We start from the raw sequence: 144179 nt of genomic DNA, 5'->3' as shown, positions 1-144179 counted from the left end.
TCTGCCCTGTTGTCAGCACTTCAGCTTTGGGGATGGCAATCTCCAGATTTTTCACTGCTGATTCTCTGGCATGCTGCTGGACAGGCATATTCCTCCATCCAAGATCATCCCATGCAGAAACAGGTTCATCAAGGTCAGTCAGCACTTGCTGCATCCGCCATAAGACCTCCGCATCCATAGCTGCGGGGGCAGGTTGGCAAAGCACACTGTTACTCTGCCACATTGCCGACTCTTCAGCCAAGATTTCAGAGTTGTCCACTGGTATTTCCTTATAGTCCCAGGCAAAGGGAGCCCAGCCCTGGCACTGAGCAGAGTCTAGCAGCCATCTGTAGACGATCTCCAGCTCCCATTCCTGAATGGCCAGAAACTCTATATCTTCCAGTGCCCAGTGCACTTCCGAGACGTTCAGTAGCCCTTTTCTGAAATCCATGATTTCGTCCAACTGCCCCTCCAAATCACTCTCAAAGTTAGAGTCCCCTGTCAGCTTCACATACAACAGTCCAAGGCCGCCGTAGCTTAAGCCTTCCGTTGGGCTGTTATCTGCTATCCAGGGACATGCTTGGGATACATGCCACCGGAGGGCTCTGTAATTCTCATCCAGCTTCATCTCTGCCCAGACCAGCCTGCTTAATTCAGCTGTCTGCTCCTTGTGCAGTATTTCTCCCAAAAACAGCATGTAGCTGCATCTCTCGCAACCTCCTTCTGAATTCCTTTTCCATGGCGGCTGGTATTTGTACCTCTCCTGCTATCCAGACCTTGGATCTAGGTGAAGATTTGGATGTTCCAGACTGCAGGAAGCATCCCACTGCTTGCCAACAATGTGACAGAACCTATCCCCCACACAGAACTAGACAACACCAGTCTTGGAGTACATCAGGAATAGACTTTTATTTGAGATCTCCCCCAAATATTTACAGCAAGATGACTAAAACCTAACCTAATTAGCATGAGCTAATTATCTAATTATTGACCCAGACTAGTTGACTGAGAGATAGACTTTTCAGGGTACGTCTCCTAGCTCACTGACTGACTATTCAATACACATTACCATATTAACATCAACACAGGGTTAATTAGCACAACAACATTGTGTGGAATATTCTTACAAGCCACACTAGACTCTTTTACACAACAGACAGGTGAGTGAATTTGATGACATTAGCATCTAACAGTTTGTGTCCCAACAGTGTGATTCAGTCTATTGCTAATACTGTATAGCATATACATATCCAGAGTCTGTGTGTCTTGGGAGGCGGCATGGACCTGAATCCCAGTAACACCTCAGGGGTCCCCAGGCATACAGCTCACAAAGAGCACCGTTCCCCCAAATGCCAGGGCCCATAATCGCAACACAAGAGGCTGGCATTCAGTCCCCTCCAACAGCCTCTGTCCCGGCTAGTTCTGTCACAATATATACAAAGCCGGGATGTATATATATATATATATATATATATATATATATATATATATATATATATATATATATATATATACAAAATACACTGCAGCTAACTCTAACCTACTGCAGGCAGGCAGTTGATTCAAACAGTACAGCAGGAACGGTCTGCAGTGAGATCTAGCTAACCGAATAAACTGCCTGCTCAATGTAAATTAAATGACACTCTCTCTCTCTATCTCTCTCTCCACCAGCAACACACTACACAAGGTTGACGTGCAGGCGGCCTTATATAGTGTGGGGCATGAACTTAACCCCCTGAGCCATAATTGGCCAATTATGGCTCTCTTTACTTACGGCGCTGTGATTGGCCAAAGCATACGGGTCATAGTGCATGCTTGGCCAATCATCAGCCATCAATGCACTGCGATGATGCAGTGCATTATGGGGCGTGACGCGCAGCTCGAATTTGGCGCGAACACCCCATAATGTTTGATCTTCGTCAAATGATCGAACAGCAGATGTTCGAGTTGAACTCATGTTCCACTTGAACTCGAAGCTCATCCCTACTAAGGATGACTACTCAATATAGGCAGAAAGGATCTTTTCATTCGTAAGGAATTAGTGTGGCCTTTCATGACCAATGAAGTATTGGAGGCCACCAATACACCAAACCTCCCAACTGGGAGGAAAGCAAACCATTGACCAAGTATTGGATGCCACCAAATCACTAAACTTCCCAACTAGGACTAGCACAAACCATTGACTGAGTATTGGAGGCCACTAATTGACCAAACCTCCACACTGGAAGGAGCGCAAACCATTGACTCAGTATTGGAGGCTGCTAATTGACCAAAGCTCCACACTGGAAGGAGAGCAAACCATTGACTGAGTACTGGAGGCCACCAATTGACCAAACCTCTCAACTGGGAGGAGAGCAAACTATTGATCGAGTATTTTGGACCATTAATTGACCAATCCTCCCTGCTGGGTGAAAAGCAAATTATTGACCAAGTATTGGTGGCCACCAATTGCCCAAACCCCTCCACTGGGAGGAGAGCAAACCATTGACCAAGTATTGGATGCCACCAAATCACTAAACTTTCCAACTAGGACTAGCGCAAACCATTGACTGAGTATTGGAGGCCACTAATTGACCAAACCTCCACACTGGAAGGAGAGCAAACCATTGACTGAGTATTGGAGGCCACTAATTGACCAAACCTCCACACTGGAAGGAGAGCAAACCATTGACTCAGTATTGGAGGCTACTAATTGACCAAAGCTCCACACTGGAAGTAGAGCAAACCATTGACTGAGTACTGGAGGCCACCAATTGACCAAACCTCTCAACTGGGAGGAGAGCAAACTATTGATCGAGTATTTTGGACCATTAATTGACCAATCCTCCCCGCTGGGTGAAAAGCAAATTATTGACCAAGTATTGGTGGCCACCAATTGCCCAAACCCCTCCACTGGGAGGAGAGCAAACCATTGACCAAGTATTGGAGGCCACCAATTTGAGTCAAAATGGATACTCCATTTATAAATTAATTACAACATATGGAAATTGAGTGAAAACTGGAGCACATCCTTTTCTCTTGTTACAATTTTTTATCACTCCAAATTTTTTAGCTGGTTTGGTCAATAGTTGGTCCTTTGGTTGAAGATGTTTATCGATATCTTCTACAGAACACAATTATATATTAGGTTTGATGTACTTCCTTGAACTGTATGTTTTCTTTCCCTCAGAATTTAGTCTTCCATTAATGTTTCCACGATGGAGGATTTACGCCATAACCAGACCAGAGTTTATTATACAGAATTTGTTCTCTTCGCTTTCCCGGAATAACAAGAAACAGAAAATTTTTGTTAATTCCATTTTTTTTTATTTATATAACAATTCTGACTGGAAACATTCTCATCATTCGTCAGATTTCCATTAAACCGAAGCTCCACTCACCCATGTATTTCCTCATATCCCTCCTCTTCACTGTTAATATTTCCTGCACAACGTCCGTCCTGCCAAAGTTTCATCTTGGTTTATCATTGGATATGAACCAGATCCCTCTGGTTGGATGCCTAATTCAGATGTTTTTCATTTACTTCTTGGGTGTTTTTGAGTCAGGTGTCATCCTGATGATGGCCCTGGACAGGTTTGTAGCGATCTGTAAGCCCCTAAGATACAACAACATCATGACCAAACATTTCCTCATTCAATTGGTTCTCCTTGGGATAGCACAGGGCATGTTCCTTATTAATCCAGTAGTAGTACTGACTTCCAGAGTCCGTTTCTGTAGATCCAATATCATTCTGAATTTTGTTTGTGAGAACATGGGGCTTCTGAGTCTTGCTTGTGATGACATCTCCAAAATTCATGTGGTGGGACTCATGACTAAGATCTTTTGTACGCTACTTCATTTTGGTCTTCTTTTGGTGTCCTATTCTTATATTTTGTACAGGACCATGAAGATAATTGTTGGGAAAGCTCGTCACAAGGCCTTACACACCTGTGTCACCCATCTGACTGTGGCCATGCTTATCTATCTCTGTTCACTTCTAACATCCATCATGTACAGAATACGTACACATATTTCCTATGATGTCAAGAACCTCTTCAATGCCATCTATCTCATGCTGCCAGCCCTTGCCAATCCCTTTATATATGGCGCAGGGGTGAAAGAGATCAGACAATGCCTCCACAAAACATGGAAGACCAAGAAAACGAGTCACTTTTCATAAATGCTTATTCAGGTCTACATTCTAAGGGTGGACAAGAGGCCTCAAATGTTAGATAAAGCTTCAGGTGAGGAAATTGTCAGACTGGTTCCCAGATGTTAGGGAGAGAAGAAAACACTTGGATCTGTTTGGCTAAATCATTATTTTTTTATTTAAGATGAATTTATGGACCAGAGAAAATTACAATGAACAATTCCATACTAATAAATATTTACTAAATATGTTAAATTTAAAATATACTGTATGTGATTCAAACTGTGTCATTATCTGTTATATACCTTGGTTGCAGGCCAAAGTAACGAGAGGGTTTCCCCTTGCGGTTCTGGACCAAGTACCGCTGAGTGTGGGAACAGACTCACAGTGCACAAAGAAGCATAGATGCTGATAATCAGGTAGTGGGTACTGGTAGTCTCCAGACTGTAGTCAGTAGCAGTGAAGGCACACCATAGGAGGATCAAAAATGACCCAGGGACTGGATCTTGGAAGCTTGTTACAGGCCACATAATCAGAGGTAAGATGTAAAGGTTTAAAAAAAAAAAAAAAAATATGTTATACTTACCTGCTCTGTGCAAGGGTTTTGCACAGAGCACCCCCTGATCCACCTTTTCTGGAGTCCCCCGGAGGCACTCCTAGCCCCTCCTCTTTTCTTGTGTGCCCCCATGGAGAAGCGCTTTCCATGGGGCCACTCATGTGGGTGCTCTCCAGAGTCCTGCTGCTGTTTTAATTGTACAGACAGCAGAACGTGGCCCTGGCTTCTGTGTCACTGGATTTGATTGACAGCAGCTGGAACACAGGGTTTTTTTTACCTTAATGTGTACAAAAGGGTTTACAACTCCTTTAACAACATGGTCAGATGGCAAGCCAGGGTCAGGGCAGGTGGACAGCAAGGATGTAGTCAGAAGCCAAGCCAGAGACATACACAGGGAGCAGGAGTAAGCATATTCAAGATGCAGGCCAAGGTCAATACTAGGAAGACAGCAGAGCGTGGTCAAGGGCAAGCTGTGGTCAAAGTCCAGAATCCACAAAGCAAGGTCAGGAGCAGACAGGGTCAGCAATGGGAAATCAGACAACAAAAGCAGAAATGCAGGAAAGCAAGTCATGAGTAGCTGAACATCCAGTGATTAGCACACATCAGGACCTTCTTTAAATAGGCAGCTTGGCACCATTCCTGGGATTGTATGTGCAGGAGCATGCACACTGATGTGCACTGGTTAAAGTCCATCTGTGTGCTGGCATGTGCCCACGAGTATGAGCATTAGCTTCGTGAGTATGAGCATGAGTATTAGCTATATGAGTATTGGTCTCCTTACATCATTTTTCCAACAACCAAAGTACAGATTATTGCTATCAACACCCCCTATCAACAATAATAAAAATGGCAATGAAGTTGGAAACCAGAGGAACACCACCACCCTGGGCCACATACAGTATAATTCAGCCCCTGCATGGGCACAATGAAAGCAGGTCCTCCAAAAAAGTATACTGTAGAACATTGAGCTCTGACAATATGGACACTGGTGCTCTGTACATTTCTTCATGCCTTATATAGATTTGAAGTGTCCCCATTCAAATTTGTAAGTCCAATCTGTAATGTGGCTGGTTTTAGTAATGAGTCAGTATGTTGGACACCAGTTCTCCCTCTACATTCTGGTTGGTTCTCTGTCGATTCAGTTCAACATTTGGGGTCCTAGGAAATATATATATTTTTTTAACCCTTAGCATGGCCTTTGAACTATAGCCAGCAGGCTTATGCAAGTCAAACATGGCTAGAATCAAATCATTCCCTTGTGCTAAACAGTGCAGAAGCCATATATGATCATCTGAATCCCTGACCAATGGCTGCACCTGATTGGACACAGTCACTGCTAGGCTGATAATTTTCCACTCGCCTCAGGTTTCAAGCTGATGGCTCAAATTTTTAGCTATTCAGTAGGAATCAGTTGAAATGCAAGCCACCTGTTGCCAACTGTAGAAGGGCCAATCATATATTTTTGTTTCCTTCTTCTGAATCACCCCTAATGCCATGTACACACGACTGGACCTTTCTATGGACTGAATTCCGTCGGACTTTTCGACTGACTTTCGATGGACTTCCATCGAATTGGACTTGTCTACACACAATCACACCAAAGTCCAACGGATTTGACCGTGATGATGTACGACCAGACTAGAATAAGGAAGTTTATAGCCAGTAGCCAATAGCTGCCCTAGCGTCGGTCTTCGTCCATCGGACTAGCGTACAGAAAAACTGATTTTTCGACCGGACTCGAGTCTGTTGGAAAGATTTGAAACATGTTCTAAGTCTAAAGTCCATCTGATTTTTCGACAGCAAAGGTCAGATGAAGCCCACACACAGTCAATTATCCGATGGATTCATTCCGTCGGACCTTTGCTTTAGAAAAGTCCGGCCGTGTATACATGGCACACGAATTGGATTGTGTATAAGGAGTTTTTCTCTTTATTAAATTTTTTTCTATTGGTTGAACTCGATGGACTTGTGTCTCTTTTCAACACAACTATCTAACTATGTTTATATGGGGCTTTAAGATAAGCCTGTCCCATAACTATAAAAGGGAGGTGGGCAAAGAAGCCACAAAGTCAAAGTATTAGAAAGCTTCAGTAGATAGAGATCGGGGTCAGTTAGCACACTGTGTTGCACATTTATGTAGGTAGGTACAGTCTGATTTCTCCACTGCAGGTGGCACTCAACCACAATGGCATAGCAGAGGGAGAGGAAGTCAAGAGGAACATGGTTCCTCTATGGTTTCTAGGGTCCCTCTGGAAGCTATTTGATTAGATGCTGCAGCTCCGCATGACTATATCTAGCAGCAATCTTTGTTCAGGCAGAGCCTATTTAAGTCCCTGGCTCCCTGGCTTGGTATGCATTTCATGTGTGGGTAGTATAGGGACAGGTCTCCCGTTTGACAAGGACAGTGATTAGTGGCAGGAAGAGGTTCTAGATGAGTAGGGAAAGGGTAGGGATGCAACATCCTTCTGGAGACCTCCCCAATTGGGAAAGGCCTGGCCAGGCTGCATTCCACCCTTCAAGACAGATGGTGTCGGCACATCGGAGACCTGATCTGCTACACATTTCTGTTACATGCCTTCACTGTTCCCGGTTGGGTGCCTTCCTGCTGGGTTTTTTGTGAATTACTGATTTCTGCATTAGTACAAGTTCTGTTCTCTGCAATCGGATCCTATGTGTTTACTGCCACCGAACCATGCTGCACCTCCCCATGCATATGAATTGCAGTGGCGGGACCTTTCCATCTAGCCAGGTGGTCACAATTCTTCATTTAACTGAAAGGTCCATAAAATGGCTGCTATCTGCAACGGAAAAACTATTTATTGTTAGCTCTTGAGCAATCACCCCATTTTGTTACTTTTTGTTCTGGGGGGAGGGGGTATTTTATATATAGGATTCCAAGTATGGGTCCTAGAAAACATGAATATATCACCACTGTTTGGGTTGTGGTCCCTTTAAGGGGGGTGACAAGAGACAGTCCTGATTAGGGATGAGCCGAACACCCCCTGGTTCGGTTCGTGGCAGAAAATGCGAATGGACCGAAAGTTCGTTTGAACATTCAAACACCATTAAATGGGAAAAATCAAAAGTGTGAATTTTAAAGGCTAATATGCAAGTTATTGTCCTAAAAAGGGTTTGGGGACCTGGGTCCTGTCCCAGGGGACATGTATCAATGCAAAAAAGTTTCAAAACGTATGTTTTTTCGGGAACAGTGATTTTAATAATGCTTAAAGTGTAAAAAATAGTGAAATATTCCTTTAAATATCATACCTGTGGGGTGTCTATAGTATCTCTGTAAAGTGGTGCATGTTTCTTGTGTTTAGAACAGTCAGATAGATGAAATGAAATTTCTAAAGGTAAAAAAATCATTCAAAACTGCTTGCGGCTGTAATGTTATGTCAGGTCCCGGCAATATGGATCAAAATTATTGAGAAAAACGGCAATGGTAGCCCCCCAGCCCATTACCAGACCCTTTGGGTCTTGTATGGATATTAAGGGGAACCCCACATCCAAATAAGAAAAAAGAAAAGTCTTGGGGCCCCCAGGACCTATATACTGTGAACAGCAGTATACAGGCGATCCAAACAAGACAGGGACTGTAGGTTTGTTGTTAAGTTGAATCTGTTTGTTATTTGGAACATGTACATTTTGTAAGTGTAGCTCCAGCCAAAAAATCTATCTTTAAGCTTTTTGGATAACATAGAGAAGGGTTATCATCACCCCTGTAACATTTGTTTTTCTGTCTGTGCCCCTGTTCAGAAGATTTCACCTCACTTTCTGTCCCAATGACAATTGGATTTTGAAAATTTGGGGTTATTAGGGAAACGTGTATTGGTGATAAAGCATCAGTGGAGACACCTTTTTCCCATATTAGCTCTTACGGGAGAGAATTTCCCTTCCTAGGGGTAAATTTCCTCTCACTTCCTGTTGTCTCCCTCTGTTTGCAAGTAGGAATTGTTTGTAAGTCAGACGTTTAAAAATAAGGGACCGCCTGTATATACTATACAGCCTGCCCTATACACTCTGCGGAAAATTGGGCGTTAGGTGTTGTTGGTAGCAGAATGCTGTAAGCCCTCACAGTTACTCTTGGTGGGCGCTGGAATGGGCCCTGCTGTGAAATATTATATCAAGAGTTGTAATTACATGCCCCTGTTGAACAGGGGCAGAAAAATTGGGCCTTTGGTGGTGGTGTGGTGGTGGTGGTGCCACAACACTGTAAGCCCTCACAGTTACTCTTGGTGGGCGCAAGAACGGGCCCTGCTATGAAATATTAGGTTAACATTTTTAATTACACACCCCTGTTAAATAGGGGCAGATAAAATGGGGTCTTAGGCATCAGTGGTGGTGGAAATATTACAGCTAAAAAATATACTTACTGTATACGCCCCTGTTAAGCGGGCAGAAAAATTGGGCCTTAGGCACTGGTGGTGGTGCCACCAGTGCCAAAAATGTTCTTAGAAGCTACCAATATGAACATTGAGGAGGAATAGGATAGTCGCTCAGAATAACAGGATAGTCACTCAGCATAGGCGGTCTTCAAGGGATCTCACATTCATAGAAAAATGAATCGGTTACATTAGCATCAGGTGCTTGGTGGCATGTGATCCAAGACTGATTCATTTTTATCAAGGAAAGCAGATCAACAGAGTCTGTGGACAGGCGCACTCTATGATCGGTTACAAAGCCTCCAGCAGCACTGAATGTGCTGGATGCAGGATAGTAGCTCAATTGCATATTGTGCAAGCTCTGGCCAGCAATCCATGCTGAAGACCTAGTAACCCAGTGAATTTTCAGTTGGAAAGGTCTCCAAGTCTGATTTTGCCACTAGGTATTCCTGTAACATGTAAATCAGATGCTGGCGATGGTTTCTGGGACCTTGGGGCTGCGGACTAAAGAATTGTCTGAACGTATCGGTCAGACGGGCATCTTCTCCCCCGCTCCTTCGGTGACTGACCGAAGCCTCAGCGACACGTTGTCCAGGAAGACCAGGAAATTGTAACCTCCCAGGCTCTGGAAATGCATTGCATAAACCTTTCTGCAATCACTCCTGAAGATGTTTCATCCTCTGCTCCCTCTGCAAAGGCTGGATAAGTTCTGCAACCTTACCCTTGAACCGTGGATCAAGAAGGGTTGCCAGCCAGTAATGATCCCTCTCCTTGATACCACAAATCTGAGGGTTCTTTCACAGACTTTGCAGGATCAGGGAGGCCAGGCAGTGAAGGTTTGATGAGCCATTCGATCCAGAGTCCTCTAGGTCACTAAGGATGACACAGCCACCTCCTCCCAGCCACATAGAAGTCCATGGGTTTCTGGGGACTGAAAATGATCCCTTGACGACTGCTGCTGATGCTGAGTGCTAAGCTCCACCTCCATGCTGACACAATCCTCATCCTCCTTCTCCTCTTCCTATGTGATCAGCGGGCCCGAAGGATTACTGTTTGGATAAAGGGGGCCTTGAGAGGTAAGGAAGTCATCCTCTTCCTCCCTCTGTTCTGCCTCAAGTACCTTGTCCATTATTCCATGAAGCGTGTGATTCAACAGAAAGACAAGAGGGACAGTATCACTGATGCATGCACTGTCACTGTTCACTAGGAATGAGCCGAACACCCCACTGTTGGTTTTGCATCCAGAACATGCAAACAGGCAAAAAATTTGTTCGAACACGCGAACACTGTTGTGGAACATGAACATGAAAAATCAAAAGTGCTAATTTTAAAGGCTAATATGCAAGTTATTGTCCTAAAAGTGTTTGAGGACCCGGGTCCTGCCCCAGGGGACATGTATCAATGCAAAAAAAAAGTTTTTTCAGGAGCAGTGATTTTAATAATGATTAAAGGGAAACAATAAAAGTGTAATATTCCTTTAAATTTCGTACCTGGGGGGTGTCTATAGTATGCCTGTAAGATGGGCATGTTTCCCATGCTTAGAATTGTCCCTGCACAAAGTGTCATTTCTGCAGGAAAAAAAGTCATTTAAAATCACTTGCGGCTATAATGAAATGTTGGCTCCCGTAATACAGAGAACACTCATTGAAAGTCATTGATAAAAATTTTAAAAAAAAGCGTAGGGTTCCCCCAAATTCAATTACCAGGCCCTTCAGGTCTGGTATGGATATTAAGGGGAACCCTGCGTCAAATTTAAAAAAACAAATGAGGTGGGGTTCCCCCTAAATATCTATACCAGACCCTTTATCAGAGCACACAACCTGGCAGGCCACAGGAAAAGAGGGGGGGACGAGAGAGTGCCCCCCTCCTGAACCGTACCAGGCCACATGCCCTCAACATTGGAAGGATGCTTTGGGGTCCCCCCCAAAGCACCATGTCCCCATGTTAATGAGGACAAGGGCCTCATCCCCACAACCCTGGCCGGTGGTTGTGGGGGTCTGCGGGCGGGGGGGCTTATCAGAATCTGAAAGCCCTCTTTAACAAGGGGAACCCCAGATCCCGCCCCCCCTGTTTGAAATGGTAAGGGGGTACAAAAGTACCCCTACCATTTCACAAAGAAAGTGTAAAAAATAGTTAAATAAGACAACACACACTTTTGAAAAAGTCCTTTATTAAAAATAAAAAACATAAAAAAAGATTCCAGCGGTGGTAATCCACTCTTGCTATCCAGCGACGGATGATCATCTCTCCGGGGTCCAGCGATGGCTGATCTGATCCAGCAATTGGTGATCTGTCCCTCCAGTCCAGCGCAGCGCAGTCCATCCATCCTTCCTCTGTCTCCACTGGTGGAGATACTGTGGGATTCCGGTGTTCTGCCTAATAGAGTCCGGCCATCCATATGTGTCCGCTCCGTACTGCGCATGCGCAGTACGGAGCAGACGAAGCTTCGGAAAATCTCCGAAGCTGAACGGCGCCTGCGCCGTGAGTGGAGGAGGTAGCCCCACTATCCAAGCGGACATAGGGTTTAGAATTTTAGAGGGCCCCTCGCGGGCGAGCTTCGCTCGCCACGCTTCGGGCTCGGCCTCGCTGCGCTCGGCTCTTTTTTATTCTAACTCTATGTCCACTTGGATAGTGGGGATAGAACCTGGACTCACGGCGCAGGCGCCGTTCGTCCTCGGCAATTTTCGGAATCTGTGCTCCTGTGTACTGCGCATGCGCAGTACGCAGAGGACAGCATCCGATGGAGGACCCTATTTGACAAGACACCGGCAGCCTGACATTTCTTATATGAGGAGGGCGGGGCCACCCGTAACCTGACCCCGCCCCCTCTGACACTAGTGGGGAAGCCTGGCTTCCCCAATGACATGTCAGTGACCCCCGCCCCCTCTGATGTAATGGAAAACGGGGGCTTCCAGATTCTGATAAGCCCCCCCGCCCGCAGACCCGGCCAGGGTTGTGGGGATGAGGCCCTTGTCCTCATCAACATGGGGATATGGTGCTTTGGGGGGGACCCCAAAGCATCCTCCCAATGTTGAGGGCATGTGGCCTGGTACGGTTCAGGGGGGCGCTCTCTCGTCCGCCCTCTTTTCCTGCGGCCTGCCAGGTTGCGTGCTCGGATAAAGGGTTTGGTATGGATTTTTATGATCATCCGTCGCCACGTCATTTTTTTTTTATTTGACGCAGGGTTTCCCTTAATATCCATACCAGACCTGGAGGGCCTGGTAATTGAATTTGGGGGAACCCCACGCTTTTTTTTTATCAATGACTTTCAATGAGTGTTCTCTGTATTACGGGAGCCGACAATTCATTATAGCCACGAGTGATTTCAAATGACTTTTTTTCCTGCAGAAATGACACTTTGTGCAAGACAGTTCTAAGCACGGGAAACATGCGCCCCTTTACATGCATACTATAGACACCCCCCAGGTACGAAATTTAAAGGAATATTACACTTTTATTGTTTCACTTTAATCATTATTAAAATCACTGCTCCCGAAAAAACTGCAGTTTTTAAAACTTTTTTTTGCATTGATACATGTCCCCTGGGGCAGGACCCGGGTCCCCAAACATTTTTTAGGACAGTAACTTGCATATTAACCTTTAAAATTAGCACTTTAGATTTCTCCCATACACTTGTACAGGATGTTCCGCGTTTTTTTGAATTTGCCGCGAACATCCCAAATTGTTCACTGTTCGCTGAACAAGGGAACAGGCAATGTTGGAGTCGAGCATGAATTAGACTCGAACTCAAAGCTCATCCCTAGTCTCTGACCATGATATTGTTATAATGACATTGTCAAAAAGGGATGGCCCATGGGTGACCCTAAAATGATGCCCCCCCCGAAAAAGGTTCTGCGGATGCCCATGCCCCCACTCCACATAGGCAGAGACTTGCAGAGCTGCGCTGTGACATGGCAAGCTCTGTGCTAATCTATTCATAGCAACCTCCCCGACACTAGTGATGGCCGAACGGTTCGCCCGGCGGTCGTTTCGCGGCGAATTTCCGACTTTCGCCGTCCGCGGGTTCGAACGCCTTTTTCCGTCGTTCGCCCCGGCGGACTTACGTGTTTAATGTATACAAGAACTTTAACCTTTCGTGACACGTTTATCATGTGTTACAGGACAACCAATTGAGACATGACAGCTCATGGACACTTGGACATTCCCCCTAACCTATAAATACACCCGATCCGGTGGCCATTTTACATTCTTTCTTCTGTCACTGTAGGGAAAGGATCCTGTGTGGAGTAGGGACAGAGAAAACGCTAGCTATTTGGTACACAAAAGTTCTTTTCAGGACTGGTATAGGTGTTAGGTCAGCAGCCTGAGTTTCTTTTGTCAGTTTAGATAAAGGGACAGAGCGCTGTATGCTGCTATTTTAGGGACAGCTCAGCCAGATTAGTCTTTCTTCATCATCATCATCATCATCATCATTAGCTGTTACTATCAGGTCCACAAAAGAGCTGTTCCAGCTAATCATTCCAGCCTACTCTTTTTTGCCAATTTGTATAGGGACAGGCAGGAAGCAGTGTGTCAGGCAGTGAGGATAATTTTAAAGACTTGCTGTTACTATTAGTTCCACAAAGGTTCTTTTCAGGACTGGTATCAGTGGTACGGTAATAGGCTTGTACACGTATAATATTCTTTCTTCCAAATATAGAAAGAATATTATACTTGACTGCTGCCCTTCTGCTGCAGTCTGCTAATCATTCACAACTCACTTGTTCCACAAAGCTCTTTATCAGGACTGGTAACTTGGTCTGTCTAGGGTGCTACGGTACATAGGCTTGGGTGCGGTACAGTCTGCTGTTCTGTAAGGACCGCTATCGGTCCACAATACATAGGGTTGCCGTGCACTACTGCTGACCGCTGCCCTATACTGCAGCAGTCCTTCAGCGGTATAGGGACTGACGCACAGTCTGCTAAACACTAATACACAACCTGCTTGGTCCACAAAAGTTCTTATAAGGACTGGTAACTTGGTATAGGGTGCTACGGTACATAGGCCTGAGTGCAGTACAGTCTGCTGTTCTGTAAGGACCGCTATCGGTCCACAATACATAGGGTTGCCGTGCACTACTGCTGACCGCTGCCCTATACTGCAGCAGTCCTTCATTGGTATAGGGACTGACGTACAGTCTGCTAATCACTAACACACAACCTGCTTGGTCCACAAAAGTTCTTATAAGGACTGGTAACTTGGTATAGGGTGCTACGGTACATAGGCCTGAGTGCGTTACAGTCTGCTGTTCTGTAAGGACCGCTATCGGTCCACAATACATAGGGTTGCCGTGCACTACTGCTGACCGCTGCCCTATACTGCAGCAGTCCTTCAGCGGTATAGGGACTGACGCACAGTCTGCTAAACACTAACACACAACCTGCTTGGTCCACAAAAGTTTTTATAAGGACTGGTAACTTGGTATAGGGTGCTACGGTACATAGGCCTGAGTGCAGTACAGTCTGCTGTTCTGTAAGGACCGCTATCGGTCCACAATACATAGGGTTGCCGTGCACTACTGCTGACCGCTGCCCTATACTGCAGCAGTCCTTCATTGGTATAGGGACTGACGTACAGTCTGCTAATCACTAACACACAACCTGCTTGGTCCACAAAAGTTCTTATAAGGACTGGTAACTTGGTATAGGGTGCTACGGTACATAGGCCTGAGTGCGTTACAGTCTGCTGTTCTGTAAGGACCGCTATCGGTCCACAATACATAGGGTTGCCGTGCACTACTGCTGACCGCTGCCCTATACTGCAGCAGTCCTTCATTGGTATAGGGACTGACGTACAGTCTGCTAATCACTAACACACAACCTGCTTGGTCCACAAAAGTTCTTATAAGGACTGGTAACTTGGTATAGGGTGCTACGGTACATAGGCCTGAGTGCGTTACAGTCTGCTGTTCTGTAAGGACCGCTATCGGTCCACAATACATAGGGTTGCCGTGCACTACTGCTGACCGCTGCCCTATACTGCAGCAGTCCTTCATTGGTATAGGGACTGACGTACAGTCTGCTAATCACTAACACACAACCTGCTTGGTCCACAAAAGTTCTTATAAGGACTGGTAACTTGGTATAGGGTGCTACGGTACATAGGCCTGAGTGCGTTACAGTCTGCTGTTCTGTAAGGACCGCTATCGGTCCACAATACATAGGGTTGCCGTGCACTACTGCTGACCGCTGCCCTATACTGCAGCAGTCCTTCAGCGGTATAGGGACTGACGCACAGTCTGCTAAACACTAACACACAACCTGCTTGGTCCACAAAAGTTTTTATAAGGACTGGTAACTTGGTATAGGGTGCTACGGTACATAGGCCTGAGTGCAGTACAGTCTGCTGTTCTGTAAGGACCGCTATCGGTCCACAATACATAGGGTTGCCGTGCACTACTGCTGACCGCTGCCCTATACTGCAGCAGTCCTTCATTGGTATAGGGACTGACGTACAGTCTGCTAATCACTAACACACAACCTGCTTGGTCCACAAAAGTTCTTATAAGGACTGGTAACTTGGTATAGGGTGCTACGGTACATAGGCCTGAGTGCGTTACAGTCTGCTGTTCTGTAAGGACCGCTATCGGTCCACAATACATAGGGTTGCCGTGCACTACTGCTGACCGCTGCCCTATACTGCAGCAGTCCTTCATTGGTATAGGGACTGACGTACAGTCTGCTAATCACTAACACACAACCTGCTTGGTCCACAAAAGTTCTTATAAGGACTGGTAACTTGGTATAGGGTGCTACGGTACATAGGCCTGAGTGCGTTACAGTCTGCTGTTCTGTAAGGACCGCTATCGGTCCACAATACATAGGGTTGCCGTGCACTACTGCTGACCGCTGCCCTATACTGCAGCAGTCCTTCATTGGTATAGGGACTGACGTACAGTCTGCTAATCACTAACACACAACCTGCTTGTTCCACAAAAGTTCTTATAAGGACTGGTAACTTGGTATAGGGTGCTACGGTACATAGGCTTGAGTGCGGTACAGTCTGCTGTTCTGTAAGGACCGCTATCGGTCCACAATAGATAGGGTTGACGTGCACCACTGCTGACCGCTGCCCTATACTGCAGCAGTCCTTCAGCGGTATAGGGACTGACGTACAGTCTGCTAAACACTAATACACAACCTGCTTGGTCCACAAAAGTTCTTATAAGGACTGGTAACTTGGTATAGGGTGCTACGGTACATAGGCTTGAGTGCGGTACAGTCTGCTGTTCTGTAAGGACCGCTATAGGTCCACAATAGATAGGGTTGACGTGCACCACTGCTGACCGCTGCCCTATACTGCAGCAGTCCTTCAGCGGTATAGGGACTGACGTACAGTCTGCTAAACACTAATACACAACCTGCTTGGTCCACAAAAGTTCTTATAAGGACTGGTAACTTGGTATAGGGTGCTACGGTACATAGGCTTGAGTGCGGTACAGTCTGCTGTTCTGTAAGGACCGCTATAGGTCCACAATAGATAGGGTTGACGTGCACCACTGCTGACCGCTCACCTATACTGCAGCAGTCCTTCAGCGGTATAGGGACTAAGAGTTTTGTCACAGGGTCATTTAAAAAATGACATGCAGAGGAAGAGGCAGGCCCTTCCGCAGGGGTGGTAGGGGTAGGGCAGGAGCAACAGGCTTGAGCCAAAGTGGGAAGTTGCAGAAGGTGCGTTCAATTACTTTAAAGGATGCACCAGACTTGGTTGAGTGGCTCGCTCAGCCTTACTCTTCTGCACCCTCCTCATCCTCTCGATCTGCACCCTCTTCTTCACTCTCTGCTATGTGCACCCCCAAAGACACTACCACCAACAACACGACCACCACCACCACCACCACATACCTTCCGCTTGAGTCACTGGAATTATTTTCCGATCCATATCAAGAGGACATTTCTGATGCGCAGCCACTCTTGGTATTGGATCAGGAAGAGGAGGTAGCAACAAGCGCTACTCAGCAGTCTGACGCCAGTACCCAGATCAGCCCAAGGAGGAGGTTGGTCCCCGGTGTTGCTGCCTACTCTACTTATAGCGGTGGGGAAGGTGACGTTGATGATGACGTGTCTAGTGATGTCACGTGGGTGCCCACAAGAGAGGAAGAGGAGGGGAGTTCAGAGGGAGATATGGACCAGCAGATAGGGAGGAGAAGCAGCAATGACTTACATTGCACAGCAGGGACAAAGCAGACTGCAAATGTATCAGGAGCGAGTCATCGACCATGTACGGTCACATCTGGCGCTCCCAGGACACCGGCACATGGCTCCGCAGTGTGGGCTTTTTTTAACGTGTCCGCTGCTGACAATAGCGTTGCCATCTGCAATCTTTGCAGTCAACGCGTTAGTCGCGGTAAGCCCAATACTCACCTAGGGACGACCGCCTTAAGAAGGCACATGAGCAGCCATCACCGAGCCCAGTGGGAGCAACGGAACACACAAAGCCACACTGCAGGCTCTCACCGTCCAGCCTCGTCTTCTACTTCTCCTTCTCCTCTCTCCTCACAATTGTCCTCCACTCCACCTTCCATCACGCCAAGCTCACATTTTTCTGCAAAAAGGCAGGCTTCCGTGGGCCTAATGTTTGAGCGTAAAAAAATGATGACGCCGGATAACCCTCTTGCCCAACGGTTGGCGGCTGGCTTGTCAGAACTCATAGCCCGCCAACTACTGCCATATAAACTGGTGGACTCGGAGGCCTTTCGCAAATTTGTGGCCATTGGAACACCACAATGGAAGGTCCCAGGAAGGAAGTATTTCTCAGAGAAGGGCATCCCAGAGCTATATGGCCATGTTCAGCGGCAAGTGAATGTATCTCTGGCACACAGTGTCGGTGCCAAGATACATCTGACCACAGACACGTGGTCTAGCAAACACGGGCAGGGAAGGTATATCAGTTTTACTGCCCACTGGGTGAACCTTCTGACGGCCGTCAAGCATGTAACCCGTGGCACCCGTGTAGATTTGGTTTTACCGCCACGGATTGCATGCAGGCCTGACTCTTCTTCTCCTCCTCCTACTCCATCCTCCTCCCTCTCCTCCTCAGCTGCCTCCTCCTTTTCCGCTGCTAGCGTCTCTTCCACTGCACCGCCCAAGCTCCCCAGAACCTATTCCACATGCCAGGTGAGACGTTGCCATGCCGTGCTGCGTCTGTTGTGCCTGGAAGCAAAGAGCCACACTGGCCCGGCACTCCTTTCAGCTTTGCGTTCACAGGCAGATGAGTGGCTAACACCGCTCAATTTGACAGTTGGTAAAGTGGTGTGTGACAACGGTGCCAATCTGCTTAGCGCATTGAAACAGGGCAAAATCACGCACGTGCCGTGCATGGCACACGTCTTAAACTTGGTCGTGCAGCGATTCCTTGTCAAATACCCTGGGGTCCAGGACATCTTGCGGCAGGCAAGGAAAATCTCGGCCCATTTCAGAAGATCTTACACGGCCATGGCTCGCCTTGCTGACATTCAGCGGCGACACCATCTGCCGGTCAGACGTCTTATTTGCGATTGCCCGACGCGATGGAACTCAACCTTCTATATGCTTGATAGGCTGCTCCAGCAGAAACGTGCAGTTAACGTCTACCTGTATGAACTCTGCGAAAGAAACGGTTCTGGGGAGCTGGGTTTTTTTTCACCGCGCCAGTGGCTGCTCATGCGCGACACATGCAGACTTCTGCGGCCATTTGAGGAGATCACCAAACTGGTCAGTCGCAGCCATGGCGCCATCAGTGACATGGTACCTTATGCCTTCTTTCTGGAGCGTGCATTGCGTCGTGTCATTGATCAGGCTGTGGAGGAGCAGGAGCGGGAAGATGAGGAAGTCGCAATGCTGGATGAATTCCCAGGGGGGGCTACTCTATCTGAGACAAGTCAACAACAGGAGTCTGATGAGGAGTCAGAGGAGGATGGTGCCGGGGCGGATGAGCAGGAGCAAGAAGAGCATGCTTTAAACCTTTCTGGGATCCCTGTTGTGCGAGGATGGGGAGAGGAGAATGAAGAGGACGACATTATCCTGGATGATGAGCAGGAGCCAGGCCACCACACCGCTTCCACTTTAGTGCAAATGGGGGCCTTCATGCTCCAGTGTTTTAATAGGGACCCCCGTATAAAAAGCATGAGGGTCAAGGACCAGTACTGGGTGGCAACGTACTTAGACCCCCGGTACAAACACAAAATGGCGGAAATGTTACCGCCGTCGCAGAGGGCTGTCAGAATGCAGCACTTCCAGGCCTTGCTTCGAGAAATGCTGCATTCTGCTTTTGCGTGCGCTGGCAGAGGAGCAATTCCCACTCCCAGAGAAGGATTTGCGGGTACCAATCCAACAGCGCCTGCAAGAAGAGGCCGGTTTGAAGATGTGTTGGTGACTTCGGATATGAGGTCATTCTTTCAGCCGACCCATCGACAGGTGTCATCCGGATCCAGCATCAGGGAACGCCTAGACCGTCAGGTGTCCGACTACATTGGGTTAACGGCCGATGTGGACGCTCTGAGGAGTGATGAACCCCTAGACTACTGGGTGGGCAGGCTTGACCTCTGGCCAGAGCTTGCCCAATTTGCAATCGAACTGTTGGCTTGCCCCTCATCCAGTGTCCTGTCCGAAAGGACGTTCAGCGCAGCAGGGGGGATTGTGACCGATAAGCGTACTCGCCTAGCTCACCACAGTGTTAACTACCTCACATTTCTAAAAATGAATGAGGCATGGATCTCGGAGGAATTCAACACATGTGATCAGTAGACCATGTATATGTCTATAAACAATTTTTGGAATCAAGCACACAGACCTTCTTAATTCATTTGGCTCACTTCCCTGACCCAAAAAAGCACACCGTACTATATGCCCCTACCCTCCTCTTTGAAGAGGTTGAGCGGTGTCATATTTCTACTGGGGCTGCTTATTATGAGGGGTTCCCACCATCCCTGTGCTGTGCTGACTTCCTCCTGGGTGTTCTTATTATGAGGGGCTCCCACCATCCCTGTGCTGTGCTGACTTCCTCCTGGGGGTTCTTATTATGAGGGGATCACACCATCCCTGTGCTGTGCTGACTTCCTCCTGGGGCTGCTTACGGTGCTGCTGTCAGCGCTGTATGTCACGGAGCTGCTGTCAGCGCTGTATGTCACGGAGCTGCTGTCAGCGCTGTATGTCACGGAGCTGCTGTCAGCGCTGTATGTCACGGAGCTGCTGTCAGCGCTGTATGTCACGGAGCTGCTGTCAGCGCTGTATGTCACGGAGCTGCTGTCAGCGCTGTATGTCACGGAGCTGCTGTCAGCGCTGTATGTCACGGAGCTGCTGTCAGCGCTGTATGTCACGGAGCTGCTGTCAGCGCTGTATGTCACGGAGCTGCTGTCAGCGCTGTATGTCACGGAGCTGCTGTCAGCGCTGTATGTCACGGAGCTGCTGTCAGCGCTGTATGTCACGGTGCTGCTGTCAGCGCTGTATGTCACGGAGCTGCTGTCAGCGCTGTATGTCACGGAGCTGCTGTCAGCGCTGTATGTCACGGAGCTGCTGTCAGCGCTGTATGTCACGGAGCTGCTGTCAGCGCTGTATGTCACGGAGCTGCTGTCAGCGCTGTATGTCACGGTGCTGCTGTCAGCGCTGTATGTCACGGAGCTGCTGTCAGCGCTGTATGTCACGGAGCTGCTGTCAGCGCTGTATGTCACGGAGCTGCTGTCAGCGCTGTATGTCACGGAGCTGCTGTCAGCGCTGTATGTCACGGAGCTGCTGTCAGCGCTGTATGTCACGGTGCTGATGTCAGTGCTCTGTATTACGGTGCTGCTGTCAGTGCTCTGTATCTCCTGCACCCTCTTGTTTGCCTACCCTGGTCCCTGACCTTCCCTCTCCTCCATTGCCTTCATTAGCTCCATAGTCCTGAATTGTCAGAACAATTTCCCAAATAAAAAAAAAATGCTTGTAGTTATCGATCCCAAATTCACCTCATACATGTATTATGCTATTGTCCAGGTGGTGGGACTACGTGCTACCCCCTAATAATTACCCCGTGGCCGCAAATTCGACCTAAAGGTTTGCGAAATTCGCCTCCCATTGAAGTCAATGGAGCCCGCGGCGAACGGTCGTTTTCGCGAACGTTTGTGCCCGTTCGCGTTTCGCGTTCGCGAAACGTCCCGTCGGAAGTTCGTCCATCACTACCCGACACTAATTTCAGGCTGGTTTTATCTCAGTTGATGGAGAACTTGTCAGAAGTTGTCATGCTGATGTAGCACCCACCCCCTTTAGATGGGTGCTAGATAGGGTTTTTATAGGTAGTGATAGGTAAATTTGGCCAGGGCCTTACAATTTTTAGGCCTGGTTGTTTATTTTGGGAGAGGGGAGTGATAGAAGAGAGGGAGGTGTGGCCACCTACACACTGACTCAGAGAGATCCCATTTACCTTTCAGTGGAAATGTTCTGGAAGGGAGGCAGGACTTGGGACTGGAGTGGTAGGCAGCTTGTATGTAGAGCTCTGGACCAATCATTAATTTGTGTTGGCAGGGGCAGGACTCACATATAAGCTGGGGTCACATGCTTCCTGGGAAGAGGAGGAGGAGCAGAAGCAGTAGAGATGTAGAGAGCATGGAGCAGGCTTGAAGGCCTGGGGTTCAGAGACTGCAGTGCTGGATAACCCACATAGTCGCTATGTAATCTGGAGGAGAAAACCAGGCGTCCCAGCCTGGGATGTACTGGACCATGTGGAGGAGGAAGTAGGTGAAAAACGGATCGACCTTCTGTGGCAATTAGGGATGATCTCACTGTTCGAGTTGAACGCATGTTCGACTCGAACACGGGCCGTTTGCCTGTTCAGCGAATTCAGAACTTTGTGGACCGTTCGCACCATATTCGTTTGGCGAGAACGGCCCACAATGCACTACGCCATCGCAGTGCATTGCTGGCTCATGATTGGCCAAGCATGCACTGTGACCCCGCATGCTTGGCCAATCACAGCGCCGGCAGCGAGGAGAGCCATAATTGGCCACAGGCAGGATGCCTGTGGCCAATTATAGCTCAGTGGGGTGTAGTACACGCCCCACACTATATAAGGCCGCCAGCGTGGCAGCCTTGTATAGTGTGTTGGCGTGTAGGGAAAGAGCAACAAAGGCAGGAACAGTGTCTTTTTGCTTGGGAACCTAGCGCTGTTACAGTGGGTGTTGTGTGCCATCTGCACAGTATACACCTGAAGCTACCCCTTATTGCTGGTGTTTTTCTGCTTCTGTAATACAGGCAGGCAGCATCAGTATGTACAGTCGGTGTACTGTGTCATCTGCTCAGTGTGCACCTAAAGCTACCCCAATTGCTGGTTTTCCCATCTCCCTGCAGGGCATTACTATGTCTGGAAGGCCAACAAGGAGAGGCAGACAGTCACGAGCCAATAAAAGAGGGCAAGCAGCCTCTGTGTCTAGAGACAACAGTGCTGGTTGTGTACGCAGTGCATCATCATCAGCACGTGGCCATGGGACATACTTGTCCCTATTTTCGGCAGCTGGACATGTTGAGCAGCATCATGCCAAAGACTTGGTAGAGTGGGTGACCAAGCCCTGCTCATCTGCCTCATCCTCTCTCACCCAGGCTCAGGGTGCTAGCAAAGCAGCTTCCAACATGGCCTCTTCCCTTGTCTCAATGTCATCAGTCACTCCTTCCCTAGACCCACCATGTCCTCCTGAGGAGTCCCCCAAACTGTTTGAGCACAGTGTTGGGTACACGCTCCAGGAAGATGCCCAGTGTTTTTAAGGCTCTGATGATGATACCCAGCTAGAGGAAGGCAGTAGCGTTAGCGCAGAGAGAGGGGATGCTCAAGAAGGACAGCAATCCAGCAGTCATGTAAAACCAGCTGCAGCATACTTCCAGGTTTGCTCCAGTGATGAAGAGGGAGGGGATGATGAGGTCACTGACTCCACATGGGTGCCTGGTAGGAGAGAGGAGGAGGCACATCTCCAATGAGGCAGGATGCCCTCCGGGGGCCAGATTAAGGGCAGCACACCGACTGAATCACACCGCAGAGGTGGCGCCCTGCACACTGCCTGTGCAGGGCGCTACCTCTGCGCGTTATTCCAAAAGTTCTTTGGTGTGGGCCTTTTTTGAGACGAGAGCATCAGATCGCACTGCTGCTATTTGCAACATATGTCTCAAGCGTATCTCGCGTGGCCAAAACATCAGCCGCTCGGGCACCACATGCTTGACCAGACATGTTGACCTGCCATGCAGCTCTTTGGCAAGCGTAACTTAAAGACCCACACCAAAGAACAAAGCGGACCTCTTCTTGCTCCTAATCAGCTGGGATCTCCAACCCCGCTATACCTTCAGTCCTCTCTGAAACCTGCACTGAGAGGAATGAAGGTGTAGAATTAGGTGTGTCACAGCTAAGTACTTGCGAGCACTCTGCTAGCAGTACACCGACATCCGATTGTAGCAGGCAAATTTCCCTGCCCCAGCTGCTGGACCATCGAAAGAAGTTTACTCCCAGCCATCCACATGCCCACCAGTTGAATGCTAGCTTGGCTAGATTGCTAGCACTTCAACTTCTGTCTTTTCAGTTGGTAGACTCGGCCCCCTTCCGTGAGTTTGTGCAATGTGCGGTTCCTCAGTGGCAGGTTCCCAAATGCCACTTTGTCTCACAGAAGGCCATTCTGGCTCTCTACCGGCATGTGGAAGGCAATGTCCATGCCTCGCTGGACAGGGCGGTCAGCGGTAAGGTGCATATTACCACTGACTCATGGTCCAGCAGGCATGAGCCACTAATTTACTACTGCCCTGCCACCAAAATGATATGACCCTGCCTGATAATGTATATAGTTTATTGTTAGAAACCCCTTTTCTAGGTCAATTGTTGACTGTTGCAGCTTTTGGTTTGTAAAATAACTGTTTACTTTTCTTGTGGTACAGTAAAGTGATTTCACAGGTTGTGTTCTGTCTTCGGGGACCAAAGACTTTCAAGTGGGGGGAGGATGTAGGAACAGTGGATTACTGTTACTTTACTATGCAGACAACCCCCTGTATTCTCCATCTATTCTAGTGTTCCCCTAGTAATTGTTATCATATCAGTGAGCCAAACAGGAAGGATTGTGGGACTAGCAGTCTTTTGGATTAGCTATTTGCATTTTGTGATATTACCTTTGGATAACACATCACATAGATCCTTCTGCAACATGAACAGACCTCTGGGACGGACTACAAAAGGCTTGGCAGATCCGCCATGCACTCTCTCTTCTCTGCTGCTGAGAGAGAGGGCTGCAGCCTACCACGCGGTGATCGAGTGACTCCAGCCCGGCCCCGGAGGGCCCAACTCTGCTTGCTGTTCATCAGACATCCACGCGGCACCAACCCATCAGTTGGACTCACCGACCACCAGTATCCAGCAGTGGAGGGTCATCGCTGTTTGTCTCCTGAAAGGACATCGCATCCAGGGTCGCTGTTCCAGAGTCTCTTACCCGGAATGGTCATTGGTGAGAGGGCAGTCGCCTATCATTTGCAGATCCTAATCTGGTTATCTTGCTTGAACACTGTGTACAGACACCTTGCCCATGGAAACACTTTACTGTATCACATAAGACACTGTACATAGACACCTTTATCCCAAATCACCTCATCGAATATCACTAGCCTATTTAAGCTGCCTTGTTTGTCATCATTTAACTGTGCTACACTTGTATATAATCTAATGAGCTCCAACTGCCGGTGAAGACTATTGCAGGCCTGCATTCTGGACATTGCTGTTGCTACTATTTAAATGGCCCTATCCTATTCCTATTCTGTCTGGTTTCTCATTAGGATATAAAGGTTGAATAGGCCGGCTTGGGATGCCCCTTTAATGTGGTGACTTTCTGCATTACAGTCCTTTACCATCCTTACAGGTTATACTCCAGCTGGTATTCCATAGTACATACATGTAGATTGTGCTATTGTACTGTTGTTACTAAGCTGTCTGTTTGGGGAATTCCTCTCCTGAGTTTTGACTTTTACGCAGAACTCAGTTGATCAATTATCCATCTGTACATATACCCCTTTGCTTACTCCAGTAAAAGCTGAGCTAATATAAATATTATTATTATTATTATTATTCAGGATTTATATATCACCAACAATTTACGCAGCACTTTACAATATAAAAGGAGGCAATACAGTTACAATACAATAAAATACAAGAGGATTAAGAGGGCCCTGCTCAGAAGAGCTTACAATCTAATAGGGTGGGGCAGGTGGTACAAAAGGTTAAGCTGTGTGGAGCTGATGGAAGTGGTAGGAGATTAGTTGGAGACATGATAGGCTTCCCTGAAGAGATGAGCTTTCAGGGATCGGCTGAAGGTAGCAAGAGTAGGGGATAGCTGGACCAGTGGAGGTAGTGAGTTCCAGAGGATGGGAGAGGCTCTGGAGAAATCCTGGAGATGAGCATGGGAGGAGGAGACAAGAGAGCTTGAGGGTAGGAGGTCTTGAGAAGAACAGAGGGAACGATTTGGGTGATATTTGGAGACAAGATTGGTGATGTAGCTCGGGGCAAAGTTGTAAATGGCTTTGTATGGGGCAGTTAGTGTTTTGAATTTAATTCGCTGGGTGATTGGGAGCCAGTGCAGGGATTGGAGAAGAGGGTTGGCAGACACTGAGCGGTTGGTAAGGTGGATACGTTTGGCAGCAGCATTCATGATAGACTGAAGAAGAGATAGCCTATGTAGAGGCAGGCCAATTAGAAGGGAGCAATAGTCAAGGCGAGAGATAACAAGGGAGTGAATGAGGAGCTTAGTGGTTTCATTTGTTAAAAAGTGGCGAATTGGGAAGTCAACGGGAGCGGACGTGCTGTGCTAGAGCTTTGACACAGCCGCCGCCTAATCTGCCGCCATCGGGACGATCCGTGCCGGGAGAGAGCCCTAGACACCCCCCGCTGGGTACCGGAACCCTCCCGCACCATCCCGGGGTTTTTTTCATTTGTTTCGCTGGCCGCTCGAGCCCCGTTCAGGCTCGCGGCCTACTTCTCTCCGCCGGACCACCACCGCCATCTTGGGGCCTACCTCACCTCCGGACCTCCGCGCTACCCCCGGTGTCCTACAGCCTCCCCACAGCCATCTAGGGAACAGCCGACCAGCGGAGGTGGCCTGAAACACCTCCGGACGATCCGGCCGCGCTAAGGCCTACTGCGCCATGTCCTCACCCCCGCCTTCCTAAGACTCCTTTTCAACATTTTGCAGCTTTACTACCTCCGGGAGTCGCATCCTCACCCACTCAGCTCAGCCGTGCACCCCATGGGGAAAATAGGAGACCAAAGAAAGTCCTACGCTTCTGCACTTCTCCCCCAAGCTTCATCCACCATGGACCGTTATCTACACAAACCCACCCCCTCCTCCCAACTGGAGGGAGACCCTGCATCAGACCCTCACATTCGCCATGAACCAGATTTGAACATCCCGGACGCTCTTTCACCCACCCTAGACCAGGGTTAACCCACTTTGCTGACGGCAGATGTCCTGGACGATAAGCTCCAATCCCTGCTCAAAGCTATCACTCACTCCATAACTCAGGAAGTTGGGAAGCTTGCCAAGGAGCTGAGGGGTGAGATTGACCAATTGGGCGGCCGAACGGACACCCTAGAGACTAAATTTGATGAACTGGTCCAATATGTTCAAGTGTTAGAGGAAGATAACGCCGCTGTTAAACACTCTGTTTCTCAACTCCATACACAACAAGAAGACCTCGAAAATCGTGAACGCAGACAGAACCTGCGGATCAGAGGCATCCCTGAAGTGGTGGAGGACAGGGATCTCCGCTCCTACCTTCTGAGCTTGTTTAATGTGGTGGCCCCCCAAGTTCCGGATATTGATTGGCGATTAGACAGGGCTCATAGATCACTGGCGCCTAAACCCCCTGCAGGTGCAAACCCAAGGGACGTGGTGGTTCGGTTCCACTACTTTGACAGTAAGGAAGCACTTACACTCGCCACTCGTAATCAATCCAGGCTGGACTTTAAAGGAGCCAAAATTCAAATATTTAATGATCTCTCGCCCATTACCTTGGCGAGACGAAGGAACCTCCGTCCACTGACGCTTCATCTCCAAGCCCACAAGGTTCCATACAGATGGGGTTTTCCCTTCCGCCTCTCAGTGACCCGAGAAGGCACTCAATTCTCTACATTAAAGCGACGCCTTCCTGCGTAGCCTTGGCCTCCCTCCTCTCCCAGATGAAGAGCCTGCTCCGCTTCCCTCTACACCTTGGCCGTCCGCACTTCTTGCCCGGATTTGAACCCCAGTTCGACCAAAGCCTTCTAGATCCAACCTCACCCCTCAACGCAGACCGTCCTTCAGACCCCCGACTTGAGGAACACCGCATCAGAACACAATTGAGCTTATCTACCCCCTCTGATGGGGCCTTGTTGGATTTTCCATGGTGCAGTTTTTTGCTATTATACCATGGTGGATCCCCCATACCTATTTCCCGACGCCCACGGGGTGCACTGTTCATTGTTCATTGCTCTTTTATTTACCGTTTACAGCTCTGGTATATTGCTTTTTGACTGTTATATTATCTTTTTTGCATTTTCTTACACAGTTGCTGAGCTCTTTTTTTGAAGGCTGGCTGAATCAGTTTTTCCGGCTATAGAAGGCGGGGGGCGGCCTCTGGGCTCCCTTCCCCCATACTAGGTGGTCCTCGTGACCCCCGCTCTGGTCCCGGGCTCAGACCTGGGCTTCCTGGAGGTTATTTTTCTCCAGGTTTCTCTTCGGATGTCATTTCTATTTTAGTTTTTTCTCTTTTTTTGTTCTTTTTTGTTGTTGCTGTCCATGCAGTCTCCCCATAGGCTGTTTTTTGTTTCTTTTAGTTTTTTTGGTTTTTGTCTACAGCTTTTTTCCAGTGCTTCACATATCCTTGTGACGCCGCTCACTATTACATTCAGTTTTCGTGAGAAGTCCTTTTTGTTCAGGCCTCGGTCTCCTTTGTTTTTCTTGGTGACCGATAGCCGCAATTTTCTAGATGAATGTCATTGTCAATATTACTGTCATACCAATGTTTCCCAAGGTGTCAGGCTCTCTCTATTTCTCTTCCTTTGTTTCCTTTTCTCCTCTTGCTTCTTACTCCCTACCGCTTGGGACTCAATATCCACTGATTGTTTTATGCCTTTTTCTATGCTTTTTCACCAGTCTCCTTTGCTATGTCGTTGAAATTTTTTACCTGTAATGTGAAAGGTTTAAACTCTGTTCGGAAGAGGTGGTTGGCTCTGAAAGAGTTTAAAGCTTCCAGGGCTGACGTGATACTGATCCAGGAGACACACTTCCGTCCTGGGGGCTCCCTTAAATTTGCCAGCAAAGCATTTCCGACCTCTTTTCTGGCTTCGGATCCGTCTGGCAAGGCGGGCGTGGCGATCCTGATTGGCCGCTCCTGCCCGTTGCAAATTCAATCTTCTTACCTGGACCCCCAGGGCAGATTTATGATTCTGGATTGCACATTTCAGTCTCAACCTTTTTACGATCCTGAATGTATATGCTCCCAATTCTGGTCAGGTTCGCTTTCTCAATGCTGTTTTTGACATGTTAGATAAATATGCACACCCTTTTACAGTGATTGGTGGAGATTTTAATATGATCATGTCCCCTGGTAAAGACAAACATGTTTTGTTCCCCTCTAAGACCCCCTCCAATGTGGACTCCCTCTCCAAATCGTTCCGCAGACTTATCAGAGCCCGACGTTTATTAGACATATGGAGGATTAAACACACTACTCAGAAACACTATACTTTCTACTCCCACCCTCATAAACTCTTCTCTAGATTAGACCATTTTTTCATCTCCACACCCCTCCTGACAGCTGCAGTATCCTCGGAAATTAATCCCGTCCCCTGGTCGGATCATTCCTCTGTCCATTTAGAACTCTCCCTATCCTCGGCCTTCCCCCGCACCTGTCACTGGCGGCTCAATGAGACTCTTCTACGTAACCCTGAGACTAAGGCTCAACTGACCGCCTGCCTTGCTGAGTATTTTGAGCTCAACACTGGCACCGTCTCCGAGCCCTCGACTCTGTGGGAGGCACATAAACCTGTATTCAGAGGGCATTGTATTGCAATAAGCTCCCGACTCAAAAAAGACGCCACACACCAACGAGCCTCGGCTCTTCTCAGGCTTCGCAAGGCCGAAGACCGTTTGTTCTCCTCTCCCACGGTGTCAGGGCTTAGGACTGTTGTCTACTTACGCAACCACCTTAGATCACTTGATATGCAGAGAATAGACAAATCCCTCCTATGGTCTAAACAGAAATTTTACGAGTACTCTAACAAGCCCCACAGGATACTAGTAAACAAACTTAAACCTAGACCTTTCCAAGCCTATCCTGATTCCCTTAAACAACCCGATGGTTCCCCCTCTTACTGCCCTCTCACAATGTCCAAAATATTTGGCCTCTTCTACCATAAGCTGTATAACTGTTTACTCACTGATGATCAATACACTTTCACCCAGGAGAAATTTAACTCCTTCGTGGAATCATTGCCCCTCCCCAAGCTCTCTCCTGACCATCTCCCGTCCCTGAACTCCGCTATCTCCCCTGAGGAATTAGCTTAGGTAGTGGAGAATCTTCCCACCCAAAAAGCCCCTGGCCCTGATGGCCTACCTTATTCCTACTACAAACCTTTCTTCCGTTTCTGAGTCCACACCTACTTTCCCTATTCTCTTCCTTACTGAAAGGCACCATTCCTGACCCCCAGTTTCTCCATGCCCACGTATCTGTGACCCCAAACCGGGTAAAGAACCCTCCCTCCCGGATAATTACAGGCCTATTGCGCTGCTAAATTCCGATTACAAAATCTTCACCAAAATCTTGGTGAATAGGCTATCCCGTTTAATACCGCAGCTCATCCACAAGGACCAAGTAGGTTTTGTATTGGCTAGACATGCGGGGGACAATACTAGACGTACCATAGATTTGATTGACTTACTAAATAAAACGAACCGCCCGGCTCTAATACTGAGCCTTGACGCTCAAAAGGCGTTCAATAGACTCAGCTGGCCATTTATGTTTGCCACGCTCTCTCACTTTGGCATTGCAGGTCCCTTTATCGCTGCCCTGAGGGCACTGTATTCCAGACCCTCTTCGCAAGTCCAACTATCCTCCTACTTATCACCATCCTTCTCCCTCAGTAATGGCACTAGGCAGGGCTGTCCGCTGTCCCCCTTGCTCTTTATTCTCTGTTTGGAACCTCTGGCAGCTGCTATTCGTAGTCATCCTGATATTTGAGGGGTGCAACTACGCCAAACAGAGTATAAATTGTCTCTATATGCTGACGATATTCTGCTGACCTTGACCAGACCCCACACCTCCCTTCCCTCTCTCCATGCTCTCCTGCACCAATTTAGCTCAATCTCTGGATATAAAATCAACACCAACAAGAAAGAAGCTTTACCTATCCTTATTCCCCCCGCAGACCTTGTCCCTTTGCAGCGCAACTACACTTATTGGTGTACGGATTCCCTCAAATACCTAGGGGTCAACCTTACCTCTTCCTACTCTAGCCTGTATCAAGCTAATTTCCCACCACTCTTTCGGGACATCGACCGACTCTTGCGACAATGGGACTCGTATCCCATTTCTCTCTTGGGTCGCATCAATGTCTTGAAGATGTCTATTCTGCCACGACTTTTATACCTATTTGAAACTTTACCGATCCCCGTTCCCATGTCCCAACTCAAAGTGACTCAGAGGACCTTTCTTAACTTCATCTGGCGCTATAAGGCTCACAGGATAGCTAGTTCCATAGTGCTCACTCCCAGAGCTGGAGGTGGACTGGGGGCCCCGGACCTCCTTAAATATTATTTTGCTACACACTTGAAACCGGTCATAGTATGGTCACATAGAATGTTGTCCAGTGTGTGGTCTGACATTGAAATGAGCATTACTACCCCGGTCCACCCCTGCTCGATGATTTGGGCAGAATTGGAAACTTCCATACATCAGCTTAGGAACCTTTGTCTGCGCCCCATGCTCTTTACTCTTTCTATATGGAAGAAATGTGCCCAGCGTTTCTCCCTGACCTCTCCATGCTCACCATTATTAAACGTATTGTTTAATCCTGACTTTCCGGACAGCCTGTCTTACTCGCGCATGCTCCCTTGGACACGTGCGGGTGTCTTCCAACTTCGTAACTTGGTACACCCACTTACACATTCGCTTCTATCCTTCGCTGACATCCAACGTAAATTTCAGGTCCCCAAGGGTCAATTTTACTCCTATCTTCAAATCAGACACTACTTTAGCTCCAAAAACCCCACCCTTACCTTGAACAACCCTACCCCTTTTGAACTTCTTTGCTCCCAAGGTCCATACCAAACGTGACTCATTTCTGAGATTTACAAATACTTACAGGCCTCTCCTTCTCTTTCTGGCCCAGGTCACCTTTATATGCACAAGTGGTCTCGGTTTCTTGGCCAGACCATTACCACCCCCCAATGGCTGAAAATTTGGGAGACTGCCTCTAAATCGTCTCGATGTGTAGAACAAAAAGAGACAATCTATAAAATTCTAATGTTTTGGTACAGGACCCCAAAGATCCTACATAAATACGATCCCCGGGTTTCTGCTGGAGATGTCAGAAGACTACTGGATCTCTTTTTCACATTTTCTGGGAATGTTCTATCATCCAACCTTTTTGGTCCTCTGTCCATGCATATTTGCAAGACCTTTCCGACACTACCCTCCCTCTAACCCGAATCCACTTTCTGTTAGGCTTACCCTTTCCTGACCTGCCTGCAAATGTCCAGAAACTTTTAGGTTTTATTCTACTGGCAGCGAGACAGGCCATACCAGTCAGATGGTTATCGCAGTCTCCGCCAACGCTCCCACAGGTACTACAAACTCTGGAACAGATCCATAGAATGGAGCACCTTACCACTATTATTCACGACACACTGCCTAGGTTCTTCCGAGTTTGGGACTTATGGGACCATTCCCAGCTTAACTGGCCTTCCCACCCACTGGATCCTTCCCTACCTCCTCCCCTCCTCCAGATGCTTCCCCCCCCCCCCGTCCCCCCTGTTGCTGGGTGAATTGCTGCTTTAATTGTGCCTGTGACTAGATATTGCCTGACCATTATGATTTTTATTTTCTGTATGTTTATTTATTTTCTTTTTCTTATCTTTGGCCTTTTGTTTGTAACATTGTTGACACTGACAATATTTGTTGTTGCACTTCCCTTTGTATATTCTCTCTGAAAATTTTTTTCAATAAAAATACAATTGATAAAAAAAAAAGTGGCAAATTCAAGAGATGTTACGGAGGTGAATTCTACAAACTTTTGACAACGGTTGAATTGTTGATTTTGATGGAAAAGTCATGGATGGGGGCATGTGCAGGGGGGAATATTAATAGCTCAGTTTTAGAGAGATTTGCTTTAAGGAAGTGGTGTGACATCCATGGTGATATGTCAGTTAGCAAGTTAGTAATGCAAGAGGAGACTGAAGGAGTGAGGTGAGGAGTAGACAGATAGAAATATGTTTGACTTGTGTGAAGTGTAATTTAAATGTTTGCAAAAGATGTCTGAACCCAGAATGCCAGGTGGGATGGAATGCTCACATGGTCAGGGCGATGCTGATGAATTGATAAATCCAAGCAGCCCTCAAAGGGGGCCGTGCTACCACAATTTTGTGAATTTTTTTTCCAAAGAATTGTGAGAAAAAATTACAACTTCAAATACCTTTCTGTGGCTGTTACTAAATACCTTGGAGTGCCTACTGTCCAAAAATGGGTCATTTGGGAGGTATTTGCACTCTCCTAGTATGTTAGTGTCTCAAGAAATGAGACAGGTGTGATCAATTTTCAATGATTGGCACCATAGCTTGTTGACTCTATAGTTTTCACACAGACCAAATAATATACACTGATTTGGGTTATTTTTATCAAAGCAATGTAGCCATATAAATCTTGGCCAACATTTTTGAAGAAAATTATTTTATAACCAAAATGAAGAAAACATTTTTTTTTTCTAAATTTACCATTTAAAACCAGTGGAGTTTAAATGCCCCAAAAGAAAGCTCTGTTTATGTGTAAAAAGAGTAACTGTCATTCAAAGTGTGAGAGCACTTAAAGCTAAAAATTGGTCTGGCAACAGTAAGGATATTAAAGGACATTAAGCACAGTAAAAAGCCCTCCTGCAACAGAATAGATCTATGAGACACAACAGTAAGGGAATTAGAGGCTGAGAGAGTATAAGAAACTTGACTTCATCAAATAATTAATAAAAATGATCAACAGATAAAAGAGGAGTTAGCAAAATAGCAGAAAACGTGTGGCCCAGGGTTAGACAAACCTATCTGTTCTCAGATTTATCCAGTATTTTGGAGTCTTAAGAATCCTTTCTTGGTCACCGGTGGACTGGAGAAGCAGTAGGACTGTGACCCTGGTATACTCTGTGTGGATCTGGGGGTGGTGAGCTGGGATGAGAAGACCTACACCATTGTTGTTTGAGGAACTGCACATCCACCTGGTCATCAAAACGAAGAGATCTTGTGAAAGGGACCGAGTTGTATTTACTGTACCATCATGGAACCTGGTTTAGAGGAATGTCATGGCATTTGCAGAAATGGGAAAGGTCCTCCAGGACTCTCAAGAGGGCTGTGCAGCCTGCTACAGAGGCAGAAAGGCAGAAGGGGAATTTCCATGTGTAATGGATTCCTCAAACCTGATATCCAGCATGGGTCAGCAAACTTTTCGGTGTTGCAGTCAGAGAAATCCTGGTGGATCTTGATGTCAGCATTCTCATAAGAGAGTTGGATCCGATTACGTGTTTTCCTGAGGATATCTTCTTTGAGGCGAAAGCTGGTCAAGCAGCACAGTCTGTCTAAAAGATTGCTGAAGATGGCCATGACAGCTTGCCACAGTTGATCTTGTTCCACTGTTTCTATGAGGACGAGGATTCACAGATTGTTGCAATGCACACGGTTATCCAGGTCTTCTAGATGTCTATGAAGATCCTGCAGTTCCAGGGTATGAGCATCCTGGACAGTAAAGAGCTTATGTATGTGAACTTCCTGGTGTGAGGTCATCATAAAAAATGTTATGTACCCTATCGGCTATAGCTTGTATGTCATGGCAGAGGTCCACAATAGCTTCTGAGATAGGGTGTCCTTTATGTCAGCCACCACACTGTGCAGGTCGCTCAGGTTAGAAGAGTGCTTGGAGGAAGGGAACGATGGAGGAGGTGACCCTCTAGCTGGAACAGCTGTATGCTAGCTCTGTGTATGGAAGTTGCCAAGGATGTCACCATGTTAAAGGGCCAGGTGGAGAAGATCTCTGGATTTTGGTGGCTAAGCTGCATGCCCTGGTCCCCTCAGCTGCTGCAGGATGATTTCCACATATGTATGCCTGGCTGGGTCTCGGCTGGAGTAGAAGAAAATCCCTCTGTCGCCCAGAGCTCTGGGTCTAAGCGGCCATTTGGGTCTTCAGTCAGGCCACACTCTGACTCCTCATTCCTGTTGGATTTTCACTTTCTGTCCTGCAATATAAAAATATTATTTTATCAGAAAAATATATATTTTTAGGAAGTATATCTTGGAAATGAAGAAATATAATTCTGAACGACTAAAAGTGTCCCGAATATGAGATAAAAGAATAAACCAACTTTATTAGCTCAGTTACACTTTATAATATATATTTTATATTTTCAGACTGAAGTTACTATTATTCCCTACTTTGTTCTGTAGTGTAAATCAGTCGCAGTCGATGTGTATAAAGCTCCAGTGATTGCGTCTCATTTGGAACAGAGCTGCCAGTGACTGAGAAGATGTGCGACATGAATTGTTCTCCGGTATTCTGTGCCTGTTACCTGCTGATACTCCTCCTTCCCATCACCTACTATGGAGTACTACTGACCTGGAGCTCAGCGCCTGGTTGTAGAATGAATATGGTAAAGCCAATGTTTGAGTATAAATATTACCAGGAGGGAGATTTCATTATCGGAGGATTAATTTCTGCTCACTTGAGGAGCTGGTATGACAAAGATTTGAGCGAAGCCCTTTTTGATGCGTCTGGCCCATCTAGAGTCTTTTCTTATTGTGATGGGTAAGTTTTGTTTTATCATCTTTGCTCTCTCTGTATAACTCAACAAAGACAAAATATAACGGTTTATCTTCATTTTTACTGTAATATTTTATGAAAGTTTGCAAACGTTTCTACTGTTGTTTTATATTTTCTCATTATCAGACTCAAGTCTTTATGCCACTAAACAAAGAAAATAATCTGCGCTGTGTGTTGTGATGTAAAATCAGTGATGAATGATTAATAAACAGCTGCACTCACTGCATTGCACATCCCAATACTAAAACATAACCATCAAAAAATAAAATGGTGTTTCCCTGTGAATATACTCAAACAAGCATATACAGGTACTCCTCACTTAACGACCAGGTTCCGTTCCAACGACCAGGTCATTAAACTAATTGGTTGTTAAACGAGAAATCACAAGTAATCAATATTTTAAGCATTCTTAACTACTGTACTGTATTGTATTATATTGTGAAAAAAAGGTCTAAAGATAAAACTGCAGCTCAATGACGTTGTTTTAATTTGTATAAGTACAAAACAAATAGGAAAATTCTGTACTGTACAATACAATGATGTATATAGGCGACGTTAGTGTGGGGAGAGCTGGTCATAAGTCAGAATGGTCGTTAAACGACGAGTATCTGTATTCAAATAATCAGAATCATATAGTGCTCATACACTGATGAGAAAAAAAGTGCTATAAGTTAAAAAAAGGAAACTCATCCATATATACATGTAAAGGTGTAAACATGTGCATTCATCCATAATAATATTCAATAAAGTGCCAGGTGAGGTACCGTATATACTCGAGTATAAGCCGAGATTTTCAGCCTCTTTTTTGAGGCTGAAAGTGCCCCCCTCGGCTTATACTCGAGTCATCGCTGTCTGCCCGCTCGATCAGCGTGTCGAGCAGACAGACAGCGGCCATTCTGATTCAAAAGCCGCGCCTCCGGCTCCCCCTTCGCCTGTGATAGGCGGAACACTGAATTTCCCAGCAGCCTGTGTTCCGCCTATCACGGACTTCGTATCATCCTCGTACTACGGACGAGGATGATACGACGTCTGTGATAGGCGGAACACAGGCTGCTGGGAAATTCAGTGTTCCGCCTATCACAGGCGAAGGCGGCGGCGCAGCTTTTGAATTTTACAATGGCCGCCGACGAACGAAGAGGGCACGGGACGGAGGCAAGGCACAGGACGGCACGGCACGGGACGGGACGGGACGGGACCGGAGGCAAGGCACGGCGGCGAGGCACGGCGGCGAGGCACGGCGGCGAGGCACGGAGGCAAGGAGGCTCGGCACGGGACGGAGGCTCGGGACAAAGGCTCAGGACACAGGTAGGCTGGACACACACACACACACACACACACACACACACACACACACACACACACACACACACGGATACACACACACACACAGGGATGGATGGATGGATGGAGACACACACACACAGGGATGGACGGACACACAGGGATGGACGGACACACAGGGATGGACGGACACACAGGGATGGACGGACACACACACAGGGATGGACAGGCATGTCTTACCCTCGGCTTATACACGAGTCAATAAGTTTGCCAGTTTTTTTGGGGGTAAATTGGGGGCCTCGGCTTATATTCGGGTCGGCCTATACTCGAGTATATACGGTATACAGATTGAATATTTTCAATTAACCACTTCTGGACCAAGCCTACATTTTTGTTTTCTAGAAAATTACTTAGAACCCCCAAGCATTATATATCTTTTTTTAGGAAAGATCCTAGAGAATAACACGGCGGTCGTTGCAATATTTATTTTTTATTACACGGTATTTGTGTCTTTCAAACCCATTTTGTTTGGAAAAAAATTACACTTCACTGAATTAAAAAATAAGAAAACAGTAATGTAAGCCCAATTGTTTTTTTTTGCATATTGTGAAAGGTGATGTTACGTTGAGTAAATAGATATCCAAAATGTTATGCTTTTAAATTGCGTCTGCTCGTGGAATAGCGACTAACTATGGTACTTAAAAATCTCTATAGATGGCATTTAAAATGTTTTAATGGTTACCAGTTTAGAGTTACAGAGGAGATCTTTTATGAGAATTATTTCTCTCACTGTAACGATCACAGCGATACCTCACATGTGTGATTTAAACACTGTTTACATTTGCGGGCGTGACTTATCATTTTCTTTGGTGTCTGAGAACGCGGGGATATGGCGCTTTAATTTTTTTTATTCTTATTTATTTATTTTTTATTTTATTTAACACGGTCCCTTAAAAAAAAAAATTGGATTACTTTTATTGCTGTCACAAGGAATGAAAACATCCCTTGTGACAGTAATAAGTGGTGACAGGTCCTCTTTATGGAGGGATCGGGGGGTCTAAAACACCCCTCCTTTGCACTTAAAAGTATTCAAAACGCCAAAATCTGAATTTCTGAATACTGTCATTTATTTTTTTAAATGGACGCCATTTACAGTGACATTGTGATATCGCCTCCGGTTTTTTGCATTGGAGACCCGATCAGAGCCGAATTCGGCTTCATTCAAGTCTCTGAGCAGCTGGCGAATTTGCCGGTTGGTTGCTCGGGCCTCCTGGTGGGACGGGAGACCCAAGCAGAGTGGCGGAAGGAGGTGGGAGGCTGTCCCTTCCCACGCCTTGCAATAACAGCCAATCGGCTGCTGAGTTGCATTGGTTGTTATCAATAGATAGCCGACCGCCCACTCTAAAAAAATGCTACCGGTACAAGCACTTCAACAAAATGACAGGTACGTGATTTTGCATGAAGTGGTTAAAGTGACAATTATTCTTTGCAAAGCATAAAAACAACAATTTTGGCATAAAATTGGTGAATGATATAGACAGAGGAATCCCAATTTCAAATACTGGTGGTGACACAGGTGCTCCACAGGGGCTTCATTACAGTAAAAAAATTGCTCCAAGTGATCCCTTGTCTGTGCTCCACCATAAATAATAGTGAATGGACACTTACCGAGGTCTAGCCACACATTAGTGGGCAACACCCCCCCCCCCCACTGTAGGAATGCAGGTAACACTTCCTTCACAACCCTGGATTGGAGGACATAGCGGTGATGCCAGCCCGCCCGCCGAAAAGCCTGGTGATCATTTCTGAATGCATGATGTATTCATTTTATTTGTGAATGACTATAACCACGAGGCCGCATTATCTGTGATTTTTTGGATGACACATCTATAATACGGGTCATGTGAAGGGAGTGTCACCTACATACCCACAGTGGGGGGTGTTGCCAACTAATGCGTGGCTAGACCTCATTTGGGGTCTCCTCATCTGGTGAGCCTCCAGTCATTATTATATATGGTGGAGAAAAGACAAGGGATTACTTGGGCAATTGGGATTCCTCTGTCTATATGATTTACCAATTTTATGGTGTTGTGGAAAATTTTATGAAGATGTTTTAGATGTATTTTAATATGTATTGTCATAAGAGTCCCCCTGTGTTCGTTCTCCCCCAGCCCGCTCTAACGAGCTGACTGGGGCAGACTGACGCTGATTGAGATCCGTTAGGTAGTGGAGAACTTCCTGGGAATGGAAAGAGGTGTTTGCAGAGTGGGGGTATGTCTGCCAGCGAAAGGGCCCCTGTGCATTGCACAGGAGATCGTCTGAGGGGATATGTTCGCTCTGCAGAGATCTGTTATGGGCGGATGTGCGCTCATTGTCTCTGCTGTGTCTGATCACCACATGTGGGGATCCGCAGGGCACATCTGTGGATAACCTTCCATCCACAAGGAAGTGTAGAATAATCCAGGTGTACATTGTTCTCTGGAACAATGTATATTAAGGATTTCTATCAGCAGAATTGTAGTCATCGTTCACTGGTTTTGTATGGTTTGCATCATTAAAAGCATTTAGTCGGTTTGCTAGTCTATTTGAATGTATACATGTCTGTGAAAAGGTTTGCATTTAAATGGGACTTTAAATGAGGCTGGTCAATGATTGATAAGCTGTTTGTAATGCCTAGGTTTTAGGGTCATGTTGAACCATGTTCCAAAGAAACATAATCATATCAATAAATTCATATTACATATAATAATACTGTAATCACATGATTTACAGTAATATTTGAATACATTAATTTAATATAATTAGTTATTGGACATAATGATACAATCAATAAAAATAATAAGTCATACAAAAGCCATATAGTGTAATTAATACAGCCATATCCACATATAAATAATAAACAGGACATTGAATTTGACAATTTTCTAAAAAAATAAATGCATCCAATAGATGTTAACTCTACGCGTTTCATGGTTTTATACCAATCGTCAGGAGTCAGATGCATATCAATATAAATAGACAACCAAAAATAATCAAGGCTCCTAAAGTGAAATTACGTGGTGGTCTGGAATCCATTTAATCTCAACCGGGGTTGAGGCAGAGAACATCCCTCAAAAAAGAGTTAACCCCGGACCGGGGGACACCAGCCGATATAGTCGCCGGAGCAGTGCAGCGCACCATCGCTCGGGAATGTGCAAACATGCCACCGTGAAAGTCCAATTCTAATTCTAATAATAAAAAAAAAATTAAAATTTGTTTAAAATTTGTTTAAAAGTGAGGGAGGAGTGAGATTGGTGTATGTATACTAGTGATGCAAGAAAGCTGTAATAATTTAAGATTGAAATAATTGAAAATAATAAAAGTGTGGGTGCTGGGAAAGTGTATATGTACTGACAACCGAAAAAGGAAACAAAGAACCAAAATGTAAAAAATATAATGTGAAAAAGATCTAAATTTGACAGGTGTTATTACCTGAGGTATTGTGATATGTTGTGCAGGTTGAACACTCCCAGTCAGTGAATATGCAGGGACTGAACCGGCAAAAAAACACTACTGATATACCCCAGGTACGGGGCGTGTTCACGCCAGCATCATGTATTGAACGCCAGAAGAGCGTAGACAGGTAAGGGGACTAACCCACCGCAGCCTAACAATCGCAGGGGATGCCCACCCACCTGACGCAGGACGTAAGATAACAAACACACTGAATCCCACAGTACAGCGTCATATGACGCTGCATGTAGACAGCGTTGCCATAACACCGATGCGCCAAGGTCAAGTCCCGCCCCCGTCAACAAAGAGACCAGGAGGGGGAAGCGAACTAGGCACATCGCAACCCCGAGACAGAGACCAAATAAAACCAGTCCAGGATTTCGATCAGCAGAATTGTAGTCATCGTTCACTGGTTTTGTATGGTTTGCATCATTGAAAGCATTTAGTCGGTTTGCTAGTCTATTTGAATGTATACATGTCTGTGATTGGTTCTTTTGAAGGAAAACAGATGTCTGATTGGCTGTCTGTGAAGACACCATCTTCTTCTGTATTGTAATGTATTGTATTGTATTGCTTTGGTCATGTCCTTATATGGTCATTCACATCCTGTGTTGCTCCTGTGAGGTCACAAACTTTGTAGGAGGCGTTTAGCTGTTGGAGGCAAACCCCTCCAGGGTGTGGCTTCCTGTTTATGGGTAAATAAAAGAACCAGGTTGACTACCCGCAGGGAAGTCAGGCTGATGGAACTGAGAACGTAAGAAGGATGGTCATGTCTGTTCATTTGGATGAGTGGGTTGAAAGATAAGAAGTATTATATCATTAAGATGGAAATGTTATTATTATTACAAACAGGAGATTTGGCTGTGAGCTCTGTGTAGAGCCAAATTTCGCGGACAGCAATGGCGGGCCAAAATAGGAGTAAACAGTGACTCTTTAAGCATCAGAACAGCAGGGGGAAGTCCATGGTCTCGATGTGCTGGGGAGGTCATGCTTTGCGAAAAGAACACATTTTTTCGTCTTTTTGAAATAATGCTGGAAGTTTGATCGTGTGTGTGTGTGTGTGTATGAGTTATATATGGGGTTTATCTGACTAGATTGAAGTTGTGTAAGTAACTGAATGAGAAATGGATGAATTTTGATTTTTTTTTACCTATGTATGGGACAAGTAGATTGCATGATTCTTGTAGAACAGTTTGTTACTGCATGTTTGTGCGCCATGTGGCTTGGGGGAGGGGCGGCCAGGACGGCCATCCCATGTTTGTTACAATAGGAAAATGTTTTGTGTTGAACGGGCTACGCCCTGTGGGAAGGGAACTGACCATCTGAGCAAACATGCAAATATCACTGTATTAAATAATCCAAAAAATCGGCGCTAAAGGAAATGAACTGCAGCCTCCCTGAAAAAAAACCCCAACAGAGTGGAGCCAGTAAAGAACAAAGATCTACAAAGGGATGGCGGCGCTGTTCTCTACGCTCTATGCAAGTGCATACGGTAAGTGCAAAAATTACATAAAAAAAATCCAAAAGATATCTACGTGCATATAAACAACCAATTGCGAACAACTCTACAGCAAAGTTCAATGTGCATAAAAATGATAGAGTGCAAGGAATCCAAAACATAAAGTGAATAGGGAAAATCAAATCAATAAATATGTCTACATATATAATTATCCAAAAGCAACATCAATAAAAAATAGTGTATCAAATGATGTAAATAATTACCGTATTTATCGGCGTATAACACGCACTGGCGTATAACACACACCCCAAGTTTAGAAGGGAATTTTAAGGAAAAAAACATTTAGGAGTGAAGTTTAAGGGGAAAAAAAAAAATTACATTTATATGCCCATCAGTGTCATCTGCAGCCTTGTCCACCATTGCAGCCTTGTTCACCATTACAGCCTTGTCATGCAGCCTTGTCCACCATTGCAGCCTTATGCAGCCTTGTCCACCATTGCAGCCTTATGCAGCCTTGTCCACCATTGCAGCCTTGTCCACCATTGCAGCCTTATGCAGCCTTATGCAGTCTTGTCCACCATTGCAGCCTTATGCAGTCTTGTCCACCATTGCAGTCTTATGCAGTCTTGTCCACCATTGCAGCCTTATGCAGCCTTGTCCACCATTGCAGCCTTATGCAGTCTTGTCCACCATTGCAGCCTTATGCAGTCTTGTCCACCACAGCAGCCTTATGCAGTCTTGTCCACCATTGCAGCCTTATGCAGTCTTGTCCACCATTGCAGCTTTATGCAGTCTTGTCCACCATTGCAGCCTTATGCAGTCTTGTCCACCATTGCAGCCTTATGCAGCCCCCATTGCAGCCTTGTCTATTTTATTTGCTATTTATTTTTTATTTTTTTTAAATGTCGGCGCCCAGATACAGAGTCGGATGTGTATCTCGGCGCCGCGCGGTAGTTCTCGGTGGGCCTCCGGCGCCTTCGGCTCTTCTCGCCAGTTTTCGACTGCCTTCGGGCCATTCTCGGCAGCTTTTAGGCCGCCAAGAACGGCTGTAGGTGGGCGGAAGCCACCTAGAAGAGCCGAAGGCAGCCGAAAGCTGCCGAGAACAGCCGAAGGCGGCCGGAAGCCACCGAGAAGAGCCGAAGGCGGCCGAAAGCTGCCGAGAATGGCCGAAGGCAGCCGAAAGCTGCCGAGAACAGCCGAAGGCGGCCGGAAGCCGCAGAGAAGAGCCGAAGGCGGCCAAAAGCTGCCGAGAATGGCCGAAGGCAGCCGAAAGCTGCCGATAATGGCCGAAGGCGGACGAAAGCCATCTTGAAGAGCCGAAGGCGGCTGAAAGCTGCCCAGAGGCTCAGAATTTCGGGGGATCGGCGTATAACACGCACCCACGATTTCCCCCTGCTTTTAAGGGGAAAAAAGTGCGTGTTATACGCCGATAAATACGGTAAATAAATGGTTCAATAATTCATCACGTGACAATTCTCCATATACAACCAAAAAATAATATAGGAAAGTTGAGGTAAAAAAAATATATATATAAACATTTTTTCCCCAAATTTTTTTTTTACAGTGAATGTCCAAAATACGAAGCAAAAAAGTTTTTGTTTGTATATATATCAAATAGAGATGAAAATAAAAATATATGAATAATAATTATAATATTATTAACTAAAAATTTAAAATAAAAATTTATTAGTGTCCATAAAGTGCAAGAAATCACTTCCGTGCGAGACAACACCACAAAAGATAAATAAAGTGACTCTTCTCTAAAAATATAGGTGACTTGTCAGTGCTCCCCTCCTTCATCCAGTGGCCCCTTTCATGAACACACTCACCAGAGCACCTCACCCCTGTTGGGGTAACAGGCGTGCAACCTCCTTATCCAGGTGTTGATGGTAATCCTCCTGTTAGGGTACCCTGGTCTCCCGTTAGTTACTGACCGTCAAAAAGTACTTTGCTTCAAGTGAATAATTCTCATCCTTCGGGCAAATTCCAGTGACAACAAGCATTGACAATCACCCCAGGACGCTCTTGACACGTTTCATATTAAGTTACCAGGTGCAAGGTTGTGTGTTTAATGCTGATATGTAAATTTTGGAATCGATATTCCAGTTGTAACTTAATATGAAACGTGTCAAGAGCCTTATCCGAGCACGCAACCTGGCAGGCCACAGGCAAAGAGGGGGGGCGAGAGAGCGTGCCCCCCATCCTGACTCATACCAGGCAACATGCCCTCAACATGGGGAGGGTGCTTTGGTGTCTCCCCCAAAACATCTTGTCTCCATGTTGATGGGAACAGCGCCATTTTTTTTTTACATTTTGGTGTGGGGTTTCCCTTAAATTCCATACCTGACCTGAAGGGTCTAGTATGGATTTTAGTTGGGACCCCCATGCTATTTTTTTCAATGATGTTTAGGTATATTGCCGGGATCTGACAATACATTAAAGCTGCAAGCAGTTTTACATTTTTAAATTACATTTTTTTCTTTTAGAAATGTCATTTTGCTGCTCTCATTCATTACACTATGTACGGCTACTGTGTAAGCAGCCTTACATGGCATGGACTTGGCCCCCTGAGCCATGATCGGCCAAAGGCACCTTGCCTGTGGCCAATCATGGCACTCACAGCAGAGCGCGCTGTGATTGGCCAAAGCATGCAGGGCAGGTGCATTCCTTGACCAATCAGCAGCCGTCAATGCACTGCGATCTCACAGTGCATTGACCATCTCGCAGTGCATTGTGGGGCATTTCTTAGGCACTCAAATTTCAAAACAACCCATAATGTTATAAATTTGGCAAAACTTTGACTCGAACATCGGGCTCATCCCTACTGATCATCCTTGTACTTATGGGGACCCTTGTCCAACACTGCTTCCATCTGCACTAACTGCAAAGCTCTTCCCACAATGTTCATCACTGCACCCCTCTACTAACATTGCCCACCCCTTCCCCCTCTGCACCCCTCTTCCAGCACTGTTCATCTTTTGCACCTCCAGGGAACCGTGCAATAAAACTTTCTAAATTTTGCCAGGTTACCATGATTACAGGATGCCATTAGCAGTTTATGGTAATTGTAATTTATTTTGTCTACAATTGCCTTATTGTTTTCAGTAAAAGAAAGAGGCCAATAGTATAACCGCAAGGCAATAAATGGAGGGCCGGAATGACAGAGGTTAATAAGGGGCTTAGGGTACAGGGAGTTAATGGTAAGAGGGGGGCGTTTCAGGTATTAGTTAGGGCTGTTCAGAGTGGGTTATGGGGATGGGGTGGAGCTTTGGGGGGAAGTGAGTTGGGGACGGAAAAGGGGGTGGCCTTCAGTTGGAAGGGGAAGAGTGTGGAACAACTTCCCACCCTCCCGCCCTACATTTTGGGGGGCATTTTCGTGTTTTGTTTTGGGGACTTGAGCATCCGAGGGAGCAGATTGTGGGTCTTGGTGGGGTACAAGGTCCTTGTAGGCCATATGGGCACATAAAAGGTATGGTGTAGGGACCCGTCTGAGGTACGGCTCCCAGTTGATGTATGGGTACCTGCTAATTGTCTCCGAGTTGGTGGTTTCGTGACTGGAGGCCTTAGAAGTGACTAGCAGGCACGGCTCTGGTTTTATGCCTATTGGGACCTTGGGCTCCATTTTCTTTAACCGCTTCAGCCCCGGAAGATTTGAACCCCTTCCTGTCCAGAGAACTTTTTGCGATTTGGCACTGTGTCATTTTAATTGACAATTTCACGGTTGTGTGACGTTGCACCCAAACAAAATTGACATCTTTTTTTCCCCTACAAATAGAGCTTTCTTTTGGTGGTGTTTGATCACCTCTGCATTTTTTATTTTTTGCGCTATAAACAAAAACAGAGCGACAATTTCGAAAAAAAATGCAATATTTTTTTTCCTCAGTTTAGGCAGATACGCATTCTTCTACAAATTTTTGGTAAAAAAAATTGCAATAAGAGTATATTGATTGGTTTGCGCAAAAGTTATAGTGTCTACAAAATAGGGGATAGTTTTTTGCCATTTTTATTATAAATTTTTTTTTTTAATAGTAATGTCAGAAATCTGCAATTTTTATTGGGACTGCAACATTATGGCGGACACATCGGACAATTTTGACACATTTTTGGGACCATTGGCATTTATACAGCGATCAGTTCTATAAAAATGCATTGATTACTGTAAAAATGTCACTGGCAGGGAATGGTTTAACACTAGTGGGCGATCAAGGGGTTAATGTGTTCCCTAGTGTGTGTTCTAACTGAAGAGAGGGGGACTATGTAGGGGAGATGACAGTTTTCTGTTCATACTCTGTATGAACAGAGGACCTTTCTTTCTTTTTTCCCCTCAGAGAACCAGGATCTGTGTTGATCGCGATGACCACCGCCTACATGGGTAAGCAGGGGGCACACCCTAGTGGCCAAATGTAGGTGCAACATAATATGGCGGCGATTCACGCAGCAACAGTACTACTGCGGCGGCTGGTCGGCAAGCTGTTAATAAACTGTATGTTATGTTTTGAAAGGTTATTGATATGTTAATTATTGAATATTTATATTTGGTTAATAAAACGGCTGCTATGGCCAATTTACTCCAATTATGTGTGGTGTGGTCATTAGATGAAAGGGTGGGGTTATTGGTATAGCAGGTAACAATCCATACTTAACCAGTTGCCGACCGCCGCACGACGATGTACGTCGACAGAATGGCACGGGCAGGCATATGGGCGTACCTGTACGTCCCTGCCTTCCCGCGGGTGGGGGGCCCGATCGGGCCCCCCCCCGGTGCCAGCGGCGGTCGGAATCCGTTCAGGAGCGATCCGGGATGAGGGGGTGGCCATTCGTTCATGGCCACCCCCTCGCGATCGCTCCTGATGAATGGAAGTGCAGCGTGACATCACTTCCTCTCCTGTAATGTAAACACAGGCAGAGGAAGTGATGTAATCTCTCCTCTGTGTTAGTATTTTTCGTTCCGGCACCGAGGAGAGAGGATCGGTGAGTTGCACCAACACTACACAATACAGTAGAACATGCCAGGCACACTCTCACCCCCCCTTCACCCCCCGATCACCCCCCCAATCACCCCTGCACCCCCAGTCACAGTGACACCAATTGCATTTTTATTCTTTTTTTGCATTGGTGTCATTTGTGACTGTAATAACTGTTAGGGCAGTTAGGGTTAGCCCCCTTTAGTTCTAGGGTACCCCCCTAACCCCCCAATAAAGGTTTAACCCCGTGATCACCCCCCGTCGCCAGTGTCACTAAGGCTGGGTTCACATTGTAGCGGTTTAGAAGAACGGATGTGATTCGCACCGCACTGCAGTGCAAATCACATCCGATCTCTGTGCGATTCGAGTTCAGCCATACAAATAGTATGGCTGAATTCGCATCGCACCCGCCGCACCCGCCGCAAACTCGCACGGGACCCTTTTTTTGGTCCGCAGCAGAATCGGATCGCATGGGTGTTCACACCATGCGATCCGATTCCTGTCCGAGTTTGCAGATCGCACTGCGATATGCGAACTGATCTGGGGGTGTCATTAACATTTCACTGACACTTCCAGCAGTTCGCATAGGGCAGTGTGATGCGGGAACCCGCCGCGGATTCGTGGCGTTCCCGCATCGCTCCAGTGTGAACCCAGCCTAATAAGCGATCGTTTTTCTGATCACTGTATTAGGCAGGTAGGTATTTAGGTTCGCCGCAGCTTTTTATAGCGCCAGGGATCCCCATATACTACCGCATAAAGCCCCCTGATTGCCCCCTAGTTAACCCTTTCACCAGTGATCACCATATAACTGTTACAGGTGACGCTGGTTGGTTAGTTATTTTTTTATAGTTTCAGGGCACCCACCATTTATTACCTAATAAAGGTTTAACCCCCTGATCACCCGGCGGGTGATATAAGTTTGAGGGTCAGATAAGGTCTGCGTCGCCCCAGGCAGCGTCAGGTTAGTGCCAGTACCGCTAACACCCACGCGCAAAGCATACACCTCCCTTAGTAATATAGTATCTGATCAGATCTATATTAGCGTCGCCAGCAGTTTAGGTTTCCCAAAACGCATTGTTAGCGGGATCAGCCCAGATACCTGCTAGCACCTGCGTTTAGCCCCTCCGCCAAGCCCAGCCCAGCCCACCCAAGTGCAGTATCGATCGATCACTGTCACTTACAAAACACAACACACATAACTGCAGCGTTCGCAGAGTCAGGCCTGATCCCTGCCATCGCTAACAGTTTTTTTTGTAGCGTTTTGATACAGTCGCTGACAGCCTAGGTGCTTTTTTACCTGTGAGTCTCACTAGTGTACCCCTAAATTTAGGGGTGTCTACTTTCCAAAATGGGGTCATTCGGGGGGGGTTGTGCCATCTTGGCATTTTATGGCCTTCAAAACTGCGATAGGTAGTGAGGAGTAAAATCTAAAATTTACACCCTTAGAAATCCTGAAGGCAGTGCTTGGTTTTCGGGGCCCCGTACATGGCTAGGCTCCCAAAAAATCCCACACGTGTGGTATCCCCATACTCAGGAGAAGTAGCAGAATTTATTTTGGGGTGTCATTTCACATATGCCCATGGCATGTGTGAGCAATATATCATTTAGTGACAACTTTGTGAAAAAAAATTAAAAATAAATAAAAGTTTGTAATTTTCCCGCAACTTGTGGCAAAATATAAAATATTCCATGGACTCAACATGCCTCTCAGCAAATAGCTTGGGGTGTCTACTTTCTAAAATGGGGTCATTTGGGGGGGTTTTGTGCCATCTTGGCATTTTATGGCCTTCAAAACTGTAATAGGTAGTGAGCAGTGAAGTCAAAAATTTACGCCCTTAGAAAGCCTGAAGGCGGTGCTTGGTTTTCGGGGCCCCGTACGCGGCTAGGCTCCCAAAAAGTCCCACATATGTGGTATCCCCGTACTCAGGAGAAGCAGCAGAATTTATTCTGGGGTGTCATTTCACATATGCCCATAGCATGTGTGAGCAATATATCATTTAGTGACAACTTTGTGAAAAAAAATAAAAAATAAATAAAAGTTTGTAATTTTCCCGCAACTTGTGGCAAAATATAAAATATTCCATGGACTCAACATGCCTCTCAGCAAATAGCTTGGGGTGTCTACTTTCTAAAATGGGGTCATTTCGGGTTTTTTTTTGCCATCTTGGCATTTTATGGCCTTCAAAATTGTAATAGGTAGTGAGGAGTGAAGTCAAAAATTTACGCCCTTAGAAAGCCTGAAGGCGGTGCTTGGCTTTCAGGGCCCCGTACGCGGCTAGGCTTCCAAAAAGTCCCACATATGTGGTATCCCCGTACTCAGGAGAAGCAGCAGAATTAATTTTGGGCTGTCATTTCACATATGCCCATAGCATGTGTGAGCAATATATCATTTAGTGACAACTTTGTGAAAAAAAAAAAAAAAAAAAATAAAAGTTTGTAATTTTCCCGCAACTTGTGGCAAAATATAAAATATTCCATGGACTCAACATGCCTCTCAGCAAATAGCTTGGGGTGTCTACTTTCTAAAATGGGGTCATTTGTGGGTGTTTTGTGCCATCTTGGCATTTTATGGCCTTCAAAACTGTGATAGGTAGTGAGGAGTGAAATTACAAATGTATGCCCTTAGAAATCCTGAAGGCGGTGCTTGGTTTTCAGGGCCCCGTACGCGGTTAGGCTTCCAAAAAGTCAACCACATGTGGTATCCCCATACTCAGGAGAAGCAGCAGAATGTATTTTGGTGTACAATTCCACATATAACCATGGCATGTGTGAGAAATATATCATTTAGTGACAACTTTGTGTAAAAAAAATAAAAAAAATTTTTTTTGTCATTATTCAATCGCTTGAGGCAAAAAAATAAAATATTCAATGGGCTCAACATGCCTCTTATCAATTTCCTTAGGGTGTCTACTTTCCAAAATTGGGTCATTTGGGGGGGTTTTGTACTGCCCTGCCATTTTAGCACCTCAAGAAATGAGATAGGCAGTCATAAACTAAAAGCTGCGTAAATTCCAGAAAACGTACCTTAGTTTGTAGATGTGACAACTTTTGCGCAAACCAATAAATATACAGTTATTGACTTTTTTTTTTACCAAAGACATGTGGCTGAATACATTTTGGCCGAAATGTATGACTAAAATTGAGTTTATTGGATTTTTCTAATAACAAAAAGTAGAAAATATCATTTTTTTTCAAAATTTGCGGTCTTTTTACGTTTATATCGCAAAAAATAAAAATCGCAGAGTCAGTCAAATACCTTTAAAAGAAAGCTCTATTTGTGGGAAAAAAAAGGACGCAAATTTTGTTTGGGTACAACATTGCATGACCGCGCAATTACCAGTTAAAGCAGCGCAGTGCCAAATTGTAAAAAGACCTCTGGTCATTGACCAGCAAAATGGTCCGGTCTGAAAGTGGTTAATACTATAGTCATGACACTTTTGTGGGATGTGGCCAAGCTGAGATCTCAGAAGTAACCATTTTTTGAAAACCTCTCAATATCCTGCAGGGTTGACGTTGAAGAGTACAAAAGCATCTTGGCGATAATGTTAGCTGTCTGGGAGATTAACAATTCCCTCAATATTCTGCTCAATGTGACCCTGGGCTATCATTTATTCAGTACTTGTAATGATCCAATGAAATCTGTGACATATGTCATAAGGATATTGTCTGGAGAAAAGGAAGCTCCTAACTATTACTGTAAGGGACGTGGAGAATTCGCTGGTTTTATTGGTGACAGCACTTTCCATACAAATTATGCCGTGGCCCAGTTACTTAGTATGTATCGGTATACACAGGTAAGTGATCAATTCAATATATTATGACATGTGTTCAATAGATGGCTTAGTACAGTCTTGGTGGAATATTTTTAGAATTACTTTTCTTTAATGATTGCAGATCAGAATGAACAGACATTTGACTATTTCAGGTATAGAACATTGTATATAATGCCAATCATGGCTCAGTAGGCTAATTCCACGCCCCACACTATGTAAGGCTGCTTATATAGCGGCCATACATAGTGTAATGAATGAGAGCAGCAAAATTACATTTCTAAAGGAAAAAATGTAATTTAAAACTGCTCGCGGCTGTAATGTATTGTCGGATCCCGGCAATACATATAAAAATCATTTAAAAAATGATGTGGGTTCCCCTCCCCAGTCCATTACCAGGCCCTTCAGATCTGGTATGGATTTTAAGGGGAACCCAACGTAAAAAACAAAACAAAAGCGTGGAGTGTCTCCCCCAAAACCCCCACCCAGCTCTTATCCGAGCACACAACCTGGCAGGCCAGAGGAGAGGGGGAGGTGAGAGAGCACCCCCCCAACTGAACCATACCAGGTCACATGCCCTCAACATGAGGAGGGAGCTTTTGGGCCCAAAACACCTTATCCCCATGTTGATGGGGACAAGGGCCTCATCCCCACAACCACTGACCGGTGGTTGTGGGGGTCTGCGGGTGAGTGCTTTATCAGAATCTGGAAGCCCCCTTTAACAAGGGGCCTCCAGATTCAAGCCCCCCATTGGAATGGGTATCAGGTACTTTGTATTTTTAGGTAAAGGATTGTCAAAAACCTGTCATTTTTACTTTTTTGTAAAAAAATTTGGTGAGTGAGTAGGGGTACAATGTTCCCCGATACCCATTCACATGGGGGGGTGGGATCTGGGGACTCCCTTGTTAAAGGGGGCTTCCAGATTCCAATAACCCCCCCGCCTGCAGACCCCCACAACCACCGAGCAAGGGTTGTGGGGATGAGCGTAAGAGTCCAGGGCTTACTACGCATGCACCAATGGCGCGTTGCCGCAAGAGGAAATCCGTGCCAACTGAACATACGCCAAAGACACCTCAGTGCGCCAACCCCCACATGCTCGGCAGCCTTGATGGAAAAAGGCAGGAAAATGCCCAGGACGTGCACAGGAAATTACCTCAACCTGATGGAAAAAGGCAGGAAAATGCCCAGGAGGCGCACAGGAAGTGACCTCAATCTGATGGAAAAAGGTGGGAAAATGCCCAGGAGGCGCACAGGAAGTGACCTCAAACTTCCCTATATAAGCCCAGCCCAGACACTGCACAATTACTGGATTGTCTTCAGCCCCCCCTTGTTCCTGTGCTAGTGTGTGATCTGTCTGAACCTGTTGTTACCTGGAAACCTATTTGACTACTCTTGATTGCTGCTTGCCATTGACCTCGGATTTGTACCTTAACCATTCTACTTCTTTGCCCCTTTTGTACTCAGCTGCCAGATTGGAACCGACCCCGGCTTGTATCTCGACCATTCTTCTTCTGATTAAACCTTTTAAACTTCGATGCCCACCTGGACTTGACCTCGTCTCAGATCTCGGACTAAAGTTTGCATGGAGCTCCGCACCCCTGGCACCCGTGCCACTCGGTGTCCACCAAGTCTCTGTCTCCATCTCCAGAGGCTTCAAGGACACGAGGTTCATGGGAGGCCTCCCCACTACTTCGCTCACATCAGGTCAGTGATGACCCATCCATAGGGGGCACCCGGGCGCCGCCCCTCCTCCTGTACTCACCAAAAAAAGGCCCCTTTAAGAATTTTTTTTTTTAAATAAGTCCTTTAACTGAATGTACCATGTTCGGGCGCCAGACACAGTGCACTATGGGAAGCGCCACATCACTGCAATCACGAGAATGCAGAAGTGGCACTTAATTTGCAGGATTTTTACCGGCTTTGTGGCACCAAGTAGCTTCCGCTCGTAGAACTACTACAGGCGGGAGCATTGTTGTTTAAATCTAGAGGTTACTTCCGGGTTTTGTGGAACAGATGAAAACCCCCAATGATGTCGGCAGCTCCGTTCTTCAGCCTGAGCGGAGCTGGAAGGTAAGTAATGAGACTGAGAGCGTGCCATGCAGCATGAGAGATTCAGTTCACTTTGCAATGCATATGAAAAAAGGATGGAATAAATAGTACACAAGTAAATAAAAGTTATACATGGATTTTTGAGCTGCCTCCTCCTTTTGTTGCTCTAGTTGCAGCTCCTCTAGAGCTGGCAAATATGGGCATGCTTTCAATGTGCTTTAGAGGACCTGCCCTCTTGAGGTTAGGTCAAATGAAATGTCCACTAAATTTTTTCAGTTTACAGGAGTTCAGATGTGCTACATCTGATTACAGACTACAGAAACCATTGTCCGTTCAAAAAAAACTGTTTATTCTAAGCTTTAAATAGCAATAAGCTATAGACTGCTATTAGTTCTGAATTCCAGGATGACATGTAACACAATTCTGCCGTGGCAGCCCATCCATATGGTATAAAACAATCGCAGAGCTATTTGTTGTGGGAAATTACATTGATATTTCTAATGCATGAAAGAGGAAAACATGAATGGCATTAAGCTATTTTCTCTCTAACTTGAATGTTATGCATTCATACAGAATAGGGAATCCGAAGAATATCAGATAATGGCCACTATGATCATAGGAAAAAAACTTATTTACTATAAACCTTAACTCCACCTTGTGGCCATCATGCAGTATTTTCCAGATTCACTCTGTTCTGTAAGAATATTCCCATTCAACCTGGACAGAAAATAGTTCAGTACCGTTTGTTTTTGCCTCCTTATAAAGTGTACCTGCAGTTTCAAAGCATGAATATCTCTGCATTTTTTTTTTCTTCTATAAATGCAACCCTAAGACCCCTTTCACACTGGAGGCATTTTTCAGGTGCTACAGCGTTAAAAATAGCGCCTGAAAAAATCCTCAGCTGCAAACCCAGTGTGAAAGCCCGAGTGCTTTCACACTGGGGGCGCTGCAGCGGCAGGGCATCACTAAAAGTCCTGGCAGAAGCTTCTTTGCAGCGGTGGAGGAGCGATGAATACACCACTCCTCCAACGTTCCTGCCCATTTAAAACAATGGGGCAACCGCTGCAGCGCTGTTTTGCAGGTGGATTTGACCCTTTTACGACCACTAGAGGGGATTAAAACCTCCCCGGTAGAGGCAGAATATAGCTGCTAAAACGATGGTAAAGCAGCGCTAAAAATAGCATTGCTTTACCACTGACGTCTAGGGCGGGTCAATGTCAAAGGGGTCTTGGCGTGTTTTATAGGTTTAGCAGTCCTTTAATTATATTATTTTATGAGCAATAAGATGGGTCTGGCTTTGAAGCTTTTCTATATAGTCCTGAAATGGGCACTTTTGTTCTTTCTTTTTTTTAAACTATTTTTACAGGCACCCGTTGTCGAACGTCTCGCCATTTTGTTCATCCCTATACAACCCCCCCCCCCCCAAATCTACCTTCAAGGCTTCAATTATTCTATAGACATTTCTGTGCTTCAGCCAGTCTGGATAAGAACATGATTGTAGTCACTGAGCCATCCAGAAGCTTCTGACCCCACCTAACTCAGTGAGAGCCTCTGCTATGAATGTGTAAGCCTTGGTCGTTACTGTGAATCTTGAGTATCGGGCAGGTACTGTGCTCACAGAATTGTGGCAATAGTATAAACCTACACCAGAAAAAATCGTAAGGTGAAAGCACATGAGTGGAATGGCTGACTTTTTTGCATATTCACATTTTAAAACACAACTGTATACATGCCAAGAATGCAATAAGTAGAGGCAATGGCATGACTATGTGTGGTATAGATATACTTCATTGTCTGCGGTAACCTCTGCCTATTGCTGTTTCCTGAGTATCTTTTTTGTGTTTCCCATTTTTTTTCCTATGGGGAAGGAGGAGTGTGGCTGGGCTGTGAGACAGATTGATGTGTCATTAGAGCCCGGTGTATAATGGAGAGCCAGATATATGATGTACAGAGGCCGTTGTATAATGCAGAGCCCTGTGTATAATGTAGAGTCTGGTATATGAGTGCAGAGTCCTGTGTATAAAGTAGAGCCTGCTATATGATGTACAGAGCCTGGTGTATAATGTAGAGCCTGTTATATGATGTACAGACAACTGTGTATAATGTAGAGCCTGGGATATGCTGTACAGAGGTCTATGTAAAATATAGAGCCCGGTGTATAATGTAGAGCCTGGTATATGATGCACAGAGCCCTGTGTATAATGTAGAGCCCGGTGTAAAATGTAGAGCCTGGTATATGATGTGCAGAGTCCTGTGTATAATGTAGAGCCCGGTGTAAAATGTAGAGCCTGGTATATGATGTACAGAGCCCTGTGTATAGTGTAGAGCCTGGTATATGGTGTGCAAAGCCCGGTGTATAATGTAGAGCCTGGTATATGATGTACAGATCTCTGTGTATAACATAGAGCCTGGTATATGGAATGCAGAGCCCGGTGTATAATGTAGAGCCTGGTATATGATGTACAGAGCTCGGTTTTAATCTAGAGCCTGGTATATGATGTACAGAGCCCTGTGTATATTGTAGAGCCTTGTGTATAATGTAGAGCCTGGTAAATGATTTACAGAGCCCTGTGTATAATGTAGAGCCTGGTATATGGTGTGCAGAGCCCGGTGTATAATGTAGAGCCTGATATATGATGTACAGAGCCCTGTGCATAATATGGAGCCTGGTAGATGATGTTCAGAGTCCTGTGTATAATATAGAGCCCTGTGTATAATGTAGAGCCTGGTCAATGATGCACAGTGCCCAGTGTATAATGTAGAGCTTGATGTATAATGTAGAGCCTGGTATATGATGTGCAGAGACCTATGTATAATGTAGAGCCTGGTATATGATGTGCAGAGACCTATGTATAATATAGAGCCCGGTGTATAATTTAGAGCCTGGTATATGATGTACAGAGCCCTGTGTATATTGTAGAGCCTTGTGCATAATGTAAAGCCTGGTATATGATGCACAGTGCCCAGTGTATAATGTAGAGCCCGGTGTTTAATGTAGAGATTGATATATGTTGTGCAGAGTCCTTTGTATAATGTAGAGCCGTGTGTATAATGTAGAGCCTGGTATATGATATACAGAGCCCATTGTATAATGTAGAGCCTGGTATATATGCAGAGTCCTTTGCAAAATGTAGAGCCCTGTGTATAATCTAGAGCCTGGTATATGATGTACAGAGCCCTTTGTATAATGTAGAGCCTGGTGTATAATGTAGAGCCTAGTATATGATGTGTATCGCCCTCTGAATAATATAGAACTTGGTGAATAATGTAGAGCCTGGTATATGATGTGCAGATCCCAGTGTAAAATATAGAGCCTGGTATATGATGTACAGAGCCTGGTGTATAATGTAGAGCCTGGTATATGATGTATAGAGCCCGGTTTATAATGTAGAGTCCTATGTCTAATGCAGAGCCTGGTATATGATATACAGAGCCCGGTGTATAATGTAGAGCCTGGTATATGCTGTGCAGAGTTCTGTGTATATTATAGAGCCTGGTGTATAATGTAGAGCCTTGTATATGATGTACAGAGCCCTGTGTATAATGTAGATCCTGGAATATGATGTGCAGAGTCCTGTTTATAATATAGAGCCCGTTGTATAATGTAGAGCCTGGTATATGATGTGCAGAGTCCCGTGTATAATATAGAGTCCAGTGTATAATGTATAGCGTGGTATATGATGTACAGAGTTCTGTGTATAATATAGAGCCTGGTGTATATTGTAGAACCCGGTATATGATGTACAGAGCCCTGTTTATAATATAGAGCCCGTTGTATAATGTAGAGCCTGGTATATGATGTGAAGAGTCCTGTTTATAATATAGAGCCCGTTGTATAATGTAGAACCTGGTATATGATGTGCAGAGTCCCGTGTATAATATAGAGTCCAGTGTATAATGTAGAGCGTGGTATATGATGTACAGAGTTCTGTGTATAATATAGAGCCTGGTGTATATTGTAGAACCTGGTATATGATGTAAAGAGCCCTGTGTATAATGTAGAGCCTTGTATATTGTGTACAGAGCCCTGTGTATAATGTATACCCTGGTGTATAATGTAGAACTGGTATATGATGTGCAGAGTTCTGTGTATAATATAGAGCCTGGTGTATAATGTAGAGCCTGGTATATGATGTACAGAGCCCTGTGTATAGGAGCCCAGTGTATAATGTAAAGCCTGGCATATGATTGATGTACAGAGCTCGGTGTATAATGTAGAGCCTGGTATATGATGTATAGAGCCCGGTTTATAATGTAGAGTCCTATGTCTAATGCAGAGCCTGGTATATGATATACAGAGCCCAGTGTATAATGTAGAGCCTGGTATATGCTGTGCAGAGTTCTGTGTATATTATAGAGCCTGGTGTATAATGTAGAGCCTTGTATATGATGTACAGAGCCCTGTGTATAATGTAGAGCCTGGAATATGATGTGCAGAGTCCTGTTTATAATATAGAGCCCGTTGTATAATGTAGAGCCTGGTATATGATGTGCAGAGTCCTGTTTATAATATAGAGCCCGTTGTATAATGTAGAGCCTGGTATATGATGTGCAGAGTCCTGTTTATAATATAGAGCCCGTTGTATAATGTAGAACCTGGTATATGATGTGCAGAGTCCCGTGTATAATATAGAGTCCAGTGTATAATGTAGAGCCTGGTATATGATGTACAGAGTTCTGTGTATAATATAGAGCCTGGTGTATATTGTAGAACCTGGTATATGATGTACAGAGCCCTGTGTATAATGTAGAGCCTTGTATATTGTGTACAGAGACCTGTGTATAATGTATACCCTGGTGTATAATGTAGAGCTGGTATATGATGTGCAGAGTTCTGTGTATAATATAGAGCCTGGTGTATAATGTAGAGCCTGGTATATGATGTACAGAGCCCTGTGTATAGGAGCCCAGTGTATAATGTAAAGCCTGGCATATGATTGATGTACAGAGCTCGGTGTATAATGTAGAGCCTGGTATATGATGTGCATCGCCATATGTATAATATAGAGTCCGGTGTATAATGTAGAGCCCAGTATATGATGTACAGAGCCCAGTGTATAATGTGGAGCCTGGTATATGATGTACAGAGCCCTGTGTATATTGTAGAGCCTTGTGTGTAATGTAGAGCCTGGTAAATGATGTACAGAGCCCTGTGTATAATGCAGAGCCCCCACAATTACCGGGCAAGGGTTGGGAGGATGAGGCCCTTGTCCCCATCAACATGAGGACAAGGTGCTTTAGGGGGCTACCCCAAAGCACTCTCCCCATGCTGAGGTCATGTGGCCTGGTACGGTTCAGGAGAGGGGGGGGGGGGCGCTCTTTCGTCCCGCCTTTTCCTGCGGCCTGCCAGGCTGCCTGCTCGGATAAGGGTCTGGTATGGATTTTTTGGGGGGCCCGCACTCCATTTTTTTTATTTTGGCCCGGGGTTCCCCTTAATATCCATACCAGACCTGAAGGGCCTGGTATGGAATTTGGGGGGACCTCCACACAATATTTTTTTTTAAATTTTGGTTTGGGGTTTCCCTTAATATTCATACCAAATGGCCTGGTAATAGACTGGGGGGGATCCCATGCCATTTTTTCAATTAGTTATTTTATCTGTATTGCCGGGACTGACAGTTCATTATAGCTGTAAGTACTTTTAAATTACGTTTTTTCCTTTACAAATGGCATTTTGTGCAGGGACTGTTCTAAACACTGGAAAAATGCGCCACTTTACAGGCATACTATAGACACACACACCCCGGGACGAAATTTAAAAGCAATATTTCACTTTTATTGTTTCACTTTAAGCTCCCGAAAAAACTGCAGTTTTTAAAACTTTTTTTTTGCATTGATACATGTCCCCTGGGGCAGGGCCCGGGACCCCAAACACTTTTTATGAGTTGCATATTAGCCTTCAAAAATTAGTACTTTTGATTATTCATGTTTGTGTCCCTTTAACACTGTTTGCACAAATTTTTTGCCTGTCTGCTGCGAACAGAACCGGGGCGGTGTTCGGCTCATCCCTAATTATACACAGGGCTCTGTACATAATATATCAGGCTCTACATTATACACCAGGCTCTACATTATACTCCGGGCTCTGTACATCATATACCAGGCTGTACATTATACTCCGGGCTCTGTACATCATATACCAGGCTGTACATTATACTCCGGGCTCTGTACATCATATAACAGGCTGTACATTATACACAGGGCTCTGTACATCATATAGCAGACTCTACATTATACACAGGGCTCTACATTTTACACAGGGCTCTGTACATCATATACCAGGCTGTACATTATACACAGGCCTCTGTACATCATATACCAAGCTCTACATTATACACCGGGCTCTGTACATCATATACCAGACTCTACATTATACACAGGGCTCTGTACATCATATACCAGGCTGTACATTATACACCGGGCTCTGTACATCATATACCAGACTCTACATTATACACCGGGCTCTGTACATCATATACCAGGCTGTACATTATACACAGGGCTCTGTACATCATATACCAGGCTGTACATTATACACAGGGCTCTGTACATCATATATAGATTTGTGGGTTGAAAATATCAGTCCATCCTTTTGTATCTGAAGTTTGCCCTTTTACATCAGAAGCCCCTTCCATCAAAAAACCTCTTTCACATCAGAAGCTCCCCATGACATAAGAGTCCCTCCTTTCACACCAGGCACCCCCCTATCACATCAGGATCCCCTTTCACATTAGACGCCCCCTCATCACATCCAGGAGCCACCCCTCCCCCCTGTATTTCAGAAGCCCCCATCATATCAGGATTACTGCAGACCTGGTAAAATCTTGTAGTGGGTCGGATGTGGTTCTCATGCCATAATATGGAGACCCCTATTCTATATTGCCTTTCCAGTGTGCAATTTAAAGGTAAATACCCCAAAACAACAACTGATAGCTATTGTTTTTCCCAAATCAACTGTAAATTTCTGGCTGTGTTTTTCACATGGCAATATTGAATAAACATGCATCCAGAACAGCTGGAAAAATGTGGTGATCAGGTTGAACCTACACAATGTACCCTGTACATTTGTCCTCTGAAGTCTGTTGCCACAGTATAAAAGCCACCCAGGAACTCAGCACAGGGATGGGGGGAACCCCTTATAATGGGCACAGCAGCTGTACAGACCCCAGAACTTGGCACAGGCATGGTGGGAACCCCTCATTATGGGCACAGTGAGGCTGCAATTGATGGGCACAGTGAGGCTGCATTTGATGAAATAGACACTTGCATTTGGCAGCGCCATACCCATCTCTCTTCTAAACTAACCCATATTTTCATTTGACTCATAGGTACTGATCATTGTGGAATTTTTTTTCAAAATGAGTGTTACTTCAGTTCCATCTTTGAAACTGTTTCCCTTCACAAGGCGTTCAGATGAAGAAAAAAAATAGGCTAAAGGAACTTGGACCACATCAACCCAAATTGCAAATTCAGCAGAGGTCAAGTGATCGCGGTCGAGTTTACACTCAAAGCTCTTCCACCACTTCTTATGGTAAATGGAGTTGGCTAGCTGGATGCGATGTGACTCCTGCCTATTATTGTTTTCCCTGTTTGCTATTCCAAAGTCATGGCACCGACACTCTGTGGATATCAACCGGGGTTAATGACCTAAAGCATCTCACTGAAAACTGCAAGCGGCGTGAAACTACCCAAAGCCATGTTGACAATTTTATGATGCTCAAGTTTTTTGGGAAGTGTAGCATTGGTGAACAGCTAGATGCAGGCTACAGAATTGCCATTAGAAGACACAATGAAGAGGTCACAAAAAAACGGCACATCCTGTCTAGAATAATAGACTTTGTGAAATTTTGTGGTGTATTTGAGTTGGCTTTACGCCGCCATAACGAGAGCGAGCGATCAGATAACCTTGGGATATTTCGTTGCTTGGTTGATTTTGTTGCTCCACTTGATGGAGTTTTGAAAGAGCACCTTGGGAATGCCACTGTTTTTAAGGGAACTTCAAAAACTGTGCAGAACGAGTTGTTGGACTGTATGTGGTCTGTAGTGAAGGAGCACATTATCCAAGAAGCACGGAGCGGTGATTTTATCTCAATCCAGGCCGACAAGACCACTGAAATTGCCACACAGTGCCACACTTGTGCTTGCACTGCGCTACGTTGATGCCAAAAGTAACGTACAGGAGAGGTTTTTCGAGTTTATTCCTCTACATTCCACTAATGTGGATTCCATCACTACAGCACTACAAGAGCGCCTTGCTGTCATCCTTCCAGGGGATCGGAAGCATAAGCTCATCTCCCAAGCGCATGATGGAGCCAGCGTGATGAGGGGTGCCACTGCAGGGGTTCAAAAGAAGATTCGAGATATGTACCCAAATGCCCATTACATCCACTGCTATGCACATCAGCTCAATCTGATAATGCAACAGGCCACTTCTCAAATGCCCAAAGTGAGACTTTTTTTTGCAAACGTTGGAAGATTTGCCAGATTTTTTGCCAGATCACCCAAGCACACAGATGTTTTTGATAAAGTAATTGCCCGTAGACTACCGACATCAAGCAGTGTCAGGTGGAACTTCCAAAGCCATGCCGTCAATATAGTGTATGAGCGCAGAGAGGACCTCATCCGCTGTTTTGAAACTATGCGAGACTCAGGTGACTTTGACTCTGTTACCATGAGAGAGGCAGCAGGCTTTGATTTTAAATATTTTGTGACACTTTTCCACAACATCATGCTGCATGTGGACCTCCTCTATGCCAAACTCCAGAAGAAGGACATAGATTCAGTCCACATTAAGGGGAGCATCCAGCAGTTCCAGCGGGACATACACAAGATCAGGTAGCAGCTGTATTCCTCCTTTTCCATGTGCTGTTTTTATTATTATTTTTATTATTATTATTGCTCATATATTTTGCAGAGATTCTATCCCATCCCTGGTTGACCAAATCAGGGAAGGTGGTTCCTTGGATGAAAAGGATAGGAGGGTTTAGTTCAGCTTTTAAAGGGTCGTTCCCACCATACATGCATGAAAACTGATGGGAAAATGCGCAGATTTCACTTCCAGAGACATCAGTTCTCCTGTGTATTTGTTATACACCTCCTGTGTCATCACTTCCTCTAACCTGTTAAAATTCTCTTGTCATTATGTTACCCACTATCACTGTCTGCCATTCTATCCCCTTCATTACTGTCCACCATTCTGTCCCCTTCATCACTGTCTGCCATTCTGTCCAACCATCACTGTCCACCATTCTGTTCAACCATCACTGTTAACCATTCTGTCCACCACCAATACAGTCCGCCATTCTGTCCACCTCCATCACTGTCCGTCATCATGTCCCAAGCATCACTGTTCACCATTCTGTCCCCACCATCACTGTCTGCCATTCTGTCCCCACAATCACTGTCTGCCATTCTGTCCCCACAATCACTGTCCTCCATTCTGTCCCCATCATCACTGTCTGTCATTCTGTCCCCTTCATCACTGTCTGCATTCTGTCCCGCTCATTACTGTGCGCCATTCTGTCCAATCATAACTGTCTGCCATTCTGCCCCCATCATCACTGTTAGAGATGGTGGTTTGCCCGGTGGTCAGTTCGCGGCAAACTTTGCTCGTTCGCGATTCGCCAAACCGGTGGACTTCTGGCGCTGTTCGCAGCGGACATATTTGTTTACATTGTGAAGAACTTTGACCCATGACACATCCATCATGGGGTACATTACAGGCAATTGAGACATTTCAGCACATGGACAATTGGACATTCTCCCTACCTTATAATTAGACCTGATCTGGCGGCCATTTTACATTCTGTCTTTTGTCATTGTAGGGAAAGGACGCTGTGTGCAGCAGGGACAGTCAGTCTAATCACTAGCTAGCTGATTAGCTATTACTATTAGGTCCACAAAAGTCCTTTTAAGGACTGGTATAGGTGTACAGTATATAGGGTTGTAATACACTTATAATATACTTTCTTTCAAATATACAAAGTATATTATAGTGCACTGCTGTGCTGCTGAGTGCTGCCCTATTCTGCAGCTGTCTATTATCAGTGTAGGGAGGGACAGTTTGGTGTTTGGAGCAGGGACAGTCTGCAAATCACTAGCTACTAGGACCACAAAGGTCCTTTTAAGGACTGGTATAGGTGTACATTATATAGGGTTGTACACGTATAATATACTTTTTTTCAAATATAGAAAGCATATTATACTTCACTGCTGTGCTGCTGAGCTGATTACTGCCCGATTCTGCAGCTGTCTTTTATCAGTGTAGGGACTGAGGGACAGTTTGGTGTTTGGAGCAGGGACAGTCTACAAATCACTAGCTTCTAGGTCCACAAAGGTCCTTTTTTATAGGTGTACATTATTTAGGGTTGTAATACACGTATAATATACTTTCTTTCAAATATAGAAAGCATATTATAGTGCACTGCTGTGCTGCTGACTGATTCAGCAGCTGTCGTTTTTCAATGTAGGGACAGTTTGATTTTGGAGCAGGGACAGTCTGCAATTCACTAGCTACTAGCTAGCTACTACTAGGTCCACAAAGGTCCTTTTAAGGACTGGTATAGGTGTACAGTATATAGGGTTGTAATACACGTATAATATACTTTCTTTCTAATATAGAAAGCATATTATAGTGCACTGCATGCAGTGCTACTGACCGATTCTGCAGCTGTCGTTTCTCAGTGTAGGGAGGGACAGTTTGGTGTTTGGAGCAGGGACAGTCTGCAATTCACTAGCTACTAGCTAGCTACTACAAAGGTCCACAAAGGTCCTTTTAAGGATTGGTATAGGTGTACTATTTGGTGTGCAGTATATAGGGGTGTAATACACGTATAAAATACTTGCAAATATAGAAAGCATTGTATAGTGCATTTCCACTGTGCAGCATTGTGACTACTGAGCGGTTCTGCAGCGATACCACAAAGAGTGACAAACGCAATTAGAAAAAAGTATTATAACTGGTGTGATAGACCAGTGGCCCCCAAAAACAACAGATTGAAGCGGGGTGTTATATACCTTCTTCCACATACATACTGCACTTCTCTAGAGACTTTTGTCACAGGGTCATTTAAAAAATGACAGGCAGAGGAAGAGGCAGGCCCTTACGCAGGGGTGGTAGGGGTAGGGCAGGAGCAACAGGCTTGAGCCAAAGTGGCAAATTGCAGAAGGTGTGTTCGATTACGTCAAAGGACGCACCAGACTTGGTTGAGTGGCTCACTCAGCCTTACTCTTCTGAACCCTCCTCATCCTCTTGATCTGCACCCTCTTCTTCACTCTCTGCTGTGTGCACTCCCAAAGACACTACCACCAACACCACAACCACCATATACCCTCCACTTGAGTCACAGGAATTATTTTCCGATCCATCATAAGACATTGCCGATGTGCAGCCACTCTTGGCATTGGATCAGGAATAGGAGGTAGCAACAACCGCCACTCAGCAGTCTGACGACAGTACCCAGATCAGCCCAAGGAGGAGGTTGGTCCCCGGTGTTGCTGCCTACTCCGAGATCTCTACTTATAGCGGTGGGGAAGGTGACGTCGATGATGACGTGTCTAGTGATGTCACGTGGGTGCCCACAAGAGAGGAAAAGGAGGGGAGTTCAGAGGGAGATATGGACCAGCAGATAGGGAGGAGAAGCAGGCGGGAACTTAGATTGCACAGGAGGGACAAAGCAGACTGCTAATGTATCAGGAGCGAGGCATCAACCATGTACGGTCACATCTGGCACTCCCAGGATGCCGGCACATGGCTCCGCAGTTTGGGCTTTTTTTAACGTGTCCGCTGCTGACAATAGTGTTGCCATCTGCAGCCTTTGTAGTCAACGCATAAGTAGCGGTAAGCCCAACACTCAACTGGGGACGACCCCCTTAAGAAGGCACACAAGCTGCCATCACCAAGCCCAGTGGGAGCAACGGAACCCACAAAGCCATACTCCAGGCTCTCACAGTCCAGCCTCGTCTTCTACTTCTCCTTCTCCTCTCTCTTCACAATTGTCCTCCACTCCACCTACCATCATACCGTCCTCACATTTTTCTTTAAAAAGGCAGGCTTCTGTGGGCCAAATGTTCGAGGGTAAAAAAATTATGACACTGGATAAACCTCTTGCCCAGCGGTTGACGGCTGGCTTGTCAGAACTGTTAGCCTGCCAACTACTGCCATATAAACTGGTGGACTCGGAGGCCTTTCAAAAATTTGTGGCCATTGGAACACCACAATGGAAGGTCCCAGGAAGGAAATATTTCTCACAGAAGGGCATCCCAGAGCTATATGGCCATGTTCAGAGGCAAGAGAATGTATCTCTGGCACACAGTGTCAGTATGAAGATACATCTGACCACAGACACGTGGTCTAGCAAACACGGGCAGGGAAGGTATATAATTTTTACTGCCCACTGGGTGAACTTTCTGACGGCCGTCAAGCATGTAACCCGTGGCACCCCTGTAGATTTGGTTTTACCGCCACGGATTGCATGCAGGCCTGCCTCTTCTTCTCCTCCTCCTACTCCATCCTCCCTCTCCTCCTCGGTGGACTCCTCCTTTTCCGCTGCTAGCGTCTCTTCCACTGCGCCGCCCAAGCTCCCCAGAACCTATTCGACATGCTGTGCTGCGTCTGTTGTGCCTGGAAGCCAAGAGCCACACTGGCCCTGCACTCCTTTCAGCTTTGCGTTCACAGGCAGATCAGTGGCTAACACCGCTCAATTTGACAGTTGGTAAAGTGGTGTGTGACAACAGTGCCAATCAGGGGCGGACTGACAACTCATGGGGCCCCCGGGCAATAGAAGATCATGGGGCCCCCTTGGTCTCCACACTCAAGCCAAACCTGCACAGGGAGACACTGGAGAGAGAGAACATACACACAGGGGGACACTAGTGGGAGAACGCACTCACACACACAGGGACACCAGAGGGAGAACGCACACACAGGGGGGGACACTGGAAGGAGAATGCACACACACACACACGGGGGGGGACACTGGAGGGAGAACACACACACACGGGGGGGACACTGGAGGGAGAACGCGCGCACACACACGGGGGGGACACTGGAGGGTGAACGCGCACACCCACGGGGGGACACTGGAGGGAGAAAGCACACACACAGGGGGGGACACTGGAGGGAGAACGCACACACACACACACACACACACACACGGGGACACTGGAGGGAGAAGGCACACACACAGGGGGACACTGGAGGGAGAAGGCACACACACATGGGGACACTGGAGGGAGAATGCGCACACAGGAGGACACGCACACAGGGGGACATGCACACAGGACACACACTTACACAGCACAGGACATGCACACAGGACACTTCCACAGCACACAGGGGGACACGCACACAGCACAGGAGGACACGCACATGGGAGGACATGCACACGGGAGGACATGCACACAGGACACATACTTACACAGCACAGGCCATGCACACAGGACACTTACACAGCACATGGGGGGACAGGCACACGGGGGGACAGGCACACGGGGGGACATGCACACAGGACACATACTTACACAGCACAGGACATGCACACAGGACACTTACACAGCACACCAGGGGAAAAGCACACAGGGGGACATGCACACAGGACATGCACACAGCACACAGGAGGACATGCACACAGGACATGCACACAGCACAGGGAGACATGCACACAGGAGGACATGCACACAGGGGGACATGCACACAGCACAGGGGGACATGCACACAGGACACACACTTACACAGCACAGGACATGCACACAGGACACTTACACAGCACACAGGGGGACACGCACACAGCACGGGAGGACACGCACACGGGACAAATACTTACACAGCACAGGACATGCACACATGACATGCACACAGCACAGGGGGACATGCACACAGGACATGCACACAGCACAGGGGGACATGCACACAGGAGGACATGCACACAGCACAGGGGGACATGCACATTGGACACACTTTTGCACAGGACATGCACACAGGACACTTACACAGCACACAGGGGGACACGCACACAGCACACGAGGACATGCACACGGGAGAACATGCACATGAGAGAACATGCACACAGGGGGACATACTTACACAGCACAGGACATGCACACAGGACACTTACACAGCACACAGGGGGACACTTACACAGGGGGACATGCACATAGGGGGACATGCACACGGGACATGCACACAGCACAGGGGGACATGCACACAGGACATGCACACAGCACACAGGGGGACATGCACACAGGGGGACATGCACACAGCACACAGAGGGACATGCACACAGGACATACACACAGGACATACACACAGGACATACACACAGCACACAGGGGGACATGCACACAGGACATACACACAGCACAGGAGGACACTGTGGGATGGAGGGACCCGGGGCCCATGCATCTGTCTGTACCGCGCCGCCCCCCCCCCCCATCGCGTGTGGCGGCCCTGGTGTCTCGGCTTCACTCACCGAGTCACTGGATGCTGAGCCTGAGACACTTCTAACAGCGCGCTGCTCCCCGCCGGCCCCTCCACTCTTCTCGTCTGTCCCAGGTCAGGTGATGTCACGATGCATACAGTACAAGCACCTGGCCTGGGATGGACAGGGGAAGGAGGGGCCGGCGGGGAGCAGCGCGCTGTTAGCAGTGTTATTATCTGCATCGCGGGCGCGGCATGTAATTCAGCCGCTGCAAGTGGCCTCTCATATGGCTGAGTCCGGGCCCCTAACGTCCGCGGGCCCTCGGGCGGCGCCCGAGTGACCGACTGGTCAGTCCGCCCCTGGTGCCAATCTGCTTAGCGGTTGGAAAAAGGGGAAAATTACACACGTGCCATGCATGGCACACGTCTTAAACTTGGTCATGCAGCGATTCGTTGTCAAATACCCTGGGGTCCAGGACATCTTGCGACAGGCAAGGAAAATCTCTGCCCATTTCAGAAGATCTTACATGGCCATGGCTCGCCTTGCTGACATTCAGCAGCGACACAATCTGCCAGTCAGATGTCTTATTTGCGATTGTCCGACGTGATGGAACTCAACCTTCTATATGCTTGATAGGCTGCTCCAGCAGAAACGTGCAGTTAACGACTACCTGTACGAACTCTGCGGTAGAACAGGTTCTGGGAGCTTGGTTTTTTTCACTGCGTCAGTGGCTGATCATGCGCGATGCATGCAGACTTCTGCGGCCATTTGATGAGATCACCAAACTGGTCAGTCGCAGCCATTGCGCCATCAGTGACACGGTACCTTATGCCTTCTTTATGGAGTGTACATTGCGTTGTGTCATTGATCAAGCCATGGAGGAGCAGGAGCGGGAAGATGAGGAAGATCGCAATGCTGGATGAATTCCCAGGGGGGGCTACTCTATCTGAGACAAGTCAACAACAGGAGTCTGAAGAGGAGTCAGAGGAGGATGGTGCCGGGGCGGATGAGGAGGAGCAAGAAGAGCGTGCTTTAAACCTTTCTGGGATCCCTGTTGTTGTGCGTGGATGGGGAGAGGAGAACGAGGAGGACGACATTATCCTGGATGATGTGCAGGAGCCAGGCCACCACACGGCTTCCAGTTTAGTGCAAATGTGGGCCTTCATACTCCAGTGTTTTAACAGGGACCCCCGTATAAAAAGCATAAGGGTCAAGGACCAGTACTGGGTGGCCCCCGTACTTAGACCCCCGGTACAAACACAAAATGGCAGAAATGTTACCACCATCACAGAGGGCTGTCAGAATGGAGCACTTATAGGCCTTGCTTCGAGAAATGCTGCATTCTGCTTTTGCATGCGCTGGCAGAGGAGGAATTCCCACTCCCAGAGAAAGAGTTGCGCGTACCAATCCAACAGCGCCTGCAAGAAGAGGGCGGTTTTAAGATGTGTTGGTGACTTCTGATATGAGGTCATTCTTTCAGCCGACCCATCGACAGGTCTCATCCGGATCCAGCATCAGGGAACGCCTAGACCGACAGGTGTCTGACTACATTGGGTTAACGGCCGATGTGGACGCTCTGAGAAGTGATGAACCCCTGGACTACTGGGTGGGCAGGCTTGACTTCTGGCCAGAGCTTGCCCAATTTGCAATGGAACTGTTGGCTTGCCCCTCATCCAGTGTCCTGTCCGAAAGGGCGTTCAGCGCAGCAGGGGGGATCATGACCGATAAGCTCACCCGCCTAGCTCCCGACAGTGTTGACTACCTCACATTTATAAAAATGAATGAGGCATGGATCTCGGAGGAATTCAACACATGTGACCAGTAGACCACGTATATGCATAACTCTATAAATTATTTATATAATCTAGCACACTGACCTTTTTTCTACCTTTGGCTCACTTCCTTGTACAAAAAAAGCACACCGTACTATATGCCCCTACCCTCCTGTTTGAAGAGAATGAGTAGTGGCATATTTTTGGGTCCCGCAGCGAGTTGCTGGTATGAGTGTTGGTGTCAGTGCTCTCTATCTTGGTGCTGGTGTGGTGTCAGTGCTCTCTATCTCAGTGCTGGTGTGGTGTCAGTGCTCTCTATCTTGGTGCTGGTGTCAGTGCTCTCTATCACGGTGCTGGTGTGGTGTCAGTGCTCTCTATCTCGGTGCTGGTGTCAGTGCTCTCTATCTCGGTGCTGGTGTGATGTCAGTGCTCTCTATCATGGTGCTGGTGTCAGTGCTCTCTCTCTATCTCGGTGCTGGTGTCAGTGCTCTCTCTCTCTATCTCGGTGCTGGTGTCAGTGCTCTCTCTCTCTATCTCGGTGCTGGTGTGGTGTCAGGGCTCTCTATCTCGGTGCTCGTGTCAGTGCTCTCTATCACGGTGCTGGTGTGGTGTCAGTGCTCTCTATCTCAGGGCTGATGTCAGTGTTCTCTATCACTGTGCTGGTGTGGTGTCAGTGCTCTCTATCACGGTGCTGGTGTCAGTTCTCTCTATCTCGGTGCTGGTGTAGTCTCAGTGCTCTCTATCATGGTGTTGGTGTCAGTGCTCTCACGTTGCTGGTGTCAGTGCTCTCTATCATGGTGCTGGTGTCAGTGCTCTCTATCTTGGTGCTGGTGTCCATGCTCTCTATCTCGATGCTGGTGTCAGTGCTCTCTATCACAGTGCTGGTGTCAGTGCTCTCTCTCTATCTCGGTGCTGGTGTGGTGTCAGTGCTCTCTCTCTATTTCTGTGCTGGTTTCAGTGCTCTCTCTCTCTATCTCTGTGCTGGTGTGGTGTCAGTGCTCTCTATCTCGGTGCTGGTGTGGTCTCAGGGCTCTCTATCACGGTGCTGGTGTCAGTGCTCTCTATCTCGGTGCTGGTGTCAATGCTCTCTTTCACGATGCTGGTGTCAGTGCTCAGTCTCTATCTCGGTGCTGGTTTCAGACAGTGAGGGAGATAGTAGCGGAGAAGCCATCAGCAGGCACCATGGCTGAGGATCAGCACTGGACTGGCACCTCTGGACCACCACAGTGGAGCCCTGCATAGGTGGGGGTAAGGGCCGGGCAGAGGGAGGGGCTCAAGCACAGGTTGGCACACTGGGACACTGGCACAGGACTGTGCTGCCCTGACTGTGGCACTGATCATCTCCTGCAGCCCCTTCATAGCCTGGCCTGACCTTGCCTCTCCTCCATGGCCTTCATGCGCTCCTGAATTGTCAAAATTTCACAGATAAAAAAATAATGCTTGTCGTTGTCAATCCCAGATTCACTTAATACTTTTGTTATGTCAGTGTCCATGTTGTTGGACTATATGTGCACAGCTAGTAAGTATTTTGTGGCTGAAAATATGACCTGGAGGTTTTCAAGGTTCGCCTGCCATTAAAGTCAATGGGGTCCGCCGCGAACCTTGCAATTTGTGAACTTTTGGCCACGTTCGTGGTTCGCGTTCACGAAACATCCCGTCAGAAGTTCGTCCATCACTAGTCTTTAATGGATCATTTAAAGTCCAAAAAAACACATGGACTTGTATGTGGCTGGGAGGAGTTGGTTGCGGATCATGTCATCCTTAGTGACCCAGAGGACTCTGGACCGAATGCCTCAGCTAACCTACGCTGCATGGCCTCCCTGATCCTGCAAAGCCTGCGGAAAGGATCCTTGTATTCATTGGATCAAGGAGGGGGATCATCACTGGCTAGCAACCTTCCTTGATCCCATTACAATGGTAAGGTTGCGGACCTTATCTTGCCATCGCAGAGGGAGCAGAGGATGAAACATCCTCTGGAGGCCTTGCAGAAAGGTCTGTACAAGGCATTCCCAGAGACTGGGAGGTTACAAATTCCTGTTCCTGGACAACATGTTGCTGAGGCTTCGGTCAGTCAAAGAAGGAGCGGTGGAGAAGGTGGCCGTCTGACCGATGCGTTCAGACAATTTTTTAGTCCGAAGCCCCAAGGTATGATCGGTTCCAGCAACCATCGTCAGCGTCTGATTTACATGGTGCAGGAATACCTAGGGGTATGATCAGACTTGGACACCTTTCCCACCGAAAATCCTCTGGGTTACTGGGTCTTGATGATGGATCACTGGACAGAGCTTGCACAGTATGCAATTGAGCTACTGGCTTGTCGTGCATGCAGCATTCTTTCGGAACGCACCTTCAGTGCTGCTGGAGGCTTCGTAACCAATCACAGGGTGTGCCTGTCCACCGACTCGGTTGATAGACTGACCTTCATAAAAATGAATCAGTCTTGGATCACCATCAGCTATGTAACCGAATAATTTTTTTTCGAAATGTCAGATCCCTCAAAACTGCCTATGCTGATGCTGAGTGACTATCCTGTTAAGCTGAGTGACTATCCTTTTCCTTCTCAATGATCATGGTTATAATTTTTAAGAACATTTTTGGTTCCTGGCACCGCCACCAGTGGCTAAGGCCCAATTTTGGCTAAGGCCACATTTTTGGTTCCTGGCACCGCCACCAGTGGCTAAGGCCCAATTTTTCAGCCCCTGTTTAACGGGGGTGTGTAATTACAATTTTTGATGCAATACTTTGCAGCAGGGCTCATTCCTGCGCTCCAACTAGAGTATCTGTGAAGGGTTGCAGTGTTGTGGCACCAGCACCTGTGCCTAAGGCCCAATTTTTCAGCCCCTGTTTAGCAGGGGCGTGTAATTACAATTCTTGATGCAATGCTTTGCAGCAGGGATCATTCCTGCGCTCCAACTAGAGTATCTGTGAGTGTTTGCAGTTTTGTGGCACCAGCGCCTAAGGCCAAATTTTTAAGCCCCTGTTTAACAGGAGCATGTAATTACAATTCTTGATATAATATTTCACAACAGGGCCCATTCCAGCGCCCACCAAGAGTAACTGTGAGGACTTACAGTGTTGTGGCACCAGCACCACCACCACGAAAGGGCCAATTTTTCACTGTTCAACAATGGCATGTAAATACAATTCTTGATATAATATTTCACAGCAGGGCGTTCCAGCGCCCACCAAGAGTAACTGTGAGGACTTACTGTATTGTGGCAACACCAACACCTTAGGCCCAAATTTCTGCAGAGCATATAGGGCAGGCACCTACTTTCAAACTTCCATCTTACAAATGACTCCTACTTACAAACGGAAGGAGACAACAGGAAGTGAGATGAAATCTACCCCTAGGAAAGGAAATTCTCTCCTGTAAGAGTTGATATGTGAAAAACTTGTCTCCTCTCCATCGATGCTTTATTCCAATCCTTCTTTTAATAAAATCCCCACATTTTCAAAAAACATTTGTCATTGGGACAGAAAGCGAGGTCAAATCTTCTGAAGAGATGCACAGACAGCACATCAAATGTTACATTAGTGATAACCCTTCCCTATGTTTTCCAAAAAGCTTAAAAATAGATTTTTTGGCTGGAGCTACACTTTAAAAATTTACCAGTTCAGAATTACAAACAGATTCTATTTAACAACAAACATACACAGTCCCTGTCTTGTTTGCACCGCCTGTATACTGCTGTTCAGAGTATATTGGGCCTGGGGGCCCCATGCCTTTCTTTTTTTAAATTTGGGTGCGGGTTCCCCTTAATATCCATACAAGACCCAAAGGGCCTGGTAATGGGCAGGGGGGGGACCCATGCCATTTGTCTCACTGATTTTCATCCATATTGCTGGGACCAGACATTACATTAAAGCCGCAAGCAGTTTTAAATGACTTTTATTCCTTTTAAAATGTCATTTTGTGCAGGGACTGTTCTAAACACAGGAAACATGCGCCACTTCACAGGCATACTATAGGCACCCCCCAGGTATGATATTTAAAGGAATATTTCAAATTTTTTTTCACTTTAAGCATCATTAAAATCACTGCTCCTGAAAAAACGGCTGTTTTTAAAACTTATTTTTGAATTGATACATGTCCCCTGAGGCAGGACCCGAGTCCCCAAACCCTTTTTAGGAAAATAACTTGCATATTAGCCTTTAAAATTAGCACTTTTGATTTTGAACGTTCAAGTCCCATAGACTTTAATGGGGGTTCTAAAATTCGCACAAACTTTTGGTCCGTTCGCAGGTTCTGGGCCGAAACTGAATCGGGGGTGTTTGGCTCATCCCTACTTGTGAGGTATAGAACCCATGAGGTGATAATGAATTTACATTTTCAGAATCTCATGAGATCATTGGAGAAAATGTGTCACCTGATTCAATTATCTCATGGGATATTCTTTAGTGAATTGACCCTATAGTGCTTACAATAGTTCTTGCTGTTCCAAGTCCTGCTTTTTAACCACTACAATACGGGCCACTTTCATCCCCTTCCTTCCCAGCCCAATTTTCAGCTTTCAGCGCTTTCGCACTTTCAATGACAATTGCGCCGTCATGCTACTCTGTACCTAAATTAAATTTTAAAAATTTTGTTTGCACAAATAGAGCTTTCTTTTGGTGGTATTTATTCGCGACTCCGTTTTTTTTATTGTTTGGCGATATAAGCGAAACAATGGGGACATGTGTGGGGACATGTGTGTTTACACAATTTTACACTAGACTGGTGATCAGTGAGTAAAAAGCTGTAAAAAACATCTCATACTCACTGATCACCAGCGGGCTGCAGCGATCTGCTCTCCGATCCTCAGCGACGACTTCCGTGTGAGGAGAGGAGATCCGATTGTCTAGCAACCGGCTGTTTGTTTATATCATATGACGGCTGTGATTGGACACGGCCGTCATGTGATTAGGAGGGCCAATCACAGAGCCCTCCTGCCGATCCGAGATGCACCGTGTCCGGGTGACACTAGCACATCGGGATTGCGCCGCTGCGTGGGCACCCCCACCTTCTGAAGGACATTCAGGAACCTCCGGTCAGAAAGAGAAGGCTCCCCCCCGGGCCGTATATATACACATTGGCCGGGTGGGAAGTAGTTAAATACTGCTTCATGAAAGGAGGCTTCAGTCAACACTTTTTCAAACCAAAAGGCTTGCAGCTTTCACCCCCCGATCGAGCCATGTACCTTGTGCCCTGGTGGCTCTCTGCTTCCTGCAGTTCTTGCCCCCCAATGTGCTATGTGCCCTGGTGGCTCTCTGCCCCACGCAGCTCTCACCTCCTGATGCAACCACCAGGGCACATCGCTGGTGGCTGGATAGGGAGGTGATCTCACCCCCCCGATCCACCCCCCAATCCAGCCATATGCCCTGGTGGCTCTCTGGCTCTTGAAGTTCTCACCCCTGATGTGCCACGTTCCTTGGTGGTTCTCTGCCCCACAAAATTCTCACCTCCAGATCCAGCCATCAGTAATGTGCCCTGGTGGCTGTCTGCCCCCACAGCTCTCACCCCTCAATCTAGCCATGTGCCATATGTCCTGGTAGCTCTCTGCCCCCCTCAGTTCCACAGCTCTCACCCCCCGATCCAGCCAAGTGCCCTGGTGGTTCTCTGCCCCATGCAGCTCTCACCTCCTGATCCAGCCATCAGTTATGTGCTTTGGCTCTCTGCCCTCCCCAGCTATCACCCCCTGGTCCAACCATGTGCCCTGGTGTCTCTTTGCCCCTCACAGTTCTCACCTCCCGATCCAGCCATGTGCCCTGGCAGCTTTCTGCCCCCCCCCCCAGCAGTTCTCACCTTCCGATCCAGACATGTGCCCTATTGGCTCTTTGCCTTCCATAGCTCTCACCTCTGTATACATTCATGTGCCATGTGCCCTGGTGTCTCTTTGCCTCCCACAGCTCTCGCCTCCTGATCCAGCCATGTGCCATGTTCCCTGGTGGCTCTCTGCCCCCCGCAGTTCTCACCTCCCAATCCAGCCATATGCTATGAGCCCTGGTGGCTCTCTGCCCCCCTGCAACTCTCACTTCCCGATCCAGCCATGTGCCATGAGCCCTGGTGGCTTTTCCCTCCACAGCTCTCACCCCCAATCTAGCCATGTGCCATATGCCCTGGTGGCTCTCTGCCCCTACAGCTCTCACCCCCCAATCCATCCATGTGCCTGGTACCTCTCTGACCCTTGCAGTTCTCACCTTTGATGTGCCATGGTGGTTCCCTGCCCCATGTAGCTCTCACCTCCTGATCCAGCCATCAGTGATGTGCTCTGTTGGCTCTCAGCCCCCCAAAGCTCTCACCATCAATCTAGCCATGTGACATATGCCCTGGTGGCTCTCTGCCCCCATAGCTCCACAGCTCTCACCTGCCCCCCCCAATCCAACCATATACCCTGGTGGTTCTCTGCCCCATGCAGCTCTCACCTCCTGATCCAGCTATCAGTGATGTGCTTTGGTGGCTCTCTGCCCCCACAGCTCTCATCCGCCAATCTAACCATGTGCCATGTGCCCTGGTGGCTCTCTGCCCCCCAGCTCTCACCCCCTGGTCCAGCCATGTGCTCTGGTGACTCTCTACCCCTTGCAGCTCTCACCCCCTGATCCAGTTATGTGCCCTGGTGGCTCTTTTTCCCTTCACATTTCTCACCTCCCGATCCAGCCATGTGCCCTGGTGGCCCTCTGCCCCCCCCCCCAGTTCTCACCACCCAATCCAGCCATGTGCCCTGGTGGCCCTCTGCCTTCCATAGTTCTCCCCTCTTAATCCAGCCATGTGCCCTGGTGGCTCTTTGCCCCTCACAGTTCTCACCTCCTGACCCAGCCATGTGGGCTCCCTGCCCTCCACAGCTCTCACCTCCCGATCCAGCCATGTGCCCTGGTGGCTCTTTGCACCTCATAGCTCTCACCTCATGAACCAGACATGTGCCCTGGTGGTTCTCTGCCCTCCACAGCTCTCACCTCCCGATCCAACCGTATCAGCCATGTGCTCTGGCGGCTTTCATCTCCTGATCCAGTAATAGGACATGTGCTCCAGCAGCTCTCCGCCCCTCTGCATTACCACAGCTATAGAAGTCTTGTAGTTGTGATGGTGCACAGTGTGTGTGTGTGTGTGTGTGCGTGTGTGTGTGTGGGGGGGGGGGGGGTCAGAGATCAGCTGAATTGGGAGTAGTACAGTAAGAGCTCACCCGCCAATCCAGCCACATGGTCAGCACTGCCATTATCATCTAAATGACCTCCTTCAGCTCCCATTCTTCCCACTCCTCCCTGCTCTGCCCCCTGACTGTATAGGAGCCAGAACTGCAGAGGAACCATGGGGTATTAATGCCAGTTAACAATACTGACTGTCAGTGAGCATTAAGAACACACCTGAGAAAATATTGGGTGTTCCCCCGTAAATACAGGGTTCCGCCGTAAAATCGATTTACGGCAGAACCCCTGAAGGCTTCTCGCTGAATCCTGGATGAGAAACACTGGTCTGTATAATGCCATCCCATTAAAATTGTTCCCAATATTTCATCCAGATCAATTATCGAGTCACCGACCCTCGCCTGAGTGATGGGAAAATGTATCCAACTTTATTCCGTATGACCCCAGACGACCGGGTCCATTATACAGCCCTTATAAAACTGTTGCAGCATTTTGGGTGGAACTGGGTTGGAATATTATCAGCATGGGACGGCAGCGGTGATGAGGAGGCCCAAGAGCTGAGCAAGATGATGAGCCAACACGAGATCTGTACAGACTATATCTTTCAAATCCAAGAAGTTTTTAAAAAAGGTCATTCTTGGAATATCATCGTCAACAATATTCTTGGTAAATCAACGGCTAAAGTTGTCATAGTGTGTGGAACTGCCACAATGCACTTTTTTACTCCTTATATATCCTCGATTTTAAATCGGATCACATTGATTTTCCCACCTTCATGGAATAAACTAATTAGTATGAATGATAAGAACTCTATAGCGATCAACTGCAGCTTCATATTTGTTTGGCCACAACAAATGCCCGTAGACATCAATATTTATCCCCATGGAGTCAACGTCTCCGGCTGCTTACATGACCCGATAATGGAAGATCTTTGCCTTCATTTTTTTCATTGTCTTTCCCCAAACAAAAAGAAAAATTATATATATTTTTTAGCATATTCCTTTTTACCAGAATTGTGTACCGGTTTAATAGATGTGTCCTCCATATTTGCGCATCAATCACCAATACCTTCCTTTGCATACACGGCTGTATATGTTCTGGCCAAAGCTCTACATGACATGTACTACATGAAAAAAATATCTGAACACAATGAATTCCAGCACAGAGTAAGTTGGATAATAAGTGTTTGTATTACTCTGACCCTGTCCTATATTATACAATAATTATCAGAATGATCGGCCATCTCTCTCCTCTCTCTCACTGTCTGGGCAATCAATAAAAAATGCAAATGTGATCGGGGATTTTTGGTCTTTTATTCATTTTTTTTTTTTTTGTAATTGCTTTGTATACATCATTTTAAGAGACACATCAAAAATGAATTGCAGTCTGGCTGCATCCATTTTAACTGTGGGCAGCTGAAGCTTCTGCCTGTTCACTTCCTGAATTTACACAGACATACAGAGGCACACCTCCAGCTCTGCAGCTTTCATTGGACCTCTTATGACTCATCCCCCCTCCCTTCAAGGCAAACCTTCACGAGAGTGAGAATTGTGCTTGATGTCATAAGCCTAGGCTAATGACCAGACAAGAAACAGGAATTGGGCTGTATAAGGGATTTACTATCCAAAGTTAAAACAACAAGGGCAGAAGATTTAAATCAATCATTTTTTATTAATGTTTTTCACATATAACAGATCAAATAAGTAAACAAAATCTGGCGTATAGTGCAAGGTTGTAAAACAACAACATCTAAATAAATGCATATGAATGATATCAAAGTAGGATAATGTTATCATTATATACAGTGCCTCGCAAAAGTATTCACCCCCCTTGGCTTTTTACCTATTTTGTTACTTTACAGCCTTTAGTTTGATGTTTTTTTTCATCTGAATTATATGTGATGGTTTAGAACACAATAGTCTAAGTTGGTGAAGTAAAAATTAGAAAAATATATACATAAAACTGATAATTGTCATGTGCGTATATTTTCACACCCTTTGTCATGAAGCCCATTAAAAAAAGCTCTGGTGCCACCAATTACCTTCAGAAGTCACATACTTAGTGAAATGATGTCCACCTGTGTGCAATCTAAGTGTCACATGATCAGTCATTACATAGACACACCTTTGTGAAAGGCCCCAGAGGCAGCAACACCTAAGCAAGAGGCACCACTAACCAAACACTGCCATGAAGACCAAGGAACTCTCCAAACAAGTAAGGGACAATGTTGTTGAGAAGTACAAGTCAGGGTTAGGTTATAAAAAATATCCAAATCTTTGATGATCCCCTAGGAGTGCCATCAAATCTATCATAACCAAATGGAAAGAACATGGCACAACAGCAAACCTGCCAAGAGACGGCCGCACACCAAAACTCGTTAATCAGAGAGGAGCACAGAGACCCAAGGTAACCCTGGAGGAGCTGCAGAGTTCCACAGCAGAGACTGGAGTATCTGTACATAGGACGACAATAATCCATACGATCCATAGAGTTGGGCTTTATGGCAGAGTGGCCAGAAGAAAGCCATTGCTTTCAGCAAAAAAACAAAATGGCATGTTAGAGACTCCCAAAATGTATGGAGGTAGGTGCTCCGGTATGATGTATGGAGGAAGGTTCTCTGGTCTGATGTATGGAGGAAGGTGCTCTGGTCTGATGTATGGAGGAAGGTGATCTGGTCTGATGTATGGAGGAAGGTGCTCTGGTCTGATGTATGGAGGAAGGTGATCTGCTCTGATGTATGGAGGAAGGTGCTCCGGTCTGATGTATGGAGGAAGGTGCTCTGGTCTGATGTATGGAGGAAGGTGATCTGGTCTGATGTATGGAGGAAGGTGCTCTGGTCTGATGTATGGAGGAAGGTGATCTGGTCTGATGTATGGAGGAAGGTGCTCTGGTCTGATGTATGGAGGAAGGTGATCTGCTCTGATGTATGGAGGAAGGTGCTCTGGTCTGATGTATGGAGGAAGGTGATCTGCTCTGATGTATGGAGGAAGGTGATCTGGTCTGATGTATGGAGGAAGGTGATCTGCTCTGATGTATGGAGGAAGGTGCTCTGGTCTGATGTATGGAGGAAGGTGCTCTGGTCTGATGTATGGAGGAAGGTGCTCCGGTCTGATGTATGGAGGAAGGTGCTCTGGTCTGATGTATGGAGGAAGGTGCTCTGGTCTGATGTATGGAGGAAGGTGTTCTGCTCTGATGTATGGAGGAAGGTGATCTGGTCTGATGTATGGAGGAAGGTGTTCTGGTCTGATGTATGGAGGTAGGTGATCTGCTCTGATGTATGGAGGAAGGTGATCTGGTCTGATGTATGGAGGAAGGTGATCTGCTCTGATGTATGGAGGAAGGTGCTCTGGTCTGATGTATGGAGGAAGGTGATCTGGTCTGATGTATGGAGGAAGGTGATCTGGTCTGATGTATGGAGGAAGGTGATCTGGTCTGATGTATGGAGGAAGGTGACCTGGTCTGATGTATGGAGGAAGGTGCTCTGGTCTGATGTATGGAGGAAGGTGATCTGCTCTGATGTATGGAGGAAGGTGATCTGGTCTGATGTATGGAGGAAGGTGCTCTGCTCTGATGTATGGAGGAAGGTGATCTGGTCTGATGTATGGAGGAGGTTGCTCTGCTCTGATGTATGGAGGAAGGTGATCTGGTCTGATGTATGGAGGAAGGTGATCTGGTCTGATGTATGGAGGAAGGTGATCTGGTCTGATGTATGGAGGAAGGTGATCTGGTCTGATGTTTGGAGGAGGTGCTCTGGTCTGATGTATGGAGGAAGGTGATCTGCTCTGATGTATGGAGGAAGGTGATCTGCTCTGATGTATGGAGGAAGGTGATCTGGTCTGATGTATGGAGGAAGGTGATCTGCTCTGATGTATGGAGGAAGGTGCTCTGGTCTGATGTATGGAGGAAGGTGCTCTGGTCTGATGTATGGAGGAAGGTGATCTGCTCTGATGTATGGAGGAAGGTGCTCTGGTCTGATGTATGGAGGAAGGTGATCTGCTCTGATGTATGGAGGAAGGTGCTCTGGTCTGATGTATGGAGGAAGGTGATCTGGTCTGATGTATGGAGGAAGGTGATCTGGTCTGATGTATGGAGGAAGGTGATCTGCTCTGATGAACTTTTTGACCATCAAAGAAAATACTATGTCTGGTGCAAACCTAGCACATCACATCACCCAAAGAACACCATCCCCTCTGTGAAACATGGTGGTGGCAGCATCATCCTGTGGGGATGTTTTTCAGCAGTCAGGACTGGGAAACTGGTCAAAGTTGAGGGAAAGATGGATGGTACTAAATACAGGTATATCCTTGAGGAAAACCTGTAGCACTCGGTGTGTGATTTGAGGCTAGGACGGAGGTTCACCATCCAGCAGGACAATGACCCCAAACACACTGCTAAAGCAACACTTGCGAGGTTTAAGGGGAGACATGGAAATGTGTTGGAATGGCCTAGTCAAAGCCGAGACCTCAATCCAATAGAAAATCTGTGGTCAGACTTAAAGATTGCTTTTGACAAGCAAAAACTATCCAACTTGAAGGAGCTGGAGCAGTTTTGCAAGGAGGAATGGGCATAAATCCCAATGGTAAGATGTGACAAGACTCATAGAGACTTATCCAAAGCGACTCGGAGATGTGATAGCCACAAAAAAATCATCTTCAAAGTTTTGGGCGTGTTCTGTTAATTAAATGATGAAAATCCTCAAACAATCCATGTTAATTCCAATTTGTGCAAACACAAAAAATGCCGGGGGGGTGAATAGTTTTGCAAGGCACTGTAGGCTTCCTGGAATTCGATCTATGGTGGAGGTAAAGGGTTTATCGATTGTCCCAGACACCCCCTCGTGGGTGGGTCACTGGGAGAGAGGTGACATGAATTGCTGGATTGGTGGGGACTGGTACAGGTTTAATGGAACCTGACTCAAAATGCTGCACACCTGGGAAGTGGTGTCCCCTATACATAAGTGTGTCTGAAGTGTACAAGTGTCATCAGTGTAACGGAGTTAAGGAAAAAAGAGAATGGGAATTGGTATATTAATACACCTTGTGGTATGGTGGATACACCTAAAGAAAGGTTATAATAAAGGTGCCACGTCCTAAATTACATTCAATGAAAATAGCGAAAAGGGGGGCTGTGGACTTTTTAGGCGCTGATACAAAAAGCTTTTTTTAATGAAAAAGGTATAATTTTATTTACAAAAAAAAACATGTTTACATAGATACATATTAAAAAAGAAGGAACGAGTCATATATACTCAAAAGTTTATCAGCAGAGGATGTTACCATCATTTCTATCGTCTTAAACAATATAATTACTGAAGAGTGACACGATAATGTCTTCAATTGGTAGATAATCTCAGGTTTGTAAATAAATAACAAGATGGTAGAACATCAAGGATGGCAAAGTGCTGATACTGACTTCATGCCCAACATGTTTCGCATACTTAAGACGCTTCCTCTGGGGCCTAATTATGACTAATTCTTAAGAACAAAAGGATAAATATTTACTTATGAATAAGACACAACGAAAATTGCTCTACCATCTTGTCATCTATATACAAACCTGAGATTATCTACCAATAGAAGACATCATCTTGTCACTCTTCAGTAATTACATTATTTAAGACGATAGAAATGATGGTAACATCCTCTGCTGATAAACTTGTGTAATGGAGTTAGCACAGAGAGCAAGGAGCTTATGGTTTGATTTCAGCATGCTTCTAAGCCCGGGAGACCTGCCTTAATGTGGATTGTCCCATGACCACAGCTCCCAGCCTGAAGTTCAAGCATTAACGAGTGTAGTTCCACTTGTGGAGAGTGCCTAAACCCCACTCACATCCTTAGAAAGATGTTTGAGAAGTGCGCCATTCTCATACCCCTTTTTGAAATTCAATAAAGACTTAGAACTTGTGGTACCTAGGAAATTCTTTTGAGACTGGATGATACATTCAAAGCTGCTTTCCTGGAGAAGTCTAGACAACATCCACAATAAGGCATCAGCCTTTAGGGATGGCCGAACTGTTCGCCCGGCGGTTGGTTCGCGGCGAATTTTGCGTGTTCGCGATTCGCCCGATCGGCGGACTATTGCCGCTGTTCGCCTGGCGTACATATATGTTTACAGTGTGAAAGAATATTGACCCATGATGACACATCCATCATGGGGTACAGGACAGCCAATTGAGACATTTCAGCACATGGACAATTGGACATTCCCCCTACCTTATAAATAGACCTGATCTGGCGGCCATTTTACATTCTGTCTTATGTTAGTGTAGGGAGAGGTTGCTGTGTGGAGCAGGGAGAGACTGTATTGACACAAATCGCTAGCTATTAGGTCCACAAAAGTCCTTTTAAGGTCTGGTATAGGTGTAGTACAGTATATAGGGTTCAGTGCATTGCTGTGCTGGTGATTACAGCAGCCTGTCTTTTGTCAGTGTAGGGACAGGACGCTGTGTGCAGCAGGGACAGTCAGTTTAATCACTAGCTAGCTATTACTATTAGTTCCACAAAGGTCCTTTTAAGGAATGGTATAGGTGTATAATATATAGGGTGCTGGTGCATTGCTGTGCTGCAGATTACTGCTTGTTTCTGCAGCTGTCTTTTATCAGTGTAGGGACTGAGGGACAGTCTGCAAATCACTAGCTACTAGGTCCACAAAGGTCCTTTCAGGACTGGTATAGGTGTACAATATATAGGGTGCTGGTGCAGGGCTGTGCTGCAGATTACTGCTGGTTTCTGCAGCAGTCTTTTATCAGTGTAGGGACTGAGGGACAGTCTGCAAATCACTAGCTACTAGGTCCACAAAGGTCATTTTAAGGACTGGTATAGGTGTACTATTTGGTGTGCAGTGTATAGGTGTGTAATACAAGTATAAAATACTTGCACATATAGAAAGCATAGTATAGTGCATTTCCACTGTGCAGCATTGTGACTGGTGAGCGGTTCTGCAGCGATACTACAAAGAGTGACAAACGCAATAAAAAAAAAGTATTATAACTGGTGTGATAGACCAGTGGCCCCCAAAACGACAGATTGAAGTGGGGTGTTATATACCTTCTTCCACATACATACTACACTTCTCTAGAGACTTTTGTCACAGGTTCATTTAAAAAATGACAGGCAGAGGAAGAGGCAGGCCCTTCCGCAGGGGTGGTAGGGGTAGGGCAGGAGCAACAGGCTTGAGCCAAAGTGGCAAATTTCAGAAGGTGCGTGCAATTACGTCAAAGGACGCACCAGACTTGGTTGAGTGGCTCACTCAGCCTTACTCTTCTGCACCCTCCTCATCCTCTCTATCTGCACCCTCTTCTTCACTCTCTGCTGTGTGCACCCCCCAAAGACACTACCACCAACACCACCACCACCATATACCTTCCGCTTGAGTCACAGGAATTATTTTCCGATCCATATCAAGACATTTCTGATGCGCAGCCACTCTTGGCATTGGATCAGGAATAGGAGGTAGCAACAACCGCCACTCAGCAGTCTGACGACAGTACCCAGATCAGCCCAAGGAGGAGGTTGGTCCCCGGTGTTGCTGCCTACTCCGAGATCTCTAATTATAGCAGTGGGGAAGGTGACGTTGATGATGACGTGTCTAGTGATGTCACGTGGGTGCCCACAAGAGAGGAAGAGGAGGGGAGTTCAGAGGGAAATATGGACCAGCAGATAGGGAGGAGAAGCAGGAAGAACTTACATTGCACAGGGGGGACAAAGCAGACTGCAAATGTATCAGGAGCGAGGCATCAACTATGTACGGTCACATCTGGCGCTCCCAGGACGCCGACACATGGCTCCGCAGAGTGGGCTTTTTTTAACGTGTCCGCTGCTGACAATAGCGTTGCCATCTGCAATCTTTGCAGTCAACGCATAAGTCGCAGTAAGCCCAACACTCACCTAGGGACGACCGCCTTAAGAAGGCACATGAGCAGCCATCACCGAGCCGAGTGGGAGCAACGGAACACACAAAGCCACACTGCAGGCTCTCACCATCCAGCCTCGTCTTCTACTTCTCCTTCTCCTCTCTCCTCACAATTCTCCTCCACTCCACCTTCCATCACGCCATCCTCGTGTTTTTCTGCAAAAAGGCAGGCTTCCGTGGGCCAAATGTTTGAGCATAAAAAAATTATGACACCAGATAACCCTCTTGCCCAATGGTTGACGGCTGGCTTGTCAGAACTGATAACCCGCCAACTACTGCCATATAAATTGGTGGACTCGGAGGCCTTTTGAAAATTTGTGGCCATTGGAACACCACAATGGAAGGTCCCAAGAAGGAAGTATTTCTCACAGAAGTGCATCCCAGAGCTCTATGGCCATGTTCAGCGGCAAGTGAATGTATCTCTGGCACACAGTGTCGGTGCCAAGATACATCTGACCACAGACACGTGGTCTAGCAAACACGAGCAGGGAAGGTATATCACTTTTACTGCCCACTGGGTGAACCTTCTGATGGCCGTCAAGCATGTAACCCGTGGCACCCGTGTAGATTTGGTTTTACTGCCACGGATTGCATGCAGGCCTGACTCTTCTTCTCCTCCTCCTACTCCATCCTCCTCCCTCTCCTCCTGGGCTGACTCCTCCTTTTCCGCTGCTAGCATATCTTCCGCTGCGCCGTCCAAGCTCCCGTGCTGCCTCTGTTGTGCCTGGAAGCCAAGAGCCCTGCACTCCTTTCAGCTTTGCATTCACAGGCAGATCAGTGGCTAACACCGCTCAATTTGACAGTTGGTAAAGTGGTGTGTGACAACGGTGCCAATCTGCTTACCGTATTGAAACAGGGGAAAATTACGCATGTGCCATGCATGGCACACATCTTAAACTTGGTCGTGCAGCGATTTGTTGTCAAATACCCCAGGGTCCAGGACATCTTGCGGCTTCTAGTTTAGTGTAAATGGGGGCCTTCATGCTCCAGTGTTTTAACAGGGACCCCCCTATAAAAAGCATAAGGGTCAAGGACCAGTACTGGGTGGCAACATACTTAGACCCCCAGTACAAACAGAAAATGGCGGAAATGTTACCACCATCACAGAGGGCTGTCAGAATGGAGCACTTCCAGGCCTTGCTTCGAGAAATGCTGCATTCTGCTTTTGCGTGCGCTGGCAGAGGAGCAATTCCCACTCCCAGAGAAAGAGTTGTGGGTACCAATCCAACAGCGCCTGCAAGAAGAGGGCAGTTTGAAGATGTGTTGGTGACTTCTGATATGAGGTCATTCTTTCAGCCGACCCATCGACAGGTCTCATCCGGATCCAGCATCAGGGAACGCCTAGACTGACAGGTGTCCGACTACATCTACGGCCGATGTGGACACTCTGAGGAGTGATGAACCCCTGGACTACTGGGTGGGCAGGCTTGACCTCTGGCCAGAGCTTTCTCAATTTGCAATGGAACTGTTGGCTTGCCCCTCATCCAGTGTCCTGTCCGAAAGGACGTTCAGCGCAGCAGGAGGGATTGTGACCAATAAGCGTACTCGCCTAGCTCACGACAGTGTTGACTACCTCACATTTATAAAAATGAATGAGGCATGGATCTCGGAGGAATTCAACACATGTGACCAGTAGACCATGTATATCTCTATAAACGATTTATTTAATCGAGCGCACAGACCTTTTTTTCTACATTTGGCTCACTTCCTTGTACAAAAAAAGCACACCGTACTATATGCCCATACCCTCCTGTTTGAAGAGGTTGAGCGGTGTCATATTTTTGGTGCCCAGCAGCGAGTTGCTGGTATCAGTGCTGCTGTCAGTACTCTCTATCTCGGTGCTGGTGTCAGTGCTCTCTCTCTATCTCAGTGCTGGTGTGGTGTCAATGCTCTCAATCTCAGTGCTGTTGTGGTCTCAGTGCTCTCTATCTCGGTGCTGGTGTCAGTGCACTCTATCACGGTGCTGGTGTCAGTGCTCTATATCACGGTGCTGGTGTCAGCGCACTCTATCATGGTGCTGGTGTCAGTGCTCTATATCACGGTGCTGGTGTCAGTGCTCTATTTCACGGTGCTGGTGTCAGTGCTCTATATCATGGTGCCGGTGTCAGTGCTCTATATCACGGTGCTGGTGTCAGTGCACTCTATCACGGTGCTGGTGTCAGTGCTCTATATCACGGTGCTGGTGTCAGTGCTCTATATCACGGTGCTGGTGTCAGTGCTCTATATCAAAGTGCTGGTGTCAGTGCTCTCTATCACGGTGCTGGTGATCATCTTCTGCACCCTCTTCATAGCCTACCCTGACCTTTCCTCTCCTCCATTGCCGTCATGTGCTCCTGAGTCCTGAATTGTCAAAATGTCACAGATAAAAAAAGAATGCTTGTAGTTGTCGATCCCAGATTCACTTTATACATGTGTTATGTCAGTGGCCATGTGGTTTGATTATGTGTGCACAGCTAGTAAGTATTTTGTGGCTGAAAATATGACCTGTAGGTTTTTAAGGTAAGCCTGCCATTGAAGTCAATGGGGCCCACCGCGAACTTTGCGGTTCGCAAACTTTTGGCCGCGTTCACGAAACGTCCCGTCGGAAGTTCGTCCATCACTATCAACCTTACCATTCTATGACCCAGGTCAGTAAGAGATGATAAAAACTTAACCTGGCAAAGAATAGTGACTGATATGCTTGTCTAGTAGACAATCACTTGGCAGAAGTAATTAATTCTAATTTTTTATGATCAGTGAGAACAGGTACAGGATGATTAGCCCATTCCAGCAGATGCCTCTGCTCAGAAAAAGCTCCCTTAAATGCCAGCAGCTCCTTATTCCCAATGTCATAATTCCTTTCATCTGAAGACATTAAATGAGAGAAACAAGTAAAAGGATGACGCTGCATATTTTCTCCAATTTTCTGATTAAGGAAAGCACCCTTAGCAGAATCCGAAGCATCAACTTCCATGATGAAAGGTAGTTCAGGATCAGAATGTACAAGTAGAAGTCTGCAAGTGAAAAGAGTCTTTGGTTTACTAAACACCTTCTGTACCTCAGGTGACCACAACAAAGGGCGTCCTTTTCTTTGTCAGCTGTGTAATTTGAGCTATCACTTTAGAGAAGTTCCTTATGAATTTTCTGTTAAAGTTCCTGCTAAAGCTCTGTGTGTGAATGAGATATTGGGGCTCAGTGTCACATACAACATCTCTTCCACTCCCCTTCCTCTTTCTGTTGGGGTATCCCAAGGCTCCGTCCTTGGGCCCCTCCTATTCTCTCTCTACACCTCTTCCCTGGGCCAGTTGATAACCTCCCATGACTTCCACTACCACCTCTATGCTGAAGTCACCCAGCTCTCAATCTCGACTCCTCAACTCACCCTCTCAATCTCCTCACGTATTACAAACTTACTGAGAGACATATGTAGAGCCACCCCCAAAGGTGCCGCTTGTTTATATGTGGTTCTGTACTTCTGCCCCACAACCCCCAGAACAGCTTCAGCCCCTCTGGCACACCTGGCAAAACGTGTAACTGCAGATACAACAGCAAATAAACACACAATGTGGTAAACCAGAAAGCTTATTTAATGGAAGACTTTTACCATGAACAGTAATAATTAGGGTTGTCCCGATACCGATTATTTGTAGGAGTACTCATAAATGCTCCCGATGCCTAATCCGATACCTGGGTACTCAGGAGCAATCAGTGCGGCGGCGAGGGAGGTTACAATCACTGATCTCCCTGTGTGGCTTTCAATAAAGCAGCTGAAAGCCCCGGAGGGGAGAGGAGAAGAAGCATACAGGGACATCAGTGATTTTAACTTCCCTTGCCGCTGCAACGATTGTTCCTGAATGTCCCCTGTATCCCCTCTGTGTTCCTCCGTGCACTCCTCCAGTCCCTCTCCTCCTCCTCCGGTCCCCTTTTGTGCGCTTGCGGGTCCTCCTCCAGTTCGCTCCCCCTCCGTGCACTCTCCGCCCCCCTCCTCCTCTGTTCTGCTCCCCCTCTGTGCGCTCTCCGGTCCGCTCCCCCTCTGTCCATTCACTGGTCCCCCCTCCTCTTCTGGTCCGCTCCCCCTCCATGCACTCTCCGCCCCCCTCCTCCTCTGTTCTGCTCTCCCTCTGTGCGCTCTCCGGTCCGCTCCCCCTCTGTCCATTCACTGGTCCCCCCTCCTCTTCTGGTCCGCTCCCCCTCCATGCACTCTCCGCCCCCCTCCTCCTCTGTTCTGCTCCCCCTCTGTGCGCTCTCCGGTCCGCTCCCCCTCTGTCCATTCACTGGTCCCCCCTCCTCTTCTGGTCTGCTCCCTCTCCGTGCACTCTCCGCCCCCCTCCTCCTCTGTTCTGCTCCCCCTCTGTGCGCTCTCCGGTCCGCTCCCCCTCTGTCCATTCACTGGTCCCCCCTCCTCTTCTGGTCCGCTCCCCCTCCATGCACTCTCCGCCCCCCTCCTCCTCTGTTCTGCTCCCCCTCTGTGCGCTCTCCGGTCCGCTCCCCCTCTGTCCATTCACTGGCCCCCCCTCCTCTTCTGGTCCGCTCCCCCTCCATGCACTCTCCACCCCCCTCCTCCTCTGTTCTGCTCCCCCTCTGTGCGCTCTCCGGTCCGCTCCCCCTCTGTCCATTCACTGGTCCCCCCTCCTCTTCTGGTCTGCTCCCTCTCCGTGCACTCTCCGCCCCCCTCCCCCTCTGTTCTGCTCCCCCTCTGTGCGCTCTCTGGTCCGCTCCCCCTCTGTCCATTCACTGGTCCCCCCCTCCTCTTCTGGTCCGCTCCCCCTCCGTGTACTCTCCGCCCCCCCCCCCTCCTCCTCTGTTCTGCTCCCCCTCTGTGCGCTCTCCGGTCCGCTCCCCATCTGTTCATTCACTGGTCCCCCCTCCTCTTCTGGTCCGCTCCCCCTCCATGCACTCTCCGCCCCCCTCCTCCTCTGTTCTGCTCCCCCTCTGTGCGCTCTCTGGTCCGCTCCCCCTCTGTCCATTCATTGGTCCCCCCCTCCTCTTCTGGTCCGCTCCCACTCCGTGCACTCTCCGCCCCTCCTTTTCTGAATGAACAGAGTCAGTGATTACTGAGTTCAGTTTATGAATGGAGAGGATCCCCTGTCTCCTCTTCATTCATCTTCAGTGGAACTGAGGCTGCTAGGAAAGGGACTGGGGAATCTCTAGCCTCAGTCACTTTCCATGTCTCAAAGGGGAGATGTCACGGGGTCTGTTTAGACCCCTGACATCTCACCAAAGCCCCCCTTACCCTAAGAAGAAAAAAAAAAAAAGAAAAAACAAATTGTAATAAATAAATATTCTAAATAATTGTAAAATTGTAAAAAATAATAAAAAATAAAACAAAATAAACACTGTCTGACACTGACTGTCCACTCCCCCCCCCCCCAAAAAAAGGAAGTATATATATATATATATATATATATATATATATAAATTGTACAAAATAAAAAAATAAAAGCTACTGACTGTGCTGCATATTAGTACCACTGTCACATGACATTAAAAAAGGTAAAGCCTGTGTGTATCTTGAGGGCAGGAGGTGCGGAGCTGTGGGAGGCTGAGCGCCACCGGCTTAAAATATCAGTATGGATGGCACGCCACTTCCTCAAACTCAATCTTTCTAAGCCCCTGTACACACGGTCGGACATTCTGACAACCAAATCCGTTGGATTTTGTCTGACGGATTTTGTCCGATGGATTTTGTCCGAAACTGTTGCATACACACGGTCGGACAAAGTTGTCGGAAAATCCGATTGTACATAACGTGATGACGTTATTTCGTTACGACGGGACTACGTTCAGGCTAGTAGCCAATAGCTTTGGTCTAGGAATTTGATCTGAGCATGCATGCCACTTTGTCTGTCGGAGTAGGCTACACATGATTGGAGTATGTCCGATCGGAGCATTTTGTCGGAAAATTTTACGGACAAGTTGGAAAACTTGGTCCATCGGATACTCCGGCGGAAACAGTCCGATGGAGACCACACACAGTCGGATTATCCGTCAAAATGGTCCGATAGGACACATTCCGTCGGAATTTCCGACCATGTGTACAAGGGCTAAAACTGAGCTTGTAATATTTCCTCCTCCCCGTGACTTCACTATTAAGATCAACGGCACAATCATTGGTCCCTCCACACATGCCAGGGTGTAATTCTAGGCTCTGACCTCTCCTTCAGCCCCCACATCCAATCACTGGCTAAATCCTGCCACCTTAACCTCCACAACATTTCAATAAATTGTCCCTTCCTGACTAATGACAAAACAACTTATTCACTCCTTGGTTAAATCCTCATCTTGACTACTGCAACTCCCTGCTCACTGGCCAACCTTTACTTCAGTCTAATGCTGCTAGACTAACATACCTTACTAACCAATCTGTGACTGTTGCCCCTCTCTGCCAATCACTTCACTGGCTTCCCGAACCCCACCGTATAATATTTAACATACTAACCACAGCATTCAAGGCCATTCATCCAACATCGCCCCCAGCTCCATCACCAACCTCATCTGCAGATATCGCCCAAATTGTCCTCTCCGCTCCTTCCAAGACCTCCTACTTTCTAGCTCCCTTGTTACCTCCTCCCATGCTCACCTCCAGAATTTCTCCAGAACCTCTCCCATCCTCTGGAACTCCCTGCCCCAGTATGTCGATCAGCCCCCACCCCGTCCACCTTTAGGAAATCCCTGAAAACTCACTTATTCAGGGAAGCCCACCCACCTCTACCTAAGAACTGAACCCAAATCACCTCTATCAGATCATCCACAGCTATTACCTTTTGTACCACCTCCCCCTCCCTTTAGATTGTAATTTCCATGAGCAGGGCCCTCTTATTCCTTCTATATTGAATTGTATTGTAATTGTACTGTCCCCCTTTATATTGTAAAGCACTGCGCTAACTGTTGGCACTATATAAATCCTGTATAATTAATAAATCACATAGGGCCTGTACAGTGTGAATCACTGGTTTGTTTACAGTGCCTTTAAAAAAGTATTCACACCCCTTGAAATTGTCCACATTCTGTGAGGTTACAACCAAAAATGTAAATGTATTTTATTGGGATTTTATGTGATAGACTGTGACAAAACTTCACACACTCCACTTGAGTACTTTCGTCACATACCACGTCCTCCCAGTCTGAATATAGATATCAGATATTTCAACCACTAACAACCACACAACAAGGCAATACTTGTTTGGTTGCTGAACATGGAACTGTTTTATTGAAAAACACATGTACACAGGTAATACTCTGGACAATCCACCCCCCTTTGCATTCCTGGCGGGGTAGGCTGTCCAATCAGCAGTGAGAGCTGTTGGAGGAGCTCCCCCCCCCTCCCCCCCCCCCACCAATCTCACAGCTAATCTACACACACATCCCATAATATCCAAGGCAGACAGACACAGCAGAGCATTGGAATACAGCCACACCACAAACAACCCAGCAAAGAGTACACAACAAAATGAGACAATATACAATATATATATATATATATATATATATATATATATATATATATATATATATATATATATATATATATATACAACCACACAACATTCCAGTGTGGCTGTACAGTGAGTCCGATTAGTACAGATCAGACTGGATTTCTCGGTCACCCTGTGCCTCTATTAGAGACACAGGGTGACTAAGAGATATGAGGTGCATGGGGAGCTGAAACAAAGTTTTCCCAACAACCCCAAGGGATTTTGGGTTCCACGGGCCCCCTGCCCAAACTGACTCCGTCACACTAAAAAAAGAAAAAAATGGAAAACATGCACACCTAGTGCATTACCAATGACGTTTAATAATAAAATAAATAAAAAAGTGGGTACTCACAAACAGCAACTGTGGCTATTTCAGGGGCACACCCCCTTCCTCAGAGCTGTGCCCCGAAATGCTTTAGCTTATACCCTGTAATGGTATATGGCACATGGTTTCTTACTGTGTGTTTTCATGGTACAATCCAGTTGCTGTTTGTGAGTACCCACTTTTTATGAATTCTATTACTAAAAGTCATTGCACTGGGTGTGCGCGCCTTCCATTTTTTTTATATATATATATATATATATATATATATATATATATAGATATAAGAGTTCTGAAATTGTCATAAAGGTTGCGTAAGAAAATAGGTTGGATTCAAGTTACTAGGAGGTCATTCTATAAATGAAAATTGGAATCGCATCCATCCAAGAGAAAAAGAAGTATCTGGCAGCTGCACATGGAATACATGACCCATTTCTACCGTGGCATCATGACCTATATCTGATATCTATATTCAGACTGGGAGGAAGCGGTATATGATGAAAGTACTCAAGCGGAGTGTGGGGCGTTTTGTTACATGTATTATCTATCGGATCACCCCATCTGAGGAAGGCGGCATCCACCCAGTCCTGAGCTACCGATGTCCCGGTTGCCCTTCATTTTAGAAAACCCCTTAGTGCTGGAAGTGACTGTCTTTTTTTATATCTTTATATCTGTATATACCGTGTATAACTGTGTCTTTATGTCTTCCATGGAAAGCTGCACAAATATGTGAGACATTGTTATTACCAGAACCCATACGGTGATGATATCTACTTTAATGAGAAAAGAGAAGTTCCATCCGATCTTATTTTATACAACTGGCTTTTTATAAATTCTTCATTTTCTTGGTCTAGAACAATTTCCATTATAAAAGGCCCAGATTACGTCCCTGAAACATTTATCAATATAAGTGACCCCGTCTACTGGAGAAAAGGCAAAGTAAGGAATCACTGGATTGTTTTCTCTTCATATCATTTGCTGAGGATGTTCATATTTTGGATTCATAAGGAATTTATTGTTTTATTTTAAGATATACTAGTCAATGGAACAGGTACATCCGAGTTACTACCTCCTGTGTAATGTCTGGTGAGCCTCAAGAACACGGCACACAGCCTGGGAAATCTCTGCAAACCTCCATGTACAATCCGTGCAAAAAAGGGAGGAAGGCTGGTGCCATGGAAGTTGGCTAAAACTTTGTTTTATTAATGCAGGTGAACAACAGTCAAAAATGACAACGCGTTTCTGCCATCAGGCCTTAATCATGATTAAGGTCTGATGGCTGAAATGTGTTGGCTTTTTAAACCTGCATGTTTCTCCATTTTTTACACCCATACTAACCAATGTACCTGTTCATGAATGGGGTGATTTTTGAAGACAAATACATTTATGAACTTAGAAATAGTGGAGAACTGGGAAAGTATACTACCTTCTAAAATGGTAACCCCGGGTATCATCCTATGTAAGAAAGCAGAAACATTTTTTTATATAAGCGACTCTATTGATAACTATCAGGAACCCATAAATACATCCAACTGAACAAAATCACTATTTTTATTGCAGTACACGGTATAGAAAAGTGTGACTCATTCATGAACACAATATACTGTATATCAAATAAAAGAATTGTATATTGTTGGATAGGGATGAGCCGAACACCCCCCGGTTCGGTTCACACCAGAACTTGCGAACGACCCCCGCGTTCGAAACGAACGTTAGAACCCCATTGAAGTCTATGGGACTCGAACGTTCGAAATGGAAAGTGCTAATTTTAATGGCTAATATGCAAGATAGTGTCCTAAAAAGGGTTTGGGGATCTGGCTCCTGCCTCAGGGGACATGGGTCAATGCAAAAAAAAGTTTTAAAAACTGCCGTTTTGGCGGGAGCACTGATTTTAATGACGATTAAAGTGAAAAAAAAAGGTGAAATATTCCTTTAAATATGGTGCCTGGGGGGTGTCTGTAGTATGCCTGTGAAGTGCCACGTGTTTCCCGTGTTTAGAACAGTCCCTGCACAAAATGACATTAAACGGAAATAACACCATTTAAAACTGCTTGCGGTTTTAATGTTATATCTGGTTCCTGCAATAGTTGAAAATCATTCAGAAAAATGGCATGGGTAGCCCCCCCTGCCCATTACCAGCCTATTTGGGTCTTGTACGCATATTAAGGGGAACCCCGTACCCATATTAAAAAAAGGAAATGCGTGTGGCCCCCAGGCCCTATATACTCAGAACAGCGGTATACAGGCGGTGCAAACAAGACAGGGACTGTGTAGGTTTGTTGTGTTAAGTATAATCTGTTTGTCATTTTCAACTGGTAAATTTTTAAAGTGTAGCTCCAGTCAAACAAACTATTTTTAAGCTTTTTGGAAAACATAGGGAAGGGTTATCACCCCTGTATAATTTGTTTTGTCGTCCATCTTTTTTCATCTCACTTGCTGCTGTCTCCTTCCGTTTGCAAGTAGGAGATGTTTGTAAGTTGGATGTTTGAAAGTAGGGGCCTGCCCTATATTATAGCGGTATGTACTGGGTACAGAGCACGCAGACAGCACGCACTATCTCCTAACACTACTGACTGCAAGCTCTATTATTAACCACTTGACCACTGGGCACTTAAACACCCTTAATAACCAGACCAATTTTCAGCTTTTGGTGCTCTCACATTTTGAATGACAATTACTCAGTCATGCAACACTGGACCTATATGAAATGTTTGTCCTTTTTTTCACACAAATAGAGCTTTCTTTTGGTGGTATTTAATCACCTCTCAGTTTTTTATTTTTTGTGCTATAAAAGAAAAAAGACCGAAAATTCAGCGAAAAAATGAATTTTTCTTCTTTCTGTTATAAAATTTAGCAGATTAGTAATTTTTTCTTCATAAATTTTGGCCAAAATTCATACTACTACATATCTTTGGTAAAAAATAAGTACAAATTGGTGGATATTATTTGGTCTTTGTGAAAGTTATAGAGTCCACAAGCTATGGTGCCAATATCTGAAAATTGATCACACCTGAAGTACTGACGGCCTATTTCCTTTTTTTTTTTTTCCCACAAAATTGTCATATTATCAGGTTATTTCACACACACAGCATATGCATACCAAAAGACCCTGGAGAATACAATGGTGGTCGTTGCAAATTTTTATCTCACACGGTATTTGCACAGCAATTTTTCAAACGCGTTTTTTGGGGGGAAAAAACTGTTTTGTGCTTAAAAAACAAACAAAAAAAACAGTAAAGTTAGCCCAATGTTTGCATAAAGTGAAAGATGAAGTTATGCTGAGTAAATAGATATCAAACATGTCACTCTTCAAAATTGCACATGCCCGTGGAATGGCGCCAAACGTCGCTACTTAAAAAATCCCCATAGGCGACGCTTACATTTTTTTTTACTGGTTACATGTTTTGAGTTGCAGAGGAGGTCTAGGACTAGAATTATTGCTCTCGCTCTAACGTTCTCGGCGATATCTCACATGTGTGGTTTGAACACCGTTTTCATATGTGGGCGGGGCTTATGCATGCGTTCGCTTCTGCATGCGAGCACATGGGGACATGGGCGCTTTAAAACATTTTTTTTTTTTTTATTGTTCATTTTACTTTATTTATTTTAGTTTGACATTTTTTTCCCCAAAAAATATATTTTTGATCACTTTTATTCCTATTACAAGGAATGTAAACATCCCTTGTAATAGGAATATGGGGTGACAGGTCCTCTTTACAGTGAAATCTGGGGGGTCAATATGACCCCACATCTCACCTCTAGGCTGGGAAGCCTGAAATAAAAAATAAAAAAAAGATTCTGGCTTTGATCGTACTGGTGAGTTGGTGGAAGCACCGGAGGGCGGTGAGGGGTGGGGGGCGTCTATGGCTGGGTATTTCAGGGTATCACCGAGTATGGCTGGGTATCTCCGAGTATGGCTGGGTATGGCAATTTATGGCAGGGTATTGCAGAGTATTGGCGGGGTATTGGTGGGGTACTACAGAGTAATAGCAGGGTACTGCAGAGTATTGGGGGGGTACTCCAGAGTAATGGCAGGGTACTGCAGAGTAATGGGGGTTACTGCAGAGTAATGGGGGGTACTGCAGAGTAATGGCAGGGTACTCCAGAGTAATGGCAGGGTACTGCACTGCAGAGTAATGGCGGGGTACTGCAGAGTAATGGCGGGTACTGCAGAGTATTGGGGGGTACTGCAGAGTATTGGGGGGTACTGCAGAGTAATGGCAGGGTACTGCAGAGTAATGGCAGGGTACTGCACTGCAGAGTAATGGCGGGGTACTGCAGAGTATGCACTGGTATTGCAGAGTATTGGCAGGGAATTGAGGGGTTAAATTCGGTGAGCAGCGATGTGGGCACTGCAGATGCAGCCCACATCGCTGCTGACACCGATCTCTTTCCCCTTCGCTGTACCGATCGGTACAGAGAGGGGAGGGAGGAACCGGCGTCATAACATGACGCCGGTTTGTTTACAAGTGATCACTCCGTCATTTGACGGAGCAATCACGTGGTAAACGGCCGCGACGAGCGGCCGTTTACTGTGATCCGTGATGCGCCGGGTCCTGTGGACCCGGCGGTCACGGATGCTCTCGAGTGCGCGCCCCAGGGGGCGCGCGAGAGCAGAATTCTGGGAGGCCGTTAATTAACGGCCTCTCAGAGTTAAACAACCGCCCTGAAGCCGTTAATCGGCAATGGGCAGTTGTTAAGTGGTTAAAGCTAGATCACTAGCTATATAGGTGAGGTGAATATAGTGGTGTATACTGCGGTCAGGGCACAGGGCGGCCTTATATAGTGTGGGGCGTGCACTACACAGCCTGAGGTATGATTGGCCACAGGCAGGATGCCTGTGGCCAATCATGGCTCTCCTCGCTGCTAGCACTACGATCGGCCAAGCATGCGGGGTCACAGTGCATGCTTGGCCAATCATGAGCCAGCAATGCACTGCGCCACCGCAGTGCATTGTGGTCCGCGCGCGCCACTCGAATTTTGACGCGAACGGCCCAAACGTTCTGAATTCGCCGAACGGCCGAACAGCCAATGTTCGAGTCGAACGTACGTTCGACTCGAACACGAAGCTCATCCCTATTGTTGGACATTATACATAATATACACTCACCGGCCACTTTATTAAGTATTATTAAGTACACCTGTTCTTGGTAACACACACAGCCAACCACATGGCAGCAACTCAATGCATTTAGGCATCTAAACTTGGTGAAGACGACTTGCTGAAGTTTAAACCGAGCATCAGAATGGGGAAGAGATCTCTTGGGTTTACAGAGAATGGCCTGAAAAAGAGAAAATATCCATTGGCAGTGAATGTGACATGGTTGTTGGTGCCAGATGGGCTGATCTGATTATTTCTGGGATTTTCACACACACAACCATCTCTCTGGATTACAGAGAATGGTGAAAAAAAGAGAAAATATCCAGTGAGTGGAAGTTGTATGGAGGAAAATGCCTTGTTGAGGTCAGAGGAGAATGGGCAGACTGGTTCCAGATGATAGAAAGGCAAATAACCACTCGTTACACCCAAGGTATGCAGAATACCATCTCTGAATTCAAAACACACCCAACCTTGAAGGAGATGGACTAAAGCAGCAGAAGACCACACCGGGTGCCACTCCTGTCAGCTAAGAACAGGAAACTGAGGCTACATTTGGCACAGGCTCATCAGAATTGGACAGATAGAAGGTTGAAAAAATGTTGCCTGGTCTGATGAGTCTAGATTTCAGATGGTGGGGTCAGAATTTGGTGCATGGATCCATCATGCCTTGTATCAATGGTTCCGGCTGGAGGTGTAATGGTGTGGGGGATATTTTCTTGGTACACTTTGGGCCCCTTAGTACCAATTGATCATGGTTTAATCACCACAACCTACCTGAGTATTGTTGCTGACCATGTCCATCCCTTTATGACTACAGTGTCCCCATCTTCTGATGGCTCCTTCCAGCAGGATAATTCACCATGTCACAAAGCTCCAATCATCTCACCACTGGACAATGAGGTCCCTGTCCTCCAATGGCCTCCACACTCACCACATCTCATCCAATAGAGCACCTTTGGGATGTGGTAGAAAGGGAGATTGGCATCATGGATGTGCAGCCAACAAATCTGCAGCAACTGTGTGATGTTATCATGTCGCTATGGAGCAGAATCTCTGAGGAACGTTTCCAACACCTTGTTGAATCTATGCCATGAAGAATGAAGGCAAAAGGGGTCCAACCGGCTAGTAGCAAGGTGGACCTAATAAAGTGTCCGGTGAGTGTATATTACATTTCTTGTATGTTTTGAAGTGACACTTTGGTTCTGTTATAGAATGCATACAATTGTGATCATCATGTTCAAATCTCTAGTGTCCATGGTCCAGAAGAAGTCTTCTTCCTCTAATTGCATAAACTTCTCTCCTCTGAGCTGGAGTATCTGAGACGGAGATATTTCAGAGTAATGGCCAGTGAGATCATCGGATCAACGGATCTCATTAGCATAAACTAGCCGTTAGTGACAGAACGGTCATGTACTGTGGTGACCGAGAATATGTTCTCCTCATCTTGGCTACATAAACCGCTACACACCAGAGATCAGCCGTGATCCCGAAGATCACAACTTTTTTCGATTTCATAAACAGACATCGTAATGACTACCATTTCCCAGACGTAGTGGTAGTGGGTTCAGAGAGACTCTTTCCGTTGTGGGGAATGGATTTGTGATTTAGTTTCATATTATTTATTATAGTAGAACATTTAAAAAAAAGCACTGAGCATTAAACATGTGTAGAATGGAAAAATTAGTTTTGTTTCAAAACGTTATTTGAATAAATCTGTTTAGTTAAATTTGTTTAATTTGTTAATTAATTTTCAAAACTAATTTTGTTTATTCTAATCGATTCAAATTTTTTGAATTCCATTTCATTCAAATCGAATTACATTCTAAATCAAATTTATTTTAACCGAAAATTTAAATTTTGGAAGATTGTTATATTCTTTATATTCCATTCTAGTCTATTTTTTTCTATCCTATTATTTTCTTTTCTATTATATTCTATTCTGTTTGAAATTAAAATTTCAGAAAAGGATTATATTGTTATATTCTTTCTATTCTATACTATTCTTTTCTATTGATTATTCTGTTCTATTCTTTTATATTTTATTTTCTATTTTATTCTTTTCTGTTCCATTTTTTGCTGTTCTATTATATTCTTTTCTATTTGAATTTGAATTTATTCTATTCAAAATTTAAATTTCAGAAGATGGTTATATTCTTTCTATTGTATTTTGTTCTATTCTATTGTTTACACCGTTATTATTTATTCTATTTTATTCATTTTTTTTATTTTCTATTTTATTTTATTCTGTTTTACTCTATTCTTTTATTTTCTATTCTATCCCTTTTTTTCTATTCTATTTATTATTTTATTTTATATTCTGTTCTGTTTTACTCTATTATATTTTATTCTTTTATTCTCTATTCTTTTCTATTTTACTATATTGATTTCTATTCTATTCCTGTATTTTCTATTCTATTTTATATTCTTTAGAAACTCAAATTTGATTTGAAAACTATTTGTATTTGATTTGATTAGAATACTGTTTGAATTCAATTAGAAAACTATTTGAATTAGAATTTCGTCAAAAATGTTGATTCATTATTTTGGGATGGTTTAAATTCCTTATTTTTGTAATTCAGAAATTAAAATACATCCAAATATCCGAATAATGAAAAACTTGTCAGAATTTCAATTCGGAATGAAATGAGCCTCACATGTGTACTGAGCATACATTGCACAGCTGTGAGTGAAATATCTAGATTAGATGCATGTTCCCTATTCCTTATTTTTATGTTCAGTACAGAGCATCCAGAAAGTATTCACAGCGCTTCACTTTTTCCACATTTTGTTATGTTGCAGCCTTATTCCAAATTAATTAAATCCATTATTTTCCTCAAAATTCTACAAACAATGCCCCATAATGACAAAGTGGACGAAATTTGTTTGAAATCTTTAAAATTTATGAAAAATAAAAAAATCCCATGTACATAAGTATCACAGGCTCCTCCCATGTACATAAGTATCACAGACTCCTCCCATGTACATAAGTATCACAGGCTCCTCCCATGTACATAAATATCACAGACTCCTCCCATGTACATAACTATCACAGCCTTGGCTCAATACTTTGGTGAAGCTCCTTTGGCACCAATTAAAGCCTCAAGTCTTTTTGAGTATGATGCTACAAGCTTGGCACACCTATTTTTGGGTAGTTTCTCTCATTCTTTTTTGCAGGACCTCTCAAACTCCATCGGGTTGGATGGGGAGTGTCGGTGCACAGCCATTTTCAGATCTCTCCAGAGATATTCAATCAGGTTCAAGTCCGGGCTCTGGCTGGGCCACTCAAAGACGTTCACAGAGCTGTCCCGTAGCCACTCCATTGTTATCTTGGCTGTGTGCTTAGGGTCATTGTCCTGTTGGGAGATGAACCTTCACCCCAATCTGAGGTCCAGAGCGCTCTGGAGCAGGTTTTTATTAAGGATGTCTCTGTACATTGCAGAATTCATCTTTCCCTCAATCCAGACTAGTCTCCCAGTTCCTGCCACTGAAAAACATCCCCACAGCATGATGTTGCCACCACCATGCTTCACTTTGAGGATGGTATTGGGCAGGTGATGAGCGGTGTCTGGTTTCCTCTAGACGTGACACTTGCCATTCAGACCAAAGAGTTCAATCTTTGTTTCATCAGACCAGAGAATTTTGTTTCTCATGGTCTGAGAGTCCTTCAGGTGGCTTTTGGCTGTCATGTCCCTTTTACTGAGGAGTGGCTTCTGTCTGACCACTCTACCATGCAGGCCTGATTGGTGGAGTGCTGCAGAGATGGTTGTTCTTCTGGAAGGTTCTCCTCTCTCCACAGAGAAATGCTGGAGCTCTGTCACAGTGATCATCAAGTTCCTGGTCATTTCCCTGACTAAGGCCCTTCTCCCCCGATCACTCACTTTGACCAGGCGACCCGCTCTAGGAAGGGTCCTGGTTGTTCTAAACGTCTTTCATTTACAGCTAATGGAAGCCACTGTGCTTATTGGAACCATGGAATGCAGAACATTTTCTGTACCCTTCCCCAGATCTGCACCTCCATACAATCCTGTCTCAGAGGTCTACAGACAATTTATTGGAATTTATGGCTTGGTTTGTGCTCTGACATGCACTGTTAACTGTGGGACCTTTATATAGACAGGTGTGTGCCTTTCCAAATCATGTCCAATCAAGTGAATTTACCACAGATGGACTCCAATCAAGTTGTAGAAACATCTCAAGGAGGATCAGTGGAAATAGGATGCACCTAAACTCAATTTTGAATGTCATGGAAAGGGCTGTGAAAGGTCACCCAGGTATGTCACCAGGTGGCCCTGCCCTCAGTTATATAAGAACTGTCAAAGACAAAGAAGCTTCACACAGCAGGAGCCTCCCATGGAGGCAGAACAGTCACTGATTTTTGTTTTCTTTTTCAGTCTGTCGGGCAGCATGATAGAAGAAGATGAATGCGTGGGAATTTTTTTTTTTTTTTTAATAAAGGACTTGTCCCAAGCTTTGTCTTGTCTTTTTGAACATTTTTATACTTTTTTTGTGAAATGGTGGTGGGACTTCCCCCCGTTACCATTTCACACAGAGGGGTAGGCCAGGATCTGGGGGTCCCTTTGTTAAAGGGGGCTTCTAGATTCCGATAAGCCCCCCACCCCAGACCTCCACAACCATCAGGCAAGGGTTGTGGGGATGAGGGAGGCCCTTGTTCCCATCAACATGGGGACAAGGTGCTTTGGGTGGCTACCCCAAAGGACCCTCCCCATGTTGAGGGCATGTGGCCTTTGAAGGTTCCGGAGGGGGGTACTCACACGCCCCCCTCTTTTCCTGCAGCCTGTCAGGTTGCGTGCTTGGATAAGGGTCTGGTATGGATTTTGGGGGGACCCCTACGGCATTTTTTTTTATTTTGGCGCGGGATTCCTCTTAAAAACCTGAAGGGTCTGGTATTGATTTGGGGGGGGGGGCTGCGCTATTTTTTTTTTTTTAATTGGCACACGTTTCCCCTTTATTTCCATATCAGACCCAAAGGGCCTGGTAATACTTTTATGACAATAACTTGCATATAAGCCTTTAACCACTTTCAGACCGGACCATTTTGCTGGTAAATGACCAGAGGTCTTTTTACACTTTGGCACTGCGCTGCTTTAACTGGTAATTGCGCGGTCATGCAATGTTGTATCCAAACGAAATTTGCGTCCTTTTCTTCCCACAAATAGAGCTTTCTTTTAAAGGTATTTGACTGATTCTGCGATTTTTATTTTTTGCGATATAAACGTAAAAAGACCGCAAATTTTGAAAAAAAATGATATTTTCTACTTTTTGTTATTAGAAAAATCCAATAAACTCAATTTTAGTCATACATTTAGGCCAAAATGTATTCAGCCACATGTCTTTAGTAAAAAAAAAGTCAATAACTGTATATTTATTGGTTTGCGCAAAAGTTGTCACATCTACAAACTAAGGTACATTTTCTGGAATTTACGCAGCTTTTATTTTATGACTGCCTATCTCATTTCTTGAGGTGCTAAAATGGCAGGGCAGTACAAAACCCCCCCAAATGACCCCATTTTGGAAAGTAGACACCCTAAGGAAATTGATAAGAGGCATGTTGAGCCCATTGAATATTTTATTTTTTTGCCGCAAGCGATTGAATAATGACAAAAAAAAAAATTTTTTTTTTTTTTACACAAAGTTGTCACTAAATGATATATTGCTCACACATGCCATGGTTATATGTGGAATTGTACCCCAAAATACATTCTGCTGCTTCTCCTGAGTACGGGGATACCACATGTGGTCGACTTTTTGGAAGCCTAGCCGCGTACGGGGCCCCGAAAGCCAAGCACCGCCTTCAGGATTTCTAAGGGCATACATATGTCATTTTACTCCTCACTACCTATCACAGTTTTGAAGGCCATAAAATGCCAAGATGGCACAAAACCCCCACAAATGACCCCATTTTAGAAAGTAGACACCCCAAGCTATTTGCTGAGAGGCATGTTGAGTCCATGGAATATTTTATATTTTGCCACAAGTTGCGGGAAAATGACAAACTTTATAAATTTTTCACAAAGTTGTCACTAAATGATATATTGCTCACACATGCTATGGGCATATGTGAAATTACACCCCAAAATAAATTCTGCTGCTTCTCCTGAGTACGGGGATACCACATGTGTGGGATTTTTTGGGAGCCTAGCCGCGTACGGGGCCCCGAAAACCAAGCACCGCCTTCAGGCTTTCTAAGGGCATACATTTTTAATTTCACGCCTCACTACCTATTACAGTTTTGAAGGCCATAAAATGCCAAGATGGCACAAAACCCCCACAAATGACCCCATTTTAGAAAGTAGACACCCCAAGCTATTTGCTGAGAGGCATGTTGAGTCCATGGAATATTTTATATTTTGCCGCAAGTTGCGGGAAAGTTACAAACTTTTTTTTTTTTATTTATTTTTTTCACAAAGTTGTCACTAAATGATATATTGCTCACGCATGCCATGGGCATATGTGAAATGACACCCCAAAATAAATTCTGCTGCTTCTCCTGAGTACGGGGATACCACATATGTGGGACTTTTTGGAAGCCTAGCTGCGTACGGGGCCCCAAAAACCAAGAACCGCCTTCAGGCTTTCTAAGGGCGTAAATCTTTGATTTCACGCCTCACTACCTATTACAGTTTTGAAGGCCATAAAATGCCAAGATGGCACAAAACCCCCACAAATGACCCCATTTTAGAAAGTAGACACCCCAAGCTATTTGCTGAGAGGCATGTTGAGTCCATGGAATATTTTATATTTTGCCGCAAGTTGCGGGAAAATTACAAACTTTTTTTTTTTTATTTTTTTTTTCACAAAGTTGTCACTAAATGATATATTGCTCACGCATGCCATGGGCATATGTAAAATGACACCCCAAAATAAATTCTGCTGCTTCTCCTGAGTACAGGGATACCACATGTGTGGGATTTTTTGGGAGCCTAGGTGCGTACGGGGCCCCGAAAGCCAAGAACCGCCTTCAGGCTTTCTAAGGGCGTAAATTTTTGATTTCACGCCTCACTACCTATTACAGTTTTGAAGGCCATAAAATGCCAAGATGGCACAAAACCCCCACAAATGACCCCATTTTAGAAAGTAGACACCCCAAGCTATTTGCTGAGAGGCATGTTGAGTCCATGGAATATTTTATATTTTGCCACAAGTTGCGGGAAAATTACAAACTTTTATTTTTTTTTATTTTTTTTTCACAAAGTTGTCACTAAATGATATATTGCTCACACATGCCAGGGACATATGTGAAATGACACCCCAAAATAAATTCTGCTGCTTCTCCTGAGTACGGGGATACCACATGTGTGGGACTTTTTGGGAGCCTAGTCGCGTACGGGGCCCCGAAAACCAAGAACCGCCTTCAGGATTTCTAAGGGTGTAAATTTTTGATTTTACACCTCACTACCTATCACAGTTTTGAAGGCCATAAAATGCCAAAGTAGCACAAAACCCCCCAAAATGACCCCATTTTGGAAAGTAGACACCCCAAGCTATTTGCCGAGAGGCATGGTGAGTATTTTGCAGCTCTCATTTGTTTTTGAAAATGAAGAAAAAAAAAAATAATGTATATTTTTTTTCTTTTTTTCAATTTTCAAAACTTTGTGACAAAAATGAAGGTCTGCAAAATACTAACCATACCTCTCGGCAAATAGCTTGGGGTGTCTCCTTTCCAAAATGGGGTCACTTGGGGGGATTTTGTGCTATCTGGGCATTCCATGGCCTCCGAAACTGTGATAGGCAGTGAGGAATGAAATCTAAAATTTACACCCTTAGAAATCCTGAAGGTGGTGCTTGGATTTTGGGGTACCGTACGCGGTTAGGCTCCCAAAAGGTCTCACACTTGTGGTATCCCCGTACTCAGGAGAAGCAACAGAATGTATTTTGGGGTGTAATTTTACAAATAACCATGGCATGTTTGAGCAATATATCATTTAATGACAACTTTGTGCAAAAAAAAAATAAAAAATAATAATAATGTATTTTTTCCACAACTTTTGTCAAAATATAAAATATTCCATGGACTCGACCTGCCTCTCAGCAAATAGCTTGGGGTGTCTACTTTCTAAAATGGGGTCATTTGGGGGGGTTTTGAACTGTCCTGGCATTTTATGCACAACATTTTGAAGCTTATGTCACACATCACCCACTCTTCTAACCACTTGAAGAAAAAGCCCTTTCTGACACTTTTTGTTTACATGAAAAAATATTTTTTTTTGCAAGAAAATTACTTTGAACCCCCAAACATGAAGTGTTTTTTTAAAGCAAAAGCCCTACCGATTAAAATGGTGGGTGTTTCATTTTTTTTTTTCACACGGTATTTGCGCGGCGATTTTTCAAACGCATTTTTTGGGGAAAAAACACACTTTTTTTTATTTTAATGCACTAAAAATCACTATATTGCCCAAATGTTTGATGAAATAAAAAATATGATCTTAGGCCGAGTACATGGATACCAAACACGACATGCTTTAAAATTGCGCAGAAACGTGCAGCGGCGACAAACTACGTACATTTTTAAAAGCCTTTAAATGCCTTTACAGGTGACCACTTTAGATTTACGGAGGAGGTCTACTGCTAAAATTAGTACCCTCGATCTGACCTTCGTGGTGATACCTCACATGCATGGTGCAATTGCCGTTTACATATGCCACCAGACCAACGCTTGTGTTCCGCGTTGCGCCTTAGCAGGGGGGGACAGGGGTGTTTTTTTTTATTTTTATTTTTTTTATTATTTTTTTTGCTTTTTTATTTTTTTTTAAACTGTTCCTTTCATTTATATATATTTTTTTATGATTTTTATTGTTATCTCAGGGAATGTAAATATCCCCTATGATTGCAATAGGTAGTGACAGGTACTCTTTTTTAAAAAAATTAGGGTCTATCAGACCCTAGATCTCTCCTCTGTCCTCAAAGCATCTGACCACACCAAGATCGGTGTGATAAAATGCTTTCCCAATTTCCCAATGGCGCTGTTTACATCCCGCAAAATCTAAGTCATGAAATGCTCGTAGCTTCCGGTGTCTTAGGCCATAGAGATGATTGGAGCCATTCTGGTCTCTGATCAGCTCTATGGTCAGCTGGCGGAACCACCGGCTGCATTCTCAGGTTCCCTGTTGGGACAGGAGAGCCTGAGAAAACCATGGAAGATGGTGCGGGGGGAGGGGACATTCCCTCCCACTGCTTGTAAAAGTAGTCTAGAGGCTAATTAGCCGCTAGGATTGCTTTTACATAAAAGCCGACCGCTGGCTGAAAAGAATGATACCAAGATGATACCTAAACCTGCAGGCATCATTCTGGTATAAGCACTCAAAGTCCCGCAACATACCAGTATGTTGCTGGAACTGGTTGGGCATATATTGTATTTTTTTTTTCATGCAGCCTGTGGGCTGAACGAAAAAAAATATTGATCGGTGGGTATGCCCACCATTAGATACCACCCTTCATCCACCCACTTTCTAATGGTGGGCATACATGCACCATTTATATATGCCGAAGCATGGGGGCATCCTCCCGCAAAAGGTAGGAGCAGATCGCTCCTCCACCCCGTATGCCCCCATGCTTCGGCATATATGCTCTTTTTTAACTGTGGTGGTGAAATCACCCCCGACAGCGCTGGAGTCGCGGCTTTATGTATCATGGGAGCAAACGCTGTTGCTGTCAAGATAAATAAATCCGCTCTGCAGCAGAATGGCGTACCTGCTAAGCAAATGATGGTTAACAATAAAACAAAGTAACATTACAGTATAACAGTAGGACTTACCATACCTGCAAAGCAAATACAAAAAAAATCGCAAAAAATAACACATTTAACACAATCTGTGCCTAAAATATATATATGCCGAAGCATGGGGGCATCCTCCCGCAAAAAAGTTATGCCGCGTACATACATTCAAACTTTTCCACGGGCAAGCCCTCCGTCGGAATTTTGACTGTATGTACGTGGCATTAGGAGCAAAATCGCTCCTCCACCCCTTATGCCCCCATGCTTCGGCATATATGCTCTTTTTTAACTGTGGTGGTGAAATCACCTCCGACAGCGCTGGAGTCGTGGCTTTACGTATCGTGGGAGCAAACGCTGTTGCTGTCAAGATAAATAAATCCACGCTACAGCTGAATGGCGTACCTGAAAACAAAAAATGGTTAACAATAAAACATTGCAGAATAGAATACAGTACAAAGGAGCAGAACAATAGAGAGAGAATAGAGAGAGAGAGAGAGAACAATAAAACGACAACTATTTTTGGTTTTTTTATTTTATATTTTTTTTGGTTTTTTTGGTTTTTTTACTTTTTTTTTTTTTTTTTAACACTTTTTTATGTAACTTTAACACTTCTGTTTAACGGTTCCAGCGGTTTGGGTCTCTCAAAATGTGATGGCATCTTGGGAGACCCTGTGAACGTGTGCCTAGCTTGTGCAATGCTGTACCCTACGCTAATACTCAACTAGTTCATGGTAGCGTTCAAAACACTCACCCTGACAAAGACCAGGCTGGCCAGGACAGCGGGGACAATAAGAACGGGTGTCACGCCTAAATCCGCGCTTTCTGCAGACACGACATTTTCTTTGGGGGGCTCGTTGGGTAGGGGTACTCGGGAGGACATAAGAATAATGCCTCTCATGCAGCCGGCTTACTGCATCTGGTAGGGGAAGGTGAGGTGGAGCACCGCCTGGATACAGAAGGGCTCTGACGATATCCTCCTGGAATTTGAGGAAGGATCCAGTCCGTCCTGAAGCTTTGTGTAGTACATAAGCATTCAGTATAGCCAATTGGAATAAATAAACAGACACTTTTTTGTACCAGCGTCTGGACTTACGGGCAACTAGATACGGCGCCAACAACTGGTCATTGAGGTCCACCCCTCCCATGTTAAGGTTATATTTGTGGACACAGAGGGGTTTCTCCACAATACCAGTCGCCGTAGAAATTTGGACCGTCGTGTCTGCATGAAGGGAGGTAAGAACGAAAACATTCTTATTATCCCTCCACTTCATAGCGAGCAAATTATTACTGCGCAAGCAGGCTCTCTCCCCCAGCCTAAGACGGGACTCTACAAGCCGCTGGGGAAAGCCCCGGCGATTAGGTCGCACGGTGCCACATGCTCCAATCTGATGATCAAACAAGTGACTAAACAGTGGCACGCTTGTGTAATAATTGTCCACGTACAAGTGGTACCCCTTTCCGAATAAGGGTGACACCAAGTCCCACACTATCTTGCCAGCGCTTCCTATGTAGTCAGGGCAGTTCTCCGGCTCTACGTGACTATCTCTTCCCTCATAAACCATGAAACTACGTGTATAGCCTGTGGCCCTGTCACAGAGCTTATACATCTTGACCCCGTATCTGGAACGCTTGTTGGGGACGTATTGTTTGAATGACAAGCGACCAGAAAATTTAATCAGGGACTCATCAACGCAGACAACTTGATCGGGAGTATACAAGTCTGCAAAACGTTGGTTGAAGTGGTTTATGAGGGGCCGAATTTTGTAGAGCCGATCGTACTCAGGGTCTCCACGAGGACGACAGAGTTCATTGTCGCTGAAGTGCATGAACCGCAAAATCTGCTCATATCGTGCCCTGGACATGGAAGCAGAGAACACGCGCATATGGTGAATTGGGTCAATGGACCAATATGACCGCAACTCACTCTTTTTGGTTATGCCCATGTTGAGGGAGAGGCCCAGAAAGATTTTAAATTCGGAAACCGTAACTGGTTTCCATTGTCTGGCAAGGGCGGACTGGGGAATAGTGGCGATGTGTTGACCAGCGTACAAATTGGTTTGGTCCACAATAGATCTAAAGAGATCTTCGGTGAAAAACAGTGAGTAAAAGTCAAGTGTCGTAAAATCAACTGTTTCCACGTTAATGCCAGGTTGGCCAGTGAATGGGGGAAGTACGGGTTCTGCAGAAGTGGTGGGCACCCAAATAGGATTGGCGAATTCTGCAGGAAGGGCACTATGGGTACGACGGGCCTGTCTTTGTTTTCTTGGTGGCAGCGGGACACTACTTGTGCTTGCCACCTCGCCAGCTTGAACTGCACTTATGGGACTCGCCACGTCACCACGTGTTACTGCAGTGCTGGATGTAGGTCCAGGGTGTACTAGGCCGCTGGTGCTTGCCAGTTCACCAGAAGGATGAGCGGCTCTAGTACGTCTCTGCTCCATACGAGTGACCTGCGGTTCCTGCACCTCAACAACAGAATACATACGGGATTGGGCACACCTGTTCTTAACAGAGGCCTCATCTCCGTCGTCAGAGCTATCTGTCATGGAGCCGCTGTCCTCTACAGGATCGTATTCTGAGCCTGAATCTGACAGATGAGTGACGTCCTCTTCACTATCTGTCATGCTCAGAAACGTGTAGGCCTCATCACTAGTGTACCTTCGCTTTGCCATTTTGGGCTCTAAATTTAGGGGTACACTAGTGAGACTCACAGGTAAAAAAGCACCTAGCCTGTCAGCGACTGTTTCAAAACGCTACAAAAAAAACTGTTAGCGATCGCAGGGATCAAGCCTGACTCTGCGAACGCTGCAGTTATGTGTGTTGTGTTTTGTAAGTGACAGTGATCGATCGATACTGCACTTGGGTGGGCTGGGCTGGGCTTGGCGGAGGGGCTAAACGCAGGTGCTAGCGGGTATCTGGGCTGATCCCGCTAACAATGCGTTTTGGGAAACCTAAAATGCTGGCAACGCTAATATATATCTGATCAGATACTATATTACTAAGGGAGGTGTATGCTTTGCGCGTGGGTGTTAGCGGTACTGGCACTAACCTGACGCTGGGGCGACGCAGGCCTTATCTGACCCTAAAAAACTTATATCACCCGCCGGGTGATCAGGGGGTTAAACCTTTATTAGGTAATAAATGGCGGGTGCCCTGAAACAAAAAAAAAATAACTAACCAACCAGCGTCACCTGTAACAGTTATATGGTGATCACTGGTGAAAGGGTTAACTGGGGGGCAATCAGGGGGCTATGCGGTAGTATATGGGGGTCCCTGACGCTATAAAAAGCTGCGGCGAACCCAAATACTTACCTGCCTATCTAGGGTCACCTGTGACACTAATACAGCGATCAGAAAAAAATCGCTTATTAGTGACACTGGCGACGGGGGGTGATCACGGGGTTAAACCTTTATTGGGGGGGTTAGGGGGGCACCCTAGAGCTAAAGGGGGCTAGCCCTAACTGCCCTAACAGTTATTACAGTCACAAATGACACCAATGCAAAAAAAAAAAAAAAAAAGAAAAAAAAAAAAAAATGCACTTGGTGTCACTGTGACTGGGGGGGGCAGGGGTGATTGGGGGGTGATTGGGGGTGATCAGGGGGGTGAAAAGTGTGCCTGGCGTGTTCTACTGTAAGTGTAGTGTTGGGTGCAACTTACCGATCCTCTCTCCTCCGTGCCGGAACGAAAAAGACCGACACGAGGAGAGATTACTTCACTTCCTCTCCTGTGTTTACATTACAGGAGAGGAAGTGATGTCACCGAGCATTTTCATTCGTCGGGAGCGATCGCGAGGGGGTGGCCATGAATGAATGGCCGTCCCCTCGTCCGGGATCGCTCCCGAACGAATACCGACCGCCGCAGGCACCGGGCGGGGGCCCGATCGGGCCCCCGACCCGCGGGAGGCAAAGGACGTACATGTATGTCCTTATGCCTGCCCGTGCCATTCTGCCGACGTACATCGGCGTGCGGCGGTCGGCAAGTGGTTAAAATTAGCATTTTTGATTATTCATGTTCGTGTCCTATAGACTTTAATGGTGTTCGTGCGTTCTGCCAAATTTTTGGCCTATTTGCATGTTCTGCTGCGAACCGAACAGGAGAGTGTTCGACTCATCCCTACTCATAAGTAGATATGTGCGGTTCATTTCGGAATTAATATTCTGAATTCTTTTTCGGAGATTCGGATATATCAGAATACCTGAATTACAGTATAAACAATGTTTACTGAATGCTCCAAATAACAAAAGAAAATTCGTCCCAGTTTCCAAAATTAAAATTAAAATTTGAATCAAATTTACATTGAACTGTAAGCTTATTTCTGAAATCAAAGACTATGTGTGTTATTAGAGTACCATTTCGAAATAATGCTTTTTTAGTTAAGCCAAAGGTGATTTAAAGAGTCATTGTAATTATTTGATGAAAATTTTTCTTTTGTTTGATCACTTTGCCGCATTCGCACCGAAAAAAATATATACAATTTTTTAATTTTGACAGGGATAATAGGCCTAATCAGTGCATGCCTAACTTTTTTTTTTTTCAAACTTGGTTTTATTGTAAGTTTTTCAAAGTACAAAGTACAGAGTTGAACAGTAGATTGTCAAATGAGCAATTCATTGAGGAACAAGTTATTGTATAAACAAAGGGTTTACGTAGGTCACTGAAATACATTTGAAAATGTCTAGAATAAGCTTAGCGAATATAAGCGTGGGGATTTCAGGGATGTGGTGGTGCATTCATGAGAGAGGTAGTCATTTAGGGTGTTTGAGCCAAAGATCCCAATCATTTTGGAAAGTAGGAATTCGTAGGTGGACTTTGGCATGCATACTGTATATTCCATCAGACAATGGTTGATCAAAATGGCTATGAGTTCTGAGCTGGAAGGAGGGTGAGGGGCTTTCCAATTTCTGGCAATAAGCTAGGCACGTAGCTATGAATATGTGGGAGATGACTGTGTAGGAGGATCGGTGTCACGTGTCCATGTCCAGACCCATTTGTACAATTGAGGTGTAAGGCCGCGTACACACGGGCGGACTGTTCGCCCAACTTTGTCCGCTGAACAGTGTTTGTGCGGACAGTCCGCTCGTGTGTGGGGCTTCAGCGGACAGTTTCAGCGGACAGTTGGACGAACAAGGTTTTTCGGAAATTCCGAAAAACTGTCCGCTGAAACCTTGTTTGAGCGAACAGTCCGCCCGTGTGTAGGCTTGTTCGACAAACTAAGTTCCGCGCATGCTCAGAAAGGATTTACACGTCGGAAAGTTGCATTGAAGTGTATTGGACGTCAAATTTTTCGATCCGTCGTACGTGTCGAAACGTCATCGCGCACGGTTTCAGCAAACTGTTCGTTCGTCGTGTGTGGGCATGTCCGCCCATGCTAAGTTTGAGCGGACTGTCCGCCGAAACTGTTGGACGGACAAAGTTGGGCGAACAGTCCGCGCGTGTGTACGCGGCCTAAGGGATACAGAGGTCGGTAGGATGGAAAAAAGGAGCTTAGAGAGCATAATCCAGAATATAGTGAGGGTCGGGCAGTTCCACCAAATATTTAGGGAAGTTTCTGGGTTCTCACAGTTTCTTCAGTAAAGATTGGTGGAAGATGGATAGATGCTGGCTTTTTTAGCTGGGGTGAGGTACCAACTGTGATATAACTTTTGAACAGCCTCCCAGTGCAGTAAACATCTTGAGATTTTTAAGGGTGTATGGAGTGAACGCCATTGTTGAGGGGTGTAGGAGCATTGTAGTAGTCATTGCCATTGTAGCATTGTCTGGGTCTTTGAGTTGTGGCAAGTATCGATGTGGAGTTTGTAGATATATGAAATTCCATGTCGGTGTCACGAATGTTATGTCTATCCCAATGCAGGTGGTCAGACACTATAGCTGGCTAATGTGTGCTTCACCTATACCAGCCACCTTTCCTTTAAGACAAGCAGGCCTACCAGTACTTGGTTGCCCCAGGACTTATACACAATGTTATAGTGTCTGGCTACCACGTCAGGGCAGATGTGAACTGAGCAAAGCAAACATGTACTTGCAGTTTAGCAGACAGATAGCATGGTTCAAAGGCAGTTCAGGTAATAAGGCAGGCTGAGTTCAGGGGATAGCCCAGTATCCAATCCGGGTCATACACAGGAGAGCCAACAGCAAGCAAGGCAGACTAACGGGAGGCTTGATCTAGAACAATGCAGGTAAGTCTGTCTCTATCACAAGCAAGGGATAGAGTGTTCTGTTTTCTTATATCAGGTGACTGAGCAGATCAATCACCTAACAGGTGAACACAGACAGGGAGAATGCAACAGCCAACAAACGGATATTGGAATGGGAAGCAGGAGCACTTAAATTATCCTAACAGTTGGTGAGGGGAGTTTTGGTTGAAGATTTTTTTTTATTTTTTTTTTAACAAGAAAAAGTTTATTCAAGATATTTGAAAATACAAGCAGTGATCAGACACCTTATGCAAAAAATGTGTAAATCAGGGATAACTAAACAAGTGGAACCATATACATATCAGGTGGTTAAACCAAGCTAGGTCACATATTACAAATAAAACTATTATCAATACTGATGCATTGTGATATACAGATGAACGTATACCTTGCAGGATGGGGGAGGGAAAAAAAGGGGGGGAGAAAGTATATCCTCTGAGGAGAGAGGAGGAAGAAATAATGGAAGGGGGGACAAAGGGGGTCACAAGGGGGCCACAAGATAATATTGTATACAAAACCCTGCAAGGAAACACAAAGATATGGATACCCATGAGCAGATGTGAATCAGAGTAGAGCGTATTGAGCAAGCAGAGGTGCCTCCTCCTCCGTGAAGCCCCAGGCATCTATCCAGCCCACCCAGACCTTATCAAATTTTTTGGGACAGTTCCAGTTAAGGTATGTGATCTTGTACAGAGGCAAAACAGAGTTCAGGACAGAGCGCCATGTATATATTGTGGGTGGTAGGGCATCCCTCCAATGAAGAAATATCTCCCTCCGTGCATAGAAGGTGGCATATCTCAAAGATTACCTAGTATAGTGGCCTATATTGTAATCATCAAAGACATTTAGTAGCGTGATTTTGGGATCTGACCCAAGGGTTAGACTAGTGATCCAATTTAGGTCAGCAAGGACCGCTAGCCAATATGCGTCAAGCAGTGGACAGGACCAGACCATGTGTAAAAATGAAGCAACCTGTATACTACATCTCAGCCCTAAGATCAGAAAATGAGCGGAGCTTACCCTCCAATACAATGTGTTTAAGGTTCACTATCCCCTTCCTAGCCCATATCTGCAGGTCCGGAACTTTATTCATGTGTGTAAGATTGGGATTCCCCCAAAGGGGAATATGAGGGAAAAACATCTCTGGAGAACGATAACGGCCTCTAGCCCTATGCCACACCTTGATGGTGGTGTGCATCAGCTCTGTAATCCCAGGGTGGGACCTTGCCCCCCTGAATACTAGGTTGCTAAGGGTGGAAAAGGATACCATTAATAGCTGCCTACAGGGTTACAGCTGGGGTGTCTCTAGGTTGGGAGAACCACCACCTTATCATCACCAGGACTACCGCCTATAAATAGGGCAGAATATTAGGCAAATGACAGACCCGTGAGAGGCAACTGTAGCGTGGAAATAGCCAGACGTGGAGGTCTCCCATTACACGCGAAGGAAGATATAATGGCATTCAATTTATCAGAAAAGGAAGCTGGGGTAGCAGAGGAGAGTTATGAAAAAGAACTTGGGTAAATATACCATCTTTACTAAATTCACTCTGCCCACTGGAGTGAAAGGAGAGACCTCCAGGCCATACATTTCTGGGAGAAGGCCCTTAGCAGCGGCAGAAGGTTTAAGTCAAAGTATGAGGACAAAGGGGCACATACCCCCACCTTAAAATATTTGAATTCAGTAACCCAAGCTAATGGGGTATCAGACTGGGGAAGGGGGTTTGAGGCATGCAGAGGAAACAGGATTGATTTACCCCAATTGATTCTTATACCTGTAAAGGCCTCAAAAATTTGTAGGGCCACAGGTAGAGAGGAGATGTCCTTTAAATACAAGAGAGTATCATCTGCATACAGAGATATCTTGTGAACCACCTCCCCCACCTGAATGCCTTCTACCGATGAGCAGACATAACACGGACCGTCAGAGGCTCCATTGCCAGTGCAAATAGGCCCGGAGAGAGTGGAAAGCTCTGTCTGGTACCTTGGGAAGAAGGGTGATAAGGAGTTTTTAGTATGAATCCTGGCCTTAGGGTTATGGTAAAGTAACTGAATCCATTTAATGAATTGGGGACCAAACCCAAACTTACGTAAGACGGCCCAGAAGTAACGCCACGCCACTAAATCAAAGGCCTTTTTAGCATCCAGAGAGGCCACCACCCCCGAACCATCCCTGCCCGCCCTCGATAGATGGGCAAGAAGCCTTCGGATATTAATGTCTGTTCTCCTACCTGGCATGAATCCGGATTGGTTTGCGTGTACCAGAGTGGTGATTACAGTGTTCAGTCGACCAGCCAGAACCTTTGCCAAAATGTTTTCATCCACATTAAGGAGGGAAATAGGCCAGTACGAGGAACACTGATCCGGGGTTTTCCCAGGTTTTAGAAGGATAATCACATCTGCCTCCGACATGGAGAGGGGGAGAGATTCCTCCTTCATCGCTTTCAGAAGCACAGCCCTAAATGTCAGAACCAACTCCTCCATATATGTTATAAAAAAATTCAGCCGGTAGGCCATCAGGGCCTGGGGTCTTACCATCCTGCAGAGAGGCCACCCCCCAAAGCTCTTCCAAGGTGATGTGGCTATCCAGCGCCTCCCATAAGGCAGATGATAAACAGGGCAACTCAATCTCCTCTAGATAATTATGCAGCACCTCGTCCGTGCCTGACCCCAGGGAGGTATAAAGCTCCTTGTAAAAAGACCCAAAACGGTTATTAATAGAGTTAGGATCAGTCAAAGGTGATCCATCCGCATCTCTAATGCCGGGGGTGGACACAGGCGAGGAGCTCTCCCTAGCCAGCCATGCCAACATGCGACCATTCTTTTCCCCTTGTTTGAAAATACACTGAGACTGATGTAAGTGCTTTTTTTTGTGGCAGAGGTACGAAGCAGGAGAACATCCCTCAGAGGAGCCTGAAAAGCAGAATATACTCGGGAATCTCTGGACTGGGAGTACTCCACCTCTCCTCAGCCTGCCCCAACTCTGCTCTCAAATCCCTATGTACTGTACAGATATGTGACTGAAAGCTCCTCCTGGAGAAAACCTTAAAGGTATCCCAAGTGGTGGGCAAAGAAGTAGAGTGATCCAGGTCATTCCAATATCGTATCATGTCAGATCTATATGGTTCAGAAACCCTTGAGTCAGATAACCAAAATATGGACAGACGCCAAAGAATGTCCGTTGGGGCCATAGACACATTTAGTTGTAAAGTGATTGGCACATGGTCCGAGATGCCACGAGGAAGAATGGTAACGTCCTGAACCCTGGAGAGAACAGACCCCTGAGCATAGACCAAATCTATTCATAAGAAGGTTTTGTGTGAAGCAGAGTGGCATGTATAGGCCCATTGTTGAGGATGACACCACCTCCACACATTGGTAAAGTTGGAGGCCTCTGCCCAAGCGGCCAACCCAGAGGGGGCGCAAGCCACCAACGAGAGTCTGTCCACCCCAGCATTCGGGACCAAATTAAAGTCCTCAAAGATCAGTACATTGTCAGTAGAATAAGTCACAATTGTTGCCACTAGCTGATTAACCACTTCAAATACCAGGCACTTGTACACCTCCCAGACCAATTTTCAGCTTTCAGCGCTCTCACACTTTGAATGACAATTACTCAGTCATGCTACACTGTATCCAAACACAATTATCATTTTCTTCTCACAAATAGAGCTTTCTTTTGGTGTTATTTAATCACCACTGTTTTTTTTGTTTTTTTGCGATATAAGCGAAAAAACAGCAAAAAGTTTGAAAAAAACACACTTTTTTTAGTTTCTATTGTAAAATTTTGCAAATAAGTCATTTTTCTTCATAAATTTGTGCCAAAATGTACATATCTTTGGTAAAAATAACCCAAATTAGTGTATATTATTTGGTCTTTGTGAAAGTTATAGTCTACAAACTATGGTGCCGATCTCTGAAAATTGATCACATCTGATCACACCTGATGTACTGAAGGCCTATCTCATTTTTTGAGACACTAACAAGCCAGGAAAGTAGAAATACCCCCCAAAATGACTACTTTTTGGAAAGTAGACAGTCCAAGGTATTTACTAAGAGACATGGTGAGTTTTTTGAAGTTGTCATTTTTTCCCCACAATTCTTATGAAAATTAAGATTTTTTTAATGTATTTTTTACACAAACTGGTCATATTAACAGGATATTTCTCTCACACAGCATATGCATAATTGCAACTACACCCCAAAATACATTCTGATACTCCTCCTGAGTATGGAAATACCACATGTGTGAGACTTTTACACAGCCCGGCCACATAAAGAGGCCCAACATCGAAGTAGCACTTTCAGGCGTTCTACAAGCATAAATTGCACATATCCTTTTTCAACCACCGATTACATTTTTGAAGGCCCTGGAGCACCAGGACAATGGAATTGTCTACAGAATTACCCCATTTTGGAAAGCAAACACCCCAACATATAATCTATGAGGCATAATGAGTCTTTTGAACGGTTCATTTTTTTTCCAGAAATTTTTGGAAAATGTGGAAAAAAATGAAAATTCATTTTTTTTACTCAAAGTTATTTCTTTATAAGATATTTCTAACACAGTATGTAGATAGCAAAAATGACACCCCAAAATACATTCTGCTCCTCCTTCTGAGTAGGGTGATACCACATGTTTGAGACTTTTACACAGCCTGGCCACATACAGAGGCCCAACATCCAAGTAGCACCCCTAGGCATTCTAGCAGCATTAATTACACATATTTTCTGGCATATATGGGTATGTGGTGGATGGGGTTGGTGGGTCAATATGTATGGACTTCGTTCTTTTTTGTAAGCCCCATGTTAAATGCAAGGCCCAAAAACAATTTAAATTCGTACAGTGTTAGGCATCGCCACTGGAACATGCGGGCGTAAGAATTGGGGTTGGCAGCAATAAATTGGGATGCATACAGATTAGTTTGATCCACCATATTCTGCAGCAAATCTTGTGTGAAAAATAAAAGTAATCAAAAAATTTGTAGTTTTGGGCTGCACACCTGGCTGTGCAGTGAAACGGGGGATGATAGCGGATCCTGAGTAAGCAGGTAACCATAAGTGGTTCAACATGAGGAAGCAAGGCTTGTGCAGTGTATTGTGTCTCCTTCTAGATATACCACCCAGTGCCACTTGAGTCTTCTCCCCTCCGGTGTGACACAGAGGGGAGAAACACTTTCAGGAAGTGCTGCGGGTCGTGATCTGTCCCACGGCTAAGCAGAGCCATCTCACTCTATGACCAGCCACACCCCCGCCTAACTTTTAATTTATCTATGGGATGGGGGTGTTTAGAATGTAATCAGTATAATGTGAGGTGCTTTAGGTACACACTATGGTGTGTCTAGGGCAGTGTTTCTCAACTCCAGTCTTCAAGGTGCCCCGACAAGTCATGTTTTCAGGATTTGCCTCAGATGACACGGCTATGGTAGATACTAAGGCAGTGAAACTGATCAAATCACCTGTGCAAAATAATGTTAAAGCCTGAAAACATGACCTGTAGGGGCCCCTTGAGGACAAGTTGAGAAACACTGGTCTAGGGGACAGGAACTGGAGCAGATTCTTGCAGCTCTGCAGGGGCAGGCAGGTCCAGAAGTGATTCACGCCACACCATCTGGAGCTAGGAATGGTAGTGTGCAATAATGGCACAAACCTCCTGTCTGCCCTTAGAAAGGGAAAGTTGACATATGTGCCATGCCATGTACCAAAGCTGCACTTTGCCATAGACTTCTATTATATCCTGCAGGTGTTGTGTCATTTCTGTAAGCGTATCAAAACTCCTGCATTCAGAAAGTGCACCACACACTCAGGATTAGTGATGGCCGAACGGTTCGCCCGGCGGTCGTTTCGCGGCGAATTTTGGCTGTTTACGGTCCGCAAGTTCGGCGGACTATTGCCACCGTTTGCCCGGCGAACTTCCGTGTTTTTACTGTGTAAAAGAACTTTGACCTATGATGACACATCCATCATGGGGTACAGGACAGCCAATTGAGACATGACAGCACATGGACACTTGGACATTCCCCCTAACTTATAAATACACCCGATCCGGCGGCCATTTTACATTCTTTCTTCTGTCACTATAGGGAGAGGTTTCTGTGTGGAGCAGGGAGAGATTGCAGTGACCCAAATCGCTAGCTATTTGGTACACAAAAGTTCTTTTCAGGACTGGTATAGGTGTTAGGTGTATATAGGTTTGCTGTGCTACTGATTGTTGCAGCAGCCTGAGCGTCTTTTGTCAGTTTAGAGAAAGGGACAGGATGGTGTGTGCTGCAGGGAGAGTCAGTTTAGTCATTAGCTGTTACTATCGGGTCCACAAAAGTGCTATTCCAGTTATTGTTCCAGTAGTCTCTGTTTTGTCAGTTTATATAGGGACAGGCGGGAAGCAGTGTGTCAGGCAGTGAGGGTCAGTTTAATCAGTAGCTGTTACTATTAGTTCCACAAAGGTTCTTTTCAGGACTGGTATCAGTGGTATGGTAATAGGCTTGTACACGTATATTATTCTTTCTTCCAAATATAGAAAGAATATTATACTTGACTTCTGCCCTTCTGCTGCAGTCTGCTAATCATTCACAACTCACTTGTTCCACAAAGGTCCTTTATAAGGACTGGTAATATCCTGGTGTAGGGTTCTACAGTACATAGGGTTGAGTGAGGTACAGTATGCCATTCTATAAGGACTGGTATAGGTCCACAATACATAGGGTTGAGGTGCACTACTGCTGACCGCTGCCCTATACTGTAGCAGTCCTTCATCGGTATAGGGACTGATGTACAGTCTGCTAATCACTCACAACCTACTTGTTAACTTGGTCTGTCTAGGGTTCTATACTACAGCAGTCCTTCATCGGTATAGGGACTGACGTACAGTCTGCTAATCACTCACAACCTACTTGTTCCACAAAGGTCCTTATAAGGACTGGTAACTTGGTCTGTCTAGGGTTCTACAGTACATAGGGTTGAGTGAGGTACAGTCTACCATTCTATAAGGACTGGTATAGGTCCACAATACATAGGGTTGAGGTGCACTACTGCTGACCGCTGCCCTATACTGCAGCAGTCCTTCATCGGTATAGGGACTGACGTACAGTCTGCTAATCACTCACAACCTACTTGTTAACTTGGTCTGTCTAGGGTTCTATACTGTAGCAGTCCTTCATCGGTATAAGGACTGACGTATAGTCTGCTAATCACTCACAACCTACTTGTTCCACAAAGGTCCTTATAAGGACTGGTAATTTGGTCTGTCTAGGGTTCTACATTACATAGGGTTGAGTGAGGTACAGTCTGCCATTCTATAAGGACTGGTATAGGTCCACAATACATAGGGTTGAGGTGCACTACCGCTGACCGCTGCCCTATACTGCAGCAGTCCTTCATCAGTATAGGGACTGATGTACAGTCTGCTAATCACTCACAACCTACTTGTTAACTTGGTCTGTCTAGGGTTCTATACTGCAGCAGTCCTTCATCGGTATAGGGACTGACGTACAGTCTGCTAATCACTCACAACCTACTTGTTCCACAAAGGTCCTTATAAGGACTGGTAATTTGGTCTGTCTAGGGTTCTACATTACATAGGGTTGAGTGAGGTACAGTCTGCCATTCTATAAGGACTGGTATAGGTCCACAATACATAGGGTTGAGGTGCACTACTGCTGACCGCTGCCCTATACTGCAGCAGTCCTTCATCGGTATAGGGACTGAGAGTTTTGTCACAGGGTCATTTTAAAAATGACAGGCAGAGGAAGAGGCAGGCCCTTCCGTAGGGGTGGTAAGGGTAGGGCAGGAGCAACAGGCTTGAGCCAAAGTGGGAAGTTGCAGAAGGTGCGTTCAATTACTTTAAAGGACGCACCAGACTTGGTTGAGTGGCTCGCTCAACCTTACTCTTCTGCACCCTCCTCATCCTCTCGATCTGCACCCTCTTCTTCACTCTCTGCTATGTGCACCCCCAAAGACACTACCACCAACAACACCATCACCACCACCACCACCACATACCTTCCGCTTGAGTCACAGGAATTATTTTCCGATCCATATCAAGAAGACATTTCTGAGGCGCAGCCACTCTTGGTATTGGATCAGGAAGAGGAGGTAGCAACAACCACTACTCAGCAGTCTGACAACAGTACCCAGATCAGCTCAAGGAGGAGGTTGGTCCCCGGTGTTGCTGCCTACTCCGAGATCTCTACTTATAGCGGTGGGGAAGGTGATGTTGATGATGACGTGTCTAGTGATGTCACGTGGGTGCCCACAAGGGAAGAAGAGGAGGGGAGTTCAGAGGGAGATATGGACCAGTAGATAGGGAGGAGAAGCAGAAATAAGATACATTGCACAGGAGGGACAAAGCAGACTGCAAATGTATCTGGAGCGAGTCAACGACCATGTATGGTCACATCTGGTGCTCCCAGGACACCGGCCCATGGCTCCGCAGTGTGGGCTTTTTTTAATGTGTCCGCTGCTGACAATAGCGTTGCCATCTGCAATCTTTGCAGTCAACGCATTAGTCGCGGTAAGCCCAACACTCACCTAGGGACGACCGCCTTAAGAAGGCACATGAGCAGCCATCACCGAGCCCAGTGGGAGCAACGGAACACACAAAGCCACACTGCAGGCTCTCACCGTCCAGCCTCGTCTTCTACTTCTCCTTCTCCTCTCTCCTCACAATTGTCCTCCACTCCACCTTCCATCACGCCAAGCTCACGTTTTTCTGCAAAAAGGCAGGCTTCCGTGGGCCTAATGTTCGAGCGTAAAAAAATGATGACGCCGGATAACCCTCTTGCCCAACGGTTGACGGCTGGCTTGTCAGAACTCATAGCCCGCCAACTACTGCCATATAAACTGGTGGACTCGGAGGCCTTTCGCAAATTTGTGGCTATTGGAACACCACAATGGAAGGTCCCAGGAAGGAAGTATTTCTCAGAGAAGGGCATCCCAGAGCTATATGGCCATGTTCAGCGGCATGTGAATGTATCTCTGGCACACAGTGTCGGTGCCAAGATACATTTGACCACAGACACGTGGTCTAGCAAACACGGGCAGGGAATGTATATCACTTTTACTGCCCACTGGGTGAACCTTCTGACGGCCGTCAAGCATGTAACCCGTGGCACCCGTGTAGATTTGGTTTTACCGCCACGGATTGCATGCAGGCCTGGCTCTTCTTCTGCTCCTCCTCCTACTCCATCCTCCTCCCTCTCCTCCTCAGCTGACTCCTCCTTTTCCGCTGCTAGCGTCTCTTCCGCTGCGCCGCCCAAGCTCCCCAGAACCTATTTGACTTGCCAGGTGAGACGTTGCCATGCCGTGCTGCGTCTGTTGTGCCTGGAAGCCAAGAGCCACACTGGCCCGGCACTCCTTTCAGCTTTGTGTTCACAGGCAGATCAGTGGCTAACACTGCTCAATTTGACAGTTGGTAAAGTGGTGTGTGACAACGGTGCCAATCTGCTTAGCGCATTGAAACAGGGCAAAATCACGCACGTGCCATGCATGGCACACGTCTTAAACTTGGTCGTGCAGCGATTCGTTGTCAAATACCCTGGGGTCCAGGACATGTTGCGGCAGGCAAGGAAAATCTCGGCCCATTTTAGAGGATCTTACACGGCCATGGCTCGCCGTGCTGACATTCAACGGCGACACAATCTGCCGGTCAGATGTCTTATTTGCGATTGCCCGACGCGATGGAACTCAACCTTCTATATGCTTGATAGGCTGCTCCAGCAGAAACGTGCAGTTAACGTCTACCTGTATGAACTCTGCGGCAGAACAGGTTCTGGGGAGCTGGGGTTTATTTCACCGCGCCAGTGGCTGCTCATGCGCGACGCATGCAGACTTCTGCGGCCATTTGAGGAGATCACCAAACTGGTCAGTCGCAGCCATGGCTCCATCAGTGACATGGTACCTTATGCCTTCTTTATGGAGCATGCATTGCGTCGTGTCATTGATCAAGCTGCGGAGGAGCAGGAGCGGGAAGATGAGGAAGTCGCAATGCTGGATGAATTCCCAGGGGGGGCTACTCTATCTGAGACAAGTGAACAACAGGAGTCTGAAGAGGAGTCAGAGGAGGATGGTGTCCCGGGGCGTATGAGGAGGAGCAAGAAGAGCATGCTTTAAACCTTTCTGGGACCCCTGTTGTTGTGCGTGGATGGGGAGAGGAGAATGAAGAGGACGACATTATGCTGGATGATGAGCAGGAGCCAGGCCACCCCACCGCTTCCAGTATAGTGCAAATGGGGGCCTTCATGCTCCAGTGTTTTAATAGGGACCCCCGTATAAAAAGCATAAGGGTCAAGGACCAGTACTGGGTGGCAACGTACTTAGACCCCCGGTACAAACACAAAATGGCGGAAATGTTACCGCCGTCATAGAGGGCTGGCAGAATGGAGCACTTCCAGGCCTTGCTTTGAGAAATGCTGCATTCTGCTTTTGCGTGCGCTGGCAGAGGAGCAATTCCCACTCCCAGAGAAGGAGTTGCGGGTACCAATCCAACATCGCCTGCAAGAAGAGGCCGGTTTGAAGATGTGTTGGTGACTTCGGATATGAGGTCATTCTTTCAGCCGACCCATCGACAGGTGTCATCCGGATCCAGCATCAGGGAACCCCTAGACCGTCAGGTGTCCGACTACATCGGGTTAACGGCCGATGTGGACACTCTGAGGAGTGATGAACCCCTGGACTACTGGGTGGGCAGACTTGACCTCTGGCCAGAGCTTGCCCAATTTGCAATCGAACTGTTGGCTTGCCCCTCGTCCGGTGTCCTGTCCGAAAGGACGTTCAGAGCAGCAGGGGGGATCGTGGCCGATAAGCGTACTCGCCTAGCTCACGACAGTGTTAAATACCTCACATTTCTAAAAGTGAATGAGGCATGGATCTCGGAGGAATTCAACACATGTGACCAGTAGACCATGTATATGTCTATAAACATGTTTTTAAATCGAGCACACAGACCTTCTTTCTTCATTTGGCTCACTTCCTTGTCCAAAAAAAGCACACCGTACTATATGCCCGTACCCTCCTCTTTGAAGAGGTTGAGCGGTGTTATATTTCTACTGGTGCTGCTTATTATGAGGGGCTGCCACCATCCCTGTGCTGTGCTGACATCCTCCTGGGGCTGTACCTCTGCTGTGCATATTATGAGGGGCTCCCAACATCCCTGTGCTATGCTCATTATGAGGGGCTACCACCATCCCTGTGCTGTGCTGACTTCCTCCTGGGGCTGCTTATTATGAGGGGCTCCCAGCCTCCCACCATCCCTGTGCTGTGCTGACTTCCTCCTGGGGCTGCTTATTATGAGGGGCTCCCACCATCCCTGTGCTGTGCTGACTTCCTCCAGGGGCTGCTTATTATGAGAGGCTCACACCATCCCTGTGCTATGCTCATTATGAGGGGCTCCCACCATCCCTTTGCTATGCTCATTATGAGGGGCTCCCACCATCCCTGTGCTATGCTCATTATGAGGGGCTCCCACCATCCCTGTGCTATGCTGACTTCCTCCTGGGGCTGCTTACAGTGCAGGTGTCAGTGCTGTATATCACGGTGCTGGTGTTAGTGCTTTATGTCACGCTGCTGATGTCAGTGCTCTCTATCACGTTGCTGTTGTCAGATGACTCTATCACTGTGCAGGTGTCATTGCTGTATGTCACGCTGCTGATGTCAGTGCTCCCTATCACGGTGCTGGTGTCAGATGACTCTATCACGGTGCAGGTGTCATTGCTGTATGTCACGCTGCTGGTGATCATCTCCTGCACCCTCTTCTTTGCCTACCCTGGTCCCTGACCTTCCCTCTCCTCCATTGCCTTCATGCGCTCCACAGTCCTGAATTGTCACAACAATTTCCCATATAAAAAAAGAATGCTTGTAGTTGTCGATCCCAAATTCACCTCATACATGTGTTATATCATTGGCCATGTGGTGGGACTATGTTTGCACAGCTATTAATTATTTTGTGGCTGCAAATTTGACCTGTAGGTTTGCGAAGTTCGCCTCCCATTGAAGTCAATGGGGCCCGCCGCGAACGTTCCGGTTCGCAAACTATCGGCCGCGTTCGCGAAACGTCCCGTCGGAAGTTCGTCCATCACTACTCAGGATATAATATAAGTCTATAGCTAAGTGCAGCTAATCTGTAGGATATAATAGAAGTCTATGGATAAGTGCAGCAAACCCGCGGGATATAATAGAGGTCTATGGCTAAGTGCAGCAAACCCACAGGCAAGCTGCAGGTACATTACATTGCACCCGCCGTGTGGATAAACTGCAGCACATCACTGTGAGGCCGCATACACACGCGGGGACTGTTCGGCCAACTTTGTCCGCTGAACAGTGTTTCGGCGGACAGTCCGCCCGTGTGTGGGCGTTCAGCGGACAGTTTCAGCGAACAGTCCGCTGAACAAGGTTTTTCGGAATTTCCGAAAAACTGTCCGCTGAAACCTTGTTTCAGCGAACAGTTCCCTCGTGTGTAGGCTTGTTCGACAAACTAAGTTCCGCGCATGCTCAGAAAGGATTTACACGCCGAAAGTTATAATGCAGTGTATAGGATGTCGTATTTTTCGTCCCGTCGTACGTGCCGTTCACGTCATCGCGCACGGTTTCAGCAAACTGTTCGTACGTCGTGTGTGGCCATGTCCGTCCATGCTAATTTTGAGCGGATTGTTTGCCGAAACTGTTTGACGGACAAAGTTGGGCGAACAGTCCGCGCGTGTGTACGCGGCCTGAAAGTAGCCTTATACTAATATGCTCAGTGTATTGCTTCACATTGGCCTGAAGATCTCTTCCTTCCTGCTGCTGGCACCACTCTGGAGACCTCTAGCTGGGATTAGAAGTGGAGTGCAGTTGGTGTCACTCGGCATGGGACAGGAGCCGCCACTACAGAGGAGACATCGGATTATGCGGCTCTTCCTCCCTACTACACCTCCAATTTTACAAGGAGTCCCTCTGTATTGCACTCTGATGCTCTGCAATGATGGGTCAGCAAACCCAAACCCTGATCTACCAGTCACTTGTCCACAATCTACAGGTTGCTGACCCCGCCGCCTGATTGGATATCAAACCTGAAGAATTCAACTTGAACCCATGGTGAAGGCAAAGCCAAACCTCATTTGTAACACTTTTGAAAAGCCTCATGAAATATGATGGATCTTTAAAATATAATAATAATAATAATATCTGATTTTCAGGTTCCGGTATCTCGATGTTCGGATCCCTGTATTCCCGGCACCAGAAAAAAGTTTGGGTCTTCAATTCATAAATGTTGCTATGAGTGTGTCTCATGTCCAGAAGGAGAGATCTCCAACATTTCTGGTAAGGTTTGAATTTGTCTTTATGAAGTACTGTACATCTCTGTCATCCCCGTGTTTTATCCTTTTATAGACCCATTCCGGCACTCCTCTCCTACATGGAAAAATCATCTAATTACCCAAAACTCCCAAACATGTTTTATATTTTGTTTTGTTTTTGTTTTTTAGCAGAGACCTTAGGGAATAAAATGGCAGTCATTGCAACTTTTTATGTCACACGATATTTGTGCAGTAATTTTTCAAACGCGTTATTTTTAAGTTTCATGAATTAAAAAAAAAAAAAACAGTTAGGTTAGCCCAATTTTTTTGTATTATGTGAAAGATGATGTTACGACGAGTAAATAGATACCTAAAATGCCACGCTTTGAAATTGCGCACAATTGTGGAATGGCGCCAAACTTCGGTACTTAAAGTTAGGGGAAGTTTTACATTTTCTTTACAGATTCTCCATTTAGAGTTACAGAGGAGATCTGGTGCTAGAATTATTGCTCTCGCTCTGATGTTTGCGGTGATACCTCACATGTGTGGTTGAATGTTGTTTACATAAGTGGGTGCCACTTACGTATGCGTTTGCTTCTGCGTGCGAGCACATGGGGACAGGGGCGCTTTAAGTTTTTTTTATTATTAATTTTATTTTTATTTTTATATTTTGACACTTTCCCTTTATTTATTTTTTTGATCACTTTTATTCCTATTAGAAGGAAGGTAAACATTGTTTGTAATAGGAATAGGGCATGCCAGTAGGGTTGTCACCTCTCCGGGATTAATGATATTATTCAGACAGCATACTTGTCAGTGAGGTGTCCCCGGTGTCACCCAAGTGTCTTCCCCTCATCTCTGTCCCCATTCCGGTGACCACACACTCTTCTCTATTTACTTCTGCTGGTTTCTGTCCCCCTCACTGACATTCGGATTTACATCTCAAGGCTTTAAGTAACCTAAAAATAGCAGGTACCCCTCAGGACAGACCACCAGCAGCTAAAGGACCCCTCTTCTCCCTGTCTGTGTGTCTCCTTGGTGACAGGACCGTCCAGCTTCGCCGGAGCCCAATAGAAGGAAGAGCGGGTTCAGCCGATCGCTCACTGCTTGTAACACATGGGAGCTCCTCACAGCCTACAGAACAAGACAGCAGGACACACTTATGCAGTCCACCACTGTCTCCTCGCTGTACACCCCACTGTCCATCTGACTACTGCCCCCTGTCCATCCCTCTGCCCACCCCCCAGTTCACACCATTGCCCCCCTCAAGTCTACTCTGCTGCCCCTCTGGGCGCCCCAATGCCCCCTGTCCATCCCATTGCCTCCCTGTCCACCCCTCTGCCCCCTTGTCCATTCTGCTGCCCCTGTCCACCCCTCTGCCCCCTTGTCCATTCTGCTGTGCCCTGTCCCTTCCACTGCCTCCCTGTCAACCCCTCTGCCCCCCTGTCCATTCTGCTGCCCCCTGTCCATCCCTCTGCCTCAATGTTCACCCCTCTGCCCCTTTGTCCATTTTTCTGCCCCCTGTCCACCCCTCTGCCCCGTTGTCCATTCTATTGCCCCACTACTCTGCCCCCTTGTCTATTCTGCTGCCTCCTGTCCCTCTCGCTGCCTACCTGTCCATCCCTCTGCCCCCTTGTCCATTCTGCTGCCCCCCGAGAGCTCCTCACAACCTACAGAACGGCACAGCAGGAGACACTTATGGAGTCCACCACTGTCGCCTCACTGTACACCCCACTGTCCACCTGACTACTGCCACCCTGTCCATCATCCCACTGCCCACCTCCCAGTTCACACCACTGCTCCCCTCAAGTCTGCCCTGTCCACGACAATGCCCCCTGGCCATCCCATTGCCTCCCTGTCCACCCCTCTGCCTCCTTGTCCATTCTGATGCCCCCTGTCCACCCCTCTAACCCCTTGTCCATTCTGCTGCCCCCTTGTCCACTCTGCTGCCCCCTGTCCCTCCCACTGCCTCCATGTCCACCCCTGCACCTCCTTGTCAATTCTGTTACCCCCTGCCCATCCATTTGCCTCAATGTTCTCCCCTCTGCCCCTTTGTCCATTCTGCTACACCCTGTCCACCCCTCTTCCCCCTTGTCTATTCTGCTCCCCCCTGTCCCTCCCGCTGCCTACCTGTCAATCCACCTGCCTCCTTGTCCATTCTGCTGCCCCTGTCCACTCCTCTACCCCCTTGTCTATTCTGCTGCCCCCTGTCCCTCCCGCTGCCAACCTGTCAATCCCTCTGCCCCCTTGTCCATTCTGCTGTCTCCCTGTCCCTCCCACTTCCTCCCTGTCCACCCCTCTGCCTCTTTGTCCATTCTACAGCCTCTTGTCCCTCCCACTGCCTACCTGTTCACCCCTCTGCCCCCTTGTCCATTCTGCTGCCCCCTGGGAGCTCCTCACAGCCTACAGAATGGCACAGCAGGAGACACTTATGCAGTCCACCACTGTCGCCTCACTGTACACCCCACTGTCCACCTGACTACTGCCCCCTGTCCACCCTGCTGCCCACCCCCTAGTTCACCCCACTGCCCCCCTCAAATCTACCCCGCTGCCCCTCTGTGCACCCCCAATGCCCCCTGTCCATTGCTCTGCCTCCTTGTCCATTCTGCTGCCCTGTCCCCTCCTCTGCCCCCTTGTCCATTCTGCTGCCTCCCTGTCCACCCCTCTGCCTCCTTGTCATTTCTGCTGCCCTCATCCATTCATCTGTCCCCTTGTCTATTCTGCTGACCCCTGACCCTTCCGCTGCCTACCTGTCCATCCCTCTGCCTCCTTGTCCATTCTTCTGCCCCATCTATCCCTCTGCCTCTGTGTCCATACTGCTGCCCCATTCACTCCTCTGCCTACTTGTCTATTCTGCTGCCCCCTGTCCATCCCTCTGCCTCCTTGTCCATTCTACTACCCCCTGTCCACCCCTCTGCCTCCTTGTCCATTCTGCTGCCCCCGTCCACTCCTCTGCCTCCTTGTTGATTCTGCTGCCCCCTGTCCATCCCTCTGCCTCCTTGTCCATTCTACTGCCCCGTCCACTCCTCTGCCCCCTTGTCTAATCTGCTGCCTCCTGTTCCTCCTGCTGCCAACCTGTCAATCCCTCTGCCTCCTTGTCCATTCTGATGCCCCCTGTCGCTACCTCTGCCTCCTTGTCCATTCTACTGCCTCCGACCACTCCTCTGCCCCCTTGTCTATTCTGCTTCCCCCTGTCTCTCCCGCTACCAACCTGTCAATCCCTCTGCCACCAATCCCTCTGCCACCTTGTCCATTCTGCTGCCCCCTTGTCCATTCTGCTGCCTCTCTGTGCCTCCCGCTGCCTCCTTGTCCACCTCTGCCTCTTTGTCTATTCTACAGCCTCTTGTCCCTCCTACTGCCTACCTGTTCATCCCTCTGCCCCCTTGTCCATTCTACTGTCCTCCTGTCTATCCTGCTGCATCCCTGTCTGCCCCTCTGCCCTCTTGTCCACACTGCTGCCCCCTTGTCCATCCTGCTACCTCCCTGTCCACCCGTCTGCCCTTTTGTCAATTCTGCTGCCCCTGTCCCTCCCGCTGCCTACCTGTCCATCTCTCTGCCCCCTTGTCCATTCTGCTGCCCCCGTCCACTCCTCTGCCCCCTTGTCTATTCTGATGCCCCCGTTCCCTCCCACTGCCAACCTGTCAATCTCTCTGCCTCCTTGTCCACTCTGCTGCCCCCTGTCCATTTCGCTTCCACTATGTCCACACCTCTGCCCCTTGTCCATTCTGCTGCCTCCTTGTCCACCCCTCTGCCTCCTTGTCCATTCTACAGCCCCCTGTCCCTCCCACTGCCTACCTGTCCACCCCTCTGCCCCCTTGTCCCTTCTGCTGCCCTCCTGTCCATCCTGCTGCCTCCCTGTCTGCCCCTCTGCCCCCTTGTCCCTTCTGCTGCCCCCTTGTCCATCCCGCTTCCTCCCTGTCCACCCCTCTGCCCCCTTGCCCATTCTGCTGCCTCCCTGTCCACCCCTCTACCCCCTTGTAAATTCTGCTGCCCCCTGTCTATCCCGATTCCCCCTGTCCCTCCCGTTGCCTCAATGTTCACCCCTCTGCCCCCTTGTCTATTCTACTGCCCCAACCACTCCGCTGCCTACCTGTCCATCTCTCTGCCCCCTTGTCCATTCTGCTGCCCCCGTCCACTCCTCTGCCCCCTTGTCTATTCTGATGCCCCCGTTCCCTCCCACTGCCAACCTGTCAATCTCTCTGCCTCCTTGTCCACTCTGCTGCCCCCTGTCCATTTCGCTTCCACTATGTCCACACCTCTGCCCCTTGTCCATTCTGCTGCCTCCCGGTCCCTCCCGCTGCCTCCTTGTCCACCCCTCTGCCTCCTTGTCCATTCTACAGCCCCCTGTCCCTCCCACTGCCTACCTGTCTACCCCTCTGCCCCCTTGTCCCTTCTGCTGCCCCCTTGTCCATCCCGCTTCCTCCCTGTCCACCCCTCTGCCCCTTTGTCCATTCTGCTGCCCCGTCCATTCCTCTGCCCCTTGTCTATTCTGCTGCCCCTGTTCCCTCCCGCTGCCAACCTGTCCATCCCTCTGCCTCCTTGTCCACTCTGCTGTCCCCTGTCCATCTCGCTTCCATTATGTACACCCCTCTGCCCCTTGTCCATTCTGCTGCCTCCCTGTTCCTCCCACTGCCTCCTTGTCCACTCCTCTGCCTCCTTGTCCATTCTACAGCCCTCTGTCCCTCCCACTGCCTACCTGTCCACCCCTCTACCCCCTTGTCCCTTCTGCTGCCCTCCTGTCCATCCTGCTTCCTCCCTGTCCAACCCTTGGTCCCCTTGTCCTTTCTGCTGCCCTCATCCACTCCTCTGCCCCCTGTCTATTCTGCTGCTCTCTATCCCTCCTGCTGCCTACCAGTCCATCCCTCTGCCTCCTTGTCCATTCTGCTGTCCCCTGTGCACCCCTCTGCCTCCTTGTCCAGTCTGCTTCCCCCTGGCCATCCCTCTGCTTCCTTGTCCATTCTACTGCCCCCGTCCACTCCTCTGCCCCCTTGTCCATTCTGCTGCCCCCTGGGAGATCCTCACAGCCTACAGAACGGCACAGCAGGAGACACTTATGCAGTCCACCACTGTCGCCTCACTGTACACCCCACTGTCCACCTGACTACTGCCCCCTGTCCATCCTGCTGCCCACCCCCTAGTTCACCCCACTGCCCCCCTCAAATCTACCCCGCTGCCTTTCTGTGCACCCCCAATGCCCCCCTGTCCATCCCACTGCCTCCCTGTCCACCCCTCTACCTCCTTGTCAATTCTGCTGCCCCCTGTCCATCACATTGCCTCAATGTCCACCCCTTTCTTGATTCTGCTGCCCCCTGTCCATCCCTCTGCCTCCTTGTCCATTCTACTGCCCCTTGTCCACCCCTCTGCCTCCTTGTCCATTCTGCTGCCCCCGTCCATCCCTCTTCCTCCTTGTCCATTCTGCTGCCAGCCGTCCACCCCTCTGCCTCCTTGTCCATTCTGCTGCCCCCATTCACTCCTCTGCCTACTTGTCTATTCTGCTGCCCCCTGTCTGTTGCTCTGCCTCCTTGTCCATTCTGCTGCCCTGTCCACTCCTCTGCCCCCTTGTCCATTCTGCTGCCTCCCTGTCCACCCCTCTGCCTCCTTGTCCTTTCTGCTGCCCCCATCCACTCATCTGCCCCCTTGTCTATTCTGCTGCCCCCTGACCCTTCCGCTGCCTACCTGTCCATCCCTCTGCCTCCTTGTCCATTCTTCTGCCCCGTCCATCCCTCTGCCTCTGTGTCTATTCTGCTGCCCCGTCCACTCCTCTGCCTACTTGTCTATTCTGCTGCCCCCTGTCCATCCCTCTGCCTCCTTGTCCATTCTACTGCCCCGTCCACTCCTCTGGCCCCTTGTCTAATCTGCTTCCTCCTGTCCCTCCTGCTGCCAGCCTGTCAATCCCTCTGCCTCCTTGTTCATTCTGCTGCCCCCTGTCCATCCCTCTGCCTCCTTGTCCATTCTGATGCTCCCTGTCCCTCCCTCTGCCTCCTTGTCCATTCTACTGCCTCCGACCACTCCTCTGCCCCCTTGTCTATTCTGCTTCCCCCTGTCTCTCCCGCTACCAACCTGTCAATCCCTCTGCCTCCTTGTCCATTCTGCTGCCCCTGTCCCTCCCACTGCCTCCCTGTCCACCCCTCTGCCCCCTTGTCCATTCTGCTGCCTCTCTGTGCCTCCTGCTGCCTCCTTGTCTACCCCTCTGCCTCCTTGTCCATTCTACAGCCTCCTGTCCCTCCCACTGCCTACCTGTCCACCCCTCTGCCCCCTTGTCCATTCTGCTGTCCCATTGTCCATCCTGCTGCCTCCCTGTCTGCCCTCTGCCCCCTTGTCCATTCTGCTGCCCCCTTGTCCATCCTGCTACCTCCCTGTCCACCCCTCTGCCCCTTGCCCATTCTGCTGCCTCCCTGTCCACCCCTCTACCCCCTTGTAAATTCTGCTGTCCCCTGTCTATCCCGATTCCCCCTGTCCCTCCCGTTGCCTCAATGTTCACCCCTCTGCCCCCTTGTCCATTCTACTGCCCCGACCACTCCTATGCCCCTTGTCCATTCTGCTGTCCCCTCTCCCTCCCACTGCCTAGCTGTCCATCCCTCTGCCACCTTGTCCATTCTGCTGCCCCGTCCACTCCTCTCCCGCCTTGTCTATTCTGCTGCCCTTGTCCCTCCCGCTGCCAACCCGTCAATCCCTCTGCCTCCTTGTCCATTCTGCTTTCCCCTGCCCTTGTCCCTCCCACTGCCAACCTGTCAATCCCGCTGCCTCCATGTCCACCCCTCTGCCCCCTTGTCCATTCTTCTGCCCCCCTCTTCCCCTTGTTCATTCAGCTGCCTCCCTATTCCTCCCGCTGCCTCCCTGTCCACCCCTTTGCCTCTTTGTCCATTCCACAGCCCCGTCCCTCTTGCTGCCTACCTGTTCAGCTTCTTGGCTGCTTCAGCCCACCGGCTTGGGCCCTCTGTCTGCTCTGTCAGACTGTCCTGTGCCAACAGGCACACTTCTCCCTTGCACACCTGGACTCCTCGGGACTCCTCAGGAGGGTGGAGCCCATAACTCTGGTCTCTGCTATAAGCCCAAGACCCACCTGGACAATCAAAAAGCCAGACTTCTCAAAGATAACCACTGCCTTGCTAAAGAAGCTGAGGGTAAATATGATTTACTGGCCAAGCATGTCTCCAGACCTAAACCCTATTGACCATCTGTGGAATATCCTCAAACGGAGGGTGGAGGAGCGCAAGGTCTCCAACATCCACCAGCTCTGTGATGTCACCATGGAGGAGTGGAAGAGGACTCCTGTAGTGACCTGTGAAGCTCTGGTGACCTCCATGCCCAAGAGGGTTAAGGCAGTGCTGGAAAATAATGGTGATTATACAAAATATTGGCTCTTAGGGGTGTACTCACTTTTGTTGCCAGCGGTTTAGACATTAATGGCTGTGTGTTGAGTTATTTTGAGGGGACAGCACATTTACACTGTTATACAAGCTGTACACTCACTACTTTACATTGTAGACAAGTGTCATTTCTTCAGTGTTGACACACGAAAAGATAGAAGAAAATATTTACAAAAATGTGACTGAGGGGTGTACTTACTTTTGTGAGATACTTTACATCTATTCCAAAGCCTTGTTGACTCATCTCAGCATAAGCCCGGGTAGTCCACCCCTGCAGGTGAGTGCGTCCTCTGGTGGGAGTCTGCACGCTGGGTGTTGCAGTGATTTGCATAGAGCACTTTACAGCTTAGGCTCGGTTCACATATGAGCCGCATGTAGCTCACAGTGGGGGGGGGGGGGGGGGTTCGGTACGTCCTGGTTCACTGGATGAGTGAGTTTGGGGAGGAGAAACTTGACTGGCCTGCACAGAGTCCTGATTCTCAACCTGATAGAACACCTTTTGGGATGAATTAGATTGGAGACTGTGAGCCAGGCCTTCTCGTACAACATCAGTGCCTGACCTTACAAATGCACTTCTGGAAGAATGGTCAAACATTCCCATAGACACATTCCTAAACCTTGTGGACGGCCTTCCCAGAAGAGTGGAAGCTGTTCTAGCTGCAAAGAGCTAGCCAACTCAATATTGAACCCTACGGACTAAGACTGGGATGCCAATAAAGTTCACATGCATGTAAAGGCAGGTGTCACAATACTTTTGGTAATATAGTGTGTGTGTGTGTGTATATGTATATATATATATATATATATATATATATATATATATATATATATATATATATATAGTGCTGGAGCTCATGTCATTAATAAGATGACACATGATGCAACTTGCTTGCATCAAAATCATACAGTTTATTCATGTATAGTGGAATACATACATAAAATTATATCTATATATATAGAAATTATTTAGAAACTACGTGATGTAAAAGATAGGTTACAACATAGGCAGTCTATGGCTGTCTCAATCCACATGACCAGACCACTGATGTCTCATGTGGATTGAGACAGCCATGGACTCCTGTTGGTACATGAAAGGACTCTGGAATATTTCTCCTCTTACTCCATAGAGTGCTGCAATGTGGACTGGTACAGAGCTAAGGAGAATTAATCATTCATCACATGATTTACCTTCCAACTAGCTACTCCTTTCCATGTTGTCTCGTGTTGATCTACTGGTTTACACAGACTTTGTTCCTATTTCTAAGGCTCTGATGAAGAGGGTTTCCTCGAAACGCGTCGGACATATTTTAAATACTTGCCCTTGCATGGGCATGTTGTATTTTTTTACTTTTAAGTGCTTATGTTGTAACCTATCTTTTACGTCACGTAGTTTCTAAATGATTTATATATATATATATATATATATATATATATATATATATATATATAGATAGATATATTTTTATGCATGTATTCCACTATACCTGAATAAACTGTATGATTTTGATGCAAGCGTTTGATTACACGCCTTCCATCCATTTCTCCCACACAGTCTTCTCCAGACCACCCCTGGTCAGTCTAGGCAGTGGGACACGCCCGATCATTTTCTCCAGTCTTATTGTTTTAAATAGTACTACAACTTCCCAATAACAACGCCTTTCACCAGCGCAGGAGACATTTTTATTTTTCCTGACTTTATTTTGCATTAATAAAACGACACAGATATCTTCTAGATTTTTCTCATTGTTTCTGTGTGTTGTAAAGTCTGATTTCGATGTGTTTAACCCCTTCAGTACCAGACACCTTCACCCCCTTCCTGTCCAGGCCAATTTTCAGCTTTCAGCGCTCTCACACTTTGAATGACAATCACTCAGACACATTTCTCTTTGTTTCTGTTATAACATTTTGCAAATAAATAATCTTTCTTAATATATTTAGGGCAATGTATTCTGTTCCATTTCTTCGGTGGAAATACCCCAAATCAGTGTATATTATCTGTGTGAAAGTTATAGAGTCTACAGACTATGGGATATATTGTATATGTGAAAATTGATAAATCCTGATGTAGTGACGGCCGATCTCATTTCCTGAGGCCCTAAAATGCACTGATTGAAGCTCTGACCCCGATGTTCATTGTGTTTGTATTGTTCTTCCTGCAGACAGTGAAAACTGCATGAAATGTCCTGATGAAGAATGGCCAAATGAGAAGAAGGATCGGTGTGTTCCAAGACTGGTGGAATTCCTCTCCTACACTGATGATACCATTGTTGTAGTATTTTCGGCTGTCTCCATCCTCTGTTGTCTTCTGACTGGTTTAATATTGGGGATATTTATACATTACCAGGACACCCCCATTGTTAAAGCTAATAACCGGAACCTGAGCTATCTTCTCCTGGTCTCCATCATGCTGAGCTTCCTCTGTGTCTTCTTGTTCCTCGGCCATCCAGTAGATGTGACCTGCATGCTCCGTGTCTCCTCTTTTGGTGTCATCTTCTCAGTTGCCGTCTCTTCTCTACTTGCCAAAAGTATCATGGTGTGTATTGCTTTTAAAGCCACCAAACCTGGGAGCCCCTGGAGGAAATGGATGGGAGCCAAACTACCGACTTTTATCATTTGTGTCTTATCACTGGTTCAAGTCTTAATCTGTGTCACTTGGTTGTCTATTTCTCCTCCCTTCCAGGATCGGGACACTCACTCTTATCAGGGGAAGGTCATCATTCAGTGTAATGAGGGTTCAGTTATCGGCTTCTACTCTGTCCTGGGATATATGGGGCTTCTGGCAGCTGTGAGTTTCATTATCGCTTTCTTAGCCAGGACATTACCGGACAGTTTTAATGAGGCCAAGTTCATCACCTTCAGCATGCTGGTGTTCTGCAGTGTCTGGATCGCCATGATCCCGGCCTATCTGAGCACCAGAGGGAAATACATGGTGGCTGTGGAGATTTTTGCTATAATAGCCTCAAATTCTGGACTTCTTGGTTGTATATTTTTCCCAAAATGTTACATAATTCTGTTCAGACCTGACCTGAATACAAAAACATTTATCCACTAATAAGTATGGAGCAACGCTGGGTTACTAGTAGTTCTAGCTCTATTATTGGTAATTGTAGTATTTTGCTAATGTATTGAGAATAAACATTATTAAATCTGAACATTTCATACTTACCTCTTAGGTGGACGGTGGGTTTAATTTTTGTTCTGCACACTGCTGGGATCAGAAATGTTGGGTTTGTTGGAATCCTTGTCTCTTGCAGGTTGTAGTGGTTCCTCCCACCAACCATTATATCATTAGAGAATAGTGTGGTCACTTAGTGAGGAATAACCACAGTGACCAGAGGGGGGCAATGTATCCAAACACCCTAAAGTGTCTAATACCCGAGATACCCATCACCTATCACGAGAGGGAAGATATTATCCACCACCTTCCAGAAAGATAATAATGATGCCATTTTAGTTGCTGGATCAAATATCTATGTAAATGTATCTGTCTACTGTATATTAATTAATACATTTTCATTGATGAATTCTAAAATGATTATTAATGATTATTAATAGTAGTTAAATTTGATGAGATCATGTTCTCAGTAATTTCACATTTTAAGTCATAGGTTGACTTAATTTTAAAGAACTTTTATGTTATAGGATCTAGTCAGGGCTTTTTTTTCTCAAAGAATAGGTGCAGGAACTCCCGTCTCCCAAGTCACCCCTTGTCTCTGGCCCCTATCCACCTCCAAGCACCATCCCTTGTCTCTACCCCCTACCCACCTCCAAGTACTATCCCTTGTCTCCACCTCCAAGCACCATAACTTGTCTCCACCCCTTACCCACCTCCAAGCACCATCCCTTGTCTCCACCCCCTACTGTTAGAGAAATATATTCTTATTTTATAGTGATTTGATGAATGCTTGCATGAGATTGCTTAGAAGTAGAATAATAAGTTACATAGAGTTGTTCTGAGTCCTTGAAATGCATATAAATCACAGAGATAAAAAAGTTAATTTTTAGTCCACCAATTAGATTGACAGCAGTTGAGCTACAGTTTGATAAGATAAGAACATCTTATACAGGTGGTTTAGAAATAATTATGTGGAATATGAGAAAGTTATGTAGAGTACATTAAGTTTGACAGGGTCAAACAAAGATCTGCTTGTGCCCTCATTAAAACTGTTATACATTGAATAAGAAAATACTATATATATATATATATATATATATATATATATATATATATATATATATATATATATATATATAATGTGTGTGTGTGTGTGTGTGATCTGCTTGTGCCCTCATTAAAACGGTTAAACATTGAATAAGAAAATTATATATATACATGTGTGTGTGTGTGTGTGTATGTGTGTATATGTATGTATATATATATATATATGTGTGTGTGTGTGTGTGTGTGTGTGTGTGTGTGTGTGTGTGTGTATATATATATATATATATATATACATACATATATATATGTATGTATATTGTAAGGGATCTTCCCGGGGTAGGGTGTGTTTGGACACAGTTCACAGCAGACTTGGAATTTATAAAGCAGATCTTGGCGTTTATTCGTGGTACAAACAGTCCAGCAAACAAAAATATACAGCAACACCGTGCTTTCTAAGTACAACAAAAATAAAAGACCTAGCCCGGCTGGGCGCTTACTAACAGGTTCTTCTCACCTATCTGACACTTACAAACACAGCGTCTTTCGCCTGGATATCGCAGGGTGAGTTTTAGCTCCAGCAGCGGCTGTGCTTGCAGCTTCCTTCAACACACAGACTGTTCATTCCCTGGCTGAGAGCAATCACCTGCAGGCCCAGCAGAGCCTTTACCTTCCCAGGCTAATTAGGATCAAAGCTCACCTGATCCAAAACCCAGAACTGGATCGGGGGATGTGGAATGACAGGTCCCTCTACCAAACCTACCTGCCATTCCATATAAACCCAGGCCCGGCAAAATTAAATAACAACTCAGCAGCATATCGCTGCTGAGAAACTGATCCATCCTGGATTTACCATCTCACACTGTGTAGCAACCTAGGTGAGATGTACACCCCCTCGATCACTTCTCCAGTGACATGTCTACATATCCCCCCCCTCTTTTTCAGACCGGAGGGCTGAACCTTTTGTCCCCACAGACAACTTACCCTTGACAATGCGTCAGCATTTGCCTGTAATTTCCCTGGCCTGTGTTCCACAGTGAAATTAAAGTTTTGTAGGGAGAGAAACCATCTAGTCACTCTTGCATTTCTCTCCTTGTTTAACTTCATCCATGTTAGGGGGGCATGGTCTGTCACCAACTTGAATTTCCTGCCTAGCAAGTAATACTTTAAAGATTCTAGGGCCCACTTCACTGCCAAACATTCTCGCTCCACAATGGCATAATTTTTCTCGGCCGGGGTTAGTTTTCTACTCAAGTACGTCACTGGATGCTCCTCACCATTCACTACTTGTGAGAGTACTGCACCTAAGCCTGTGTTAGAGGCATCTGTCTGGACCAGAAATTCTCGCCTGAAATCGGGGGTAACTAAGACAGGTGGTTGGCACAAGGCAGACTTAAGGCTTTGGAAAGCCTTCTCGGCCTCTGGGGTCCACGTGACCATTGCTGTCTTTCCGCCCTTTGTCAAGTCAGTTAGTGGAGCAGCAACTGAGGCAAAGTTCGGCACAAATCTACGGTAATACCCCGTAATACCCAGGAAAGCTCTAACCTGTTTCCTTGTCAGGGGTCTAGGCCAACTCTGTATTGCCTCAATTTTATTTAGCTGTGGCTTAATCAACCCTCTCCCAATAATGTAGCCCAGATATTTGGCCTCTTCTAGGGCTAGAGCACACTTCTCGGCATTTATGGTCAACCCCGCATCACTTATGGCATCCAACACGGCCTGTACCTTACAGAGGTGACTTTCCCAATCAGGGCTAAAAATGACCACATCATCGAGGTAGGCAGCTGAGTAATCACGATGTGGTCGCAGAATCAAGTCCATCAACCTCTGGAAAGTTGCAGGCGCTCCATGTAACCCGAATGGCATCACTACATACTGGAATAGCCCATCAGGGGTGGAGAATGCAGTTTTCTCTTTAGCCTCACCAGAAAGTGGAATCTGCCAGTAGCCCTTTGTGAGATCGAGGGTGGTTATGTACCTGGCGTTACCCAACTTCTCAATCAACTCATCTACCCTGGGCATAGGATACGCATTGAACTTGGAGATCTCATTCAACTTTCTGAAATCGTTACAGAACCTCCAAGTTCCATTGGGCTTTGGGATTAGCACAATTGGGCTGGACCATTCACTCTGTGACACCTCAATTACCCCCAGAGCAAGCATACGTTTTACCTCGACAGATACGGCTTCCCTACGTGCCTCCGGTATCCTATAGGGCTTAAGGTTTACTCTGCTTCTAGGCTCAGTTTCAATGTGATGATGGATGAGGTGTGTACGCCCTGGGAGGTCAGAGAACTTGTTTTTGTTTTTCTGTAAAAATTCCTGAGCCTCCTGTTTCTGTGACACTGATAGAGTATCACCTACCTTGACTGGAGGGATTGGTTGTGACAAATTATTAACAGTATTTGTCGCCACCAAGGATTCCCTGTCTTTCCAGGGCTTGATCAAGTTTATGTGATAAACTTGGAAAGGCTTCCTTCTACCTGGTTGGTGCACCTTGTAGTTCACCTCACTGACCTTTTCAACAATTTCATAGGGACCTTGCCACTTCGCCAAGAATTTACTCTCAACAGTGGGGACTAGTATAAGGACCCTATCGCCTGGGTTGAATGTCCTGATTCTTACGGACCGGTTGTAAATTCTACTTTGGGCCTCTTGAGCCCTCTGGAGGTGTTCCCTTACCAGGGGCATTACAGTGGCTATACGGTCCTGCATTTGTGCTACATGCTCAATAACACTCTTGTATGGGGTGGACTCATTCTCCCATGTCTCTTTTGCAATGTCCAGTAGACCCCTAGGGTGACGACCATAGACCAACTCGAATGGTGAGAACCCTGTGGACGCTTGGGGCACCTCCCTAATAGCAAACATGAGGTAGGGTAATAAATGATCCCAGTCACGACCATCTTTTGCCACCACTTTCTTCAACATATGTTTCAAAGTTTTATTAAATCTCTCCACCAATCCGTCCGTCTGGGGGTGGTATACAGAGGTACGGATTTGTGAGATTTTAAATAGTTTGCATAATTCCTTCATTACTTTCGACATAAATGGCGTACCTTGGTCAGTTAGGATTTCTTTGGGGATCCCAGTCCTAGAGAACATATAAAACAACTCACGTGCAATTGTTTTAGATGCAGTGTTTCTTAAGGGTACAGCCTCAGGATAGCGGGTCGCATAATCCAGGACTACCAAAATATACTGGTGTCCTCTAGCTGACTTTACAATGGGACCCACTAAATCCATGGCAATACGCTCAAAAGGCACCTCTATAATAGGGAGTGAAACCAAAGGACTGCGAAAATGTGACACTGGGGCACTAACCTGACATGTGGGGCACGACTCACAGTATTTTTTAATGTCATCATATATGGCCGGCCAAAAAAACCTCTGGAGAACCCTCTCTCGCGTTTTGTCAGTCCCCAAGTGTCCCCCAAGAACATGGTTATGTGCCATGTCAAGCACCTGACGCCGGTACGGCTTAGGTACCAGAAGCTGTTCCACAATCTCATCCTTAACCTTATTGACTCTATAGAAAAGATCATTAGTCACCGAAAAATGTGGAAATCTTTTTTCAGCATCTGGTTCCTGAGGTACCCCGTTCATAACAGCAACCTGCTCTCTCGCATTTTTGAGAGTGGGGTCCTGCAATTGTGCAGCCCCAAAATTATCGCTAGACACCTCTAAGTCTCGTATATTTTGCTCAGTGGGAGGAGCCTCCTCCTCCCCAGCCAGGACCTGCAAAGGAAAACAATCATTTTCATCCTGTACACTTTTATCATTCACAGTGGACAAGGCAACCACCTTAGAGGTATCCTCACTCCTTTTGGGGATTTTTCTTTTTTCCCCAGAGAGCCCAGAATAATGGAAAATCGCGCCCCAATATTACATTATGCATGAGGTTTTTAACCACACCCACTTCATATTGTACGGTGCCTTGTTCAGTCCCGACTTTAGCCAGCACTATAGGGTACACTTTTGTATCACCATGTATGCACACAACACTCATATGCTTTTTAGACTCTAAGTCCCCAGTCACCAGGCTAGCATGCACCAAGGTTACGAGGCTTCCTGAGTCCATTAACGCTTTAACAGGAAAGTCATTGATTGTGATGTTGCAGATTTGCGGTTCAGTCTCTAGTCCAGGAACTGCAGCACAAGATGGTTCCGCAAATAGCGACTGACGCCGGCTAGCGTCACATTCCATGGGTTCAGTGGTAAGAGGGCAATGGGCAGACACGTGTCCCGCCTCATGGCATCTCCAACACTGGATAGGGCCTGGTCCCCTTGGCAAGGAGTCCTTTTTAGAGCCCCTTAGCCACCCGGGACCATCACCAGTCTTTTGTCCTTGAGACACCACTTGAGCCCTTTTCCCCCCATCAGCAGCCCTCCACACTCCCCCAATAGATGGAAGTCTCTTACCAGCTGACGGTACAGATCTGGCGCTCCGGAGAGGTGAAGATGCTGCAGGAACATCACGGAGGTAGTCCTCAGTCGCCTGGAACCTCTCCACAAGGTTGACAAGTTCGTTTGCATTCTTATGATCACCTTGTCCCACCCAGCGTTGCAGGTCAGTAGGAAGTGCTCGAAGGTAGCGATCCATCACGACCTTCTCTAGGATTTGTGCAGGAGTAGAAGTGTCTGGCTCCAACCACTTTCTTGCCAAATGGATTAGGTCATACATCTGGGACCTCGCTGATCTGTCCGGACTGTAGCTCCAGTTGCGTACTCTCCGGGCACGGACGGCAGTAGTAACTCCTAGTCGGGCAAGTACCTCCGCTTTTAGCCGAGTATAGTCCTTAACCTCTTGCTCACTGAGGTCATAGTAGGCCTTTTGAGGTTCACCTGTTAAATAGGGCGCAATTACTTCTGCCCACTCAGCGGCTGGTAACTTCTCTCGCTCAGCCACGCGCTCAAATACTGTTAGATAGGCCTCAACATCGTCCTCAGCAGTCATCTTTTGCAGCGCTTTCTGCACAGTCCTTCTCACAAAAAAAATCTCTGGAGCGGCTCCCTCCACTGTGGGTGGATTAGCAACCACAGGCGCCTCTCGATTTACTTTCAGGTGCTCGATAAGTTGTTGTTGGCTTTGGCGCAAAGCTTGCAACTCTTCCTTATGCATCTGCTGTTGTGCAGCCATCATCTGCTGTTGTGCAGCCATGGACTGTTCATGTCGTCTATTGGCCTCTGTCTGAGCCTGCTGTTGTTGCAAACTCACTTGCATAAACTGCTTCAGCATCTCCTCCATGTTGCTGGACTGTTCTTGGAGTGTAGTTGCAGCTTTCACCCAGGACATAAGCAGCTGTAGCCAAGTCTGTCCACACCGTTGCCCCTAGCAACCGTGTTGCCCGCTACCTCCACCAATTGTAAGGGATCTTCCCGGGGTAGGGTGTGTTTGGACACAGTTCACAGCAGACTTGGAATTTATAAAGCAGATCTTGGCGTTTATTCGTGGTACAAACAGTCCAGCAAACAAAAATATACAGCAACACCGTGCTTTCTAAGTACAACAAAAATAAAAGACCTAGCCCGGCTGGGCGCTTACTAACAGGTTCTTCTCACCTATCTGACACTTACAAACACAGCGTCTTTCGCCTGGATATCGCAGGGTGAGTTTTAGCTCCAGCAGCGGCTGTGCTTGCAGCTTCCTTCAACACACAGACTGTTCATTCCCTGGCTGAGAGCAATCACCTGCAGGCCCAGCAGAGCCTTTACCTTCCCAGGCTAATTAGGATCAAAGCTCACCTGATCCAAAACCCAGAACTGGATCGGGGGGTGTGGAATGACAGGTCCCTCTACCAAACCTACCTGCCATTCCATATAAACCCAGGCCCGGCAAAATTAAATAACAACTCAGCAGCATATCGCTGCTGAGAAACTGATCCATCCTGGATTTACCATCTCACACTGTGTAGCAACCTAGGTGAGATGTACACCCCCTCGATCACTTCTCCAGTGACATGTCTACAATATATATATATATATATATATATATATATATATATATACATACATACAATTCATGCGCTGCCCAAGATCCCCAGAACCTATTTGACATGCCAGGTGAGACGTTGCCATGCTGTGCTGCATCTGTTGTGCCTGGAAGCCAAGCCCACACTGGCCCGGCACTCCTTTCAGCTTTGCGTTCACAGACAGATCAGTGGCTAACACCGCTCAATTTGACAGTTGGTAAAGTGGTGTGTGACAAAGGTGCCAATCTGCTTAGCGCATTGAAACAGGGCAAAATTACGCACGTGCCATGCATGGCCCATGTCTTAAACTTGGTCGTGCAGCGATTCGTTGTCAAATACCCTGGGGTCCAGGACATCTTGCGGCAGGCAAGGAAAATCTCGGCCCATTTCAGAAGATCTTACACGGCCATGGCTCACCTTGCTGACATTCAGCGGCGACACAATCTGCCGGTCAGACGTCTTATTTGCGATTGCTTGACATGATGAAACTCAACCTTCTATACGCTTGATAGGCTGCTCCAGCAGAAACGTGCAGTTAACGTCTACCTGTATGAACTCTGCAGCAGAACAGGTTCTGGGGAGCTTGTTTTTTTTTCACCGCGCCAGTGGCTGCTCATGAGCGATGCATGCAGACTTCTGCAGGGATTTGATGAGATCACCAAACTGGTCAGTCGCAGCCATGGCGCCATCAGTGACATGGTACCGTATGCCTTCTTTATGGAGTGTGCATTGCATCGTGTCATTGATCAAGCCGTGGAGGAGCAGGAAGATGAGGAAGTCGCAATGCTGGATGAATTCCCGGGGGGGGCTACTCTATCTGAGACAAGTCAACAACAGGAGTCTGAAGAGGAGTTAGAAGAGGATGGTGCCGGGGCGGATGAGGAGGAGCAAGAAGAGCATGCTTTAAACCTTTCTGGGATCCCTGTTGTTGTGCGTGGATGGGGAGAGGAGGACGACATTATCCTGGATGATGAGCAGGAGCCAGGCCACCACACCAATTCCAGTTTAGTATAAATGGGGGCCTTTATGCTCCAGTGTTTTAACAGGGACCCCCGTATAAAAAGCATAAGGGTCAAGGACCAGTATTGGGTGGCAACGTACTTAGACCCACGGTACAAACACAAAATGGCGGAAATGTTACCACCGTCACAGAGGGCTGTCAGAATGGAGCACTTCCAGGCCTTGCTTCGAGAAATGCTGCATTCTGCTTTTGCGTGTGCTGGCAGAGGAGCAATTCCCACTCCCAGAGAAAGAGTTGCGGGTACCAATCCAACAGCGCCTGCAAAAAGAGGCCGGTTTGAAGATGTGTTGG

At 46.4% G+C, this 144179-nt stretch overlaps 1 protein-coding gene and 1 pseudogene across 1 annotated transcript; both read left to right on the top strand.

The window, feature by feature from the left end:
- Positions 1–3176: 3176 nt before the first annotated feature.
- On the top strand, positions 3177–4138 carry LOC143926818 (olfactory receptor 52K1-like; annotated as a pseudogene).
- Positions 4139–75801: 71663 nt separating this feature from the next.
- LOC143927166 (vomeronasal type-2 receptor 116-like) lies at positions 75802–135788 on the top strand. Its single transcript, XM_077451115.1, has 4 exons — positions 75802–76551; positions 91790–92011; positions 125268–125391; positions 134896–135788. The coding sequence occupies exons 1-4, from the start codon at positions 75802–75804 to the stop codon at positions 135786–135788; spliced, it is 1989 nt and encodes a 662-aa protein (XP_077307241.1).
- Positions 135789–144179: the final 8391 nt, after the last annotated feature.

This window comes from Lithobates pipiens, unplaced genomic scaffold (assembly GCF_037356315.1).
Source record: "Lithobates pipiens isolate NorthernLeopardFrog02 unplaced genomic scaffold, aLitPip1_a1.2 Scaffold_23, whole genome shotgun sequence".
Lineage (NCBI taxonomy): Eukaryota > Metazoa > Chordata > Amphibia > Anura > Ranidae > Lithobates > Lithobates pipiens.
This window is presented reverse-complemented; position numbering and strand designations above follow the sequence as displayed.

What these genes read in the sequence shown, in the direction of transcription:
- LOC143927166 (XM_077451115.1), top strand. Translation starts at nt 75,802, where the DNA reads ATGTATCCAACTTTATTCCGTATGACCCCAGACGACCGGGTCCATTAT. An exon ending in ACAATGAATTCCAGCACAGA is followed by an intron (nt 76,552 to 91,789) that starts GTAAGTTGGATA and finishes TTCCATGGAAAG; the next exon opens with CTGCACAAATATGTGAGACA. An exon ending in TCTACTGGAGAAAAGGCAAA is followed by an intron (nt 92,012 to 125,267) that starts GTAAGGAATCAC and finishes TCTGATTTTCAG; the next exon opens with GTTCCGGTATCTCGATGTTC.